Here is a 144,179-nt window from a genome sequence, read left to right as displayed (position 1 = left end):
GTTCAAAGGCATCAATTCTTCAGCGCTCAGGTTTCTTTATGGTCCAACTTTCACATCCTTACATAACTACTGGAAAAACCATAACTTTGACTACACGGACCTTTGTTGGCAAAGTAACATCTCTGTTTTTTAATATGCTGTCTAGGTTTGTCATAGCTTTTCCTCCAAGGAACAAACGCTTGTTAATTTCATGGCTGCAGTCACCATCTGCAGTGATTTTGGAGCCCAAGAAAATAAAGTCCCTCCCTGTTTCTATTGTTTCCCCATTTATTTGCCATGAAGTGATGGCACCAGATGCCATGATCTTAGTTTTTTGAATGCTGAGTTTTAAACCAGCTTTTTCACTGTCCTCATTCACCTTTATCAAGAGGCTCTTCAGTCGCTCTTCACTTTCTGTCATAAGGGTAGTGTCTTCTGCATATCTGAAAGTGAAAGTGAAGTCACTCAGTCGTGTCCTACTCTTTGTGATCCCATGGACTGTAGTCTACCAGGCTCCTCCATCTATGAGATCTTCCAGGCAAGAGTGCTGTAGTGGGTTGCCATTTCCTTCTGCAGGGGATCTTCCTGACCCAGGGATCGAACCCAGGTCTCCTGCATTGCAGGCAGACGCTTTACCCTCTGAGCCACCAGGAAAGCATATCTGAGGTTATTGATATTTCTCCCAGCAATCTTGACTCCAGCTTGTGTTTCATCCAGCCTGCCATTTAACATGATGTTAAATAAGCATATAAGTTAAATATATGTTAACTGCATATAAGTTAAATAAGCAGGGTGACAATATACAGCCTTGACATACACAGCTCCCTGCCTGTTTTTGCTGACTATATAGAGCTTCTCCATCTTTGGCTGCAAAGAATATAATCAATCTGATTTTTCTATTGACCATCTGGTGATGTCCATGTGTAGAGTCATCTCTTGCGTTGTTGGAAGAGAGTGTTCTGATAAGTGCATTCTCTTGGCAAAACTCTGTTGGCCTTTGCCCTGCTTCACTTTGTACTCCAAGGCCAAACTTGCCTGTTACTCCAGGTATCTCTTGACTTCCTAATTTTGCATTCCAGTGCCCTATGATGAAAAGGACATCTTTTTTTTTTTTTTTTTTGGTGTTAGTTCTAGAAGGCCTTGTAGGTCATCATAGAACCATTCAACTTCTGCTTCTTCTAGTGGTTGGAGCATAGACTTGGATTACTGTGATGTTGAATGGTTTGCCTTGGAAACGAACAGAGGTCATTCTGTAATTTTTGAGATTGCATCCAAGTACTGCATTTCGGAGTCTTTCATTGACTATGAAGGCTATTCCATTTCTTCGAAGGGATTCTTGCCCCAGAAGATAGAATGGTCATCTGAGTTAAATTCGCCCATCCCAGTCCATTTTAGTTCTCTGATTCCTAAAATGTTGATGTTCACTCTTGCCATCTCCTGTCTGACCACTTCCTATTTACCTCCACTCAGGAACCTAACATTCCAGGTCCCTATGCTCCTTACAGCATCAGAATTTTACTGCCCTCACCCGTCACATCCACAACTGGGTGTTGTTTTTGCTTTGACTCTGCCTCTTCATTCTTTCTGGAGTTATTTCTCCACTCTTCTCCAGTAGCATACTGGGCACCTACCAAGAGAGCTCATCTTTCAGTGTCCTATCTTTTTGCCTTTTCATACTGTTCATTGGATTCTCAAGGCAAGAATACTGAAGTCGTTTGCCATTCCCTTCTCCAGGGGACCACATTTTGTCAGAACTCTCCACCATGACCCGTCCATCTTGGGTGGCTCTACAAGGCATGGCTCATAGTTTCATTAAGTTAGACAAGGCTTGTAGTTTCATTGAGTTAGACAAGGCTGTGGTCCATGTGATCAGTGTGGTTAGTTTTTGTAATTGTGGTTTTCATTCTGTCTGCCCTCTGATGAATAAGAAAAAGAGGCTTATGGAAGCTTCTAGTAAATCAACCAGACTTCAATAAAATTTTTAAAAATTTAAATAAAGAACTGGAGTGGGGAATCTCAAGATTCCCAATGTCCAGGTCAGACATCATGCAAAACTGGGCAGAATGAGGGTTTTGGAGGATACATGCAAAGCCAAGCATTGGTCATTTTTGAGACTTGCACACAAAAATTATAAAGATGGGTCCATGCAGGGGATTAATGTGGGGAGCTAAAGAGTCGGGAGTGTGGGGAACATACAGGAACAGGCGAGGGAGAAGGACAGACAAGAATCAAGAAATCCTAGCCCAAGACCCAAATGCAATGTCCAGAGTCCATAAAAACCAGGCGGGAGCACACAGTCATTCACTAGAAATATTTGTTAGTATTATTATGTTCTAGACACAGAGCTAGAAGATGGTGCAATCTATAAAAGCCAATGGCAGCGATGCAGACAGCAAGCTGATAAGGGTTTGGAAACCCTAAAGATCACTCACTGTAAGTTCAGTCACTGAGAGAAATCAGTTCCCCCCAAAGACCAGCGCACAAGACCAGGCATGCCGATGGGAGAGCAAGATGGGCCCCTCATGAGTGTTTCGCTGTCACTTGTCAGGCTCTGTGGTCCTTTTCCTGCCTTGTTGCTTCCACTAGGCTTTCCTTCCAGGCTGACTCTTGCTGAGCTCACATAGAGCCTGCACTCTACAGACAAACTATTGGCCCTGCATGATGGACTGGGCAATGGATGGATGGAGACGTTGAACTTGTAAACCAAAGAGTGAAATAACCCAGTCTAGGGAGTAAGATCAGAAGTCACCTACAGGTGAAGGTGAAAGTTGCTCAGTTGTGTTCAACTCTGAACAGGCCATGGAATTCTCCAGGCCAGAACACTGGAATGGGTAGCCTTTCCCTTCTCCAGGGGATCTTCCCAACTCAGAGGTTTAACCTAGGTTTCCCTCATTGCAGGTGGATTCTTTACCAGCTGAGCCACAAGGGAAGCCGAAGAATACTAGAGTGGGTAGCCTATCCCTTCTGCAGCAGATCTTCCAGACCCAGGAACTGAACCAGGGTCTCCTGCATTTCAGGCAATTCTTTACCAACTGAGCTATCAGGGAAGCCCCACCTATGGGTATCAGGATCTAGTGGAACCAGCAGGAAGACCAATAGACTGCTGAGCTCGAGGGCAATTCTTGAGACTTCCGATTCCTCAACCTTAACCGGGAAAGAATCCTTTACTACAGGGTTGCACAGAGGATTTTAAACATGGTACTAAGGTGTTTAGCAGAGTGCTTGAGTCGTAGTAAAAGCCAGATGTGGTTACGGTGGACAGGGAGTAACGGTGGTGTTAGCAATAGTGACAGCAGTAGTAACGGTGGCAAAGGTGGTGGCAACAGCAGAGGCGGGGTGGGAGTAACAGTACTAGAGGCAGGAGTATTGGTGGTGGTAATGCTAGTAGCGGCTGCAACAGTAATAGAGGTAGTAATGGTGGTGACAGTAACGACAGCAGTGACACTAGTGGCAGCAATACTGATAGCAGCGGCGGCCATGGCGGGAGTGGCGATAGTAGTAGTAATGGAAGTATTAGCGGTAGTAGTGGTAATGGTAGTGGTGGTAGTAATGGCAGCCATGGTGGTTGCGGCAGTAATGATAGTAGCAGCACTAGCGTCAGTAGCAGCGGTAGTAATAGCAGTGGTAGCGGTGGTAATAGTAGTAATGGTAGTAATGGCACTAGTGATAGTAGTAGTGATGGAAGTATTAGTGGTAGTAGTAATAATGGTAGTGGTGGTAGTAGTAGTGACCGAAGTGATGGTAGCCGTGGTGGTTGCGGCAGTAATGGTAGTAGCAGCGCTAGCGTCAGTAGCAGCGGTAGTAGTAGCGGTGGTAGTGGTGGTAATAGCAGTAATGGTAGTAACGGCACTAGTGATAGTAGTAGGTGTGCTGGTAATGGTAGTAATGGTAGCAGCGGCAGTAATGGTGATGGTAGTAATGATGGTAATAATGACGGTAGCAAGAGCAGTGGCCCTAGAGTCAGTGGTAGCAATACTGATAGCAGCGGCGGCCATGGCCGGAGTGGTGATAGTAGTGGTGGTAGTAACAGTACTCGTGGTAGTAGCGGTGGTGGTACCAGAAGAAGCGGCAGTAGCAGCAGCGGTGGTGGCAGTAGTGATGGTTGTGACAGTACTCGTGGTAGCAGCCACGGCGGGGGTGGTGGCGGTGGAAGTGGCGGGAGCGGCGGCGGCGGTGGTAGCAGTGATGGTAGTAACAGTACTCGTGGTAGTAGCTGCGGTGGTACCGGTAGAAGCGGCGGTAGCAGCAGCGGTGGTGGCAGTAGTGATGGTAGTAACAGTACTCGTGGTAGCAGCCACGGCGGTGGCGGCGGCGGCGGTGGTACCGGTGGTGGTGTGGCGCCTTGTCTGCACCATCTGACAGCACGCCATCGCCATCGCTCCCTTGGTTTGCCTGTATCGTGCTCTCCGGCAGAGCTCAGCCAATGAGAAAGAGTCCGCGAGCCGATGGCTTTCTTTCCCGGGTCTCTGTCCTCATTAGTCCTTCCTCTGCGGTCCCCACACCGCCTCAGGCTGGGCAGCTGGGCGAGACTCTTCCGCACCCTTGAGTCCCTCAGCCAAAGACCAAGAAGCTACGCGCCCGCTCCTTCCATGCAGCTTCTACTGATGGTTTTTGTCCCGCTCTGAATGTAAGCAGCAGCTCACCCTCTTTTCATCACCTTCCCATGAATATTTCTCTGCACTTCTGTTTGTCGTACTCTCCACCCTCAGCCTACAGAGTTCGGCCCGTTTATTTACTTCATCCTCCAATATGCCCCTCAAGTTCCACTGCTCCACTCAGAAACCTCCCGAAACACCATCTGTTCATGAGCAGTTCCACTCTCTCCGTCAAAAACTGACTCACCCTGTACCTCTCCCGCTCCGGGAACGGACAATCTGGAAAGAGAAAAGACCAAGAAAGGCACAGGAGCAGACAGGATGTCAGCTGAGGAGAAAGTTGTGATTGGGGGGGCGGGAGGGGGGGGGGGGGTGTGCTGAAGTCACGTGTCAGCCCGCAGGCATCACGCATGCCCCAGTCGGCACCACCCTCCGCTGCCCATGGCAACCCCAGGCCCCTCCCAGAGCCAGGCTCCCCGGGGCTGGTCCGGCAACTGAAGAGTACTAGGATCACATCAGAGGGGTGGAGATGCTGCTGAACAGGCTGAGCACAGCATGGCCGCGAAGGCAGGGAGTCAGGAGCCAGTGGGCCAGAGTGTGTGTGTGTGTGTGTGTGTGTGTGTGTGTGTGTGTGTGTGTGTGTGTGTGTGTGTGTGTGTGGTCATGGGTGTATGTGAATGTCCAGGAAGGAAGAAGAGATAACTCCTGGCCAGAAAACAGCTGTCTGAAAGCAGAGGAACTGGTCACCTTGGTGCTGAATCCTCTCGCACTGAGTCTCACTAGTGGGCAGTCCTGCCCCCGCCTCCTTTGGAAGTGGTCTGGCCCATCTCCCCTGTCCAGAGAAGGACCCCATGGAGCAGGCTGGAGGGGAGGGCCGAGGCTCGCCCCCTGCCTGTGCCAAGAGGAAGCGTGGAGGTTAAAGACACATTCAGAAAACAGAGATTAAGTTTGCCTAGAGTATGGCCTAATGTGGGAAAGAAGGGAAACGCACACAGCACGTAAAGCGAGGTCTTTGCTCCACATCTAACACATACAGGAGTAACATTTGGTCTAAGAAGTTGTATTAAATGTGGGAACACCATTAACACCGTCCACAGGAGTCATGAAGCTTTGCCAGTCAGATGAACAACGGCCTCCTGCTGTGTGATGGGGAAGAGGAGATTGCTGTAACAAGCGTTTTTCCTGTTGATTCTTCTACATGAAATAATTGATAACACGTCAAGCTTTTCCTTTAAAGCATCCATCTTGTCCATGTGCCTCACAGGAAGATATTCTCAGGCTGCTCAATGTCCGCCTGCAGCAAAGCAATTATTTATTTTAACATTTGCATTTAAACCAACTGGTGTTAAAATTCATCAAGGTGCCATCGCTGACGTTACAAAATGGAGGGCGACACTCTCCCAGCCCAGCTCTATCCTGAATAATGAGACAGCCTGTGGTCAACACAAGTTATACTGACTTTATCACATTTGCCATTTAGATATGATAACACCATTAACCAAAAAAAAAATATCCAGCAGCAGAGCTTTCTATCAACAGTGAAGTCAATCTCAAGCAATAGCGGGCCGAGAACATTCCCTTTGCTTTAAGGACACTGTGTCCATTTTGTTAGATTACATTTTTTTTTTAAATTCTAAAGAAAACAGCAATGTGCCATTTCTGCAGCATCACTTACAACATACGAGCGCTTACAACACACAAGTGCAAGAGTCTCACTCAGCACCAAGGAGCTTGAGCTCCAAGAAGCCTTCACCCTCCTTCAGCAAAGCCACTTTCTAGGACATGCCAGGGTCCAAGAGCTCTTTATATTCAAAGGAACACTTCCTCGGCGAACTCTAATTAGTGGTGAAATATAATCCCCAGATAAGCCAAAGAGGATGACAATTTATTCTTCTAGGATTCAAATCAATACACCAGGAGCTCCCAGACAGCCCGGATTTGTATTTATTGTGTACTTGCTTCTATTTCATTTCAAAAGCAGAAGAGTCTTTTGGAGGAGGGAAGGCAACCGACCGCGTGCAGCCCCTGCTATTGAGAAGGCAGTTTGGAAATCAAGCAGCTGGTGTGCTACTTTGTCGGATTAAAAACCCTCCCCGCCTGCTTCATCGGGGGCGCTCAGGATTTGTGCATGAAGGCTCGGCATCAGAAGCTCATCAATCCCTCACCAGCTCCAGCATCTTCTGTTTGTTCTCCAGCAACATACCAGGGAGAACAAGACCAGGCGTTTCACTAAGACCGCCGGAGTGGTTTTCTGGGCCACAGTTATGACAGCCACAGTGAGGAGATCCATGTGGGCAAAACAAGCCTTGAGAGCTTTAAACTGAGTTTATGCCATGTGATTTGTGTTCCTGCTTCCAAAAGGTCCCTTTGGACCCTTTCCCAGTTATAGACCCAAAGGCAGCTCAGTGGCCATCAGATCTGCATAGTGTAGAAAGGAGAAATCCACCCAGAGCAGCGATCACAGGATGGAATCAGAGGTAAAGTGTTCCAGCTTCCCACCTGGAGCTCCTTTGCCAGAGCCAGAGCCAGGGCTAGAAAAAGCAGCTCTTGTTTCTCTAATCCGACTCATTTGGCATCTGTGATTGTTAACTTTAATTTCGGTTCGGTTCAGTCGCTCAGTCATGTCCGACTCTTTGCGACCCCATGAATCACAGCACGCCAGGCCTCCCTGTCCATCACCATCTCCCGGAGTTCACTCAGACTCACGTCCATCGAGTCCGTGATGCCATCCAGCCATCTCATCCTCTGTCGTCCCCTTCTCCTCCTGCCCCCAATCCCTCCCAGCATCAGAGTCTTTTCCAATGAGTCAACTCTTCGCATGAGGTGTCCAAAGTACTGGAGTTTCAGCTTCAGCATCATTCCTTCCAAAGAAATTCCAGGGCTGATCTCCTTCAGAATGGACTGGTTGGATCTCCTTGCAGTCCAAGAGACTCTCAAGAGTCTTCTCCAACACCACAGTTCAAAAACATCAATTCTTTGGCGCTCAGCCTTCTTCACAGTCCAACTCTCACATCCATACATGACCACAGGAAAACCTTAATTTGGGCTGCTAAAATACTAACTTGAGAGTCCCTTGGACTGCAAAGAGATCCAACCAGTCCATCCTAAAGGAGATCAGTCCTGAGTGTTCATTGGAAGGACTGATGTTGAAGCTGAAACTCCAATACCTTCACCATCTGATGCAAAGAGCTGACTCATTTGACAAGACCTTGGTGCTGGGAAAGATTGAGGGCAGGAGGAGAAGGGGACGACAGAGGATGAGATGGTTGGATGGCATCACCAACACAATGGACATGGGTTTGGGTGGACTCCAGGAGTTGGTGATGGACAGGGAGGCCTGGCGTGCTGAGGTTCATGGGGTCACAAAGAGTCAGACATGACTGAGCAACTGAACTGAACTGAACTGAAAATACTAACATTAATTTTAAAAGTAAATACAAAACTTAGTTTTGAGTTTTCTGACAATTATAAGTATAGGGCTTTGTGACCCTGTGGACTGTAGTCCACCAGGCTCCTCTGTCCATGGGATTCTCCAGGCAAGAATACTGAAATGGGTTGTCATGCCCTCCTCCAGGGGATCTTCCTGACCCAGGGATCAAACCCACATCTCTTTTCATTTCCTGCATTGGCAGACAGGATTTTTTACCACTAGCACCACCTGGGAAGCCATTAATAAAGAAAGAAATTCGCTAAGAGATGGTCTGAGCAAGATTGCAGGATGTTATTTAATATTTTAATCAGAGTGTGTGTGTTCAGTCCCTTGGTCGTGTCTGACTATTTGCAGCCCCATAGACTGTAGCCCGCCAGGCTCCTCTGTCCATGAAACTTTTCCAGGCAAGAATATTAGAACGGGTTGCCATTTTCTCCTCCAGGGGGTCTTCCTGATCCAGGGATTGAACCCATGTCTCTTGTGTCTCCTGCAGCGGCAGGCAGATTTTTTACCACCTGGGAAGCCCTAATTAGAGCAGTTCATATATTTATTATATGTTATATATGACATATAATGAACATATAATAACTAACATATCTAATTTAATAGGTCAGACCACCTAATTAACATATCTAATTTAATCAACATTGCCAGGAGAAATATCAACACCTCAGATATGTAGATGATACTACTCTAATGTCAGAAAGTGAAGAGGAACTAAAGAGCCTTTTGATGAGGTTGAAGGAGGAGAGTGAAAAAGCTGGCTTAAAACTCAACATTCAAACAACTAAGATCACGGCATCCCGTCCCACCACTTCATCCCAAATAGAAGGGGGATAAGTAGAGGCAGTGTCAGATTTTCTTTTCCTGGGCCCCAAGATCACAGTGGATGGTGACTGCAGCCACGAAATTAGAAGACGCTTGCTTCTTGGAAGGAAAGCTACGACAGACTTGCGTTGAAAAGCAAAGACATCACTTCGCCGACAGAAGTCTGTCTAGTCAAAGCTATGGTTTTTCCAGTAGTCATATATGGATGTGAGAGTTGGACCATAAAGAAGGCTGAGCACCAAAGAACTGATGCTTTTGGATTGTGGTGTTGGAGAAAACTCTCAAGAGTCCCTTGGACTGCAAGGAGATCCAACTAATCAATCCTAATGGAAATCAACCCTGAATACTCTTTGGAAGGACTGATGCTAAAACTGAAGCTCCAGTACTTTGGCCCCCTGACTCGAAGAGCTGACTCAGTGGGAAAGAGCCTGATGCTGGGAAAGATTGAAGGCAGGAGAAGAGGGTGGCAGACAATAAGATGGTTAGATAGCATTACCGATTCAATGGACATGAACTTGAGCAAACTCTGGGAGGTAGTGGAGGACAGGGAAGACTGGCATGCTGCAGTCCATGGAGTTTTGAAGAATCGGACACGACTTTGTGACTGAACAATGACAAATTTAATAGGACAGACTATTTTTGAGTATTAAAGGAGCAGTTAATATAGTATAAGCCAAAATCAAGTTCAAATCATTGCGAATGATCCATTCACTCATTAAAACAGAGCCTTGGCGTCTGTGTGAGGACGCCTGGTATTTTCCTAATCTCACTAGTGTTTTGTGCTCAGAATCACGGCCCCAGAGGAAGCAGGGAGTGAGGCTTCCAGCTGAAGAGACAGACACCAGTCCACTGGCCTCAGCATTCTGGATTTACGATGATCGTGTGAAAACCACCAATTATTGGGGCTGCATGGGGCCATGACGTTGAGCAAAATGATATAGAAGAGATGGTAGAAGGATCTGACTCCCAACCTTGAGTTGCTCACGATCTGGTTGGGGACCTTACGCTGCCCACCCTGGCCCATCTTCTGATCCTGAAGCTGTAGCTCATCTGCTTGACTTTCAAAATTATAAACTGCTCTCTTGTAGGTTTCCTGGAGTGGTCCCCCACCCCCACCCCCCTGCCTGTCTCTGAATTTTTGGCTCTGGGCAATAACTCCTCGTAGAGCTTCCTGTTCTGCTAAAATTACATCCATTCCTATATTTTGTGTTTATTCTTCATCTATCAGCATGCTCTTATCTGCTACGCTGGCGGTGTCCCAGTTCATCTCCCCGCTGCTTTAACCATCAGGGACTCCTGCTTCTCCCCTGTCGCCTCGTTTCATAACACTTCACAGCCTTTTTCTGCGGAGGCTTGAAAGCAGTGAAATTATTCAGGCAAACGGGAAGTATTCATGAGGCATCGCTTCGTGTGTGCAGAGGCGCGAGGGGCCCGCCCAGATCCAGGACCGCCTGTCCCCCTGTGTCTGCAGCCCCTGGTGTTGCTGTCTCTTCCTCTGCCGGGTCCCGCCCCTCCCCAAGCTCCCTGTCTTCATCATCTCAGGCTGCAACGATGACAGAATTCCAGACTGGATGGTTAGAAACAACAGAAATGGGCTCCTCATAGTCTGGAGGCTGGAAGTCCAAGATCAAGGCCCCAGCAGACGTGGTTTGGATCGTGGTTCATAGACGGATATCTCCTCCCTGTCTTCATGGGTAGGAGAGAGTTCGTAGGATGTCTTTTATTAGGGCATGAATCCCACTAGCGGGGGCACCACCATCAGGACCTCCAAAGGCCCCCCCCTCCAAATACCATCACTCTGGGGGTTAGGTGTCAACATGAGTTTGGGTGGGCATGTCATTCAGTCCACAGCACCCACATCGTCCTTGACCGCCTGGAGTCCGGTGGTCTGCCTCTGCCCACCTTCCTCCAGTAGAACCTGCTCTCGGGCAAACGCTGAATTCCATCCTTTTCTCCTCTCCCTGGGAACCCACAGCGGCTCCTCCCTTCTCGCTGTGTGGGGGGGCCAGGCGCCTGGACAGGGCAAGGACAGCTGGCCCAGCCTCTCGCACGGCCTGTCCTCACGCCCTGCTGTCAGGAGGGTACCCGCACAGAGACATGGACGGCGACAAAGTGAGCCGTCTTTAGCCAGAAGTGTGTGCATACCAGACTCAGGTGGGAGTGTACTGGACTTGAATAACAAAAAGGACAGCAGAGTTGGCTTCTAAAGTGAGCACAGTTCAGTTAAGTCCCCTACATATGAACCTTCAAGTCGCAAACTTTCAAAGACGCGAGAGTACGTTCGCAGGTCCAACCACGTAAGTTACTCGAATGTCTGGCATAATCGTCACCTGCGTGCACCCTTCCTAAGCAGCTGTGCTTCTGGGTACTTTACTATGTAGTACTGTATAGAGCACAGTAGGCCAGTATCTTTGCTTCAAGCCCAGGATGTCTGGGGGCTAGTGTTTAAGTAGTAGTGAAGTAGCTGGTGTGTGTGCGTGCTCAGTCACTCAGTCGTGTCTGACTTTGTGCAACACTGTGGACTGTAGCCCGCCAGGCCCCTCTGTCCATGGGATTTTCCAGCCAAGAATACTGGAGTGGGTTGCCAGGCCCTCCTCCAGGGGATCTTCCCTACCCAGGGATCGAACCAGCATCTCCTATGTTTCCTGCATTGCAGGCAGATTCTTTACTGCTGAGCCACCAGGGAGGCAGTGTAGCTGGTACTACTGTGCCTTTCGAGATACTGTACTGTACGATTGACAATGTCTTCTTTTGTGTTTCTTATGTGTTATTTACATGAAATGGATTATAAACCTATTACAGTACAATACTATATAGCCGATTCTGTTAGTTGGGTACCTAAGCTAACTTTGTTGGACTTATGAACAAATTGAACTTATGGACGCTCTCTTGTATGTAGGGGACTTACTGTACCTAAAAACCACCAATTTCCAAATGGCCCCCTAAAACCCCTTAAAGCAGCACCGTAATCAACATCAATGTGTCGGCTCCCAGAAAATACAGCACAGCCCTGCACCCACCTTGGAAGAGACCACATGGGAGTATTTGTTTAGGGATTTGCTTGGCAGCTGCTGCAACATTTATCTCACTGTTGTTGGTCTTCAAAACCTTTGTAGGTCACTTATCAATCAAATACATTTGCCTATGAGACTGGTGTCACATGTCAGAGTAGAGAGCGTTCAAGTTTCTGAGATTTCTCCCACTTACGTATTTACAATTCAGTAATTCTGGTCCTGGGTGTGGGTTTTCCCCCAGGTGCCTCTGAATCTACATACACACACACACACACACACACACGCACAGGCTTAACCAAACACCGTGCAGCTCCTGGCACTGCCAACACCTCCTGAGGCCAGGCACCAACACATCATTCTGGGTGCCATGCTGGTGATGGGTCACTGTGATCCATGGCTGACTCATGCGGCTCCTGTTAGGGGCCCTCAGCCGTTGATCAAAGGCAGCTGGCCAGACAGCAAAAGGATGCAATTGATCATCACACAGAATGCCTGAGACAGAATAGACAGGGCACAAAGATGGCAACCGTCAAGATCAAACACTGTACATGGGAGGCCTGAGACAGCCCCTCACTTCCTGCCAGCGATCCCAGCAAAGCGGAAGAGCCAGCTGCCAGGTTTGTTTCCCAGGAGACTCTGTGGGACCCCAGTTGTCAACATCTGTGAGCGAGAATGGCATGGGCAGTAAGCACCAAGAACTGACTGTGGAGACCCCAAAGGCCTCCATGGAGGATCCCCCGAACCACAGGGCCAAAGAGGACCCTCCAGCAAACCTTAAATGCCCTCTGTCTCAATCTGTGTCAGAAACCACAGTCTCCCTCCGTTCTCAGTCCACTGATTGAAACACTAACCTCTTCCAGAAGCACCCTCCCAGACTCACCCAGGAAAAGCATTTTGCCAGCTGTGTGGGAAACCCTTAGCTGGAAAGGAGCAACACTGTGTGTAACCAAGGCGTAAGACAAAAGGGGACAGTGGGGCCTGGGGTGCCATGGAGACCCTACCTGAGCAACCAAAAGTATGCCAAAAAACTGCACACGCAGTCCACAAGAAACACTCCTGGGATTTCCCCAGTGTTGCAGTGGAGGGAATACAGCTTCGATCCCTGGTCTGGGAAGGTCCCACACATCAAGGAGCAACTAAGCCTGTGCTCTAGGACCCATGAGCCACAACTACTGAGCCTGAGTGCCCAGACCCTGTGCTCCACAACTGAGAAGCCACCACAATAAGAAGCCCACGCACCGCAACAAAGAGCCGCCCCTGCTGACCGCAACTGGAGAAAGCCCATGGGTGGCAACGATGGCCCGGTGCAGCCAAAAATGAACAAACGCTCCTGCAGGTCAGCAAGTCCGGGGCTGCATGACCTCTGGAGCCCACTTTACACAACATTTCTCAGTTCTAAGGTCAATATGAGGTAAGGTCGACCATCTCCCAAGGAAACCTGTTTTAATCGGAATATATTTGGTTGTCTGGAATGTAAATCCAAGAAGGCTCGCTCCAGAAAAGAGGATTTATTGTAGGTTGTGGGTTTCAGGGATCCCAAGAATAGCTGAAGAAATGGAGTAGGGGCACCTCCAGAGACCTCAACGCAGAGCCATGCTCTCGCCAGACGGGCAACACGGCAGATGCTGCTTCTTCCCCAGCCCTCTACTCTTAGCTCCATCTCCATGTGCCTGCTTTCAGATTCCAGAGGGAAGGTACCCAGGCCTGTCTTAGACTCCGTGTCCATCCTTGACCAAGCAGCCATGACCTGGTAGGGCCGGGTTTCATGGTCCAATCACAGTCGTACAGGCTTATCTCTTCACCAGACAATGGATGAGGATTCGCAACAGAACTTCCCCCCAAATGGAAAATACCGATGTTCCCAATGATGCTTTTCCTGGCCAGCGGCATTTCCGATCCTTCCTTTCCAGGGGCACCCTCTGGCTAGTTTCTGTCTTCTTCATTCTGCAAGTTCATAGATAGAACTTCTGTCCCTCTGTCCTTTCTGTAGCTTTGGTTCCTCCCCACCCACTGAGGACATGCCCGCCCTGGGTCTCCTCCCTGCTAGGTGAGAAGGGAGCATAAGAAGGTGGGTCCGAGGATAAGCTGTCCTCCCATGACCAGGAGGGCGGTGGGATCCCGCGCTATGTAGGGACACAGAGGAGCTTTGCCTCCTTGTCATTCATTCTCGGCACATATGAGACGTTGTGGGACTTTATGAGTGCTAAATCAGTTTTATCGCCTGTATGATTTGATTGATCTTGTTAGACCTGACAAGAAATCAATTGGAAAAAAATATATGTACCTTCCCGGAATGGGCTCTCCATCTTAAGGTAAAAAGAGCAATCTAACAATCACAGAGGAAGATCCAAGAAAAAATACCCAGCCCATGGCCCAGGGAGGAGCCCACTTTCTGACCTCCAGAGACCAGAAGGAAGTGAAGAGGGAGACGGATGGAAGGGATCCGGTAAGTTCAAGGATATCAGCACCAAACGGACCTCAGAGCCTCAGAAAAGGTGAACTGTGTGCCCAGGGCATCCACGAGCCTCTGACTGCAAACACTCATGAGAGTTGTGCGCTAAGTCGCTTCAGTCGTGTCCGACTATGTGCAACCCTATAGACTGCAGCCCGCCAGGCTCCTCTGTGCAGGGAATTCTCCAGGCAAGAATACTGGAGTGGATTGCCATGCCCTCCTCCAGGGCATCTGTGAGGCTGATCCCACAGAGCACCCCACACAGCCCCAGGGAATTGCGGGTGCAGCGCAGCCTCCTCACCTCCTCCCATCACCAGTGAGAAGGGCAAGCCTGGTGCTGGCTCAACACAAAGGCAGAGTGGCTCAGTGAAAGAACCTGGGCTACGGACCAAGGTTCACCCATGGGTTCTGACCACCTAACTAGCCGTGACATCCTTGATTCTTTGCCCATAAAACTTTGTGCAGAATCACTTGTGCTGTACCAGTCAGCTCTGGCTGTTGTAAAAGAATGCCCTCAACAGGTGGCTTAAACAGAGAACTGTATTTTCTCAGCGCTCTGGAGATTGGAAGTCCAAGATCAAGGTGCTGGACAGTTTGGATTCCAGAGAGATTCTCCTCCTGGTTTGCACACAGCAGCCTTCTGCGTCCTCACATGGTGGAGAGAAAGCAAACCCTCTCCTGTCTCTGCTTAAAAGTTACTAATACCATCTGATCAGGGCCCCACCCTTCTGAAGCATTTATCCCTACTTACTTCCATAAAGGTCCTGTCTCCAAAAACAGTGGGTGACGGGGGCTTCAACATATGAGTTATGGGCGGAACCCGATGCAGTCCAAGGCAAGTGCTTAATGAAAATACAGATTCCTCTAAAAAAAATGATGTAAATGAACTTGTCTACAAAATAGAAACGAGCTCACAGACTTTGAGAAGAAGCTTGTGGTTGCTGGTAGGGGGCAGTGGAGGGATGGAGGAAGGGATGGTTAAGGAGTTCGAGATGGACAGGAACACACTGCTCTATTTAAAATGGATAACCAGCAAGGACCCACTTGTAGCACAGGGAACTCTGATGGGAGGGGAGTTTGGGGGAGAATGGATACATGTGTAGGTATAGCTGAGTTCCGTGGCTGTTTACCTGAAACAATCACAACATTGTTAATCAGCTGTGCGTGTGTGCATGCTTAGTCGCTTCAGTCGTGTCCGACTCTCTGCAACCCTATGGACCATGGTCTGCCAGGCTCCTCTGTTCGTGGGATTCTCCGGGCAAGAATACTGGAGTGGGTTGCCATTTCCTCCTCCAGTTAATCAGCTATACTCTAATAGCCGACTCTAAGATAGAAAGTTTAAAATTTGAAAAATAAAATGGATGACCAATAAGGACCTACTTGTAGCACAGGGGACTCTGCTCAATGTTACGTGGCAGCCTGCATGGGAGGGGAGTTTGGGGGAGAATGGATACATGTGTAGGTATAGCTGAGTTCCGTGGCTTTTACCTGAAACTGTCACAGCATTGTTAATCAGTGTGTGTGCGTGCTTAGTCGCTGATTCTCTGCAACCCTATGGACCATGGCCTGCCGGGCTCCTCTGTCCGTGGGATTCTCCCACTGGAGGGGGTTGCCATTTCCTTCTCCAGTTAACTGGCTATACTCTAATGCAAAATAGAAAGTTTAGAGTTTGAAAAATAAAATAAAATAGATAACTAACAAAGACCTACTTATAGCACAGGGATTGCCCTGAAAGTTACGTGGCAGCCTGGATGGGAGGGAAGTCCGGGGGAGAATGGATACATGCACAGGTATGGCTGGGTCCCTTGTTTGTTTGCTAAAACTATCACAGCATTGTTAATTGCTTATACTCCAATACAAAGTAAAAAGTTTTTTAAAATGTTACATGGCCAAAAAACCAAGGCATACAGATTCCTAGGCCCCCTTGAGGCCCATAGAATCAGAGCCCACGAGGGTGAGGCCCAGGAAGCTGAATGATGAGCAAGCCTCTCTTTCCCACTTCAGGTGCCGCCCTGCACAGTTTGAGAACTGCTGAGTGTGTCAGAGGCAGGCTGGGGCCACCCCGTCACTTGCTCACAAAGCAGAGGAGCCCTTTACAAGATGGACGGAACTACCCAAGAGTCCCCTGTCAGCCCCCCATTTGCCAGCAGCCATATTTTAAAAAATGGAAACTGTGACAGTTTGAGCCCATATTTTCTTGGGCTCCAAAATCAGCGTGGACAGAGACTGAGACCATACAATTAAAAGATGCTTGCTCCTTGGAAGAAAAGCTATGACAAACCTGTGCTTAGTCGCTCCGTCCTGTCCGACCCTTTGCAACCTCAGGGACTGTATCCCACCAAGCACCTCTGTCCACGGAGATTCTCCAGGAAAGAATATGACAAACCTAGACATCATACTAAAAAGCAGAGACATCACTTTGCCAACAAAGGTTCGTATAGTCAACGCTGTGGTTTTTCCAGCAGTCATGTACGGATGTGAGAGTGGGACCATGAAGAAGGCCGAGCGCCGAAGAATTGAGGCTTTGGAACTGGAGTAGTGCTGGAGAAGACTCTTTTTTTTTTTTTTTTTTTTAGTTTTTTATTTTTTAAATTTTAAAATCTTTAATTCTTACATGCGTTCCCAAACATGAACCCCCTCCCACCTCCCTCCCCATAACATCTCTGGGTCATCCCCATGCACCAGCCCCAAGCATGCTGCATCCTGCATCAGACATAGACTGGCGATTCAATTCTTACATGATAGTATACATGTTAGAATGTCATTCTCCCAAATCATCCCACCCTCTCCCTCTCCCTCTGAGTCCAAAAGTCCGTTATACACATCTGTGTCTCTTTCCCTGTCTTGCATACAGGGTCGTCATTGCCATCTTCCTAAATTCCATATATATGTGTTAGTATACTGTATTGGTGTTTTTCTTTCTGGCTTACTTCACTCTGTATAATCGGCTCCAGTTTCATCCATCTCATCAGAACTGATTCAAATGAATTATTTTTAACAGCTGAGTAATACTCCATTGTGTATATGTACCACAGCTTTCTTATCCATTCATCTGCTGATGGACATCTAGGTTGTTTCCATGTCCTGGCTATTATAAACAGTGCTGCGATGAACATTGGGGTACATGTGTCTCTTTCAATTCTGGTTTCCTCAGTGTGTATGCCCAGAAGTGGGATTGCTGGGTCATAAGGTAGTTCTATTTGCAATTTTTAAGGAATCTCACACTGTTCTCCATAGTGGCTGTACTAGTTTGCATTCCCACCAATAGTGTAGGAGGGTTCCCTTTTCTCCACACCCTCTCCAGCATTTATTGCTTGCAGATTTTTGGATCGCAGCCATTCTGACTGGTGTGAAGTGGTACCTCATTGTGGTTTTGATTTGCATTTCTCTAATAATGAGTGATGTTGAGCATCTTTTCATGTGTTTGTTAGCCATCCGTATGTCTTCTTTGGAGAAATGTCTATTTAGTTCTTTGGCCCATTTTCTGATTGGGTCGTTTATTTTTCTGGAATTGAGCTGCATAAGTTGCTTGTATATTTTTGAGATTAGTTGTTTGTCAGTTGCTTCATTTGCTATTATTTTCTCCCATTCAGAAGGCTGTCTTTTCACCTTGCTTATATTTTCCTTTGTTGTGCAGAAGCTTTTAATTTTAATTAGATCCCATTTGTTTATTTTTGCTTTTATTTCCAGAATTCTGGGAGGTGGATCATAGAGGATACTGCTGTGATTTATGTCTGAGAGTGTTTTGCCTATGTTCTCCTCTAGGAGTTTTATAGTTTCTGATCTTACATTTAGATCTTTAATCCATTTTGAGTTTATTTTTGTGTGCGGTGTTAGGAAGTGATCTAGTTTCATTCTTAAAAATATGGAACGCTTCACGAATTTGCGTGTCATCCTTGCGCAGGGGCCATGCTAATCTACTCTGTATCGTTCCAATTTTAGTATATGTGCTGCCGAAGCGAGCACTGGAGAAGACTCTTGAGAGTCCCTTGGACTGCAAGGAGATCCAACCCATCAATCCTAGACGAAATCAGTCCTGAATATTCATTGGAAGGACTGATGCTGAAGCTGAAGCTCTAATACTGTGGCCACCTGATGCGAAGAGTCAACTCATTGGAAAAGACCCTGATGCTGGGAAAGATTGAAGGCAGGAGGAGAAGGGGACAGCAGAGGATGAGATGACTGGCTAACATCACTGACTCAATGAACATGAGTTTGAGCCAGCGCTGGAAGACAGTGAAGGACGGGGAAGTCTGGCATGCTGCAGTCCATGGGGTTGCAAAGAGTCGGACACGACAGCAACTGAACAACAAGAGAGCAACTTATATGAAAGAGCGCCTTATGCTGCCACTGGGGAGCCTCTGTGTGTTTGAGAATAAAAGTCAAAGGGAGCTTTTAGAGACCTCATCATTTCAGAGGAGAAAGGTGGGAAGAAATTAAAAGCAAGCAGGGTTCAGAGGCCAAGCCCAGGACAGCTAAACGCATCGCCAGCCTGCTCTGTGGCAGACACCCATCACCCCACCCACCCATCTGCCAAAACTCTGCGAGGTTTATTCAGCGTTTTTTCACCTTTAATCACTTTGGTCAGATAAGACTTTAGAAATTCATCCTTAGAGTTCAACAGGAACATTTTATGGGGGAGGAAGCAGAGAACTAAGAGATCTAGGAATTCTGATTTTAAATTCATTAGGGTCTTTAGCAGCAGTATTCACACTGAACAAATGAGAGACCAAGAATGGGAATATCTAGAGAATTCGGGGGTTATCCATCCATAAACATTCCTGTGAAATGAGCACACAGAATCCTTTCGATTCTAACAACCCCCAAAACAGCCGTGTGGATGGAGGGAGTTTAGGCAGGGGAGCAGCTCCCTGGAGGACACCTCTCACGACCACCAGCCTGGGCGGAGTCACCCAGGGGTCAGCAGACCCCTAAGCTGTCCCAAGGGTCCCTGGGTCGGGGGGGAAATAGGCTGGGAGGTGGGAAGAGGTGCAAGGAGAGAGGGGACAGATTAGAGAGAGAAACTCACTGAGATCCCTTTAAAACCGCCTCCAATGACAATGATATGTCAGGACACACGGGATGCCAGTGGGAAGGCAGAGCGGCAGCAACTGGCATCATTGCTGGTGGGAAGGCAGCCTGGGCAGCCACCTGGGAAGGTGATACGCGAGGTCTCAGAGAGCTCAGCACTCTCAACCTGCAACCACACCTGCCCCGCGCCCCACGGGTGCCCGGCTGCTGCCTGGGGAGCCGCCCCACCACCTGCACCCCGGGGCTGTCCCCGCGCTGAGCAGACACGGCCCGGCCCGAGAGGGGCCTGAGAGTCAGCAGCAAGGGCTCCTCCACAGACCGACGCCTGGCGGCCAAGTCAGGGCCCCCTGACGGCAGCAGCCCTCCTGAGAACGATGACGGCCGGGCCCTCTGCGTTCCTGCCCCGCACTCCCCAGCCCCTAATCAGCACCAGCAGCGACCCGAACCCACCGCCTGAAGCAAGTCACACACACGCACGCAACACCATCATGCAGACCAGTGCACACACCACTACACACACCAACTCACAGCCCACCTGCACACACACACCACCTACACTCACACCCCACCTACACTCACACCCCACCTACACATACACCCCAACTCACACACCACCTACACACACACATACCAACTCACACCCCACCTGCACACACACCCCAACTCTCACACCACCTGCATACACGCTAACTCACACACCACCTACACTCACACCCCAACTCACACACTACCTACACACACACACCAACTCACACACCAACACACCACCTACACACACACTAACTCACACACCACCTACACTCACACACCACCTGCACACACCCCAACTCACACACACACACACCAACTCACACCCCACCTGCACACACACTAACTCACACACCACCTACACTCACACACCACCTACACACACACCCCAACTCACACACCACCTACACACACATATACCAACTCACACACCACCTACACACACACACCAACTCACACCCCACCTGCACACACGCTAACTCACACATCACCTACACTTACACACCACCTACACACACACACCACCTATATACACACCCCAACTCACATACCACCTACACACACACCAACTCACACCCTACCTACACACACACCCCAACTCACACACCACCTACACACACACGCCAACTCACACACCACCTACACACACACCCCAACTCACGCACCACCTACACACACACGCCAACTCACACACCACCTACACACACAGATACCAACTCACACACTACCTACACACACACAATAACTCACACATCACCTATACTCACACACCACCTACACATATACCCCAACTCACACACCACCTACACACACATATACCAACTGACACACTACCTACACACACACAATAACTCACACATCACCTACACTCACACACCACCTACACTCACACACCACCTACACACACACCCCAACTCACATACCACCTATACACACACCCCAGCTCACAAACCACCTACACACACCCCAACTCACACCCCACCTGCACACACACTAAGTCACACACCACCTACACTCACACACCACCTACACTCACACACCACCTACACGTACACCCCAACTCACACACCACCTACAGTCACACCCCAACTCACACACCACCTACACACACACCCCAACTCACACACCACCTACACTCACACCCCAACTCACACACCACCTACACATATACCCCAACTCACACACCACCTACACACACACCCTAACTCACACACCACCTACACACACACCCCAACTCACACACCACCTACACACACACATACAACTCACACACTACTTACACACACACACCAACTCACACACCAACACACCACCTACACACACAATTCACACATGATCTATACACACACACATCAATTCACACACCACCTACACATACACATACATACACACCAACACACACCAATACACATTACCTACACACACACATATACCAACTCACATATACACATGAACTCACACCACCTACACACACACATACACACACCAACTCATACACAGCAACTGACACACACCATCTACACACACATACCATAACACCCACGCATGCATACATGCACACACCAACTCATACACTCACACACCACCTGCACACACACATACACACATACCAACTCAAACATACACACCAACGCACACACTGCCTACACACAAAACATCACACACACACCAATTTACATGCCACCTGCACACCCATACACACACCAACTCACACAGCCACACACCCCCGACATACATACCAATTCACACACAACCTACACACACACACACACACACACACACACACAGGTGCCTGTGGGAGTTAAACTCGGTAAAATTGGACAGCATGAGTGGTCTTGGGGAAGATGAACTTCTAAAAGGCACCTTGGGGAAGCACATGGAAAGGGTTTTCCACCCCACACACAAGATGGCATTTGCAGGTTAGAGAAGGGGGGCAACATTGTTTTTTTGGAGCATACACACAGACACAGCGAGGCTCATCCCTCTCTATGACCAGCCTCCTACCCCCGGGCCCTGCGGCCAGCTGGGGAGCCAGCCTCGGCCCTCAGAGAAGAGACCACTCCGGGGCCGCCTCCTCTGTGTCCCTGGATGGGAGCTGGCCGGGCTGGCGCTGGCCCATCGCCGAGTGACTCACCAACCAGTGCTGCTTCCTGCAGGACCAGCCTCCGTGGGGGCCCCGGGAGCCAGGCCCGCCCCCCAGCACAGCCCACCTGCTCGGGGCGGCCCTGCTGGCGTGGATTTCATTTTCAGTCAATCGGCTCCATCACAGAGATCTTTTTCACCAGGCGACGATATATTTCAGGCCAGGGGTGGTCACCCATTCAGTATATTAGTGCTTTGGGTCTAAACCAGTGGCCGTGGCCTGGGCTCGGTGTGTGTTCGCTCTGCTTCAGCGGGTGACGTATTTGCCTCAGGCTGATGAATCTGGTTTAGGAGGTGATCTATTCCCATTTCCAGCCAGTAATTATGTCTTAATGTGTGATATATCCCTTTCTGGATGAGGTATATTAAACCCCTGGTGACTGTAGTATTTATTTCAGCGTGTTATGTATGCACACAGCCATTCATACGCATTTCCACGTTTAGTGCGCCCGCTCTGCCATGCCATATATATTCCTGACTCCTTCTGAAGTTTTGGACTGAATGGCACCTCATAAAAATGCCACTTCATTAAGAATCAACAGGAATAAGCCAACCAGAAAAAAAAATTTTTTTATTGATGAAGGTTGAACAGAGAAATATCAAGTTCAATTCTCACTTCCCACAGGGGAACCAGACAATGAAATCTTTATTGGGAGATTCTGGATGTCAAGAATGCACTTCATCTTGTCAGGGGTTGTACAGCCAGGGAAAATAGATCGCCTGAGGTGAACTGTGGCCAAAGAGGCCTTCTCAGCTCAGCAACTGGGGTGCCTTTGTGTCAAATGGCCCCGATGTTTCCGTTCCTGAGTGGCCTCTTTTTGTCAGTGGGCCCTGCATTCCAGTCCCTCCCGAAGCCCTTGAACACTGAGGGTTGAGCCTTCAGAATCCTCTCCTCCCCATCGCCGCCAGCTTTCCCAGAGTGGATGCTGTGATGGGGTCCGAGTGGGGGAACTTGGTGGGCATGAGCACATGTGGAGGGTGGATGCTGCAGTTGCCCCACGGGACCCACTGGCAGTGCCTGTACCCCCACCGCTCCTGGAGGTAGGAGGTGGTGCTCAGGATGGCAGCTGAGGCAGCTCTGCAGCCAAGACAGGACCTGAAGGCCTCCTAGTATCCGGGGCTGCAGGACACCCCACACCTCGGGGCGCCGGGCAGCCACCTCCCCAACCCCCCAAACACACAAAATACACACCAGCTCCCCTCCCTCTTCCCTGGTGGCTCAGCAGTAAAGAATCTGCCTGCAATGCAGGAGACCCTGGGTTGGGAAGATCCCCTGGAGAAGGAAATGGCTACCCACTCCAGTACTCTTGCCTGGAGAATCCCATGGACCAAGGAGCCTGGCAGGCTACAGCCCATGGGCTTTCAAAAGACCTGGACACGACTTTAATGAAGACTAAACCACCACTCCAACAAGCCTCTCCCCAGGAAGTTCTCCAGCAATCCCCACCCTGTTGGCCTTTTAACTGACAAGGAGAATGCTGCAAACACTCTCCTGGTGGGTGGGATTTTGGTCAAGGTCAGGCTGATCTTTCTCAACAAATACCATGTAATATCACTTACATGTGAAACCACAAATAAGACACAAATGGACAGATCTGTGGAGCAGAAACAGACTCACAGACATAGAGAACAGACTTGTAGTTGCCAAGGGGGTGAGGGGATCGGGGAGAGACAGATTGGGCGTTTGGGATCAGCAGATGCTAACTTTTGTATATAGGATGGATAAACCACAAGGTCCGACTGTAGGGCACAATATCCTGTGATAAACCATCATGGAAGAGGAGATGAAAAAGAACATATACGCAGGTATAAGAGTAATTTTGCTGTACAGCAAATTGTTAATATTTAATATGTTGAAATTAACATAGCATTGTAAATCAACTTTACTTCAATAAAACTTTTTCAAAATTGATCTTTTTATTCATAAAATCCATTCTAGATTTTTTGAGAAGTAAACGAGCACTCCTGCCTCTTCCCTGGGGGACTCACCATTCCCAGATACCCTGGTGCTGCCTGTCACCAAAGAAAGATGCTACCGTCAGCATCTCCAGAGGAATAAGGAAGGAGCTCCCGTGAAGGCCAGGGCAACACGAGGCAGCAGAGAGGGGCTCCCGGGGGGTGGGGAGCTGGCTGCACCCACGGGGGCCACCCCAGCCTTGATCTTTCCTTGAAGGTCTCGAGTTTTAACTTCCTGAGGTCTTGGGCTCCCTGAGCCGTGAGAAGGGATAGAAACCCCTCCTCCTTTACCCTCGGGCCCATGAGCCCGACAGCTCTTGGTGGTGGGGTTGCTTGTACATTTTAGAGTGTGGGCACCTGCCTAGCTTTTACCCACTAGATACCACCTCCGACCCAGTCACGACAACCAAAAACGTGGTGGCCAGGTGTCCCCAGAGGCAAGACTGTCCCCTGGATGAGACTCACTGCTTTAGGCTTATTGTTATCAAATGGAATATAACAAAAAACTGACCTAAAAAAAAATAAACATAGTATATAGTGAAATAAGTCATAAAGAGATATGGAATCTAGGAAGATGGTCCTGATGGACCTATCTACAGGGCAGCAGTGGTAATGCAGACAGAGAGCAGACACGTGGACCCAGCTGGGGAAGGAGAGGGCGGGGCGAATGGGGAGAGGAGCGTGGAAACACGTACACAACCATACGTGAAACAGACAGCCGGCGGGAATTTACTGCGTGAGGCAGGGAGCTCAAACCCAGGGCTCTGTGACAACCGACCGGTGGGATGGGGTGGGAGGGGGCAGGGAGGTTCAAGAGGGAGGGGTCATCCGTATACCTGTGGCTGATTCTTATGGATGTGTGGCAGAGACCAACACAATATTACAAAGCAATCATTCTCCAATTAAAACTAATTTTAAAAAAAATTTTAAGGAGGAAAACACAGTAAGTACAGAAAATATGAACAGCATGAAAAAAACCAATCTAAAACTCCGGGTTTACATTCTAAGAACCTCATTCAAAACCTCCAAGGACTGCAGGCCACCCAAACAGCCTCCTTCCGGGACAGCTGCCTCCAGCTGCGTCCACACAGCCTCAGGGTCCCCGCCCCCAGCTGTGTCTTCTCACAGAGGGCCAGCAGGTCCCACATTCCTCTTGCTTTTACCATAAAGAAATGCCCACTTCCCAGTTCCTTCAAAAGCACACTAAGGAGGAGGAAGAGGTGAGGCCAGAGGAAAAAGGAAGAAAAACTACTAGAATCATTTCAAAGATTTCAAAGACATTTCAAGGATAATTTTTCTCATTTCAGTGACTCATCTCCCACCCCATCAGTTCAGTTCATTTCAGTCGCTCAGTCGTGTCCGACTCTTTGCAACCCCATGGACTGCAGCATGCCAGGCCTCCTTGTCCATCACCAACTCCTGGAGCTTGCTCAGACTCATGAGCATCAAGTCAGTGATGCCATCCAACCATCTCATCCTCTGTCATTTCCTTTGCCTCCCGCCTTTAATTTTTCCCAGCATCGGGGTCTTTTCCAATGAGTCGGTTTTTCACAGTTCTTTCACAGGTGGCCAAAGTATTGGAGTTTCAGCCTCAGCATCAGTCCCTCCAATGAATATTCAGGACTGATTTCCTTTAGGAGGGACTGGTTGGATCTCCTTGCTGTCCAAGGGACTCTCAAGAGTCTTCTCCAACACACAGTTCAAAAGCATCAATTCTTCGGCGCTCAGCCTTCTTCACAGTCCAACTCTCACATCCATACATGACCACTGGAAAAACCATAGCCTTGACTAGACGGACCTTTGTCGGCAACGTAATGTCTCTGCTTTTTAATATTCTGTCTAGGTTGCTCAGAACTTTTCTTCCAAGGAGCAAGATCTGCAGTGATTTTGGAGCCAAGAAAATAAAGTCTGTCACTGTTTCCACTGTTTCCCCATCTATTTGCCATGAAGTGATGGGACCAGATGCCATGATCTTAGTTTTTGAATGCTGAGTTTTAAACCAACTTTTTCACTCTCCTCTTTCACTTTTATCAAGAGGCTCTTTAGTTCTTCTTCACTTTCTGCCATAAGGGTGGTGTCATCTGCATATCTGAGGTGATTGATATTTCTCCAGCAATCTTGATTCCAGCTTGTGCTTCTTCCAGTCTAGCGTTTCTCATGATGTACTCTGCATATAAGTTAAATAAGCAGGATGACAATATACAGCCTTGACGTACTCCTTTTGCTGATTTGGAACCAGTCTGTTGTTCCATGTCCAGTTCTAACTGTTGCTTCTTGACCTGTATACCGATTTCTCAGGAGGCAGGTCAGGTGGTCTGGTATTCCCATCTCTTTAAGTATGCTCCACAGTTTGTTGTGATCCACGCAGTCAAAGCCTTTGGTGTAGTTAATAAAGCAATTGGCATAAGCATTTGGCATAGTCAATAAAGCAGAAGTAGATGTTTTTCTGGAACTCTCTGGCTTTTTCTATGCTCCAACTGGAGAAGGGAATGGCAAACCATTTCAGTATCACCCCCATCACCTTCACACAAATAGTTTAGCTTTTGCGCATTCGGTGTGGACCACATGTATATTCTTCAGTGACTATATATCAACTGCATGCAACTTTGTAGTCCAATTACTTTACTTCACCTTGTATTGTAAGGCTATGTTAACCGCTTCAGTGGAGTGGTATCTGACTCTTTTGCGATCCCATGGACTGTACCCCACCAGGCTCCTCTGTCCATGGGCTTCTCCAGGCAAGAACACAGGAGCAGATTTCCATTCCCTTCTCCCCAAGATGCTTTATAGGTTTAGGATTATAAGCTGTTCATAGTTGAGCCATATCTCAATGGTGGTAAAAACAGGTAGGATAGGCTCAGTTTTGCTGTGATTAGGATCAATTCCAAACCATCCCAATGAGGTCTATTCTGTGCTCACTCCAAGTCCATGAGGGTCCTGAGGGTCTGAGGACTGTGCAGCAGCTGTCCCTGTGGATGGCCTGAACATTGTGACCTCCCATGATGACAACACCGGGGGAAGAGGCCACGAAGAAGCCCCAGCAGCTTTACCTGCTGCCCCAAGTGGCCAGGATCAGTTCCTGCCATGGGGGTGGGAAACATTTCCCAGGAGGGAAGGAGGGGCTGGAAATTCTGTGCACCCGACGTACATAAGGCTCCGTAGGTGAACTGTTCACCCCCATCAGTTCAGTTCAGTTCAGTCGCTCAGTCGTGTCCGACTCTTTGCAACCCCATGAATCGCAGCACCCCAGGCCTCCCTGCCCATCATCAACTCCCGGACTTCACTCAGACTCACGTCCATCGAGTCAGTGATGCCATCCAGCCATCTCATCCTCTGTCGCCCCCTTCTCCTCCTGCCCCTAATCCCTCCCAGCATCAGAGTATTTTCCAATGAGTCAACTCTTCGCATGAGATGGCCAAAGTACTGGAGTTTCAGCTTTAGCATCATTCCTTCCAAAGAAATCCCAGGGCTGATCTCCTTCAGAATGGACTGGTTGGATCTCCTTGCAGTCCAAGGGACTCTCAGAGTCTTCTCCAACACCACACTTCAAAAACATCAATCTTCAGCGCTCAGCCTTCTTCACAGTCCAACTCTCACATCCATACATGACCACAGGAAAAAATGCTCACCCCCATCGCTGACCTTTATTTTCAAAATGGAAAGTCACTCAGTCGTGTCCGACTCTTTGTGACCCCAGGGACTGTAGCCCACCAGGCTTCTCTGTCCATGGAATTCTCCAAGCAAGAATGCTGGAGTGGGTTGCCATTCCCTTTTCCAGAGAATCTTCCCAACCCAGGGTTTGAACCCAGGTCTCCTGTATTACAGGCAGATTCTTTACCATTTGATCCACCAGGAAAGCCCCCTTATTTCCAAAAGCAACGTTTTATGACTCAAACTGCCTAGTCTCCATAAGGAACTCTCAGTTACTTAAATCCTTGATCTTAGATTCCACTGATCATCAGAGGTACCTGGGGTGCGATTCAGAAGGTATGGAGTGGGAGCCTAAGAGTCAGCATTCTGAAAGTGGTTCCCTGACAGCCAGCTTGGGGACCACAGCAGTCACAGGTAATTTTCAAGGCAGTGGTGACCAAGGCCTCAATTTCCAGTGATCTATGACAAGGCTTCCCAAGCCCAGAGCTCTGGGTCCTTGCTGGGAGCCTGGGAATTAATTACAAGAGGTCTACAAATCTGTGCTCAAACCAAGCTCTGACTGAATACTGAGTAAATAGTATTGATTGTGCATACTATTTGGGGAATGGGTGTGACGCTATTGTGATTAATAAAATACAGATGCATTAAACACACTCCTGCAGATAGAGTATACTTCTGACTTTATGAGTTGACTGAAGATCGACCGTATCAGTCAGAAGGGTCCCAAAAGGAACGGACACGCAAAGCTGGTGACTGAGGAGTTTAACAAGAGGAATATTAATCCAGGGAAATCCAAGAAAAGATGGGGATGGTCCCCAGAGCTAAGATTGGTGGAGAATGAGGGGACAGGGGAGGGGCTGTCACCAGAACCCGAGGGGGAGGCCCGGGGGCAGCAGAGGGTTAGCCAGCCAGCAGCTCCACAGCAGACGGAGCTGGAGAAATCAATACAGTGACTGTACCTCCCTCTAGGCTCCCCCGACCCTCATGGGAAGCTAGAGAGCCGAGTGACCTCTACCTCTGTCTGTAGTGACCTGGTGAGTCAGTACAGGGCAACCTCCCAGGGCTCAGAGCAGACACTGAAGGGCAGGGAGTGCATCTGAGAGGCAAAGAAGGCCTTTGGCACCAATACTAAACGTACCACTGTTATTATGTGGGCACCTTTGGCTTCCCGGGTGGCGCTAGTGGAAAGAACCCACCTGCCAAAGCAGGAGACTTAAGAGACACAGGTTCAATCCCTGAGTTTGGAAGATCGCCTGGAGGAGGGCATGGTAACCCACCCCAGTGTTCTTGCCTGGAGAATCCCATGGACAGAGGAGCCTGGCGGGCTACAGTCCATGGGGTCACAGAGAGTCAGATTCCACTTAGTGACTGAGCAGCCCAAGCAAAGACTCCGGTGGCTCATCATTGCCTAGAGAGCTCCATTTCCAGCCGAGATATGGGCGGGGGGGAGGAGGGGGGTCTGTGTGATACAACTGTGCCAGGGGGTCCCAAAGGCTGTTTTCAAACTTGATGATTCACTCAAAGTCCCCACAAAACTCAGGAAAAGCTGTCATTCTTACGGTTATGGTTTATGACAAAGAAAAGGTACAGATTAAAACCAGCAATGAGAAAAGGTCGTGGGTGGAGGAACCAGCCACGTGTGTCTCCCAGAGCAGTTACAAGTGAAAGTCACTCAGTTGTGTCCCACTCTTTGCGACCTCATGGACTATACAGTCCATGGAGTTCTCCAGGCCAGAATACTGGAGTGGGTACCTTTCCAAGGAGATCTTCCCAACCCAGGGATGGAACCCAGGTCTCCCACATTGCAGGCAGATTCTTTACCAGCTGAGCCACCAGGGAAGCCCAAGAATACTGGAGTGGGTAGCCTATCCCTTCTCCAGGGGATCTCCCCAACCCAGGGTCTCTTGCCTTGCAGGCGGATTCTTTACCAGCTGCAAGACACACAACTCCCAGCAACAGCGTGTGACAACTCAACACGCGGGAAGTGTTGCCACCCAGGGAAGCTCGTCTGTGCTGTGGTGTCCAGAGATTTACCGGGGTCTGCCATGGAGTCCAGGCAGCACATCCACAGGCAAGAGACAGCTAAGGTTGCCAGGAGCCACCTCCAGCCAGGAGAGAGGCCTGGGATGGGTGACTCCTCCCAGTCGTCACATCGTCTTCTGCAGCCTGGTGATCTCCCTCTGACCCCTTCTTACAAGGGCGTTTATGATTCACCCAGGGTCCGCCTAGATTATCCCGGGCTTCCCCAGTGCCTCAGATGGTAAAGAATCCGCCTGCAATGCAGGAGACTTGGGTTCAATCCCTGGGTCAGGAAGATCCCCTGGAGAAGGAAATGGCAACACACTCCAGTATTCTTTTCCTGGAGAATCCCACCGACGGGGAGCCTGGCCAGCTACAGTCTGTGGGGTTGCAAAGAGTCAAACACGACTGAGTGACTAACACACTCACACACTAAATTATCCATGATAATCGCCCCATTTTAAGGTATCGATTTAACCATATCTGTAACGTCCCTTTTGCCATATAAGGCTAACATTCACAGGTTCCAGGGATGAGGGTCTGAAGATCTCTGGGGGTCATTTTTCACCTTCCTTACTTCTCTCCTGGGTCTGCAAAGAGATTTTATTATGGATTAAACACCTAAATGTAAGACCTGAACCATAAAACTTCTAGAAGAGAGCGTGGGCAGAACACTCTGACATAAATCATAGCAACATTTTATTGGATCTGTCTCCTACGGCAAATGAAATAAGAGCAAAAATAAGCAAATGGGATTACACTGATTCTTAAACGTCAGCCTCACAGTCCTGGGATAAATCCCTCTCGGCCATGATGTGCTACATATTTTTCTTTTTTTTTTTAGATTCAGATTGCTATGTTGTGCTAAGAACATCTGCATTCACGATGGCTATTAGTTGGTGGCTTTGTATTTTCTTGAACTGTCTTTTTCTGGTTTGGGTATCAACAGGATGCTGGGTTCAGAGAATGAATTGGAAAGTATCCTCCTCTTCAGTTTTCTGAAAGTCTGTGTGGAATTGATATTATGTCTTCCTTAAATATGCTGGAGTGGGTAGCCATTCCCTTCTCCAAGAGTCTTCCCAACCCCAGGATCAAATCTGGGTCTCCTGCATTGCCGACAGATTCTTTACCATCTGAGGCAGCAAGGAAGCCCCACAATTTTAATAATAAACTTCACCAATACGTCTATAGCTCTCTTTATGTGAAGGTTTTTAACTATAAATTCAATTTTTAACAGATGCAGGGCCATTCCGTATATCTACTCCTTCTTGGGTGAGTTTTGATAGTTCGTGTTTCAAGAAATTTATCCATTTTATTTCCAAGTTGTGGAACTTTGGGGCACCATCAGTTCATAATATTCTCTCATCGTTATCAGGTAGAATACTTCCCTCTCATTCCTGACAACGGTCATTTGGGCCTTATCTCTTTATTTCCCCATCAGTCTTTGAAGACATTTATCAATTTGGTTGATCTTCTCCAACCACCAACTTTCAGTGTCACTGATTTTTCTCTATTATTTATCTGCCATCTAGTTCATTGATTTCTGTTCTTATCTTTCTTGTTCCCTTAATTCTGCTTAATTTGAGTTTCCTTTGCTCTTCCTTTACTAGTTTGCATGCTAGGAAAAATTACTGATAAAAATGCGACTTCTGTATCCTGTGGAAACCAGTCTCCAGGCTACCGCTTAGCCCTGGCTCTTTCGTGTTACATACCCACATCCTTTGCAGCAGAACAAAACATATCCCTGGCCAAGGAAGACGAAATTTGCTTTAAGGTCAAATGGAACACGCTCTGTGTCTGATCATTATCAGTCTCCATCTTCAGAGAATTTGTCCTCATTCCTTACCTATAACCTCAAGTTTAGATTAACTTGAGATTCCCTTAAATGCTTGTTAGAGGAAACTGTATGTGTTGGAGTATGTTTTTGCAGAAAATCATGCCTGTCCTCTAACAGTCAGGAAAAATGTTTGCCACAGAACATTAAATTTACTTACCAACTTGCTATACTTAACCCAGTCATTTTGACCTAACCAGTCTCTTCTGAGTAAAATTGCCTCCGTATGAACTGAATCGATTCTCTTGCTAGTTTACAAAATATCTCAGATTATGGGTCCAGATCTTTCTTGTGAGCTATTCACGTAAAATTAAAATGGAAGTGTGAGCATTCATTTCAGAAACTACGGGACATATATTTTCACCGCATGCAGCTCGCCAATGGTCCCCCAGGAGCGGGGTCTGGGGACTGTCTGGTAAACAGTCCTCCACCCGCAGGGCAGTTTTCTTTCAAGTTTGAACTCCCCTGAAGCCCGTGGCAGGGGCCTGGTGCGGGCCCACAGGAGCAGGGAGCTTCAGGGGCTGCAGCCTTGAAGTGAAGCAAAGTGAAAGCTGCTCTGTCGTGCCTGACTCTTTGCAACCCCATGGACTGTAGTCCATGGAATTCTCCAGGCCAGAACACCGGACTGGGTAGCCTATCCCTTCTCCAGTGGGATCTTTCCGACCCAGGAATCAAAGCGGGGTCTCCTGCATTGCAGGCGGATTCTTTACCAGCTGAGCTATCAAGGAAGCTCGCTGCAGGCTTGAGGGCTGACAGTCCTCCTTGCGTGCCCTTTGCCCCTGCGGGGCCCTCCTGCTACTGTGCCCGCCCCCAACCCCAGCTCCATGGGCTCTCATGTGAGATCGGCTTCTCTCCTATTGTGCTGCCTGCCTGCCAGGAAGTCAGGAAATCTGTAAAGACCTCTGGTGCCAAGAAACTACACAGGTGTCTCTGCCAGTAAATTTGGTGTGACAAAGAGATACGAGGGAGGAGGAAATCAGGTCGCTTCTGCCAGCCTGGGGGGGTCGGGGGTCGCGTGAGGAGAAGACTGGCCTCACCTCTGCTCCGTGGGTGTGTTGGAGCTGCAGGAAGTCGTGGCACCGTCTCCTTCCATGGCACCGTGTATTTAAGCATAGTGGATTTATCCTGGCCTGTTAATTTCTAGTATATAGCAGAGTGGTTCTGTTACACATATATATATACACACATTTTTTTCAGATTCCTTTCTGTTACGGTTTATCACAGGGTATTGAATAGAGCTCCCTGTGTTATACAGTCAGCCAGTCAGTTCAGTCGCTCAGTCGTCTCCAGCTCTTTACAACCCCATGGACTGCAGCACACCACGCCTCCCTGTCCATCACCAAGTCTACAGTAGCACAACCTTATGATATAGCAACTATTACTACCTCCATCTGACAAGTTAGAAAAATGAGGCACAGAGGTGAACTAAGCTGCTAAAGATCTTTGGACTAGAAAGAAAGAGCCAGTCTATGGCCATGCCATCCTGAACACACCTGGTCGCGTCTGATCTCTGAAGGTAAGCAGGGTCGGGCCTGGTTAGTACTTGGATGGGAAAGGGAAAACGCCGGACTTTGGCCCCATCCCCGCTCCAGATCCCCACCTCTTGGGGCCCAACTATGTGCTCTGCATCTTAACTGTCACTTAATACATGTTACTGTCACATACAAGAGTGGGAAACGTTATACTGATGTCTAGGAGAAAAACACAGATGGCCACCGCTCGGTGCCACCTCACCAGCCGTTCCTTTCTGCAGGAAACTCTGTTGCAGGAGGTGGTTTTCCAGGAACATGCCTGTCGCATAAAGCAAGGCCTGGCTGTGCTGGAGTTTCAGGCCCACAGCCGCCCTATGGGTCAGGGCCAGCCAGGGCTCTGTGACAGCGACAGGCCCAGAAACACAGGACACTCGGAACAGCCATGGGTCAGCGGACCCAGCACACGACGATGCAAATAAAGGGAAACCAAGCCCATTCACGGTCAGGCTGGTTTACGAAGGTCACCCTTCCTGTTTGTCATAATCCCAACCTCAGAAGGTCAGCGCTTCTGGAGTCTGACAGATGGCTAACTACCTCCTGGGGCTCTTAGGGGACAGGGGATGGTAAGGTTTGGAAGAAAAGGCAATGGGGAGGGCCTGGAGCTGGTGAGCCCGCCATGGGGTCTGAGGTGGGGATGTCGAGGCACAGGGTCCTGCTTGGCAAGCCTCCAGCTCTCCTGGCGTCATCAGCTCAGTCCAGCCGCTCAGGCGTGTCCGCCTCTTTGGGACCCCGTGGACTGCAGCACGCCAGGCCTCCCTGTCCTTCACCAGCTCCCAGAGCCCACTCAAACTCAAGTCCATTGAGTGGGTGATGCCATCCAACCATCTCATCCTCTGTCGTCCCCTTCTCCTCCGCCTTCAATCCCTCCCAGCATCAGGGTCTTTTCCAAGGAGTCAGCTCTTCGCATGAGGTGGCCAAAGTATTGGAGTTTCAGCTTCAGCATCAGTCCTTCCAATGAACACCCAGGACTGATCTCCTTTAGGAGGGACTGGTTGGATCTCCTTGCTGAACAAAGGGCTCTCATTGTCATCTCTTGATTAACTCTCTTGCCATCATAACAGGCCACAAACTCACGATGCAGATGTGATTGCGCCCGGAAAGTGTGGGGAGTCACGGACTACATTTTCAGAACGGAGGTCCGTGCCTGGTTGGAACACCTGCTGGAATATAGGAGCACGTGAAGGCAGGCCGCACAGATGGGAGACACGTGGACCAGCCTGGAGCCCGGTGCCTGCTCACCAGGGCAGGTCCAGGAGTCAGGAAGGGCCTCAAGCCCCCAGCCCCGCCCTTCTATCCCCTGCCCCATGCCTGCCCACAAAGCCCCGGGGCCCATGTCACCCCCACAGGGTGGCAGGGCTCCCCCAGCCTGCCCAGCCCCCACCACCCCCCCAGGGCTCCACTCCCACCTCCCCTGGGCACCTGCACTCCCCACAACCCCACCCCATCTTCACCTGCCCCTTCCCCCCTCACCTTCACCCCCACCATCTTCATCCCCCTCCCTCCCACTTTCACCCCCTCCCCCATCACCTTCACCCCCCTCCCCCCCACTTTCACCCTCCTCCCCTCCCCCACCCTTACTCCACCCCCATCCACTCACCCCTCCAGTTTTGTTCCACCCACCTCTTGCCTCTTGAGAGCATCACTGGCTTCCAGGACACCTCCCTGACCCACTGGGCTCCCCTGAGGCTTCTCCACCCCACACCCCCACTTTCAGGTACACGTGACAGACGCTCCCTCCTTCCCGCTCCCGGCACCCACTCCGCTCCCCCCATCACACAGGCCCTCTCCCTCCCCAAAAGCAGAAGCCAATAGAGCAATGGAGACTCAGGGAACCTGGTGGGCATTTTCAGGGATGTAAATCAAGTAACTAACGCAGGAGAGGGGGCGGTGGCTTTGGGGTAGGGGTCTCTGCAGCCACCCTCTGAGCACCAACCCGGGGAGACCCCCACGATGACGGTGCAGTAAGCAGGTGACTTCAGCCAGACACAGGCTCAGCCCCAGATTTATTCCCAGCACACTTGCCAGGGAGAGAGGGGACATACAATCGAGAATCTTTGCACAAGGAAGCAGTGGGTTCTCAGAATCCCTTCAGAGGCTTCTGGTGGAAAATTCTAGAAGCATATAATTCTATGAGGGAACTGCACAGCTGTCTGAGAGCCGGTCAAGCAGCCTCGGGTCTCGCAGTCCCTGTGAGCTCCTCTGATGATGACGGGGGTCCCCCGGGGGCGATGGACGGGGCGGGGCCAGCACACCCAGCCCCGCCTCCCCAGGGCCCCTTGTGGCTTCTTACAGATCCAGTTCTGAGTATGTCGTCCTGAAATGCGGCCCGAAACCAACACACCGTCTGTGACTCAAAAACGGGAACGTTTGGACAGGATTTCATTTTTTAAACAGTTTAGCTTACGCTGGCAGAAGGTTTCCAACAAGAAAAGAGAAAATTTGCAAACGCATTCCTAAAGTCAGGCACTCCCCTTGCCTTTGGCAACAGCTGCACCTCTCACCCACCCCTCTCAAGGAGGAAATTCCCCAGGAAGGTGCCTGCTCCTTGCTGGGTCTCCGCTAGGGAGCGGGTGGTCCGGCCCCCACCCCCTGGAGGAGTTGGGGAGGGGCTGCCCGTCACTCAGCACGTGTTCAGTCCAGTTCAGTCGCTCAGTCGAGTCTGACTGTGACCCCGTGGACTGCAGAAGCCAGGCTCCCCTGTCCACCACCAACTCCCGGAGTTCACCCAAACTCATGTCCATTGAGCCAGTGATGCCATCCGACCATCTCATCCCCTGTCGTCCGCTTCTCCGGCCTTCAATCTTTCCCGGCGTTAGGGTCTTTTCCAAGAACTCAGCTCTTCGCATCAGGTGGCCAAAGTCTTGGAGTTTTAGCTTCAGCATCAGTCCTTCCAATGAACATTCAGGACTGATCTCCTTTAGGATGGACTGGTTGGATCTCCTTGCATTCCAAGGAACTCTCAAGGGTCTTCTCCAATACCACTGTTCAAAAGCATCAATTCTTCAGCACTCAGCTTTCTTTATATTCCAACTCTCACATCCATAGGTGACTACTGGAAAAACCATAGCTTTGACTAGATGGACCTTTGTTGTTGGCAAAGTAATATCTCTGCTTTTTAATATGCTGTCTAGGTTGGTCATAGCTTTCCTTCCAAGGAGTAAGTGTCTTTTAATTTCATGGCTGCAGTCACCATCTGCAGTGATTTTGTTAGAAGCACTGATACCAGAGAAGATGTCCTTGACTTCAGACTTGACAGAAAAGGTTCTTTTTATTATGGAAAGGACACACAAGAGTGATCTGAGCCGTGCTTAAGGGTTTGGAGTGGTGGGGCCCCCAGCTTGGGAGAGAAATTAAGGTCCAGGGGAGGGACATCCTTTACGGGGGGGTGGAGGGGGGAACTCCAGAGGTGTGTGATCTGTGGACAGAGGCCCAGCAGTGCCAGCCACCCTGCGTTTGCTTGGCTCTTCCCGGGCTTATGAGTCACGATGCTGACCTGTCATAGCAACGAAATTCCACAGGCCGCTTACATGGTCTTGGGAAGGGTGCACCTGCTGTTGCAAATTTTATGGATTTAGGCGTAGATATAAACAGACCAGGGCTTTCCAGGTGGCACTAGTGGTAAAGAGTCCTCCTGCAATGCAGGAGACTCGGGCTCAATCCTGGGTTGGGAAGATCCCCTGGAGAAGGAAATGGCAACCCACCTCAGTATTCTTGCCTGGAGAATCCCATGGACGGAGGAGCCTGGCGGGCTATAGTTCACGGGGTTGCAAAGAGCAGGACTGACTCAAGAGACTTAGCACACGCGCATAAACACGCATAAATATAAATCAAGGGACTTCCCTGGTGGCCCAGTGGTTAACAATCCTCCTTCTGATGCAAGGGGTGTGAGTTCAATCCCTGGTCAGGGAACTAAGATCCCACATGGCCAAAAAACAAAAACAAAACAAAACAAAACATATATATATATATATATATATATATATAGTAACAAATTCAATAAAAAGACTTTAAACATGGCTCACATCAAAAATTTTTTTTAATTTTTTTAAATTATTTAATTTTTTTAAATAAATGAATAAACATAGACCAAGACCCTGAGATACACAGGGAAAAAACGAGAAAGGGACCTCCTCCCCTCACCAGTTGCTGGGGATCAAACTGGGTCCTCCCCAAAATGGAGCCTGACCCCCAGGACCTCACCATGTGACCTTATCTGGAAATAGGTTCTTCACAAATCAAGATAAAATGAGCTCAGCGGGGAGCCCTCCTCCCAGATGGTTGGCGTCCTTATCAAAGGGGGAAATTTGAACAGTCAGACATGCACACAAGACACGCAGACTCACATTTCCGGGAAGATGAAGACCCACGTCTGCGAGCCGAGGAGAGAGGCCTCAGGAGGAACCCACGCACCTCCACCTTGATCTGGGACTTCCTGCCCCAGGACCTGGAGATAACTCATCCGGGTAGTCTGAGCCGCCCGGTCTGCGCTGGTTTTTAATGAGGGGCCCAGGAGACTGATGCCTTGGAGGATAATAAGTTCTCAATAAAATCTGAAAATGAGATAGACCACATAGTGGTAGCAACTGGGAAAACCCCAACAGGGACGGATGACCGCAGCTGCTGTGCCACCCTTTCTCCTCCCTCCAGAGCCAGTGACACCAACAAGCTGGCAGCAAGGCCCACCAGGTGCCAGCCCTCGTCCAGGAGAGGAACGCCTGCTTATCTCCCAGTTCCCAGCCCCGAGGAAGGGGGCCCTGCCTGCGTGTTCTCTCTGATGCATGTAGACTGGAGAAAAGAAAGTGGTATCTGGATTTCTCCAACACTGACCATCTCTGCTCTGAGAAAAGTCACAGATTAGGGAGAAATGAACCCTTGTGTTCTGGATAAGACAGGGAGGTTGTCCTTGGTTTTCACGTCAAGTCTCCAGTTGCTGAAAACATGAGAGAAATGGAGAGACCACTCCCCCCCCCCATGTGATGTGTTGACAAGGGACCAGGCCTCTGTCTGAGGCCCTCTGCTGTTGTTCCGTGTGCACCCTGGGGACAGCACTGTTCAGACGACACTGGCTCCCCACCCTCTGGGTCCCCACCTGGAAGCAGGGCCAAGACTCAGAACAAGCTGGAGACTTTGAAGCTCTGCCCATGACAGAGCAGAGGGCCCTCCGGACATATGAGCCAGCTCCAAGATACACACCTCGGTGTCTGAAAATTTCTCTCTCTTTTTTGTGATTAAAAGAAAGGGTATGATCTGCTTCAGAGAGCAGAGGCAGCTTCAGATATGGCTCACCCTATCACCACTGGAGATGGTGACTGCAGCTGTGAAATTAAAAGACGCTTGCTCCTTGGAAGAAAAGTTATGACCAACCGAGACAGCATATTAAAAAGCAGAGACATTACTTTGCCAACAAAGGTCCGTCTAGTCAAGTGAAGTGAAGTCGCTCAGTCGTGTCCGACTCTTTGTGACCCGTGGACTGTAGCCCACCAAGCTCCTCCGTCCGTGGGATTCTCCAGGCAAGAATACTGGAGTGGGTTGCCGTTTCCATCTAGTCAAGGCTATGGTTTTTCCAGCGGTCATGTATGGATGTGAGAGTTGGACTATAAAAAAAGCTGAGCACCGAAGAATTGATGCTTTTGAACTGTGGTGTTGAAGACTCTTGAGAGTCCCTTGGACAGCAAGCAGATCCAACCAGTCAATCCTAAAGGAAATCAGTCCTGAATAGTCATTGGAAGGACTGATGCTGCAGCTGAAGCTCCAATACTTTGGCCGCCTGATGCGAAGAACTGACTCCTTGGAAAAGACCCTCACTCTGGGAAAGATTGAAGGCAGGAGGAGAAGGGGATGACAGAAGATGACATGGTGGGATGGCATCACCGACTCGATGGACATGACTTTGAGCAAGCTCCAGGAGTTGGTGATGGACAGGGAGGCCTGGCATGCTGCAGTCCATGGGGTCGCAAAGAGTCAGACACGACTGAGCAGCTAAACTGAACTGAACTGAACTGCTCACTGCTGGCACACCCTCTAGCCAGCGGTGATGAAGAACTTTCAAATAGCTCTAGATTGCCAAGGACAAAACTGCACCCCCCAAAGGCGTAAATCAGGCAGAGCTGTGTGCACTTCAAAAGCTGCAGCTCTGTGCCTCAGATGTGTGTGTGACACCTAAGTCTAAAGAACATGGCCCACTAAACTTTCTGGCTTTGGTATTTAAAACCTGGTGTTTAGATGGATTAGATGCTCTTTGGGAAGAACTCCGGTTAAAGCTGCTGGTCAGTCTGGGACTCCTGTGAAGATAAATGAAAAAGACAGGCGGGGTCACAGTCCTATACCTTGGTGCCCTGGGCTGTTCTCTAGAGGAAGGTGGAGCTTGTGTTCTCAGCTCTCCCTTCAGATGAGAAGTGCTTCTTGCGGCTTCCCTGGTGGCTCAGTGGTAAAGAATCTGCCTGTGAATGCAGGAGGCACGGGTTCGATCCCTGGTCCTAGAAGATCCCGCATGCTGCAACAGCGAAGCCTGAGGGCCACCACTCCTGAGCCTGTGCTCTCGAGCCCGGGAACCACAACTGCTGAAGCCGTCACCCCCTAGAGCCCGTGCTCAGCAGCAAGAGAAGGCACCGGGACGCGAAGCCCGCCTGCCGCAGCTAGAGAGCAGGCCACGTGGCCATGAAGACCCAGCACGGCCAAACGAATCAGAGCACCAGCCACGGGTATGAACCAGATTTAAAGAGTGCCTCGTGAAAAGGAAGTCTGTCTACATCATCCTGCTGGTGGGCTGGGCGCGTTGCCACTGGCCCTCAATCCCTCCAACCAAGAAGAACGCCAGCCCCAGCACCCCACCTGGGCACCCCTCCAAAATGTTCCACCTGACAGTGAGCGCCCAGCCAAATACCATCTTTCCACTCTCAGGTCTCATCTGAAATGCTGCAGCATTTGCAGATAGATCAGAGGCTCAGCTTTGGTTACATATTAACATACGCAGTTTGCAAAATCTCAAGGGTCGAGAAGGCACTGAACACTGCCTTCAGGGCACCTGTGTGTTCAAGGGAAGATGGGAAGGCAGCTACAGCTGGTCAGGGCGGTGGTGGGTGCCCTGGGGTGTAGCAAGGGAAGGACAAGCTTTCTGCGATCCGGGCTGACACACTACAGTGCACAGCAGGTGTCAGAAACATGGTTAGGACACGGCGCTTTCCCTGCCAGGGCGTGGGTTCAATCCCTGGTCAGAGAACGAAGACTCGGCAAGGTGGACAGCTCAGGAAAGATGGGAAGGAAGGAGGGAAGAGGGGAGAGGTGGAGAAGGGGGCGGACAAGGGGGCACTGCCGGCAGGCAGAGGGGATGGGCCCTCCTGCCCTCTCTGCATCCCCACCCACCACCTGTGCCCACCCCATGAGAACCGGGGGCACCCCAGCAAGGTACAGAGGACCCTCGTCTTTACAAATCAACACACACCTCCTCGGTGATGGGCCCGTACGTGAAAATTCCAGGTGACTCCGTTAGTTTCCAGCTGGCGCTAGTGGTAAAGAAGCTGCCTGCCAATGCAGGGGACACAAAAGACGCAGGTTCGATCCCTGGGTCGGGAAGATCCCCTGGAGGAGGAATGGCAACCACTCCAGGATTCTTGCCTGGAGAATCCCATGGACAGAGGAGCCTGGCGGGCTGCAGTCCACGGGATCACAAAGAGTCAGACGCAACTGAGTACCATCAGTTCCATTCATTCATTTACGAAACCTTCTTTTAACCGTTTTAAGCTAGAAACTTTCTTAAACTGCCGACACGCCTTTGAGTCTGCTTTGTGCGTATGGATCCTCTTTCGTCTTCCTGGCTCAGAATCGCCATCGTGTACACCAAGTCCCGTACTGAGCTGACCTCTTGCTCACCATCGGGGTCAGTCCTACCGCTGGAGGGCAGCCCCTTCCCCTACTCTGATTTGTGGCTTCTGGTGGGCAAGATGCTTGGTAATGTGTGTGTGTGTGTTTATGTGAGAGAGAGAGAGAAAAAAATTGTAACTCTGAGAGAAGGAAGCCCCCAGACCCCCCAGCAAGGAGGGTTTGGTGAGGTCACAGTTCTCCTGGGTTCAGGCACCTGGGCACCACGCCCCCAGGCAAATTCCGCACAGTGAGGCTGCTGGGTGTGCGGCCAGCAGGGAGACGGAGCGCCCTGGACCCAAGCTTTCCCTTGGCGCTGAGTTCTTGTTCCCAAAGAGCTGAAAGGATCATATGGGCACACTCTCTCTGTCTCCCAAAGCCCAGCTGATTCAGTACCACTCGTTGCGGTGATTAAGTCCCTTGGACACCAGGAGGTCACAAGTCGATCCTAAAGGAAGTCAACCCTGAATATTCATTGGAAGGACTGATGCTGAAGCTGAAACTCCAATCCTTTGGCCACCTGATGGCAAGAGCCAACTCACTGGACAAGACCCTGATGCTGGGAAAGATGGAGGGCAGGAGGAGAAGGGGGCAACGGAAGATGGGATGGTTAGATAGCATCACTGACTCAATGGACATGACTGTGAGCAAACTCCAGGAGATAATGGAGGACAGAGGAGCCTGGCGTGCAGTCCAGGGGGTCACAAAGGGTGGGGCACGACTGAGCCACTGAACAACTGTGATATGGTTTTTCAATAACCCGGAAGGGTTAATGCATGTAATTTGTCCTCTGCGCTCTTGGATTTCAGCTTGGAAGTGACCTCTGAGGATGGATAATGAGGTCAGCACTTTGCAGCCACATAGGGCCCACCCTCCAGCCCCACTCCCCCACCCCGCACTCTCCCAGGTCAGCCTGGAGCCAGAACCCGCCAGCCCGAGCAGGAGCAGAGCGGTCAGTGGTGCTGGGGCGCCCTCTGGTGCCCACTTCTGGGACAGGTGCTGGAAACCTGCTTCCAAGGGTCAGAGGCCCGTGGCCACTGGCATAAAATCACACATCTCTTACCATGACGACAGGTATCTGTTCCACTTGCCGACATCCATAAGGAGTGTCCCCTAGAGTCAGAAGAGCAGACAGGTGCCCCCTCTGGTGCCGACTGGGCACAATCAGCCCCTGCATCTTTGGGGTGATTTCTGAGGCCGAGTCCAGGTCAGGAGGAAAGATCCCGGCTGGCAATAGACAGAGACGACTGGAGGTCAGGTGTGGGTCAAGGCTCTGCAGAGAGGCAGGCCCAAGAGGAGGTGAGCATGTGTATGTGGGCAGGGTTCCTTGGGGGATTTATTTTAAGGAATCCACCCACGTGATTGGAGGGGCTTGGCACATCTGAAACTCAGAGGGTTGGCTGACCATCTGTGAAGTCAGTAGCAGACGGTGTCACAGTCTCAACTCTGAAGCCTGCAGGGCAGCTTGGCAAGCTGGCCACTCGGGCAGGACGTCTGTGTTACAGTCTAGAGGCAGAATTCCTTCTTCCCCAGAAACCCTCACGTTTTGCTCTTGGAGCCCTCGACTGATGAGATGCGGCCCACCCACATTATGGAGGGCGATCTCCTTAATGTCAGTGCGCACAGGTGTGACTCACATCCACGGCACACCTTCCTGGTAACGTCTAGACTAGTGTGCGGCCAGGCAGCCGGGCCCCAGAGCCCAGCCAAGAGGACCCATGAAATGTGCTGTCGCGGGTGCCCTGAATCTCCCTTCCCTGCTTAGAAAGGGCTGCTCGTCTAACCTCTCACTGACTTCGTGTACCCTTAGAACAAGGCTGAGGCCGTTAGATTCTCAATGGGGCCACTTCTGAGTCAGACCTCTTCATTGGTTTTCTTGTTTTTTTTTTTTAATTGAAGTATAGTTGATTTAACTGCAAAATGATTCTGTTATAATCACATACACAATCTTTCTCATGTTCTTTTCCATTACGGTTTACCCCAGGAGACTGAACACAGCTCCTTGCGCTCTGCAGTAGGGTTGCTGTTTTTTTCCATATATAGTAGTCTGCATCTGATAATCCCAGACTTCCAGTCCCTCCTCCCCGCCCCCCATCACCTGGCCTTGGAAACCGCAAGTCTGCCTCGATGTCTCTGTGTCTGTTTCTGCCTCACGGATAGGCTCATGTGTGCCTTATTTTAGTTTCCATAATCATATCGTATTTGTCTTTCTCTTTCTGACTTACTTTGCAGAGGTTTTGACAATCTCTAGGTCCATCCAGGGAGCTACAAAGGCATTATTTCATTCTGTTATACGGCTGGGTAATATTCCTCATTGGGACCCCTTCTTAACAAACTATGGAGTTAATAAAGTCGATGCTTGATTGTAGAATTAAGAAGCCTTGAGGAATTTAATAACTCCATAAGAAAGTTCTTAGAGGGCCCAAGACACGTCTGGTGAGCATCTGGTTCATTCCCCTGAGCTTGGAAGCCTCATATTCACCATTTTTAAACCCAGAAGAGACTCCTCCCCGATGCCTGAGAAAGGAGAAGCAGAAAGAGGATTTACAGGAAAAATGGAAGGTAAAATCCAATATGCACTAATAGCTTAATAAGCTAGAATAAATTGATTTTTCCATTAGAAGCCAAAAGGCAACAAGCTAAATAGGCCTCTGCCTGCTTATGGCCTGTACACATGGTGATGTGTGGAGGCAATAAGGCTTAACTGGTATTGTTGAGATGGCAGAGAAGAAAAAAGTACAGACCCCAACCGCCAGCCCTGATTAGAATCTCAGGGAAACACGCCACCCGCTCCCGCCACCGCATTCTGATCTTCTTGATCAAATCTGTGCACCCAGCCATCCCGGTGAGTCCTCCGATGGCCCTCCCACCAGATCTGTACGATTAGGCGCCCCCCTTGCACACGGCCACGGACGCCCAGTCTGGGCTGACGGGCGGTTGGGAGCCCGTAAAGATACCTCTGTTCGCTTAGCTTTGTGTCTCCAACTCAGACTCTCACTTCCTCCCTGAAGGCTTCCCCAGCGACTCCTGGTAGTGCAAGCGGTAAGTAAAGAACCTGCCTGCCGATGCTGGAGACCCGGGTTTGATTCCTGGGTGGGGAAGATCCCCTGGAGAAGGAAATGGCAACCTGCTCCAGCATTCGTGCCTGGAGAATCCCCATGGACAGAGGAGCCTGGCGGGCCACAGTCCACAGGGTCGCAAAGAGTCAGACATGACTGAGCTACAGCACACAGCAACCACTGGTGCCCCCGTGATCTCGTCATGTTGACCCCAGAGCCCCGACCCATAGCCGCCTCCACTCACACATGACTTACGTTATTTAGGATGTCTTGTGGACATCTCATGTCTGCATCAGAATTACGAACGTTTAGAACAGCAGTCTATCTTACCACCCATTATTTTGGTCAGCAAATGTTCTGTGAATGATGCTTCTTATACAGACATCTGCCAAACTCTAGACACCAGCACAGCAGCGGCGAGTGAGCAGATGGCATGCCGAGCACTTCTACACATTTTACCTTATTTGATTCTCCCCATATGACATGTCCCTGTAACATATGCGGCTCGATTTCTCATGTCGTCAATGGGAAACTGAAGCTCGTGTCCTCAGCTGCGGATCGTGAAAGTCCGCACGGAGCTTGTCCATCAGCTCCAGCCTTCTGAATCTGAATTCTGCTCTTTCACACCAAGCAGCAAGGACCTGATTTCCAGAGCTCTGGGGCGGTGGGGAGGGGTCAGCATGAACACGGTGGCAGCTTCCATTACATTTCGCAGATCTGGGAGAGACCAGATGTCAGCTAAGACGTGCCCCCCCCCAAGTCTTCCCCCTCAGTCTTGCTTTCCTTATCCCTCAGGGGAGAGGACAATTGTCACTTCTGACTTCTGTCCACTATTCCAAGAATACTGGCGTAGGAAGCCTGTCCCTTCTCCAGCGGATCTTCCCGACTCAGCAATCTAACCAGGGTCTCCCGCATTACAGGCGGATGTTTTACCAACTGAGCCATCAGGGAAGCCCTTTCAAGAAGCTGCTGCTGCTGCTAAGTTGCTTCAGTCGTGTCCGACTCTGTGCGACCCCATAGATGGCAGCCCACCAGGCTCCCTTGTCCCCGGGATTCTCCAGGCAAGAACACTGGAGTGGGTTGCCATTTCCTTCTCCAATGCAAGAAAGTGAAAAGTGAAAGTGAAGTTGCTCAGTCGTATCTGACTCTTCGTGACCCCATGGACTGCAGCCCACCAGGCTCCTCCGTCCATGGGATTTTCCAGGCAAGAGTACTGGAGTGGGGTGCCATTGCCTTCTCCGTTTCAAGAAGCTAACTGTCTCAATAAGAAATGTGTTGGAGGGGAGGGGGGTGTGGTGGTGACGATGTAATTTTATTTAATACTTTATTGATTACAGTTGAGTTACAATGTTGTGTTAATTTCAGATGTACAGCAAAGTGAGTCAGTTGTGCATATACATACTTCCATTCTTTCTCAGACTCTTTTCTCATACAGGTCATCAGAGATGCTGGGTAGAGTTCCCTGTGCCACCCAGTGGGTCCTTATTGGTTTTCTACTTTATGTACGGTAGCGTGTATATGTTGTGTTCATCCCAAACTCCTAATTTACCCCACCCCTTTCCACCACATTTCTGCTTTGGCAACCATAATTAAAACATTTGCCTTTCAAGTGAGTTTTTCTAGTTATAAAATGTAAAACTTGAATCTATCAAACTGTCATCCAAAAGTAGTGTACACCTTAAGCTTACATACTGCTGCGTGTCATTGAAAGTGAAAGTCGTTCAGTCGTGTCCAACTCTTTGTGACCCCATGGGCTGTAGCCCACCAGGCTCCTCTGTCCATGGGATTCTCCAGGCAAGAATACTGGAGGGGGTTGCCACTTCCTTCTCCAGGGAATCTTCCTGACTCAGGGATCAAACCCGGGTCTCTCACATTGCAGGCAGACGCTTTACCATCTGAGCCACCAGGGAAGTCCCATTGTGTGTCATTACATCTCAATAAAGCTGGGAAAGAAAAAAAAAAGGCAGGTAGCAAATTGGTGGGGGGCGGTGTCAGCTGGGCGTTGTAGAGGAAGCCCTCCTGGGCTTCTCCTTGACTCGCTGGCCCCGGCCTGGGGTACCCCGCCTCGCACACCCCCGCCCACTGCCCGGCTAGACTGCAGGGTGCGACCCTCAGCCACAACCGCTCTGCACCTCTTGTCGCGACCGCCCTGGTCAGGCCGATGGAGGCAAGTGCTCTGCCCCACACCCCTGCCGCAGTGAAGCCATCTTCCAGCTGGTTCTGGCTCAGTGGATAGAGAAGCTGCCTGCAGCGCAAGAGCCGCAGGAGACTCAGGTTCGATCCTTGGGTTGGGAAGATCCTCTGGAGGAGGAAATGGCAACCCACTGCAGGATTCTTGCCTGGAGAATCCCCATGGACAGAGGAGCCTGGCTGACGACTTGGGGTCTCAAAGAGTCGGACATGCCTGAACAACCAAGCACACATCTCGGAGAAGGGTGGGCCGTAGTCCCACATGGCAGCTGTCCTCATCAGAAGGGGAGAAGAAGGAATTCTCTCTCTGGCGGGCCAGTGCTTAGGACTTGGCACTTTCTCCACCCCAGGTTCAATCCCTGGTTGGGGAACTAAGATCCTGCAAGCCGTGTGACACAGCCAAGAGAAGAAGGGGAGAGACACGGGAGAAGGCCGTGGGAAGTCAGACCCCAGAGGGCAGGCAGCCACTCTGCCCTCCGTCACAGCAGAGTTTGGAGTGATGCCGCTGCAACCAAGGAGGGCGGAGGACCCGGGGCCGCCTCCAGGGTCCAGAAGGGGAGCCTGGCCCTGCCGGCACCGTGACCTTGGGCTTGTGGCCTCCAGAACTGAGCAGCAGAGATGTCTGTTGTTTAAGCCGCCCGGGCTGTGATAGTCTGATGGCAGCAGGCCTAGAAGGCTCATCCAGGAGCCTTGTTTTCATTTGTTTTGTTTGCTTTAAACAGCAGGGAGAGGGCAGGGGGATAAGGAAGAGATCGATAGCCTAAGACTAAAATGAAGGGTCTTCTAGTAATTTCTATCACCTCATTCCTACTCTCAACGGTCCAAATAAGACAATGTTAGCTGTGTTGATGGAGAATTCAAGGCCAGCAAAGAGCATCCTCCAGAAAAGTATCCTATTTCCTTAAGTTTAGATCAAAGAAAAGAAGCATAAAGACCCACTGGTGCGCTTTTAAGCCACGGGCCTGACTGTTGGGAAATAGAACTTGATATCAGCACATGTAGCATCACAGGGTGGAGGCAACTCTGAAATCAGACCAGGGCAGGAGGCCCTATTGTCCTTGATGTCATCGATCCTTCAACTCTGCTGTGGCAGAGACGGCTCATCACTGCCCAACGTCCACCCTCCTGCTTTTTAATCATGAAACACTGATTCTTAGCTAGGCCCACTGTCCCTCAGCCAAATGATTACATTTACCAGCATCCCTGGTAGCTGGCTGTCACCTTGTTCAAGCAAGCTCAAGAAAGTGTTGGGTGGTGCCTCTGTGTAGTACCCTGCCAAGGGGGCACTCCCTTTCTTGTCACTGTCTTCCTCCTGCTGACTGGAAAGGAGGTGTGTTAGCTGGAGCTCCAGCCACCACTTTGGGCTATGAGGCCCATGGCCACACACTAGGGACTGTAGGCCAGAACACTGGGAGGAGCACGTCCCAGGGGCACTCAGGTAAACTGCAATGCCAGCTATGGACAGCCCGCCTACAGGAAAAAATAAAACCTTATATATTGAAACTACTTTTGATACTTGTTTTTTGTCACAAGCAGTCAAACTAACTAGATCCTTTTATTTACAAATAAAAACTCTACTCTTTCACTAGACCAATAAATATATTGAGGGCAAAAAATAGGCTTCTACGTGAAGTGTTTTAAACCAACCTCCTCTACTCCTGAAAAGCTTGTTTGTAGATAATTAGATTCATGAAATGGGAATATTTTCTTACTTGCCTGACAGGAATCATTACTCACCCTAAAGAAGGCATAGACCTGCTACCACGAGTGCAGTTTAAATTCTTTCTTTCTGTTTTTTTCACTGTTCTAACCCTTAGTACGTCTGATACGCCTGTCTAACAGTAAAATTGAGCCTCTGTCTTCAGATCACCCGGGCAGTTTCTGCTTATATCTCTTAGTCACTGGATAACATTTCTATTTCTAAAATGGCTAAAAGAATCTGATCCTATTAAAAATACAACTGAACCAAATTTGAAACTAGCATATCTGTCTCTTCTGACAAAGGGGACAGTGTGTGTGTTGGGGGGGTGGGGGGTGGCTTTCCAGCTTTTTCCTTCCCACATGATGGTGTCTCTGGTTCTTTCAGCTCTTTCCTTGTTCAGCCTCTTCCCACCTACTGCTTCCGGAGAGGAACTCAGTTTGCTTTTATTTTAACTGCCTCACAGCCAGAGTTCAGATGCAGAGACAAAGGGCGTAAGTCACCATGTTTAGGATCAGACTGGTGAGGAAGCCAGGCAGAAAAAGAGCTGGGGACTGAGGAAGCCTGAAGTGAACCGCGCAATTCAGCTGCCTTCTCCAGCAGAGGGCAGCATGAGCCCCCTGCCCGGGAGGACACGTTTCCCACGTGGTCTCGCAGCCGGCGATCCCCGTGGGACCAGGTCTGCCCCGGCAGAAGTCAGCAGTGGGGAGGAGCAGCCCCACACCACGACGGCATCGTCGGCAGCACAGGCGTGCAGGCTTGTGTTTATTTTTCGGGCGGTAGCAGCAAGGATGCAGCTACGTGGTGCGGTAGGCCGGTGGTCGGCAGGCCGGTGGTCGGCACTTCCGGTTGGCTTCCGGGCATTTCTCCTCGTGACTGTGCGCTGGTCCTCCTGGGTTTTCTGAAACCATCAGCCCTCTTGTTCTTGTAGAATCTAACTCAGTACAGTCATTATTTTATAATAATTGTAAGTGGAGTATGAAAGAGAGTAGTGAAAGTATTAGTCATGTCCGACTCTTAGCGACCCATGGACTGTATGTAGCCCACCAGGCCCCTCTGTCCATGAGATTCTCCAGGCCAGAATACTGGAGTGGGTTGCCGTTCCCTTCTCCAGGGGATCTTCCCGACTCAGACCCTGAACCTGGGTCTCCTGCATTTCAGGCGGATTCTGTACCATCTGAGCCACCAGGGAGGGCCCTATACTAAATTCTATACTAAACCTATATATTGTATTGGCCAAAACATTAGTTCCGGTTTTTCCATAAGATCATAAGGAAAAACCCAAATGAACTTTTTGGCCAATCTGATATTATTCTTCAAGGTTTCTGCTGCTGATTATTATTTAAATTTGAAAGTCTCAAGAGCAGAAGCAAGTTTTGAAGCAAGTATTTCTTAAAATCCCCTCCCAACCTAATTCTGCTGAAATAACTTATTGTGTTTTCATTGTATCCTATCTGGAGATAAACCACATGCTTTGCAAACAGGAAATGAGAATAATCTGTTCTGAAGGACAACCTCAATTTGGTAAAACTCATGGCTCAGAGGGTAAAGAGTCTGCCTGCAAGGCAGGAAACCCTGGAGATGCAGGATCAATCCCTGGGACAGGAAGATCCCCTGGAGGAGGAAAATGGCAACCCACTCCAGTTTCTTGCCTGAAAAAATCCCATGGACAGAGGAGCCTGGCAGGCTACAGTCCAAAGGGTCGCAAAAAGTCAGACACGACTGAGCGACTAAGTGCACACACACACACACACACACACACGCACGCGCACACACATACTCATAACATTTATTAATAGAAGACTCTTTATGGGGGAGAAAAAGACAATCTTGTGGAAGTAAAAGGTAGATAGATATTGTTTGAATAGATCGACAGTTTACAGATGCTCTTGCCTGAAATCCATGGACACGGTGGCTCTTGCTGTCCTGAGCTTGCTTTAGGTCATGGACACTCTCCCTTCGGAAGTGTTCAGTTCAGTCACTCAGTCATATCTGGATCTTTGCAACCCCGTGGACCGCAGCACGCCAGGCCTCCCTGTCCATCACCAACTCCCGGAGCTTACTCAAACTCATGTCCATCGAGTCGGCGATGCCATCCAGCCGCCTCATCCTATGTCCAAGTTCCCTGGGCCCCTGCCAAGTGTAGTGAGTGTGTGATAGTCATGATGCACCCTCGCAAATGCTTTAATTCTTCACTTGCTTTTGTCTGGCACAAACACAAGTTTAAGCGGATAATCATCTGTGCTTGACCAGGAGGACAAGATTTGGTAGAGAAGCGAACCGGGTCCATCAATAGGAGTGTCCCTGTCCCAGGGCTGAGCCACAAGCCACACGTCTGCCCCGCCCCACACTCAAGTTCCCCCCTAAAGCCCGAACTTGGGGCCCCCCAGCTACACCAGAGGGAAGAGCGGCAGGCCCTGCCAGGCCACTCTAGTTGACTGTCCCAGTGTGAGGGTTTACCAGGTGCCCTCAAGAGCTCAGAATGTGTTTCCTGGTCACGGTTGTTCCTTCTGTCCTCGGCTTTACAGGAAAACTCAAGAATCAGTAAACAGCACAGGCAAGCCCTGTGGCAGACTCACCCCTGGGCGGTCTCGCCCCGTGCTCCCCACGGAGGAACGCAGCCTGGTGGTAACGGGCATCCTTACTAAGGACTGGGATTCCTCCCGGGGGCCTGCGCTCTCCCCCCAGGAGGGGCTGCCCCTCCATCAGCCCCTGCAAGGTGGGCGGGCCACGCTGCGTCCAGCTGCATCTCCGCCCTCCTGCACACGGCTGCTTCCCCAGATGTCGGTGGTCCTTTGGGCGCCTCTTCCTGGGAAACTGGCGGCTGCTTGATCACAGGGACTCCGCGCTCAGCCTGAACAGCTTGCTCCTGCCATCTTGAATTCTGAATCATTTTCACACAGGGGTCCGCGTTCTGCTTTCCCGCAGTGGTCCTGTGACCACTCGAGGGGCCTGGTGACGAGGCACAGTGTTCCGTGTGCAGAGAAGTTTCTTCGAGAGGCCCTGCCCTCAGGAACAGAGCCCCAGGGAGACGGCGAGGAGCAGCAACGTCCACGGCCCAAAACGAACTTGAGAACATTGATTGCCAACTGCTTCCGGGAGAAGCGAGGCCTGAGCTGGGCCATCCACGTCTGCAAGTGTCTGGGAACGCAGGCCAGGCTGTCAGAGGTAGAGGAAGCACTTCCTCCCCTGAGCCCAAACACCCCAGTCCCTTAGTGAGACATGCTGTTCCACTTTCCGCATGCTGATCTTTGCAGTCCTGCAGACCAAGGGCTTCTGGTCACATTTCTAACAGCTCTTCTATCCCAGAAACTGTGCTGAGCCCTTTCCTTTCCACCTATTCCCTCTTTTAATCCTAAAGCATATGAGGTCCGCTGCCGGGGTCCAGCCCCCGCAGGATCCAGGGGAACCCGAAGGAAAAACAACGTAGGCGGATGATTTAGAGAGAGATAAGGAAAGAACATTGTAGATAAGAAAATAGAGGAGAGAAAGAGGCTGATATTCCTTGGTTTCCATAGAAAGCCAATAAAACTTCGAGACAAGAAGTTTGCCCTGTTCACGGAGACCACAGGTGCCTTCCCGGTCTCCCGAGGGAGTGAAGACACAGAGCGTCTTCCCGTTCAGGTCTTAGAAACCCAGGCAGATAAGTGAACGCAGGGAGCCTCTATGCTCCAAGGGATCAGCCTGAAAAAAGAAAGTAAGAGAGAAAAAAAGAGAAAAAAAAAAAAACACGGGGTGACCAAGCTTCTTCAAGCGAGGCCCATTTTTTTTATTTTCAAAAGGGTCTTTTATACCTTTACTTGTACATAGAGGGAAATGAAAGATGCAAAGTCATACAGAGTCAGCCCAAACATTACATCTGTTTTGTCTTTATCGAAACCAGGATTTTTTTCTGCAAACCTTTCCCAAAAACAATATTGTGTACATTATCTTCTGGCCTTGGAGGCCTGTGAACATTTAATGACCCTCTTTTGATAAAGGCTTCTCAACCAGAAAACTTATTTTCCCTTGTAATGTTTTTCCTTATATTTCTAATCTATGTCAAAAAGTATTAAACAAATTACATTTCTCACACAGCAAAGGTGCAATAAGTTATAAGAAAGAAACAATTAGCTCAAAAGTCTGATGTGGTTAATTTCAAGGCTACACTTGTTTTTCTTACTTTCCAACTATGTTAACTAATGCACTCCCAGGTGCACGGTGGATAAGAGATATGGGAACTTAGCAACAAGCATTGGCCCAATAATGAAATCCTATGCCTAGCACTACTCTAATAACTTTTAACTCTTTAAAGGGCTCAATGTTTTAGACTTTCCATGCCTCTCACAGTTGGGAGGATGTAAATAATCATATGTGTAGCTGCAAGAGTCTGGATATACCTGCCAAGCAAGCTATAATGCTAACAGAGAGGGTTTGATTGGAAATATTCCTCTCATGTCCAGGAGACTTATTAGCTATAGCCCTAAGTTAATTTTTTCCAGAGAAAGTTGGTCAGGAATAGCCCCCTGTTAATGTCAGAGGAATTGGTGAAAGTCATGAAATAGTAAAACAGACAGATCCTGGTTTTGGGGTAGATGCTCGAGAAAGCCTAGGGAGCCCGTTGAGTTCTGAAGCCTTGCTTAACAGTTCTCTTCCACATGACCTTGTCATGGGTGGGATCTCCCGTGGTGGCTCCCGGCAGTCTGCCTCACTACCCTCCTCTTACAAGTGGGGAGACTGCCTGGGTAACATGGCAGAGTTGCCCGCGGAGACCCCAGGAGCATGGCAGACAGACACCCACCAGCCCCAAGGAACCCGAGGCTCATGTGTTCAGGGGTCTCATTATGCATTAAATGGCCTCCCCACAAACCCATATGTCATTGTCCTAACCTCCAGTACCTCAGACCATGGTCTTACTAGGAAATAAGCAGTTTTCTGTTTCTCTCTCTCTCTCTTTTTTTTTCGGCTCACCAGCATGCAGGGTCTTAGTCCCCCAACCTGGGAGGGAGCACACGCCCCCTGCAGTGAAAGCACAAAGTCCGAACCACTGGGCCGCCTGGGAGCCTCCAGGAGATAAGCAGCTCTGATGGTGTGACTGTCACGCTGGAGCAGGGCGGGCCGCTCACCCGAGATGACTGGTGCCCTGAGAGGAAAGGTGGGCCCCGCCAGGCCAGAGGGAGAAGGCCACGGAGACCAGGCGTTCTGCGGCTCCCAGCCCAGCCCTGCCAACACTGTGATCTTGGACCCTCGGCCTCCAGACGGTACGACAGCGCATTTCTGTGGCTTTCGGCGCCCCTGCGAACCCTTATCGCTCTTATTTTCAATCATACTCATAAAAGGAGTTTGTTTCCCCTAAAAACTGGAAACTGATGTCGCGGTGAGCACCACACTGTGAGCACCACACTGTCGGTCCCCAGCCAGTTAGCACGGCAGGAACCACTAACACCTCTAGGTCCTTTCCCTCCAGGAGTTTTGCTCATATTTTAAAGCAAATTCCAATAAATGGAAATCATGTCCTCACGGGAAAACTGCACAAACACAGCGTGGAGAGGATAACACCCTCTTCAGAGAGGAGCGTGAGAAATGAAAACCCACAGGAAGGAATGCCAAACAGCCCATTCTGTGACTTAGAGTCTTTCTGCAAAATACCCTCCGTAACTTCCATTTTCCTTAAATATTTTTATCACCAGTGACCATCAGAATCACAATTTTCACTTCTCTTCAGTTCATAGTGAAAAAAACATGATTCCAAAGGTTAAAAAAAAAAGAAATCCTTTTTCGAAACCTCAATTTCTCTCACCAGGTCTACCAAGAGCAAGATGAGAGACGGCCCTCCATGGACATCGCCCTCTGAACACAGCTCTCCTCGGGGGATCCCAGTAGGATGGGTTCCCCAGACTCTGTCCTCTGGACCAGTGGCGCTCAGAGGCGTTCCTATTTCAGGGATAGACACCAAACGGAACGCAGTAAACGGTATCCTGCTCAGGACACTACGCATCCCAGCATGTTAAATGCTCTCATCTCCTGGGTCGGGAAGACCCCTTGGAGAAGGGAACGGCTACCCACTCCAGTATTCTGGCCTGGAGAATGCCATGGACTGTATAGTCCATGGCGTCACAAAGAGTCAGACACGACTGAGCGACTTTCACACTCCCATCGAGTACAGCAGCAGGCTTGGGTTTGGGGTTTGCTCTGTCTGCGCTGGGCCTTTGCTGCTGCACACACGGGCTTTCTCCAGTTGCCGTGAGCGGGCGCGACTCTCGTTGTGGCGCCTGGGCTTCTCACTGAAGAGGCTGCTCTTGCCGCGGAGCACAGCCTGGTGGTCGTGGTGCACTGGCTTAGCTTCCCCGCGGCATGTGGGATCTTCCCAGACCAGGGATCGAACCCGCGTCCCCTGCACTGGCCGGCATGTTCTTAACCACTGGACCGTGAGGGAAGTCCAAAATATGCTTTCTAGAAAGAAAGAGGGAAGGAAAGAAAAGAAAGAAACATGCCTCCTCTAACACAAGGCTTCCTAAACATACTTGAGATTGGAACTTGGTTTTCATTTCTCTGTTCTAACAAGCACCTTGGGAAGCCGCAGGTCACTTATGGAAAGTCCTGAGTAGTTTCTGTTGGTCTCCACGGGGCCTCTGGTTTGAGCCCTGTGCAATCCAGTAAGGCCGATGCTGTGTGGTGGACACAGGCTGGAATTTTGATCACATCTATCACTTCTCATCCTTGTTAACAAGAGGATCTGGCAGTGAGGAGGGTGGGGAGAGACGAGCTGGTTGGTCTAAAGGTCTGTCACTCTGTCATCCCCACAAACCCATCTCTGATGCTGAAGTCCACTGACCATTCTGTTCATGCTGGCAACAAGCCTTCCCCAGGTAAGGAACCGAATAGGTATAATTCCAGTATGTACAGCCCAAGGCTTCCTACAGCAATCCACTGGAATGGTAGAGTTTAAGATTAAAGAAAAAATACATATGCTCAAAAATGTACAACTCTCTGTGTGAGTATGTCAGTGATGTTTTCATTGGAGCATAATTGCTTTACAACGCTGTGTTCTTTTCTGCTATACAATGAAGCGAATCAGCCGTATGCATAGACATGTATTCCCTCCTTCTGGGACCTCCCTCCCACCCACCACCCATTCAGCACCTCAAGATCATCCCAGACCACCAAGCTGAGTTCCCTGTGCTAGGCAGCTTCCCACTTAGTTCAGTCACTCAGTCGTGTCCAACTCTTTGCCTCCCCACGGACTGCAGCACGCCAGGCTTCCCCGTCCATCACCAACTCCCAGAGCTTGCTCAAACTCATGTCCGTCGAGTCAGTGATGCCATCCAACCATCTCATCCTCTGTCGTCCCCTTCTCCCACCAGCTGTCTATAAACAAAACTCTGAAAAACTATTCCAGGCTGTGGTTATTAAGTCCTATGGACATCGTGATTCCATTTTCATGTAGCTAACTTCCTAACGTGACACTGTGAAACAGGGCACCTACTTTCCTGTGTCAGGAACGTAACAGCCTCTCAGGGCACTGACACAACTAACTTAGCAGATGCGTTACTATCAGAGGCTTAGGGATCACCACCCAGTCACGGAGGATGCTCCCTCTTGGAAAGATCACTACTCATAACAGCTCAGCACAAGGGCCGTCAGCTCTTTAAAAGTTACTCAACTGGAGAAGGAAATGGCAACCCACTCCCATAATCTTGCCTAGGAAATCCCATGGACAGAGGAGCCTTGTGGGCTACAGTCCATGAGGTGGCAAAGAGCTGGACATGATTGAATGACTGAACAACCGCAAAAAGTACCAAGTGTACAGTCCTAACTAGCTAGCTGATCATTTAGAAGCTGAGTGTGTCAAAGCCACAGAGAACCTGTCTGTTAGAGCTCATTCAGTTAGTAACCTTTATCGAGTCCCATGTATGTTTGTTAAAAATAAAATAAAATTGAAAGCCTTTGTATAAAAAAAAAAAAAAAAAAAGTTACTCAACTGTAAATCAACCCAGATGTGAAGGGCAATATTACCGGAAAGTTCATAATACTATTCATCTTTGCAGCAGGCACATTTAAGTTACATATACTATTGTAATAGCATTCTTAAACTGTAATTCAGAGCTCTGTAATGATATCAGGCAATAATGTTCTGATTACCTATAAAGTTTAATTTATCATAGACATAATAGCTGATGGATGAATGTTAAAACATACTGATTCAGCTCGAGAAAATGATTGCACAATCAAAATGCAAGTTCAGTACACTATCCTTATTAAGAGGAGACATGTCAGTGGAAAACACCAGTCGTTTGTACCTTTATAGCTCACAAACTTATTTCTCTTGATACTTTATGCTTAATGACTAGTTAGAGCACCTAACCTATACTGTGTTGTATCATAAATCCTTCTGTAAGAGCTCTCAAATGCCACCGATTGTGGACAAATCACAGAAGCTCTTTTTCTGCAAAAGAAAGCAAGCACAGCGCTAAGAGTGAAGAACGCCTGTTACTTTTTTTTCAATTGGAGGATAATTGCTCTACAATGTCGTGTTAGTTTCTGCTGTAGAACAACGTGAATCAGCTGAACGTGTACATATAGCCCCTCCCTCCTTGAGCCTCCTCCCACGCCCTCATCCCACCCCTGGAGGTCACCCCAGGGGCATGGAGCTGGCTGTGCTGGGCGCAACTTCCCGCTTTTTTCCACATGGTAGTCTGTGTGTGTCAACGCTACTCTCTCAGTTTGCCCTCCTCTCCCCCCGGCGTCCACACATCCATTCTCTACGTCTGTGTCTCTATCCATGCCTTGGAAATAGGTTCATCTGTACCATTCTCCTATTAATATAATAGAAAACACATCCCACATACGGGTGTTAATATACAATACTCGTGAAAAACATCTACCACTTTTTAATTCAGCAGGAGAACATTTTTAGTTTTAAACATTTTTCATTTTAAGTGTGAATTTTAAATTTTCTATTTTAAAACTGAAAACTGGGCTTCCCTGGTGGCTAAGCGGCAAGGAATCGGCCGGCCAATGCAGGAGATGCAGGTTCGATCCCTGATCCGGGAAGATCCCACATGCTGTGGAGCAACTAAGCCCGCATGCCACAACCACTGAGCCTGAGCTCTAGAGCCCAGGAGCTGCAACTGCTAAAGCCCGAGCGCCCTGGAGGCCATGCTCCACAACGAGAGAAGCCACTGCAGTGAGAGGCCCCTGCACCTCAAGTAGAGAGTAGACCCTGCTCTCCACTAGAGAAAAGCCTGCAGAGCAATGAGGACCCAGCACGGCCAGAGTAAAGAAACAGATGAACATCTTTTAAAAGACCGAAAACTAACTGCATCCACACAGCCGTGCGGCCTACTTCCCTAGACCACCAAGAGCCCGCCCCCCACCGTCCTCTGACAGCTCTGATCCCCTCCGCCCGCTCGCTGGTCTGCAGGGCGAGGCGCGAACATCCTGCAGCTCTTAGCCGGCAGCCTCTGCCAGACTCTGGTCTCATGAGTCAGCTCTCCCAAGAGAAGACTCCTGAGCAGCCCTCACGTCCGGCCAACCCCCTCTTTTCTTCCTCCTCTGCTCAGTCTCCAGAGAAAAGCTACAGCCCTCGGCTGCAACTTCCAGGCACGCCTGCACCAATCTGATCACGGGGTCTTCTGTTTACAGTCTTGTGATGGATGTGTAAACAGAGGGCTCTGTTCTGGAGAGAAAGACCAAACTCCTGCACCCAGCCCCACCTTGAGGGCCGTTACTCCATCCACACCAGGTTTGTGTGTCTTGAAAGTGAAAACCGCTAGTCATGTCCAACTCTTTGTGATGCCATGGACTACACAGTCCATGGAGTTCTCCAGGCCACAGTACTGGAGTGGGTAGCCCTTCCCTTTAGCAGCTGCAGCTCCTGGGCTCTAGAGCTCAGGCTCAGTGGTTGTGGCATTCGGGCTTAGTTGCTCCGCAGCATGTGGGATCTTCCTGGATCAGGGATTGAACCCAGGTCTCCCACATTCTTTACCAGCTGAGCCACCAGGGAACCCCAAGAATACTGGAGTGGGTAGCCTATCCCTTCTCCAGTGGATCTTCCCGACCCAGGAATCGAACCAAGGTCTCCTGCACTGCAGGCGGATCCTTTACCAACTGAGCTATCATGGAAGCCTGGCTCATGGGCACTTAGCAAACATGTGACGACAGAATGGGGGCTTAGCACAGCACCCAGAGCCAGCAAGCCGCAACAAACCATGGCTCTTCCTGGTTTAAAAAAAAAAAAAACCTGAGGCAACTCTACAATCTGAGAGGTGCACGGAGAGCTGGACCACAGCCTGCTGTTGTTTCCTTGACAACGTCCTCATCTCATTTTTTCAGAAACTCTCATCGCTGGAGTCATCCAGTGGGATCCTGTGGTCATTGACTCCTCTGGCCCACATCACCACTTCTCAGAAGGTGAGGAGGAGACAGAAATGAACAGATGTTAACAAGGACCAGCCGCAAGCCAACAGCGATGCCAGAGTCGAGAGTCAGGATTTCAGGCGGCCGGTTCTCTGCTCCGTCCCCACGTTCAGCCACACTGTTCTGAAAAGGAACACCAAGAGCCTTCCCTCAGATCCCCTTCTCACCTGATCACCACGGCCAGACAAGCTAGAAGCACGAAGAAAGACTACTCGAGGCCAAAGTGTGCCTGATGGGAAGCCATTAAAAATTTATCTGCAGTAAGTGCTAGTGTAGCCATGACTGAATTAAATGGAGATCTGATCAGTTACTGCAGCTGATCTGACCCCTTAATATTGAAAATATAACCAATGGTATATCATTTAAATTTTATTGGACACCATAAACTCTTGGGTTGGTGACTATTAATTTGTTAATAATTTATAACTGTATTTCCCTTTTATCAATTAAAAATTTTTGGAATTCTTTATGGCAAATACTATTCACACACACAGACACACACACACACACACATACGTAAATGTTGTTGTTCAGTGGCCCAGTCGTGTCTGACTCTTCGTGACCCCATGGACTGCAGCACCCCAGGCCTCCCTATCCCTCACCAGGAGGAATATATACATATGATCCTGTGTGTGTGTGTGTGTGTGTGTGTGTGTGTGTGTGTGTGTGAATGCTCAGTTGCTCAGTTGTGTCTGACTCTTTGGGACCCCATGGACTACCAGGCTCCTCTGTCCACAGGATTTTCCAGGCAAGAATACTGGACTGGGCAGCCATTTCCTCCTCCAAAGGATCTTCCAGACCCAGGGCTGGAACCTGGGTCTCCTGTGTCTCCTGAGTTGGCAGGTGAATTCTTTACCACTAGTGCCACGTGCATACAGCCTCATAGGCAGAAATAATCTGCAGCATCCCAGGCTAAAAACAGTGACTAGGCCTTCCCTGGTGGCTCAGTGGTAAAGAATGTATGGATGTGACAGCTGGAAGGCTGAGCACCAAAGAACTGATGCGTTTGATCTGTAGTGTTTGTGAAGACTCCTGAGAGACCCTTGGACTGCAAGGAGAGCCAACCAGTCCATCCTAAAGGAAATCAGTCCTGAATATTCATTGGAAGGACTGATGCTGAAGCTGAAGCTCCAATACTTTGGCCGCCTGATACAAAGAACTGACTCATTGGAAAAGACCCTGATGCTGGGAAAGACTGAGGGCAAGAGGAGAAGGGGACGACAGAGGATGAGACAGTTGGATGGCATCACCAACTCAATGGACATGAGTTTGAGTAAACTCCGGGAGCTAGTGATGGACAGGGAGGCCTGACGTGCTGCAGTCCATGGGGTCCCAAAGAGTCGGACACAACTGAGCAACTGAACTGAACTGACTGAACTGAACAAATGCAGGGGACACAGGTTCGATCTCTGATCCAGGAAGATCCCACGTGCCTCGAAACAACTAAACCTGTGAACCACAACCACTACATGTGCTCTGGAGGCCCGAAGCCACAACTACTGAAGCCCATGCACCCTGGAGCCCGTGCTCCACAACAAGAGAGGCCCACACTCTGCAACCAGAGAGTAGTCCCGCTCTCCACTAGAGAAAAGCCTCAGCGGCACAGCCAAAAATAATTTTTTTCAAATGGATAAAACCTGAGAAATCAATCTCCAAAGAATGAATAGCTGCTTACTTTTGAGACATAATACAGGGTAGAAGGAATTCATAGTTTAACATTATAAAAATCCTTCCATGATACCAATATCAAACCACGGGACTTTTCCTGTTTTTAATTAACGAGATTTATTTCCCTCCAACTAAGTAAAATCGATGTAACTGCCGATCAGAACCCCACACAATTATTTTGCCATTTAAGAATCCTGACAGTTACTTTTAAAAGAAACACTATGAAATATATTTCAACTAAGTAAAGAATTATTTAACAGATAAATATGCTTAATGAGGCTCTCTTGTGGTTTTAAATAAGCGACACACTCAATTAACCTCACAAGCTTGTTTGGCACAATGGTGCTTTTTACAAATGAGATAAAATGGAGGGATCATAAACAATGACATCACAAAACTCGGGGTGCATCCAATAGAGACGAGCTCATGATTCAGACTAGTTACCTTGGAGAATGAATTGGTTATCACTTCCATAAAATCTGCTCATGTTTTCAAGATTCCTGGGGGGTCATTTCTTCTGCTGGGCTCTCTCACTGACCACACTGCAGACAGCGACACGGTGGGAAGGAGATCCACTCACACGCGTGTTCCACCGCATTGCACACCTGCCCCTCAGGTTTACAGCATATTTACTGGGGTTACACTTTAAGAGCTGGATTTTTTTTTCTGTTAAGTTTTTATCAGCTTTACTGAGATATAATCCGCATGCTACAGAATTCACCCACTGAACGCGTGTGTTAGTGATTCAGTGGCTTTAGTGAGCTCACAGCTGTGCCACCCTCACTTCAATCAAGCCTGGACACTGTGTGTGCGTTTAGTCGCTCAGTCATGGCCGACTCTTTGCAACCCCATGGACTGTACACTGCCAGGCTCCTCCGTCCATGGGATTCTCCAGGCAAGAATAATGAAGTGGGTTGCCATCTCTAGGGAATCTTCCCAACCCAGGGATCGTACCTGAGTCTCGTGTCTCCTGCATTGGTGGGCAGATTCTTTACCACTGAGCCGCCTGGGAAGCTCCCTTGGAGGGTTTACTCATCCCAGAAAGAAACCCCGTTCCTACTGGTTGTTACATTTCCTCCCCACCTTCCCTACCCCTGCCCACAATCCTCTCCCAAGCAATCACTGATCTGTTTGATAGAAGAGCTAGACTGGGTGGATGCAGTTACTGTAGACAACCTTGTTTTCTCTAAAAAAATGCATTGTAGTGGATTTATTCATACAACATTCAGTTAGTTTCAAGTATACAACAAAGTGAATCAGTTATACGTATGTCCACTCTTTTTTAGATTCTTTTCTCGCATAGGTCATTGCGGACTTCCCTTGTGGCTCAGCTGGTAAAGAATCTGCCTGCAATGTGGGAGATCGGGGTTCGATGCCTGAGTTGGGAAGATCCCCTGGAGAAGGAAAAGGCTCCCCACTCCAGTATTCTGGCCTGGAGAATTCCATGGGCTGTATAGTCCATGGGGTCGCAGAGTCAGACACGACTGAGCGACTTTCACTTCACGCAGGTCATTGCAGAGCATCGCGTAGAGCTCCGTGCCACAGTCGGTCCTCCTAGTTACCTGTATTATGCACAGCAGCATGCACATGCCAATCCCAACCTCCCAGTTTACACCCCACCCCTTACCCCCTGGGAACCAGAATTCTGCTTTCCACATCTGCCACTCTGTCTCTGTGTTGTCAACAGGTTCATTGGTACTGCTGCTTTAGAGTCCACATGTAAAGGATATCACAGAGCATGTGTCTCTGTTTTGCTTCGCTGAGTATGACAATCTCTAGGTCCATCCATATGGCTGCAAACAGCAACAATTCCTTCTTTTTTATGGCTGAGTAATATTATATTGTATATGTACCACATCTTTATCCACTCACAAGCTAAATTTTATATTGTGAAAAAATCTTAAAATAACAATGGTTAGCACCCCACACTTCCAAAACCCAGCTTTCATCTAAGATTACCCAAACACACAATGCTTCTCACACGCAGCCCAGAAAAAGGGATAGAGTCTTCACTTGAAAAGAAACGGCATTCAATATTTACTGGGTACCCACCATGTGCCAGGCATAGCGAGGGTCCTGGGGGCACAAACATCAGTCCCATTTTCAGGAACCTCAGTCCAGTGAGGGACAGTGGGCACAACTGGTGTCTGGGTAACTAGAGACTGACTTGGTGGGGAATGTCAGAGAAGGCTCCCCACACCGGTGATGCTGCAGCTGAGGGCAAGGGCACTCAGAAAGAAGCCCCTTCTGGGCGGATCCCTTCAGGATGCTGTGCACCAACCTGCTGCTGGAACTGTAAGAGTAACTGTCAAATCCCAGCGTGTTCAACTGAAGCATGTCTATGGAGCATGTACAGCCAACACTGAGCATCCTCACGGTGTCAGAGAGAGACAGCTCCCAGAACCAGGGGAGGAGACAGCCGCTGTGAAGGAACAGCATAGCTTTATCACATGGGTGATGAAAATGATTCAGTTATATCAGCATCGTGATTAAAAGAAAGGGCCCAGCAGTGTTTAGATTCTACAACTATATACTAATACCTTTTTTAAAAGAAACGCCTTTTTAAAAAATACTCGGCTGTGTTGGATCTTAGTTGCTGCAGGCTGGCTTCCTTCTAGTTTGTGGCACGTGGCTCAGTAGTTGTGCCGAGCAGGCTTATTAGCTGGTCTGAGGCATGTGGGGTTTTAGTTCTCCGACCAGGGATCGAATCTGTGTTTCCTGCATTGCAAGCTGGATTCTTAACCACTGGACCACCAGGGAAGTTCTGTAATATCTTTTTAAAAAGTACCTTCTTACTCAAAGTCCTAAAGGCCGTTTAGTTCATGATCCTAAAATTTTATTTTCCTCTACTCAAACAATTACAATTTAAAAAAATTTAATACAATTTTATTACAATTATGATGCTAAACGCAGAGACATCACTTTGCCCGCAAAGGTCCATACAGTCAAAGCTATGATTTTTCCAGTAGTCATGTGTGGATGTGAGAGATGGACCATAAAGAAGGTTTAGTGCCAAAGAACTGATGCTTTCAAATTGTGATGCTGGAGAAGACGCTTGAGAGTATCCTGGACAGCATGGAGATCAAATTAGTCAATCCTAAAGGAAATCAACTCTGAATATTGACTGGAAGGACTGAAGCTGAAGCTTCAATACTTTGGTCACCTGATGTGAAGAACTGACTCATTGGAAAAGACCCTGATGCTGGGAAAGGCTGAAGCAAAAGGAGAAGGGGGCAGAGGATGGATGGCTAGATAGCATCACTGACTCAATGGACATGAATTTGAGCAAACCCCAGGAGACAGTGGAGGACAGAGGAGTCTGGTGTGCTGCAGTCCACGGGGTCGAAAACAGTCAGATACAACTCAGCGACTGAACAATAATATGACGTCTCCAGACACAATAATTGCTTTATAACAATAACAAAGGCTAAGATTTACTGAACACTTATCATGGTCCCATTGTTGCTCTCTTTTATCTTACTTGCCTTATACAGTCCAGTCAATGCACATGACAAACATACATTCACACAGCCTTACGAACGAAAATGAAAATAATTTAACATCTAAACATCCTGGATCAGCAACTCCCTAGCACACAGTACATACCAAGGGGTTTGGATTAGAGGGGGAAATGCTCACACATCGGTTACCAAATTTTAAGTAAAGCATCCCAATAATATGCTTATCATCGTAAAGTTGAGATTATGTCTACATCTGTCAAATAGGGTAACATGATTTCTTATGCCATCTAAAAGCTTAATAGTTGTTAAAAAAAAAAAACTATTGACATTTTAGAATATGTTCTGTGAAAGTGTGAATTCATTGAAATTTTTTTGTAGAAAACTGTTCACTGAGAGCTACAAGGCATTTTCATCATAGAAGGCTGATTTTACCCATCAACCAGTAATCCCTAACTCAGGATATTATGATCTTGTACTAATTCAATCTAAAAAGGTACTTATAGACTCTCTTAAAATTACCACCATATCTCTAAGCATTTATCCTCCTTATAGAATGGCCAATGCACATTGCAGGTGGCTCAGCCGGTAAAGAATCCGCCTGCAGTGCAGGAGACCTGGGTGATCCCTGGGTTGGGAAGATCCCCTGGAGAAGGGAACGGCTACCTACTCCAGTATTCTGACCTGGAGAATCCCATGGACTGTATATAGTCCATGGGGTCACAAAGATTCGGACGCCACTGACTTTCACTTTGACATATGGCATCTGGCAGGTTGATTGAAGAAACAAAAAATGATAACTCCAATCTACCTGGCACCTGGCCAAATCAAGGCAAGGTGGGAATTGAAGGAGGGAGGAGACATGGCGTGTTCACAATGAGAAGCACAGAGACCGGGAGGCTGGGGAGGCAAAGGGCCCACATGTGAAGACACCAACATGGGACAGGGGAGGGGCTCCCCGGGTCCCGTGGTTTCTGAGCAGAAGCAGAAGTGGTGTCGGGGGAGGTGATCCTGCCAGTATGCTGTTTGGTACACGGCGGGGGCACTGCTGAAGGAGACACACCCACCTGGGCTTGTGACAAAGTGGTGGCTGGAAGATTCAAACAGCAGCCCTGGGACCCTGAGCAGAGCAAACCCCAGAGGGAAAGTGGAGAAACTGTCTGGACAAAGGAAGAACCGAGTGGCCTGAGACCCTCCCCTGAAGGGCCTGGGTCACTGACCATCCGGAACAAGTGGCAGGGACCGCCTACAGCCCAGGAAACCCAGATTTTACCATACTGAGCACAAAGATTCCTTTATTATCCCCAACGTCATCTTAACCTTAAACAATAAAACCAAATGTTTCCTTACAGATTCAGATCTTTAGAGAGAAAAAAAAAAAAAAGACGTCATGACCTAGAAGAAATGCCATAAAATAACAGCTTAAACAGGAACATAAGTATTATATGAAGAATGGGCTAAAACTAAATCGCTTAATTTAGCAATCTACTCAGCAGATGTCAGAGTAGTTGCTCCAGTTTTAAATGAATTCTGAATTCCTGGGAAGGGATGGTGGAAACCATCAGGATCACCCAAGCCCCCACACTCGCACAAGTTCATCCAGCACCATCCACACCACTTTGAATGACGGAGTGGTCCCTGCATCACAGGCATTCCGCGCCGTTTCAAGAAACTTCCTCCCCAAACTTCGTGTTATCATCACAGCCTCCGCTGTTGTGAAACAAATTTCGATACTCTTTGAAAGAAGCACAGGCGCCAGGAGGAAAACCCAAGGACCACCACAGCACCACAGGAAATCTTTATAAAGAGTCTAAGTGCTTTTATTACAATAGTGCAAGGTAGTATTTCACCCAACGCTCACCAACAGCACACTGGCGTCTTCTATAAAACAGTTTCAGAAAGTTCACACAGGAAAAGGAAAAGATACATTGTCTGTAATGATTCTCACATACAATACTGCTTAGTGGTTAAACTTCATGTGGCTCAATCAAGTGTAGTCGTTTTCTAGCAAACATGTGGCAAAAGCGTTTCGCTCTGCTTTATTCTGCTCGCCTACAAACACGTCAGAACATGCCTCATGATTAGAAACGCTTTATGACGACACTCCATGACACCAACATCTACGCGTGCTCGCGGTCAAGCCAGTTGTACCAAAGAACCATAAAATACAAAATGATAGGAAATATAAACATCAATTTTGTATTTCAAGTTTATAACATTTTATTTACAAAAATAGTCTGGGAGGAAGAGGCTTTACAGTCCCATATTCTGCCTGGGCAGGGGGGGTGGGGGGTAGCTACTGTCACGTTCTAGGGTTTTCCCTACCTATTACTCTTAAGAGTCGCAGCTGAACTCCAGAACCCAACTGTGGACTAGAAGCTCGGGTGGAGAGGGCGGCGAGGGGGCGGGCCGAAGGGCGGGGCGAGGGAGGGCAGAGCTGTGTGAGGGGCGGGGTGGGGCGGGGCAGTGGATGGGGCGGGGTGAGGGGCGGAGCGAGGGGTGGGGAGCAAGGGTGGGGCGGGGCGAGGGGCAGAGCTCTGTGAGGGGCGGGGGTGGGACGACGGGTGGGGGCGGGGTGAGGGGCGGGGGCAGGGTAAGGGGCAGGCACAGAGGAGTGGGGTGGGGCATAGAGGAGCGGGGCGGGGAGATGGGCAAGGTGAGAGGGGGCGGGGGTTGGAAATGGGGTCTGGGTGAGGGGGTGGGGCGAGGGGTAGGGTTGGGCGAGTCAGAGAGGTGGGCGGGGGTGAGGGCGGGGAGATGGGTGGAGTGAGGGCGGGCAGGTGGGCGGGGCGAGGGGCGAGTGGGTGGAGTGGGGCGGGGCGAGGGGCAGGGCGAGGGCAAGGGCGAGGGGCGGGACGGGCGCGCAGATGGCTTTGCGAGCTGTCCGGCGGGCGGCGCCGCATGCAATGGGACACCACACTCGCGCTCTATGTACAGGGCCCGTCGTCTCCGGGTCTGAAGGACACTTGCGCTCCGATGACACCACTGCGGGAGCGGTGCCCAAGCCGCCACTAAGACATGACCCCGAAGACGGGGTTGTGACGGCAGATGCTCGGGCCGCACTCCTCGTAGTCCTTCTTGGTGTGACAGACCTGCAAGAACTCCGGCTGCGAGAGGAGCGTGTACACGCGCCGGCAAGGCAACAGCATCAGACAGATGACCAAGCAGAGGAGACAAACCCCCACCCAAACCGCCACCCTCTCTCCTACCTCCGCCGCGGACTTTGTGAGCCTGAACTGCCAAACGGGAGTTTTATTTCGTTTTTTGAAAAACTTGCCCACATGCTCAGGCGCTCAATCGCGTCTGCCTCTTGGCAACCCCATGGACTGTCGCCCGCCAGGCTCCTCTGTCCATGGGATTTTTCAAACTTATTTAGCTTCTATTTAGGAACAACTAGGCTTGTTCGTCCTAAATTAGCAATTTGTTAGCTAGTCACAAATTTGAGGAGAAAAAGCAGTAATTACTCAGAAAAATTTCTGGAATTAATGATTAATGCGACATTGTAGGTTATTTTCAGATTCACTTATCTACAGTATCTGTAACCACTAATTTGCAAGGATACTTATGAATTAGTGGTACTAATTTGCACCACTAGTGGTCATTAAAGTATTTTTTCTATCTCAGAATTACATGTGGGGCTGTTTAGAGCCACACACAATTAGAGCACACAGCATTTCATCTCGGGTAAGAGAGTACTAATTCAAACTACTCAACAGAGAACAGAGCTGGAAAGACAGCACAATCCAGGAAAGGACTCACAGTCGAAGCCAGCATGGAACCTCCAAACCACACGGCGTAGCGCTGCATGTGGTGCGTTATCACCTGGACCTCCACGGGCTTGGGCTGCAAGGGAAGTGATGCCAGCTGACTGTCCTGTACAGAGGGCACCCTGGCGCCTTCCCACCGGGGGCCCTCCTCCCACCCCGCAGGCCCCACCCCCTCCCTGAAAGGAAGGTGCTCAACCCTTGAACGGCCAAGTCCAACGACCCCCAGCCCTGGTGGTACAGAGAGCAAAGAACACAAAGCAAGGGCAGCTTACCTCAATTTAAAGGTGTTTTCAAGAAGTAAACACTCCATGCAACTAACCTAGCATTTTTTTAAACTAAGCAAATTAGATGTTTTCACATCTAGAGATAATTCTAAGAAACACTTAAGAAAGATAGTGCTAAGTGGTGTCCAACTCTTACGACGCCATCAACTGTTGCCCGCCAAGCTCCTCTATCCATGGGATTCCCCAGGCAAGAATACTGGAGTGGGTTGCCATTTCCTTCTCCAGGGCATCTTCCCAACCCAGGGATCGAACCAGGTCTCCAACACTGCACACAGATTCTTTACCAACTGAGCTACATGAGAAGCCCAAGTGGAAGTGAAAGTCACTTAGCCGTGTCCAACTCTTTGCAAGTCCATGGACTATAGAGTCCATGGAATTCTCTAGGCCAGAATACTGGAGTGGGTAGCCTTTCCCTTCTCCAGGGGATCTTCCCAACCCAGGAGTCAAACCAGGGTCTCTGCATTGCAGGCGGATTCTTTACCAGCTGAGCTATCAGGGAGACCGTGGGGGCAGTAACACGTAGGTGTCCCCAAAACACTCTAAGAAATGATACCACCATGGGGCGATCCCAGGAGGTGAGGACACGCGGGTTTGCTCCCATGGGCCCCACACCGAACCCAACCCTGTAAACCCACCAGCTGGTTAAGGGTTATGCCCTTAAGGAACACACTGGAGTGCCATGCTCACACCAGTGATGAGAGCCTAATCAGAACGTTCCAAAGGACATTAGAGTTCCTCACTGACAAGTGATCCACCTCCTTGGGGTACTGGTCATCACAGGACACGCCTGATCTCTGACAACAGGGAAGAAACCACTGGCAGGCGCAGGGGGCAGCGGGGGGTGGCGGGGCTGGGGGAGAGTTGTGTTGCTGCATTGGGAGGTCCGCACCTGTCCTAACTGCACAGCTGGAGGGACTCCGAGCAACAGACCTCTGACTGTTACTTCACAGTGTGGCTAAGAAAGTGGCTCCAACTCATGTTTACCCCTCATGGCCCAGACCACCGCGGCATCCAGCCCCACCTGGCTGCCCGGAGGCCTCACCTTTATCCTGCCGCCGCTGAGCTCCTCGCTGAGCTTCAGCCTGGCGTCCACCACCCTCTTTAAGTCTCTCTGCAGGCGACGTCCAAAATCCCTGAACATTGTCGAACCTCCCGAAAGAACGACATTCTAAAAGACACAAAACAGAGGTTTCCTCGCATGAAATCACCTGCCCACAACACACTCCCCACCCACCCTTCAGTCGTCTGAGTAATACACTTCAAGCTATATAAGAAGCTAATCACTGAGGCAAAGTCAGCACTATCAAGGAAGAAGTATGAATTGGGACTTCCCTGGTGGTCCAATGGTTAAGAATCCACCTTGCAATGCAAGGGACACAGGTTCAATCCCTGGTGGCGGAAGGAAGAGCCCTAGTGCCTTGGGGCAACAAAGTCCATGCCACAACTAGTGAGTCAGTGGGCCAAATGTACAGAATTTCTAGAAGAAAATACTTCCTTAAAGTTTTCATAACTATGACATAGGCAGAGGAGAGGACATGCTCTGCTGGCTGTTTTCAGCATACCTTCTCCAGTGGTAATTGGCTGGTTTCATGGAAATAAGACTGGTTCGCTAACTAATGTTTTATGATCATAAGAATGTTACATGAACTTATTATTTTCAACTCAAGTAGCTGTTCAGAGTTATCATGAGAGTTTAAATTTAGCTGATAGGCAGTGTTGGCTTTGGTCTATTATCACCAATGCTCGTTCCACTTTCAGAGTGGTGGAAAAAAACAAAAATAGAGAAATGAGTGAAATTACCAATACATGGATGCTGTCCATCTCATTTCAAGGGAAGCAACAATGCTTATCTTAATAATTTTGCACCTTAGAAATGGGAACATTTAGCCTCACAGGATTCTTAATCAATTTCCACACAGAAAAGTAAGCAGATATACTTCTAAGAGAAGTCTTTCAATACAATATCACAAATAGTAAAATTTTAATACTGTAATTTAAGCCCTTCACTCACAGGAAGGAAACAGCCTCCTAAGGCAGACACCACAAGATGTGTACAGAGAGCTCTCACCAGAAAGCCCAGCTCAGAGAAAGCATTTCTAATGCCCTCCTTAACTAATACCGTCTTTGAAGTCATGAGAGAACACTGTAACCCCCCACCTTACTTCACTGTTTGTACAGCACAGGCCAACGCGAACTCTTAAAATAAGGTTTTTTAACTCAGCATTTAACAGCTGAGTAAATGTGTACTGAGGCTCCCTTTGGAAATCCTCATTTCACTAAGGTTCTCGTCTTATGCTCTAATCCATACACACGCCCTTCCCATCTCACCCCAGCCCACGTTCCCACCTCCTCCCTGGTCTCACCAGGTTCTTTCAGGCGCTGCTCTCCCCACGGGACATCACTGTGTCTCAAAGGTCCTGGCCCCCTGCCCTCCGATCGAGGGGCCCCACCTTCCCTGAGTGTGAACAGTCAGGGGTCAGGGACTCATGAGGCACTCCGAACGCTTATCCGTTCACACGGCCCCACACGGCCTGAGATCCAGCTGTTGCAGGCACAGAACCTGACCTATCACAAGAGGGGAGACGCAGACCGTACACCCAAATGAACGAGGAACAGCGGTGTCACCCTGGCAGGTGGCACACGCCAGGGAGGAAGCCCTAAAGCGGGAAGGGGGAACGGAGCATGAGGGGGGCTGAGATGGACCTGGATCGGGCTGCCCGGGAAGCCTCGCTGGAAGCCGACGACCCAGGAAGGACGCGAAGGCATAGAGGAAGTGGGTCAGGGACGCACCTGGAAGAGCTCCCTGGCAGGGGCGGCAGGTGCAAGGGCCCTGGGGCAGAAATGTGCTCAGTGTGTCTGTGAAGCGGCCAGGAGGGAAACAAGGGAGGCTGGGGTGCGGAGAGGTGGACACGACCTCCATGACCGTCCTGCTGGACCCTGACATGACTTCCCAGTGGGCTCCCCAGTCCTGTCTTATCTCCCCCAGGCGACTCCCAGCACAGCACCTTGGTGACCACGATAAAGCTTGTCACCCAGTCACTACTCCTGCCCTCAACCTCCTGGACAGCTTCTCAGCGCTCTCACGCTGGGAGCTGAAGCCCTGCCATCAGCCTCCAAGGCCCCGGGCCACTGCGTGGGCTGCTCACTGCACAACTCCAGGCCTGCCGAGCACTCAGGTCGGGGGCTGGCACCTCCCTCCAGGCACCAATCTGTGCCACTGACTCCTCCAGTACAACCTGGGGGATGCGATAGGCATGGCCTTTCCGTTTCTGAAAGGTTTTGGGGTGGCAGGGCTATCAGTGGGATTTACTGCACATTGAATAAATGAGTAGGTTTGCTAGACCTTGCCATGCCCACTCAGACACCATGCTCACCCACCCGTGTCTGCACACAGGTCTTCTTGGCCTCAGCTGCCCTGTCCTTCACCCGTCCACCTCTACCTGGACCTTCTGGGAATCAACTTCAGCTGAAGGGGACCCTCTCTCCTGTACTGCCATCACGCAGAGTCTTTATGAAGGTCTCATTAAGAAGTAAAATCTCAAAATGTATTCACCTGCTGAAAGTCTTAGCAAGTCTGATTACTGATTTACTAAATTACATAATTCCTCCCTTTTCCTTAACTGAGTCAATTCAAATAATAAAAAATGCATATTTCAACAACTACTTTATCAGAATAAAATGTTTTTAAAATGTAGCATTTTCTGAACTAAACCAAAACTCAGCAGTGGCCACAGGACTGGAAAAGATGTTTTCATTCCAATCCCAAAGAAAGGCAATGCCAAAGAAAGTTCAAACTACCACACAATTACACTCATTTCACAGGCGAGCAAACTAATGCACAAAATTTTCCAAGCCAGGCTTCAACAGTACATGAACTTCCAGATGTTCAAGATGGACTTGGGAAAGGCAGAGGAACCAGAGATCAAATTGCCAACATCCGTTGGATCATAGAAAAAGCAAGAGAATTCCAGGAAAACATCCACTTCTGCTTCACTGACTATGCCAAAGCCTTTGACTGTATGGATCACAACAAACTGTGGAAAATTCTCAAAGAGATGGGAATACCAGACCACCTGACCTGCCTCTTGAGAAATCTGTATGCAGGTCAAGTTAGAACCAGCCATGGAACAGACTGGTTCCAAATTGGGGAAGGAATAGGTCAAGGCTGTATATTGTCACCCTGCTTATTTAACTTCTATGCAGAGTACATCATACGAAATGCTGGGCTGGACAAAGCACAAGCTGGAATCAAGACTGTCGGGAGAAATATCAATAACCTCAGATATGCAGATGACACCACCCTTATGGCAGAAAGCAAAGAGGGACTAAAGAGCCTCTTAATGAAAGTGAAAGAGAAGAGTGAAAAAGCTGGAATAAAACTCAACATTCAAAAACTAAGATCATGGCATCCAGTCCCATCACTTCATGGCAAATAGATGGGGAAACAATGGAAACAGTGAGACATCATTTTCTTGGGCTCCAAAATCACTGCAGATGGTGACTGCAGCCATGAAATTAAAAGATGCTTGCTCCTTGGAAGAAAAGCTATGACCCACCTAAACAGCATATTAAAAAGCCAAGACATTACTTTGCCAACAAAGATCCATCTAGTCAAAGCTTTGGTTCTTAAAGTAGTCATGTACAGATGTGAGAGTTGGACCATAAAGAAAGCTGGGTGCCGAAGAATTAATACTTTTGAACTGTGGTGTTGGAGAAGACTCTTGAGAGTCCCTTGGACTGCAAGGAGATCCAACCAGTCCATCCTAAAGGAAATCAGTCCTGAATATTTACTGCAAGGACTGACGCTGAAGCTGAAACTCCAATACTTTGGCCACCTGATGCAAAGAACTGACTCACTGGAAGAAAAACCCTGATGCTGGAAAGGACTGAAGGCAGGAGGAGAAGTGGATGACAGAGGATGAGATGGTTGGATAGCATCACCGACTTGATGGACACGAGTTTGAGCAAGCTCTGGGAGACGGTGACGGACAGGGAAGTCTGGCGTGCTTCAGTCCATGGGGTCGCAGAGTCGGACACGACTGAGGGACTGATCTTGTCTGAAGAAGTAAAAACTCAAAATGCACTAACTAGCTGGAAGTTTTAGCAAGACTGATTACTCATTTACTAAATTAAAGAATTTCTCCCTTCCCTTAACTGACTCAAATAACAGAAATGCATATTTCAACACTTTATTGGGATAAAAAATTTTAAAACACCGCAGCATTTTCTCTGATCTAAACCATAACTTTATGGTGTCATTTCAAATTCCTGGCCTCACTATGAACAGCCCTAACGGTGACCAAAAGCTTATTTAACAGGTGCTGGTTGATGGTCGCTGTCCCACATCAGTAAGCCTCACAAGGCGTTATGAAGCAGGCGCTGCCACACCATTTCACAGATAAAACAGCAGGGCCGGCAGTCAAATCACAGCCCAGAGCCACACAGCAAGTAAGCTGCACGCCTGACCGCACAGCCCGAGCTTGTGGCCATGACGTTGAGAGATCCTAATAAAATGGCGGTAGTTAACATTCGCAAAGTACTGCCTACACCCGGGCCCGAGCTCTACCCTGCGCATGCGTTCTCTAAGCGAATCCTCGCGAGAGTTCTGAGGGACCGTTACGCTGACCGTACCCACCATGCTCCAGGGCAGGCGGCGGCTCTGAGAGCGCGAACCGTCCTGCACCAAACTGACGCCGCCTGACGCCTCAGGCAGCAGGAAGAAGCCCCGCGGTCTGGCTCCGGAGCCTACACTCTTACATGTTACGATACAAAAAATGACACTCCTTGAGAAACTTTCAACAAAAGCCTAAGTTCAATGTGATTCATTCTAAAGAAAATTTAAAAGACCAGGTGATCCTTTATCACACGGAACAAGAGCGGTGGGTAAGTTTCCAAGGTGCGGGTTTCTAGCAGTCCGCCCTCCTCAGGAAAGACGTTCCCCCAACACCCAGTTACCCCCTCCCACCACTCCCGTGGGATCCTGCCTGGAGATCCTGACGAGCTCAGAGCCCGCTGACCCACACGAGTATCTCAACATGTCAGAAGGCGTCGGCTCCATCCCGTCAGCAAATACTCAGACCGGAAACTGCCCATCAAGAAGCATCACTAGTCAACACACCACCAAGTGTGTCCTGGGAGAGAAGGAAAGCTTGACCTGAGCTAGAAAAATATCAAAAACTTAAAACGCAGGAAAAGAAGCTGGACACTGAAGCAGATGAAGGGTGGAGTATTATACCATAAAAAAATGATGCTTCTGAAAAATGTTAATTCCTTAAGACAATGTTCACAACACAATGCTAGGTTAATATACAAGATACTAAATATAAATACAGCATGATATATTTACCTACCTAACTATATTTCAAGAAAAGGAGAAAGACAAAGTGAGAACTGCTTTATTAAAAATTTTGCTACTTCTCAAATTTTCTAAATGTATTTTAATCTGGAAATAGTCATCTCTGCTCATCCAGAGTCTAGGTTTTCCTCACTGTGTTTTCACAGTGCTGTCCACTGACTTGCTGAAAGGCCACAGACCCCAATCTGCACAGCACACCTTTCACTCATCTGCTGTTGAGACCCCTATAGTGGACTGGACTTTTCAACAGGTCCTTACTTTGCTACATAAATGTCTATTCCATGATGTGAAATAGAAAGTCTCAGTCATAATTACCTCTATAGGACAGGCCCTGTCTTTATGCCAGTAAAAAACATCCTGGCCAACATCATCATATACCCTACCCAGACCTTTTTAAGTAGAAACACAAAGTCTGTATTAATAGTAAAGTCCACTGAATACCTTATATGGGATTAAAAATGACAAAAGTTCCACTCCTGTAACATTAAGTATTTTGTGCTAGAGGCTCTATCCTTATTCTTCATCCAGCTTGACAGATTTGCAGCGCCCCCGCCCACCATCCTATGTACCTCAGCCGGCTTCCTCTCTAAACTGTAGACACAAAATAGCTGCATGTTTTGTTGGGATCGCAGTATTTGGGTTCCTCTTGGCTCAGCTGGTAAAGAATCCGCCTGCAATGCGGGAGATGTGGGTTCGATCCCTGGGTTAGGAAGATCCCCTGGAGAAGGGAAAGGCTATCCACTCCAGTTTTGTGGCCTGGAGAATTCCATGGACTATACAGTCCATGGAGTCACAAAGAGTTGGACAGGACTGAGCGACTTTCACTTCACTTCTTCACTCGTCCCTGAAGAGATCTCCATGCCAACTGCTCCCTGCAGGCTGGGAAAACCTCAGAGTGACTAGCTGCTAACAGTAGTTCTCAATTCAGCTGCACATCAAAATCATCTAGGAAGCTTTTAAAATCCAGATGCCCAGAAAATATCAGACTCTCAGGGTGAGACCCAGACATCTGTGTACTTTACTGCTCCTGGGATGATGCCCACAGACAGACAGGGCCAAAAACATCTTGTTTCCAGCAGCATCTGCTGCCTGGAATGACTTGGCCTCGTGGGGAAGTCACAGGCCAAGAGCTCTCACATGCTAGTCCTCTCCAGACCCAACTTCCATCACACTTAGAGACTAAACAGAAAAAGGGGCGTGTGAATACCCCTTTTAAAAATTAATTAATTTTTAAATTTTTCTTTTTCGCACAGGCTTTCTCTAGTTGCAGCCAGCAGGGGCTCATTGCAGTGTGTGGGCTTCTCACCACGGTGGCTTCCCTTGTGGAGCAAGGGTTCAGTAGTTGAGGCTCGCAGGCTCAGTAATTGTGGTGTGTGGGCTTAGTTGCTCTGTGGCATGTGGAATCTTCTTGGACCAGGGATTGAACCCATATCCCTTGCATTGGAGGCAGATTCTTACCCACTGGGCCATCAGGAAAGTCCCATGAATAACCTCCTTATCTACAGGACAGACTGAAATAAAAATTAGATTATGACTACTCCTTTTGTCTAAAACAATTGTTTGGCTTTTTTGAAGTATCTCAGTTTTCAAAGGTACATTGTGTTCTCCACCAACTTCTTTTTCTTGCCTACTACCCTTACGAACATGTTAACTCAAGGCCCGAGGAGATCTCGGGGGTTTTCAGTAGGGCCTATAATAAGCCTTCTGCTCACTTCACCTACAGTTTCTGCGACTGGGCCTGGGAAACACAAGAAATCCTGGCCCTACTGGTCCGGGTGGTGCCTTGGGAGCAGGTGAGGCAAAGGGGAAATACCCTCCTCTGAAGCCAAGGGCAGCCTCAGGGCCCCAGGGAGCTGCCTCAGAGCCTTCCCCGCAGGTTCCCCTATGGCCCTCTCCACCACCAGAGCTGACCGTCTGAGCCTGTGGGGACTGGAGGGACCAGGCACGAAAGCAGAAGTCAGGAGCCCAGCCTCCTGCAGGGCCTGGTGCCTGCGTGGGTAACCCAACAGGGCTCGGCAGACAGCAGTCATGAGTGTGCGTTGGTGCAAACCTGCTTCCTGCTTCCTGGGTGGTTTACTGAGCACTTGGCAGCCCCATGGCAGGTGCCTGGGACACTGACAAGAGTGGGCCCAGCAAGCAGGAAGAAGCATCAGCAACAGAGAAGGAAATGACAGTAAGACTGGAGAGGAAAGATATGATCCCAAAGACACGCTCACTCAGCTCTCCAGAGCATGATGCCCGTGTGTTCTGCAGAAGCACTTGTATGTAGCATGTCTCTAACCAGAAGAGGGCTTTAGAGTTACTCGTAAAATCCCACTAACCGTACATCCATGCATTTCATGAACACAGACGTCATGGTGGAAGGTTCTGTCCACAGCAAGCTCATGTCCACTCTCACAAGGAGGAGCTGATGACAGGAATCGGGACCACAAGTACAGAGTGAATCCGAAAAACAAGGCTGCCTACCCGAGAGCCTATAGCCTGGGGTGACAGCCTCCGGAGACGACGGGCAGAGCAGTGGCTGGTGGAGGCCACAGGTCTCGGGGACAGAGAAGTCTGACAACCACACTACCTCAAAAGATACATGCACGCCTATGTTAACAGCAACTTTACTTACAATTGCCAAGACGTGGAAGCCATCTAAGTGTCCATCAACAGATGAATGGATAAAGATGTGGTACGTATATACAAGGAAATGTTACTGAGCCATAAAATGAATGAAATAATGCCATTTGCAGCAACATGGATGGACTTGGAGGGCAATAGGCTAGAGAGATAAGGCAGAAAAAAAGTACTGTATGGTATCACATATATGGAATATAAAAAATAAGACTAATGAACATAACAAGAAATAAGACACAGCTATAGAAATAATCTGCTTCCCTGGTGGCTCAGCTGGTAAAGAATCCACCTGCAATGCGGGACACCTGGGTTCAGTCCCTGGGTTGGGAAGATCCCCTGGAGAAAGGAACGGCTACCCACTCCAGTATTCTGACCTGGAGAATCCCATGGACTGTACAATGCATGGGGTCCCAAAGAGTCGGACACAACCAAGCAACTTTCACTTTCACTTTTCATAGAGAACAATCAGTGGTTACCAGTAGGATCAGGGGAAGAGGCAAGACAGGGGCAAGGGATTGAGAGATACAAACTATTCTGCATAAAATAAATAAGCTACAAAGATACTGTACAACTCAGGAAATATAGCCAGTATTTTATAATAACTACAAGGCCAAAACCAATTTGCTCCATTTAACCTAGGTCCATCTAGTTCTGGGGCTCAGGGTCGTCCTCTATTAAGTAAGGAAGGAGCTCAGGCTACCAGGCCATCTCTACTTCCTATAATTCTACTGAAAGTGAACTCAACTATCTAAAGAGAAAAATCTCACCCCATCATGAACCTTTGTAACCACTGACACAAGTTTCACATCCATTACAATGAAATGAAGACTAGAGAGAGCACAGCTGTTGCGTGCTTTCATGGACATGAAGACACAGCTAATGCCAGGTGAGATTTAAGAAGTAAAGAGAACAAGGCAGAATTTTACTAAACTTAATACTCTCCTCTGTCTCTAGTTTCCCTTTCTTGCACATTTTATTGGAGGAGAGAGATGTTTAATTAAGGACATGTAACAATAAAAATCAAATCCCACTGGCCTCCAAAGTCAAATTCCCTGGGGTCCTCAGTCCCTTTGCCGGATCCCCAGGTTGGGAAATCTTTTGTGGGTCCTAGAACTTTCTTAACAGTGCGAGAATTTCTTTGGTGTAATTCTTCTGCCTCCTGAGAAATCTGTATGCAGGTCAAGAAGCAAGAGTTAGAACTAGACATGGAACAGTGGACTGGTTCCAAGTTGGGAAAGGAGTATGTCAAGGCTGTAAACTGTCACCTTGTACATCATGTGAAATGCTGGGCTGGATGAAGCACAAGCTGAAATCAAGATTGCTGGGAGAAATATCAATAACCTCAGATATGCAGATGACATCACCCTTATGGCAGAAAGTGAAGAGGAACTAAAGAGCCTCTTAATGAAAGTGAAAGAGGAGAGTGAAAAAGCTGGCTTAAAATTCAACATTCAAAAAATGAACATCATGGTATATGGTTCCATCACTTCATAGCAAATAGATGGGGAAACAATGGAAACAGTGAGAGACTTTGTTTTCTTACAGACTTTATTTTCTTTTTTTCTTGCAAAATTACTGCGGATGGTGATTGCAGTCATGAAATTAAAAGATGCTTGCTCCTCGGAAGAAAAGCTATGACCAACCTAGACAGAATATTAAAAACAGATACTACTTTGCTGACAAACGTCTGTCTAGTCAAAGCTACAGTTTTTCCAATAGTCACGCGTGGATGTAAGAGGTGGACCGTAAAGAAAGCTGACCACTGAAGTATTGATGCATCTGAACTGTGGTGTTGGAGAAGACTCTTGACAGTCCCTTAGACTGCAAGATCAAACCAGTCAGTCCTAAAGGAAATCAGTCCTGAATATTCATTGGAAGGACTGAAGCTGAAGCTCCAATACTTTGGCCACCTGATGCGAAGAACTGACTCACTGGAAAAGACCCTGATGCTGGGAAAGATTGAAGGCAGAAGGAGAAGGGGATGACAGAGGATGAGAGGGTTGGATGGCATCACCGACTCAATGGACATGAGTTTGAGCAAGCTCTGGGAGTTGGTAATGGACAGGGAGGCCTGGTGTGCTGCAGTCCATGGGGTCGAAAATAGTTGGACATGACTGAGCAACTGAACTGAACAATAAAAATCAAATTATAATTTGCTTTCACCCATAAAAAGCTGTCTACATAGGAAAATGTCCCTATGTAGAAAATGTTCCTACATAGGAAATAATAAAAATAATATTTCTTAACTATAAAATTTCAAACAATTTTAAAACACAAAAAGTAGAAAGTAAAAATCCGTCTCCCAACCCCAAGGTATTTTATTTTGAGTCTGGCATATATCATTCAAAACCTTTTCAAAGGTTTTACATACATATATGTATGTATGTATGTATGTATGTATGTATGTATATATACACAAACTACATTTTAAATCAAATCATAGTATATATAAATTTTACGATTTGCCTTCTCACTTAACAGATACTATAACGTCTTTTCATTTGCATTTTCATTGATTGGCCTCATTCTTTTTGAAGACTGCACAGTACTCTACTGTGTACGCCCTCACTCCTGGGCCTGATGGCCTCCTCTAAGCTCAGCCCCCTGAGCTGAGAAGGTAAGACTCGGCAGAGGCTGCGGGCCCAGAGCATGAGGCAGAGAGCAACCAACCACAGGTGAAGAAGGGCCAGCTGACCAACACTTTCTGCTCTCAATATCCAGCTGTCAGCAACACCTCCTTTTATCCTGTAATTACAGAGACTAGCCTTTTCTCATTTCAGGTTTCAAAGCTCCCTGGTCACACAGAATCCTGGACAACGTTATCACATGGGCATTCCCACCCGACGCTTCAGTCGGGATCTGACTTCTTTCTGGCAACAGCGCATGTGGGACAAACCTAAACACGCATGAAGCAAGACCAGCGAATTCATGGAGAGCAGGCGGGGAAGGGCTGCTTTTATCTTTCGGTCATTATGCAGGGTTAAAATTGTCCAATTTAAAATTCAGCTGGCCAGATAAGAATAAAGATACAAGAAGACTTAAAAACTTCCGGTTAACTGAGTCCTATTTCCAAACATTTACATCATCGCCACTCCAAGAATAATATTTCACCAGTATGTTGGCCTTTAACAAATCCTACAAGCCCCCGGTGCGCCAGGAAGGTCTGCACACTGATGTTAAGAACCTATTCTAAGAATGCTGGGCCTCGCTGTGGGATGAAACCCGAGCGCCTCCCCCAGGCGGCTGATACCTTATACAGCGGACGGCGAACGTCGATGGGGCAGTTCTGTATGACTTCATCAACAACCTCCGAGATGGACTCCATGAAATCCGGGTTGGCAAACTGAATTTTGTCCAAACATAAAAGAAACATTACACACTTCTCTCAATAACTTTTTTTTAAGTGACTCTAATAAATACAGAATGTATTGTAACTTTTAAAACCGTCAGGCTGCAATGACCACGTCAAATATTGGTATGTCAAACAAACCCAAGTGAGTGTGCATGGGGTGACTGACGGTGACTCGTCCCGGTGACACGTGTGGGCTCACTGAGGGGAAAACATCACACAGGAGCCAAGAGCGCCCGGCCGTGCATCAGGGGACACTGGGAATCCTGCTGCCCGAGACAGTAAGTCACATGTGTGTGACGTGTGTGATGTTATGGAAATACTGTGAGTACAGAACAAGTGTATCACTTATGAGTATTAATGTCATCTAACAATCAGCCCAGGATACAAGAGAAAACACAGCCAGTGAACAGTCACACTGTAAACCTGAGCCAGAAGCCTGGCGGAGGCGCAAGGGCGACGGCTCGAAGGGGTGGCTTTTTAATGAAACTATGGTAAAGGTCACGTCACTGCGTAAACAGTCTTTGACTCAGTTCTGTAAGTCAAATAAGGTAAAGTGTAAAAGAATTCAATTTTAAAAATTTGAACTATGCTTTAAAGATCAAGGACACCTTTAGTGAACTCAGGAAGGTAACACGGGGTGCCCTCCAGCTGTTCACTGGCCATGGTCAGTTTCGTGCCTGTTTTAAATCTATAATATCAAAAGGCACGAATGAGGGTTAAGATTGTGATGAGGCAATACTGTGAGCCATCTCCCTGCACGAAAGGTCACACACACCTGGAGACAGGCAGCAGCGTGTAACCGACCTAGCAAAAGCAAACTGCATTAGAAAAATAAACCAAAATACGAATACAACCCATTTTATTACATCTTAAAATGCTGTCTCTCCATTACTGTACCTGCAAGAGTTAATAATAACTCTGTGACTATAGTTAACACAGCGAGGCCTGTAATTCCTAAAGCCCGTCTAACTGCTGGAAAGGCTGCTGCTCAGACAGGAGCTCTAACTTTAATTTGCAGCAGGAAACACGGCAGGACCCACCGTCTGGGGTTCAAAACTGGAGTTGGGGCGGACGTTCACAAAGCATGGAAAGGTCACGTGCCCTCCTACACCCACACTGAGGGTCTGCTGGGATCAACCAATTTTCTGGTTACTGTGAGAGCAACTCCATCTCCACTATCTTCTATTGCTCTTAATCTTCTGATTAAGCGTCTTCCTAATCACTTGTTATCTATCTTTTCAACAGAGAGCCAGGTCTAAAGAGGGCAGCAGTCAAGGAGGTGATCACACAGGGTGCTCTAACAGCTGCTGAGGGTGGGGCGGGCGCCCGGCGGTCCTCACAGGAAGGCGGCCCGAGGACTGCTGCCTACAGACACCAGGGGGCAGCATCGCTCCACCACACACGCACACTTCGCTCTCCGAAAGCCCGCCTCTTTACCTCCGGGTGAAAGAAAATCTCAGGGCCCAGGAACCTTTCGTAGCCGACATCTATGACGAACTTCTTCTGGTTGATGGCGTTGATCCCTGTGTACTGTTTGATCCACTTCCGAGGATCCACGTCGTACTTGGCGAACTCCTTGACTATATCAGGGCAGATGTAGCAGTATTTCTCCTGCAGACAGACACACACACACACAACGTCACCAGAGTCTGCCTCTGACCAAGACCCAGTAACCCCCAGCCCTGGACACCCCGAAACCAGTCCTGCCTGCTCATCACAACTCCAGTGCGGACGCGGCCAGGCCTCACAGACTCTTCATGACTCTGCTCTGGACTGTGAGTGAACCTGCTTGCTTTGCAGCTCAGCTACGCATCTTAGCCTTTCCCTCATATTCTGCTGCTGATCAGCTGAAGTACTGTCTGACTAAGTATCTTGTACTAAGTATCTTGTCTCCATCTCCTGTCTCCTTATTCCTCGTGGGCCCCACACGGCACCTGCCCGGGCACTCACAGCCGTCCACCCTGACCAGCAGACCTGCGCTGCAGCCCCACACTGAGCACGGCTGACTTCACCCGGATGCCGAACACGGCTGATCCCGGGTCGTGAACCTGCTGTGCAGTCTGACACGGGAGGGCCACCAACTCCACAACATGGACACACTGGACTCACAACAAAACACACACACACCGCTGCCCACTGGAGCACACACTCCAGCGCAGTCAGGAGAGTAAGCAACGACCGGGGCGAACAAGCAGACCACACGGCACCTTACAAGGCGCCAGGTGCCACGGATGAAAGAAGAGGCCGACGGGCAGGACGGAGCGGCCGCGCACTGCGGCCTGAGAACCGCTCCTGGTTTTCACCCGGACACCAGCACCAGCCTGAGATGTGCCCAGTGTCTCCCTGGCGTCTGGTGGTGCTCCCCTGGGGATCTCTGGTCAATCACCTGTCCTGAGAGCTGACCTCAGCAGAGCAGCAGGTGGCTCTTGGGTACCAGATCCTGAAATAAAGCTCCCTGTGGGCAACGTGGGCTGTGTTCACCACCAGGCGCAGAGCTCATGCTCACCGCACATTCTAGGGCCTCTGAAGGTGGCTTCACGATAGTAAGTTTGAAGTGTCCTAGAATCCCTGAAACAGACCCTAATGCCATCCTTGATACACTCTGTCAAATTATGAGCTCCACAACACTGTGCTCGTTAATATCACAGTGAGTCCGCGCGACTGCCAGTCTGCAGACTGCAGAAACATGCCGCTGCCCTGGAGGCCTGCTCAGCTTCTCAGGGCACTGCAGCTGCTCCAAGTGACGGCACGAACACCTCAGTGACGCTGCACGGGGCACGACCGTGTCTGCACTAAGCTCTGGACCCCTGGAGGCCTGCTCCGCTTCTCAGGGCACCTCAACTGCTCCAAGCGACGGCACGAACACCTCAGTGACGCTGCACGGGGCACGGCCGTGTCTGCACTAAGCTCTGGACCCCTGGAGGCCTGCTCCGCTTCTCAGGGCACCTCAACTGCTCCAAGTGACAGCACGAACACCTCAGTGACGCTGCACGGGGCACGGCCGTGTCTGCACTAAGCTCTGGACCCCTGGAGGCCTGCTCCGCTTCTCAGGGCACCTCAACTGCTCCAAGTGACGGCACGAACACCTCAGTGACGCTGCACGGGGCACAGCCGTGTCTGCACTAAGCTCTGGACCCCCGCTGCCAGGCCCGTGAGTGCCAGGCCCACCAGCCTCAGGCCTGCGGAGACCACCCCTGTGGGGTGCAGGGGCCGCACCACCTTTCCAGGACACCCCTGCCCCGGTCTCAGGGAGGAGTGAGCGGAGGACTAACCACAGGCCAGGCAGCTGGCTGGAGGGACAAGGGTCTCTCGGCCACAGCTAAGCCACACACTGTGCGGCCTGAACACACCAGATTCAGGGTCAGGGTCAGCACTAGGCTCCAGAAGGCCCACGACAAAGGAAAGGCCACCACCACAGGGACCCGGAAAGCAGCCCCCTAGTCACCACTCAGGGCTCTGCTCCCCCACATCCACCCCGAGGGCCGGTCACATGCGTGACAGAGGCGGCGGGGAGGGGACAAGAAGAAAGGCGGGGAAAGGAGGGCAAATGGGGGAGGTTTCAGTCTAAAAGGACACTTCCGTGAGCTTCCCAGGGGGAGAGGGCGGATCTGGGGTTGGGCCAGGGCTGCAAGTTTGGCTCTGAGGCGCCCCCTCCCTGGAAGCTCCTGTCTTGGACACCCAGGGCAGCAGGGGCCCCTCCTTGCAGGAGCCCCAGCCCCAGAACACCTGTGCTCAGCTCACCGAGGGCGGGGAAACAAGGGAGTGCCCCCTTGCTCCCTTTCCTTCAAGCCCCCTACTGGGTGCTTAGTGGGGGACAGGCAGGGGAGGCTGAACTCCCTGAGGTTCAGATGCTGTGTGCTCTATGAGAAGGGGAGACGCCCGGGGCCCCCTGTCGCCCCCGCACTTAAATGCTTCTCTATAAGCAAAACCCTTGCTCTTCATCTGTATGATAATCGCCCTTGTGTTATGAAGACCCTCTTGCATTTTGGCTATAATAAAAAACAGTAATTTGTCCTGATTTTCAGTAATTTGTCCTGATTTTCAACCTGGAAAGAAAGCTCCTTTAAAAAGGGTCTATCAGCTGCTACATACAGAGAAACACAAAGACCAGACTGATGAGCCCGGTCCAGCGGGCACTTTTAGAAAGGCTCGGTAGGACGTTTTTCTTCTCATCTTACTGATTTGATCTTTAAGGCCCTCAGAAACCTTTCCAGCACGGTCATTACAGTCTAGAAACGACAGGGGGCGGGGTGGAGGGGCGCCATCGATGACCCCACCCTGGAACAGCATCACTCTGAGCTGTAATTCACAGGGCTCAGAACCACACTCTACAGGTGCTGGAAATGCGTCTGAATGCTGGCTGACTTCACTAGACTCCTGACGTCACTGCTGCTGCTCTCTAAGCTACAGATGAACTTGGAGGGCGGGGAAGCAGACACGCTCAGCTACCTGAAGTTCTAACCTAATTAGGCTCCTTGAAATGATGCTGGCCTGGGTCTGGGGCTCAACCCCGGCCACCAAGCTGCCCTCATTAACAGCAGGAACCCCCACAATCATAAATGGTTGGAGACACACGTTCTCTCAGGGAGGGAGGAGGAAGGAAGATGAAGCTGGGGGCAGGGGCGGGGCTGGGGGCAGTGGCAGCAAGGGAACCCTCCAAACACCATTTCTCTCTCCCCCAGACAGCCTGCCCCCACCTGTCTCTACCTTGATGGCTTTGGCGGTCTCCAGCGACTGCTCCGGGGGTATCCCCGCCTCCCGCTCCCGTAGCAGCTGCTGGATGAAATAGGTGATGTCCCGCCCTGCGATGGGGATGTGCTTGATGCAGCTTCCAATCACGTAGCCTTCTGCCTAGGGAAGGAGGGAAAAAGACAAGGGGGAGGCCTGTGAGCAAGTCCAGGAGGCACAGGCTCCCAGCGCCGAGTCAGCCCTGCCCGCCCAGCACCACGGCGGTTCCCACGGCCACACACACTGTCTGTGGAGGGCTCGCTCCGGCCTGGAGCCGAGTGTGGTTCTGTTAGTAGAACCTGACGTTTTCATCAAGAATGTGAAGAGAAAACCCTATAAAACTGTTCATTTCCAAAAAGTATGGCTGCCAGTCAGAACAACGGATGAATCCTCCTTTCGTTCTCTAACAAAAAAGGAAAAAGTTTTATTTATAAGTGTTACAGCAACTAGAAATGGACCTGTAGTGAAAAGTCAGCAATCTGGTTAGCAGGCGGGATGCAGATTCCAACCACCTGGACTCAGTCCGGTTCCACAGGCGTGGGCTGAGGGACCGTGGATGCTGGTAACACGTTTCAGCCTCGACACCCTCATCCATAATGTGGGGCAAATAGGGTGGGTGTTGGTGATAAAGCTTTCATGGGTAAGTCCAGCACCTAGCCTGTCCTGGGCAGGTAGCAAGCGCCCAATAAGCGGTCCCCTCCACCGTAGAGTGAGCGGCATTGCTCAGGGATGATGACTGGTTAGCCCACCTGAGCGCTCCGCATGGGGGACCACACTGGGAGGGACTGGCCTGTCCTCCGCCAGTGCCAGCAAGGAGCTGCAGCCCGGTGCCCTGCCCACTGCCCTGCGGGCACAGCTGCCACAGAAGCCAAGCTGGGCGCCTCCAGCTCGCTCCAGGGAGCTGACGGTCAGCGAGGAGCCCGACCCCAGTTTCCTCGAGTGAAGAAGGGACCCTCAGAGTCTCCCGTGAAGCCCTGTCTCCTGGGCCACGAGCCCCTGGGACAGAGCAGACAGAGGCTGCTCCATGTTACGGCGTGTCAGTCCTGACAACTGTAAGCACAGACACCATCACAAGTTAAGCCGCAGGAACAAGTCCCTGAGTTCCTCCTGGGGTTTCTTCTGACGTAACTCCATCTAGCAGAGAAGCTGTGGCCTTTCCAACGAGTCCAAGCCATTTATTAAATATTTTAAGATCAAGATAAAAGATATGAACAGATTATTAAAATAATAAAGATCAATATAAACACTCATAAGAGTATGAGCTCTCTCTGACACAAACCACTCACAATTTTTATCTTCTATGCCTTGCGTTAGTCACTCAGTCTTTGTAACCTGCCAGGCTCCTCTGTCCATGGAATTCCCCAGGCAAGAACACTGGAGTGGGTTGCTGTTCCCTTCTCCAGGGGATCTTCCTGACACAGGGATCAAACCCAGGTCTCCCGCACTGCAGGCAGGTTCTTTACCATCTATGCTTTATATATAACACGTTCTAAAATGAATTCAACCAGTGTTCAATCAGCTTCATCACAGCACTAAATACATGAAAACACCCCACAAAACCAACAACAGGAAAATAAATGAGTGATGCTATACCCAGAGGGTGGGCTATTACGTAGTGACTATTTTTTTCACAGAATATTTAACCATACATTAGGGATAAACCAATATGCAAAATATAAATTTAGGATTACACTGCACAATCAGAATACAAAATCAGACACAAAATATTCTAATTCTGCTTAATATACATGCACGTGTGTTTAGGAGCTTAGAAAGATGTAATCTAAAGCATAACACAGTCCTCTGGGTGGGTATTACAGGTCTTTTTTTCCCTTCTCTATTCCTCCAGATTTTGTTCAACAAATGTAATTTTTATAATCAGAAAAATAATGGAAATATAAAACAGATAAAAAGCTGAACAAAAGCTTTCTCTGTGGGCCTGAACACCATGTAGAAGTTTTCTTTTCTTCTCCTCAACCAGATGCCAAAGGGAGGCAAAGAGCAGGGTGCCGTCCAGACCCAGGTCTGCCCTGTCTCTGAGGGAATGACCTCAGCACAGAAGCCAGCCCTCAGCGGTAACTTCGAGGGTCTCCAACACCGGTCATGGCCCTCAAGAGCAAGGAGGGCTCAGGGCCCAGCGGAGGCTGCTCTGCCAGCACAGAGAAGGCTCTGCCTCATCTCTCCTCACCCCCCGCCCCCGGGGCTGGGGCACGCTGGCAGGAGGGCAGGCAGGAAGAATGTGGCTGTATCCTCCTGACTGTGGACACAGGAATCTTCCCCTGCAGTGAACGCTGGCCTTCCAGGAATTAAAGCTTTAGATATTAGTATATCACTTCTCAAATGCCTGAAATGAAATGGTGACTATTTTTTCAATCAAAGTAAATGAATTACTTTTAAAGAAAACACCCAGTTTGCACTTTTAAAAGTTACACACACACACACACACACACGCACCCATATATGCAGAAAACACACGCGCAGTATCCACTGATAACTAGTAACAGGGCTGAATCTGAGTCTGGAGGAGGCAGATGAGGAAGCAGAGCGGGTCTGACTGTCCACTGTGAGCCCCCTGCAGGCAGCTCCAATTCATCTTTAAAAGAGCAAACCATGTTTGGGAATGCATGTAAGAAAGATTTTAAAATTAAAAAAATAAAATAAAATAAATAAAATAAAAATAAAATAAAAATGATAGTCATGTAAGTTTGCTATAAAGTTTATAAAACTTAATAAATATACATTTTTAAGACTAAAAATAAATAAATAAAAGAGCAAACCAAATAATTTGCTTCCCCAGTGGCTCAGCTGGTAAAGAATCTGCCTGCAATGCGGGAGACCTGGGCTCGATCCCTGGGTCGGGAAGATCCCCCTTGGAGAAGGGAACAGATACCCGCTCCAGTATTCTGGCCTGGAGAATTCTATGGAATGTATAATCCACGGGGTCACAAACAGTTGGACACGACTGAGTGACTTTCACTTTCAAATAATTAATTTAAATAGTCCACTGGACTGAAAGAAAAAAGATAGTATTCTCTTAAAGCCTGAATTAAGAAATCACTTCTCTAATACTTTGACATTTAAAACCAAAAAGTGACATTACAGGGTATTCTGCAGGGTATTTCCGGGGATGAACAATCATCCCCGGAAAGTGAGACTCAGTCATGTCCAACTCTGCAACTCTATGGACTGTAGCCCCTCTGTCCGTGGGAGTCTCCAAGCAAGAATTCAGGAGTGCAGCGCAATTCCATTCTCCAAGGAATCTTTCCAACCCAGGGATTGAAGCTCGGTCTCCTGCACTGCAGGCAGATTCTTCACCATCTGAGCCACCAGGGAATCTCCCTTTCTTGGCTCTTAAATAAGAAGCAAGAAGCAATTCCTCTAAAGCAGGAGCTGGGTCAAGCTACCCACCTCTTGTCACACAGCAAAGAGGTCATCCTGAGCTACTGAGACCCAAGCAGACAGCTCAGAACGTGAGCCAGGAAGACCCCCTGGTGATGTACCACGGGATCACGTGGAGCCCAGGAGGCCCCAAACCACTGCTGACATTCTGACTGCAGGAACCGGCCACTGCAGATCCCACACTGCCAGCACCACGGACACTGGGCGCTGTCTTCTTTCTCACATTCCTGGGTGTAAAAATCCTGCTACCTTTGCTGAGTACAGCCATGTCTTCTAAAGCGGTGTCTTAACTTCAGAAGGGTGTTTTCCCTTCATCTCTTCCCTCACCTCCGATCGGGTGAGGCCCACAGAGTGAAGCCCTGAAGATGCCGCTTACCACTGGGATGGCGTGGGTGACCCCGTCCCCGCTGTCAATGACGATCCCCGTTAACGTGCGTTCGCCCACCTGGCGCGATGTCCACGAGGCGGCCAGAGCCAGCACTGCCTGCACGGGAGACACGGAGACCATGAGCCTTCAGGGAGACTCTTCCCAAGGCCTTCACCTGAGGGTTCTCAGGCTCAGTCAAGCCTTCTCCTACTCAGCAAGTCTGAGTAACTCCTTCCCTTCCCCACCCTCCATCCTCCCCCCAGAATTCAGATCCCAGTCCCATGGGGGACTAGCATGCAAATTCTGTAGGCTTCACCTGAGGAGTCAAGCCTTCCGCAAAATAAAGCAGAGTCTTGCTAAGAAAAGCTGGTGAGAACCACCAGAGGTTGGGGCATGTGCTGTCTCCCAGATTAATTTTCTATGTTAACTCCTCCTCCTCCTTTTCCTTAGAAGAGAAGGACCAGAGTATGCAGAAAATATTTTGGGAGATACTTTTTAAAAATTTATTCCCAAAAATCTCAGTTTCTTTATATAGAATAGTAGGTAAACAACAACAACCAAAACCAACAAAAAACCCACATTAAGAACAATTAGCTTCTACACGCTCATGGAGCCCAAATTCCAAAGCGGGGACCCTCTAGAGACCCTTGTCTTGTTTTTCAACAAATTCTATAGCATCTTTTCCTTTTTATGATCAGAAGTGAAAGAAGCTAAATAAGAACCACTGTCTCAAGCTTGTCACCCACATACCTTAGATGCTAATGTATGTGAAAAGACAAAAGCTGGACAACTCCACACCAGCAATAAAAACATAGATCCCAGAACCTGTTTGTACAGCATTTGAGTTCAAACCCAAATACTGTGTGTTTGTATGCATGTGTTTCAGTATGTCGGGGTGTGTGTGTGTGTGCACGTGTGCGCGCGTGTGCGCGCGTGTGTGTGCATGTGTGTGCGTGTGTGTGTGTGTGCGCGCATGTGTGTGGAGGGTGCAGAAAAGGAGGAACACACAGCAGTCTCACAACAGGGGCCTTTAGGATCACCTCCACTATGAGACAGCCAAGGATATTTACGAATCATAAAAATCACTCTGCTTTTACCTGAACTGCAATGTAGAGTCCTGGGACATTAAACGACTCAAACATAATTTCCGCGAGATACTCTCGATTTTCCGGTGTATTCAGTGGTGGTTCTGTCTGTAAGAAAACATTCACTATATGTAGCATTCACTCAAATTTCATGTCACTACAAGGGAATCGTAAAAACGTTACCCTAAAAGCATGATAACTAGGCTGCTGTACCATTTCCTAATTTCACAGGTAAGGCACACCCAGGGAATACTCTAAAGAAATCTGTACTTTAAGAAACAGGTCTTACAGCTAATGTCTTAGGAGCTTTGACACAGCAGAGCAAAAACCTCTCTAAACACTTCTGCTCTTACTAGCCACCCCCAAAACAAGAACCAGACACAGAAAAGGAAACTCTATCTTCGATAATGCACACCCACACACCCTGAAGCTGAGGAGACCTGTAGCGAGTTGCCACGGGCAGTAACCCCACTCCCACCCCCCGAGACAAGAGAGGACACCAAGAAGGGGAAGGACCGGTGACTCCAAATGGCAGGCCAGCCACGCGGGTCTCCAGAGAAGAGCTGAAGCAGGGCGCCCCCGCGTGGAACAGACCAGTCTGAGCAGAGAAGAGCTGAGAAGCCTCCCTCCCCGGAGCCCCAGCTGCTGTGAGAGCACAGGCCACAAGGTCAGATGAGGCAGCTTCGCCATCAGCTGCGAGGCAGAAAGACCCACGCAGAAGCGGCTTCGCCCAGACCCGCTTCACCCGCGCCAGGCCCAAACTCACACACAGAGCTGTCCAGAAGAACTCCCTTCATTCCAAGATGAGGAAAGAACTCAAAGAAACCAGCCGAAGGCCGTGTAAAAACACCGCAAGAGAAAGGGAGGGAAGACAGAAAACTAGCAGGAAAAACAAACGGCAGACAAAAAACATTTACCCAGAAAAACAGAGAAAAACGAAGCAGGTGAAAATCACAGTAAAGACGTTTCAGAAAACTGAAGTATCTGTTTTAAAATAGCCACCATTATCAAAGAGGAGGAAGTAAACAGGATTACAGAAAGAAAAAGAATAAATAAACCTGCTTTTTGTCATTCAGCAGTATGTTGTGAACACTTCCATGTCAATAAATATGGACATACATCATATATTTAAGCTGCAAAAAAAAGAAAAGAAAGAATAAATAAATAAATAAAAATTCTCTGGGCCTTTAGGCAAAATTCCACGTTACCCTTTGTTATAGACTGAGCTGTGTCTCCCAGAATCCCTGCATTGGAAGCCCCAATCCTTGTGTGAATGCATCTGGAGACGAAGCCTCTAGGGAGGGAAGAGGTGTACATGAGGTCATAGGGGAGCCCTAATTCCACAGGGTTAATGTCTTTGCAAGAAAAGGAAGACACACCGGAGAGCTCTCTTTCACACCAGCACAGAGGGAAGACTATGGAGGACATGAAGAGGTCAGGAAGAAAGGTCTCACCAGACACCAACCTGATGGCACCCTGACTTCAGACCTGAAGCCTCCAGAACTCTGAGAACACTGTGGGATTTTACCACGCTTAGTCTGGAAAAGCAGCCCCTTCATGGATCACAGATCTGTCATGGCGGAGGGGCTTGCGTAACTCAATGAAGTGATGAGCCGTGCCCTGCAGGGCGACCGAAGATGGATGGGTCATGGTGGAGAGTTCTGACAAAACACGGTTCAATGGAAGAGAAAATGGCAACCTACTCCAGTATTCCTGCCAGAAGAACCTCATGAACGGTATGAAAAGGCAAAAAGATGGACCGCCCCCCCTGGTCGAAAAGTATCCAATATGCTACTGGGGAAGAGCTGAGAAATAGCTCCAGATCCTTTGGCCACCTGATGAGAAGAGCTGACTCAGTGGAAAAGACCCTGATGCTGGGAAAGCTTGAGGGCAAGAGAAGGGGATGACAAAGGATGAGATGGTTGGATGGCATCATCAACTCTACAGACACGAGTTTAAGCAAACTCCAGGAGATAGTGAAGGACAGGGAAGCCTAGCGAGCTGCAGTCCACGGGGTCACAAAGAGTCAGACACGACAACAAATGTTCAAGCACACCAGAACACCCTTAAAGCACGGAAAGTACAGCCAGCCTCGGCCATCAACACAGACATGCGCGGGCCACCGGGTCACTTACAGGGTCTTCAGGGCAGGAAGGTGTGGCCACACTGCTCACCAACTGTGTTGCAAAAACAAACCTTCCCTGAGAGCTCAGCTGGTAAAGATCTGCCTGCAATGCGGGAGACCTGGGTTCGATTCCTGGGTTGGGAAGATCCCCTGGGGAAGGGAGTGGTTCCAGTATTCTGGCCTGGAGAGTTCCATGGACTGTATAGTCCAACGGGTTGCAAAGAGTCGGACACGACTGAGCGACTTTCACTTTTCACTTTTAAACATATAAGAACCTGGGAGAATCTCATTCCTATGAAGCTTTCCTGAATTAACTATTAGGAGATAAGCTTTAGCCAAACAATAAAAATGCAGAAAGTACAACCAATGACTCACAGTGAGCAATTAATCCATTTAAGGTGTAGAAATAAAGATTTTTCTTTTCTGAGAATTATAGCTATAGAACAGAATGTAAACACTGTAAATTAAGTCAGCAGGACCAGTATTGAGTTGAGAGGTATACATGGAAAGGAGGAAAGAATAAAAAGACATTGATACCCTCGTATCATGGAATAAAAAAATGATTGTTTTATTGACAGAGTATCACATACATTAGTATACACAACGTTACAGGCGTAAATATTAGACTGTTTAGTCAAAGTGTTAGTCGTGGCCAACTCTTTGCAACCCCATGGACTACAGCCAGGCTCCTCCCTCTGTGGAATTCTCCAGGCAGGAATAGTGGAGTGGGTAGCCATTCCCTGCTCCAGCGGATCTTCTTGACCCAGGGATCGAACCCCGGTCTCCTGTATTGCAGGCGATTCTTTACCCTGTGAGCCACCAGGGAAGCCCAGTGTTTAGTAACAATCAGTCCAAAGCAAGTGACAGAGGAAAGAAAGAGAAGGTAAGAAAGATGCGGAAATGTAACAACCTAGGCACTAAGCACAGGAGGAAGTAGTCACCCCTACAAACATAAGTAAATACGCAAAAGTATAGCTACATTAAATTTTTTTTTTAAATACTGAGTCTTGGGACAAAAAAAGGGAAATACCAGAAAAGTCCAAATCTGGATTGTGGGTGAGTTAGCAGCATCACATCAATGTTGATTTTCTAGTTTTGATAATTACATTGCGGTTATGAAAGATGTTAACAGGGAGATGGAGGAAGAGTATATGGAAGTAATCTGTAAAGATTTTTTTTAAACCTTCAAGTCTAACATTCTTTCAAAATATTTTAAACTGTACAAATAAAAGTAACTAAAACAATTTTTAAAAATCACTGAATTATCAGGAAGAACTCACCCAAGAGAAATCAAAGAGGAAAATCAAACCTGAGTTTTCAAACATGAATTCACAAACAAAACACATCAAAACCAGACACCACAGCGGGTAGCAAAACAGCTGAGCCGAGGCCACACCAGCCTGGCCAAGAGGACAGCTCTGTGGTCCACACCCCGCCTTCAATTTTCCTAAGTTTGGAAAGTGACTTCCTCTCTCTATGCACAATTAGCGCTGACCTCACAGGAGCCTAAACTGAGGTAGCACCTGGCATGTGGTGAGTTACTGTCACCAAAAGCATCAGCAAGGAGCAGTGAGAAAATGCCTACTAGTGACAGTCTCTTGGCTGAGACCACGAAACAAATCACATTACCCTGTCCAGGCAAAAAACAAAGAGTGCCTCAGAGAGGCACTGTTCCTGAGATCGGAAAAAACCTAAATGCCCATCACTAGTGGCACCCCACTCCAGTACTCTTGCCTGGAAAATCCCATGGACGGAGGAGCCTGGTGGGCTGCAGGCCATGGGGTCGCTAAGAGTCGACACGACTGATCGACTTCACTTTCACTTTTCACTTTCATGCATCAAAGAAGGAAATGGCAACCCACTCCAGTGTTCCTGCCTGGAGAATCCCAGGGACGGGGGAGCCTGGTGGGCTGCTGTCTCTGGGGTCGCAGAGTCGGACACGACTGAAGCGACGCAGCAGCAGCAGGAGCTGCCGCAACAAGTGACACCAGGTCCATAAACACAGCCGTCGCAGCCATTACAAAGGGTGGGCTCCATGGGCGCTGATATGAAGCTCTCTCTCGAATAAGCTGTTAAATGAACACTCCTAAAAGTTCTTCTGTGTCAACAACTTCAAGAAAAATAAAAGAAGGTGTGTGGTGGAGAGGAAGGGGAGCTGCTTGAAGGGCAGAGTGTCAGATTATGAGATGGGAACATTTGAGAGACCTGTCACAGCACAGGGTTAAAACAAGCAACACTGCTGGACTAAACACTAACATATGGTTAAAGGGGTACGTTTCACACAATGCTTTTCATCACAATTGAGTCTAAAATAAAATTTAAAGCCCAAGATGTACAGCAGTGTGTGTATCTTGTTACCACGGTACAAACAAGCCCATGTGCAGTCCCCATGCCTGCGCACTAAGCTCTCTGGTTAAGACCCAGGAAAGGGGGGTCCTCTCAGGAATGTGTCCTCTCAGGACGCACACCTGGGAGGCAGCGCAGAGCAGAGAGGAGAGCCCGTGGACTGGAAGTCCCCTGCACCTTCTGACTCCGCGCTGTGTGCTGTCTCTTCAAACAAGTCAGTCTGGCCGTCGGCGGCGGGCTTTAGCTCAGACTCCTGTCTAGCAACTAAGGCAAAGCTCAAACACAGTGCCCCAGGCAAGTTTTAATCACTGTAATTAGAATCAATATATTCCCCGGATGGGAGAGAGAGCACAATCTTAAGGAAGAAATAATAGAGTCATCAAAAGCAGACTATAAATAAGGGGTCTAAAAGTCACCCAGCAACATGTAACTTATTTTAACGTGCCAGCCTCAAGGTGTTGCGATTAAACCTGTTACTCCCTTAAAAAAAAAAAAAAACACAGCACATAGTCAGCACGGTGCTACAACTCCTGTTTTACCATTTCTTTCATTTAAAGCACATGAGTAATAGCCGCAGGTTTCAACAGTACTGGCTACCAAATATCTCCTTAAAGTACTTCCTATCAACCTGAAAAACAAAAGCTCTTGGTGGGGTTAAATAACTGGGTAAATACATGCAAACGCTGAGTGGGGGAGGGGCAGGGCACAGAGCAGGGGCTGGGTAAACGTCAGCTCTACTATTGATAACCTAACTCACACCAGAAGAAATTATATATTAACTACAGAGATCTACAAAATCTTTTCTCACCTTGAAGAGAAATGCAAGCACCTTAATAAGCACACTTTATTAACAAAGCATCTAAACTAAAGTAGAGGGGAAAAAGGATCAGGAAAAGATGAAAACAGCATGAGAAGTGTGCATGCTAACAGGGAGTGTTTCTCGTCTCCCGGCCAAGAGCTGCCTGTTTGGTGTGGAGCAAAAACTGAGCCTATGGAAGACGTCCCCAGCAAGAAAACAGATGAAGCCAGGCTCCTGGATTCTTCCTGGGTTTGAGTTCAGTGTCAGCTGGTGCTCCAAATAAATCCCAGACGGATGAAAATCACGTGTCAACATCAAAGGAGAATAGGCTTACTACATAAAAATTCACAGGTATAGAAGTTCAAAACATAATGTGCAAAGGGGTGGGGGGGAATGACGGAAAAAAGTATGTGCTCCGGACAAAAGGTTGCTACCTATTATATGTAAGAGTTCACAGTATAAACAAAATGTGATACATACAAACAACAAGAACATTTATCAGCCCTAAAAAGGACAGAAATTCTGCTACGCCACAATGTGGCTGAAGCCTGAAGACATTACACTAAGTGAAGCAAGCCAGTCACGAAAGGGCAAATACTGTTCAAGCCGGCTCGCAGGAGGGCCTGGAACAGCTGCAGTCGCAGAGACAGGAAGGCGGGGGAGCGGGGGGGGGGGGGGGGGGGAGTCGTCCTTTCCCGAGGTCAGAGTGCCGGTCTGGAAGATGAACCCGTCCTGGAGGTGGATGGTGCTAAGAGCTGCACGACAGTGTGAATGTATTCCATTCACCAAACCGGACGTTCAAAAATGGTTAAAATGGTAAATTTTACAGTGTGTACATTTTACCACCAAAGAAATTTGTGTTGTTCAGTCTATCAGTCACATCCGAATCTTTGTGACTCCATGAACTGCAGCAAGTCAGGCTTCCCTGTCCCTCACCATCTCCTAGAGTTTGCTCAAACTCATGTCCACCGAGTCAGTGATGCCATCAACCATCTCATCCTCTGTCATCCCCTTCTCCCCTTGCCTTCGAGCCTTCCCAGCATCAGTCTTTTCCAATGAGTTGCATCAGGTGGCCAAAGTATCAGAGCTTCAGCTTCAGCATCAGTCCTTCCAATGAATAATCAGGGTTGATTTCTTTTAGGATGGACTGGTTGGATCTCCTTGCATTTCAAGGGACTCTCATGAGTCTTCTCCAACACTACACTTCAGAAGCACCAATTCTTCAGTGTTCAGCCTTCTTTATGCTCCCCCCGTCACATGTGTACATGACTACCGGAAAAACCAGAGCTTTGATTAGACGGACCTTTGTCGGCAAAATATGCTCTCTAGGTTTGTCACAGCTTTTCCTCCAAGGAGCAAGCGTCTTTTAATTTCATGGCAGCAGTCACTGTCCACGGCGATTGTGGAACACAAGAAATAAAATCTGTTACTGTTTCCACTTTTTCCATTTATTCGTCACAAATAGGACCAGATGCGAAAATCTTTCTTCCCTGGTGGTTCAGACAGTAAAGATTCACCTGCAGTGCAGGAGACCCGGGTTCAGTCCCTGGGTTGGGCAGATCCCCGGAGAAGGGAATGGCTACCCACTCCGGTACTCTCTTGCCTGGAGAATCGCATGGATGGAGGAGCCTGGTGGGCTGGTACATGGGGTCACAAAGAGTTGGATGCGACTGAGTGACTAACACATTAAAAAAAACTTCTAGGTTAAAAAAAATTCATAGAAATCACAGCTATAGGAAAAGCAATATAACTCTGATATGTAAAAACACAGCAGAGAACATGAACAGGCAATTCACAAAAGAGGACGGACAACCAACGTACGAAAAAGGTTTAAGGCCCAAGTTATTAAAAACGGAGATTAATGTCAAATAATCACAAATATTAATCCAATTCTGCCAAGAGTTCAAATGATGTGATCTCTTGTACACTGAAGATTTCAGTATGAAATGGTATGCTAAAGATTCAAAGTTATTAATACTTCTGGACCCCAAAATCATATTAATACATAACTTTTATATTTTTAACATAAAAAGTATTCTAAATATAGAAAAAACTATGCAAAGATTACTTCATATTACTTCTTATAAAACCAAGAAATTGGAAGTGAAAGTAAACATCTAAAAATAGTGGAAGTGCTAAACAGACGGGAAATATTCACTGGATAGAGGATTATATAGCCACTAAACTGAGGATTACGAAAACCTCTCCCTTCATGGGGGAGAGGGATGGAAAACACAATATTGATGCAAAAACATATAAAAACACAGTGAAAAGATTAAGTGAAGATATGCTAAATATTAAAATGTATGTTAATGGCATAGGGGTGTGAAAAGTCCCCCAGATATCTTCCAAATTTTCTAATTCACACTTACAGTTCTATACTAAAAAATCTTTACAAATGTTGTGAAATCTGAGGTTACAGCTTGTGTGCAAAGTTCCACAGAAATGCCCAGTACAGCTCTCTGATATATTTATCCAGATGGAGAGACTCACAGAGGCAGGGCAGCGAGCAGAGCCGGGGAAGCAACCTGCTGGCTCCCAGCACAGGCGACCTCGCCACACCTGGCCAGAGTGTTAAGACGTTGAATGGGATCTTGTCTTGCCACTGTCTTCATGCCCACAGTCACATCATTACGGCAGGCAATGCGAGTTCCCTACCCAGCACCTAGCCTCCTGCTTTAATGACAGACCACTAATCAATCATGGGCCCACAGGAAAAGCATTTCCCAGACTTCCTGAAGGACAGGAACGGCTAAGTGAGTAAGTTCTGGCCAACAAGAAGCTAAAGCTGGTGGATATGGCTTCTAGGAGACCTCCTTACAAGGGTGAAGGGAGACTCCAGTAGTAGACTCCTTTCTGCCGCTCTTAACACCTTCCTGGAATGCAGAGGTGACGACTGGAGCTGCAGCAGTCAATCTGTGGTCATAAGGTAACCTTTGAATGGAAGCCATGTGCTAAACAGATCTCCAATGACACAAGGAAGCTGCCCTGCTTACTACAAATGTATTTAAGAAAAACAGAACCCTTAACTTGCTTACACCACTGCATTTTACACTTTAATTACTTGCTACCAAACAATTCACCATCTGGGAAGAATTTACCTTAAAATCTGTATAATTCCATTTAAGGAAATGTTTTCAATATAATTAGGTTCTCCTGGTTCCCAAATTAAATTCAGCATTATTAAGGGCAAATTCTCATGGGTTCTGAGAACCATAGTCATAAATCCGTTTTTTCTCAATCCTCCCTTTCCTTTATGTTTCCCGCTCGTAACTGTTCCTTTAGGACACCAATCTAAATGAAGCTTTCCCAAACCATTACTTAGTATGAGATTTAAACTAGAGGTATCAAATTCTTATTTTTTTAATACTGAAACATGATTAAAACATCACATGAACACAAGTTACACACACATTTTTATTCATTAATAATGGTGCCACATCATCTGGCATTAATTGGAAATGAATGAATTAATCAGCACCATAAAGCCAACCCACATTTCTGGATGCACATGGGCCTAATAGCGCTCCACCCTCAAGACTCTCTGTAACTGCAGTGAAGAAACCTTTCTAGAAGGATAAAGCCTCAAGGCGGGGAGAACAGGAGAGGAGATGACAAGGCGCTGGAAGGCGGAAAGCACGTGGTCAGGGGTGGGACCGCGCGAACCCGGGGCCGTCCACCTCTGCTCCGGCCGGCGACCACCACGCTGGACAGAGTGGGTCCACATCACTCTCAAGAGTCAGGAAGGGAACACACACAATCACGGGCAGCATGAGGGCCGCTGGAGAGCGGGTACAGCATCCCTTCTGGGTGCGTCTGTGAGGTGTCTCAGGGAGAGATGAGCAGTCAGGAGCGAGCAGAGAGACAGGCCCTCACCCACGCGGGCGGGCATCACCCGGGCCACTGAGGACCCCGTGGCAGAAACACAGGAGGGACGGGCGGTCCTCTCTGAGCCAGCACGCCCACCTCTCCTGGTGCTCCTGGTTCTCCGGCATGCATGCTGCTTGCTCCTCCCCCGTGACTCACATTCAAAAAGTCTGCAAATCTCCCCAACAAGACAACTCGATTCCCACTCAAGAGCACCCCAAGGTTCTAACACACGTGATTCTGTTTTGAGCTCTGGGCAAATCAGTGTTGGGGGAAAAGGGCAGGATTCCCGTTTGCTATCTGCTCAATCCACATGACCGAGAGGAGCTGAGTCTCGGAAACGTCTTGAAAAGCACGAGCCATGATGAGTCATTCTCACGCCGTTCAGGCCCCTGGTCACCGCAGCCATAAAGAACAGCTTGGGGGATGCCTGAGGACCTTTAATTTACCCCACTGGCTTCTCTTACCCCAAGAAGCCCTCATCTGATGCCAGAGTTTCATAAATGTCTTCAGCTGACTTTCAGACTTGACCATCCCTCTCTCTACACCAGCTTCACCCCCCGGAACTTCCCCATTAACAGGGGACTGCGGGCATGAACCTGAAAGATGCATGCCTTCTCGTCACCTCCTCGGTCATGCTGTGCAACGAACTGATCTGGAAAGGCCAAAGCACAATACGCGGAACACAGTATTTTCTGACCTTTAATCAACTGGATTATTTTTGAGGGTTCATTGTAGGTACTCATTTTCGGCCAATGAACTTCTCCATGTTCATATGAAACACGCCCCATCTCTTTCAAGAACGTGTTTATCTTCTGCGTGTGTGTGTGCTCCCGTCGTGTCCGACTCCTTGGGAGCCCATGGACCACAGCCCACCAGGCTCCTCTGTTCGTGGCAAGAATACTAGAGCGGGTTGCCAGGTCGCCATTTTCTTCCCCAGGGGATCCTGACTCTGCGATCGACCTCACGTGTCCTGTGTCTCCTCACTGGTGGGCGGGTTCCTTACCACTAGCACTTCCCAGGCTAATGCAGGCTCAAGCAGAAAAAAATTTCTTGGAGGAAACGTTGCCTGTGGGCTGTGTCCTAGCGGTGTGCACCTGCCCCACAGGCTGAGAGCAGGCATCCCCTGAGTGGAGGGAGAAGAAGCCTCTGGCCGGGAAGCTGGGGCAGACAGAAAGCCGCTGGGCGGCACCTCCCCTGAAGTCCTGTCCAGCAGGCAGGTAGTTGTTACGTGATGTGCAAGAGAAGGGGAAACGCCAAATGTGACGGGTGGAGTCTGCGGTTTGCTCTGGCTGTAAAGATAACGCCACTCAGACACACCGTCAGCCTCCCAGCTCCAACTGTTTTACATAAACCACTGTAAAGGCACAGGAGAGAACACACACATGGCCAGTAAGACACGGCACTCACCCTCGGTAATTCCTGGTTGTGGGGACACAGCCAGGAAAAAACATCAGAGCACCTTCAAGCACCTGCTCTAATAGATATTAAATATACAGATTCCATCGACCACCATAATAGTCTTTGAGGTTAACATATTTTAAGCCAGATAATTCTAAAGAACACTCCATATTTAACATTAGAGAGAACTATATAATTGGACCAGGGACCGTTTGACAATGTACTTGCATGGAAAAAATCCAAAGCTAAATTATGTAGGTTTTAATGTGCAACTTATGTTGCGCGCAATTGCTCTCCATAACACAAGTGTTTTCTATGCACAATTAATTTTAACTTAAAAAGAACATTTCATGGAAGGGAACATGTGATGTTGAGGAGAACAACTGGGAAAGATTCCATAACGAGAGATTTCTTTTCATTTCTCTGTCAAGTTTTACCTTGTTTGAACAAGATCAATTAAGTACCACACTATCAGGGCCCATAATTCAGCTCAATTTTATTTCAGAGTAAGATTTAAATCCTGGCAAAGTAACTTCTTGACTCAGTTTCCTCTGCTATAAGAAGCAAAATCAGAGTCATACGCTTACTTCAGGAAGACATCTGAGTACACAGCTGGCTTCCCACCCAAATCCATTCCACCCCCATTTTCGGTGCCACTGGAGGCCCATTTATGTGCCCGGCCTCCTGGGGCCAGGTGTCTGACGTGGTCCCCTCATCAGCCCCAGGGAGAATCTTGGTTAACCCACACCTATGAAGGTCACTGCACTCCCCTTGCAAGGGACCAGGTTTAGGCATGGATGGATGGTGCAAATCTAGCAGGAAGGTTTCTGGGAAGGGATTCTTAATTCTTAGGAAGCACTTCTATGTCTGAAAGACAACACACCAAGGGGTGGTACAGGAACTTGGGCCGCCATCCTGGCCAGAGGGGAACCAAAACGAGAGGCCAAACTACTGCCTTAGGCTGGCCGTCCGCCAAGGATCCACTCACACCACGGTGGCACGTGGGACAGCCCTATGGAAAAGCCTCGTGGGAAAGCCTCGAGGGAAAGCCACAGATCCCTTGATCCACGCAACGGGAAGCGTGACACTGCTGCTACAGCTCGGGAGGAAAGCAGACGTGCATGCCCCCACTCGAGACGAGGACTGACTCCCCTGTGGAGACTCCAGAAGTACCCCAAGATCCATGTCAGCACTGGAGAGGAATCCTCAGGTTCCGGCCCCGACTCCACACAAGGTCTTAGGCCCCAGCATCGACTGGAGAGGAATCCCGAGAGTCCCCCTAGCAATTCGCATGGGGACTGGCCTTTCCTGAGGCCACCAGAGCGGGTCCCTGAGGTCCCCGTCATAACTAGAGAGCACCTGCCGCAACTCGAGAAAATCCAGGAGGTTCTCCCCTCCAGGCGAGATGAGGCCCATTTCCGCTGAGGCGTCTCGAGGCTAATCACACCTTCCACCTCCCATCTCTGAGCTGCTGAAATAACCAGCCCTGGAGCGGCCTGAATCTGGCCTTCCCATTTTGTGAGACAATAGGCCCCTTTTGGTTCTAGACATTTTTGCTGAGCCTTCTGTCATTTACCCAAAAAGTACCCCGATTCATACAAACAGTTTCAGCAGGAATTTAAAACTCCCCAGGGAAGAATGAAACTTGGACTTAAAATCTAAGCAACTTGGAATTTACAGGGATATATTCTTCTTAGTTCCAGTCACTCACCATTAAAAAATAATGATCCTCAGGTTCAGCTCGAAGATATTTAAAAATCACTTGTTCCATGAACCTTTCCATCAGATCCCAGTCTTCAATTATTCCATGTCTTATTGGCCACTAAAGCAAGAGAAACCAAACCACGTTCATATCAGTAAGAGTAATAGTTTAACAACCGCACTGGCCCAGGAGAGATGGAAGAGACCCAGTTATTAGAGAAAACAGGGCCTTTGCATGGAGAGAATGTTAACTTACATAAAGAAGTAACAGGCATTTTACCAGAAAGACTGTATCAGATCATTGCTTATATTCTACTCCAGCCAGCCATTTCTAAGCACAGAGAATCGTCTGAACCATGGGACAGGTAATAGACGGGAACGTACAGCTAGCCTACCCCACCGTTTGATCTGTGGAGTTTGTACGGTTTCTTTTTTAGAACAAATGTCTAGTTAAATAATTTTAGTGCTTCTTTTTCAACTGATCAATCTACAGCTTCCCACACATGGCCGGGTATTTAGTCCACCTGCAGTATCCCATGGGGGCAGACCTTCGCTTCCTACGTGGTCCAGCATCCCGGGTCAGTTCTGCATCCTGGGGCTGTGTGAGTTCACCTGCTCTCCCACATCAGAAACATCCGAGTCAAACCAACAACAAAAACCTGTTTTCCAACAGAAGAATAAAACGCACTCCGCCGCTCACGGGCACTGTCCCCACACAGAGCAGCCCTCTGTATCGCCTGTCCCGCTGCCCTGTCCTGGCTGTGCTCTTACAGGGGGGTTTACCCTGGCAGTGTCTGTGCGCTCACAGCGCTGTTTACCTTGGTGGCGTACGTGGGTTTATCTATGGCTTCATCCCCTATGAAGAAGTCCAGGTCGTCAACACCCCTCAGTACCCTCCTCTGGGCTTGGTCGACCACCTTCGCCGATTCTCTGATGGCGATACCTGAGGGAAGACAGCACAAAGCGTCCATCACCACACACGCTCATTCCAACCATCAAGAAAGGATGACATAGTCCCTATGCGTGTACAAGCGAAATCTCAACGTTAGGGTTCTATTTGGGGTCAAGCGTGCTCACAGAGGAGCACATAAAGTAATACAGAAACAAGCTGTTAGGTCCCAGCATTATTTTCAGCAAGGCACAAAGGAACTTAACTGGTTTACTTTCAAAGCTGACAAAAGCTGTACTGCTAAATTTCTTAGTTTCATCTGAAAAAAAAATCCCTCAAGATAGTAAATGAAATGTCCATGGAGTTATCAAATAGGTGCCAAAATTTAAAATATAGAAAGAGACAAAATTTTAAATATTTTAAGGAGTACACTGAAAAATGACTATATGCTCTCAAGTCATATTCATAAAGCTCTATCTCAGATTTAAAATACATTTTTAGTATTGTTACAAAAAAACCTGACTTCTCATTAAAAGAAAAACCAAGAGTTTGCTAATATCTGACAAAAGAAAACTACAATAATCAAACAAATGTATTATGTAAAAATATTAATGACTTTTTGGAAAAATTTTAATAAGAGCTTAACCTTGATATTTAGAAATATACTTAATAGTAAATAATCATATAAAACTTAACTCCAGAATTTAACATCTAATGTGGAAAGCCTTACAAAGATTCAATTTTCCATTTCAATTCCTAGCCCCTGGTTACATTCTGAATTCCTATAAACTCCTCTTCATCAACTTTATTCCAAAACAAATTAGTAAACACATATAGTACTTTTTAAAGGTAGACTATCTGAAATCCCCAATTTATTTACAAATGAAGAACAGCAACAAAGCTATGGGAGTGAATTTTAATCCTTTTCCTCAGAAAGGCATCTTCAAGTAACAGCCTCAAAAGCAGAAAAAAAAGAGGACAGAAGTCACTGTGCCCGCCTCCTTTTCTCACTCCAACCCACTGCCACATTGAGCCTTCAAGTTATGAAGGGTGGCATGCATCTGAAGCACCAGAATTTTCTGCAGGACACGCTGGGGACTGAGCTAGAGAAGGCATTCGGGTGAGAAGCAGTGAGCCTGTCGGGGCCGCGAGGCTGAGAAAGGGGCCAGAAGAGTCCGGAGGGCCAACGCTCACGAAGGCGCCTGCCGAAACACGCACAGCCCACCTGTGAACCCCATGCACCAGCACACAGCACACAGACACGCCGTCACCCAGGCACCCGCGGCATCCCAGAGGGCCCCACGAGCGCCCCGCTGGAGACCCCAGAGCTCGCGACCAGGCGGCGCTGCCAGCGACAAACTTAACCAGGCCTGAACCTAGAATCCCACCACCAAGTCAGCATCAGAGACTGCAGACACACAAAGGCACAAAGACTCTCCAATCATGACACCATGGGCAATCTATCTAACGGAAGAAAAACCACCACCTTAAAGAAAAACACGCTAAATTTAGTGAGGATGAAGCCACCGCATTCAAAACTTTATGCAACAACAAAGTATGTCTTATCCCTCCCCAAAGCTACACGCAAGTACTCTGACCCCAAATTACAAAGGACCAATGTTTTAGTGGCCCTTTGCAACAACAACAAAACCATAAAGTGTGCTTCTAACTGTGATACAGAAGTACCCGAAGTCATGAAAGAGAGGGAAGGTGGGTACACAGAGCTTATATTCAAAATCTTTCGTTCATCCCTATGCAAAGCAAGATGGCCCAAACAGTCCTTGTGAACATGATGGAGAAAAGCGTCTGGAACAGTGGCTATCAGTGAGAACCTCTGCGTGTTCTTGGAGTATATATACGTGACTCATCACAGAACACAGATCTAAGTAACCCACAGCTTTCTCCAGCACACCAAAGCTCACTAAAGGACCCTGACTTGGGTGTAAACAGAGAGACAAGAAGTGTGCAGCAAACACTGAGATGTAGGACAATAAATATAACAGATAACAGGGTCAACACCTAGACCTTCCAGCTGGTTACGGGCATGTGGCATCTCCATGTGACGAAATACCATGAGGTTGTGAAGAAGAGCCAAACAGTCCTCCATGTGTTAATCCACAAGGTTCACTAAGGTGGAGGGTCATGAGAAAAAAAAGAAAAAGCAAGGTCCAAAATGGTATCTGTGGAATGCCACCACTTGGGTACACATGTCTGTGAATATTAATATTTGCTGGTACACGTAGGGTTAACTTGGGAAGGAAGCACAAGAAACCAGAATCATTAGCTGCCCATCTAAGAGGGCACTGGGCAGGAGAAAGTGAATTTTCACTGGACATTTTTAATACCATTTAACGTGTATGTCACACGACTGTACTGCCCATCCAGTTCAGTTCAGTTCAGTTGCTCAGTCCTGTCTGACTCTTTGTGACCCCATGGACTGCAGCACACCAGGCTTCCCTGTCCATCACCAACTCCCAGAGCTTGCTCAAACTCATGTCCATCAAGTCGGTGATGCTATCCAACCATCTCATCCTCTGTCGTCCCCTTTTCTTCCCACCCTCAATCTTTCCCAGCATCGGGGTCTCTTCAGGTGAGAAAGTTCTTTGCATCAGATGGCCAAAGTATTGGAGTTTCAGCTTCAGCATCAGTCCTTCCAATGAGTATTTAGGACTGATTTCCTTTAGGATTGACTGGTTTGATCTCCTTACAGTCCAAGGGACTCTCAAGACTGTCCAACACCACAGTTCAAAAGCATCCAAAATTCATTAAACTTGGAGTTCTGCTTCTGGAAAGATGGAATAAACATACTTTTCCCTACTCCTCTCTCTAAGCACTGCTGGAATGACTGGACTTTATGTTTGAAAGAAACATAAAAATGCTGAGGGGTGAAGCGGCAGACTGCCTGGGGACCCCAGGACCCGAGGACCAAGACAGGGGTGACTTCCTGGGTCTCCTTTGTCCCATAGACACACTGGCTGCCAGGGAATCCAACCACCCAGAAACACCAATGGGAGCAAACAGAACTGGTCCCCAAAAGCCTGCTCTCTCGAGCCAAAAATGATGAAAGGGGCAGTGGCAACATACCACTCCCTGACTCCAGTCAAACACAACAGAAAAACAAACCCCCACATACAGTGTAGACACCACACCGGAGGCAGGGCTCAGCGCACCCCTCCAGCTCACACTGGGGTTCCATCAGAGAAGGCCCAGTGGAAGTCAGCACTGCCACCCCTGCCCTCCCAGTGCATGGTACCTGCAGAGGCCTGGGGGGGGCAGTGCCAAACTCCTGCCCTCATTCAGCAGTAGCATGCAACCCCTCCCCAAATGATTGTCAACAAAGGCCAAGAGGAAAACCTGAACTGGAACCCCAAACAAGCATTAACAAGGGGTATCCCCCTTTTCCTGCTTGAAGCACCACCAGAAATGACTTGCTAAAAGCTAAGAGTTAAGTTAGAACTGGAATCTCATAATAACCAAAACGTCCAGGTTTAAAAAAAGAAAAAAATTTCTCCCCATAGCAGGAACCAGGAATATCTCGAGTGAAAAAAGAAAGATGACCCATAAAGCCAACACCGAGATGGCACAGATAACAGAATCAGCAAACGACTTTAGGAGCCGCCACAGAACGTTCCAGGGAGCAACTACAAACACATCTGAAACAAGCGAAAGAAAAGGAGCTCACAGCAGACAGAAGATGGAAAGACAAAACCACACAGAGATTTTAGAGCCAAAACACACAATACCTGAAATAAAGCCTGCATACTGGCCCGGAAGAAGAAAAGGACGGGGAACAGATCGATGAACTCGAAGACGTAACGACAGAAACGGCCCAAGCTGAACAACGGAGAGAAAACACCCTGGAAAACAAATGACCGGGGCCTTTGGGATGTGTGGACTGGACAAAGGCAGATGTAACACTCATACACCCCGAGTTCCAGACAAGAGGAGAAAGGGAGGAGGGCTGGAAAAGCATCCAAAGAAAGGATCATTAAAAATTTGTCAAATCTGACCAAAAAAAAAAACAGGAACCGAAAGAAACCTACAGATTCAAGGCTGAGTAAACTCCAAAGAGGATAAACCCAGAGAAATCCACACCAAGAAACATTATAGTCAAACATCTAAATACTAAGGACCAAACAGAAAACTCTGAAGACCTCCAGCAAATCTGCCATCAGAATTCAGGGAGCTCAAAAGGAAACTGCATATTTCCAACTGCTGAGAGAAATGGCTGCTAAGAATTCTATATTCGGCAAAAAACCTCCTTCAAAGATGAAGAACAAATCAAGACACTCTCAGATGAACAGAAACTAACAGAATCTGTCACTAACATATCTACTCTAAAAGAATGGCTAAAGAAAGGTCTACACAGAGGAGAGATGATAAAAGAATCCTGGGACACCAAGAAGGAAGGAAAAATGATGGAGAGAACGAAAATACGGGCAATTACGATTACTTTCCTTCTCTTTTGTTTGCTAGACAGTGATTGGCAGTTGAAGCAAAAATTGTTAATGCTGATGTGTTTCTCAATGTAAAACCTTAATATAACAGAAAGCAGGGAGGGAAAAGAGACCTATCTTTATAGCAGATAAGGTTTCTACATGTCACTAAACCTGGTAAACGTCAGCACAATCAGACTAAGAAAAGCCGTGTGTGCATAAGAGCTAGGTATCTGACTCTTGTGATCCCGTGGACTGCAGCCTGTCAGGCTCCTCTGTCCACGGGATTCTCCAGGCAAGAATACTGGAGTGGGTTGCCGTTTCCTCCTCCAGGGAATCTTCCCAACCCAGAGAGCGAACTTGGGTCTCCTGCATTGCAGGCAGATGATTTACCAACTGAGCTATGAGGGAAGCCCATATAAGAGGTAGAGCAACCACTTAAAAACACACACACACACACACACACACACAGAGAAGCACTCGAAAACACCCCAGATAAGTCAAAATGAAATTCTAAAACACACTCAACGTAATCCATACAAAGTTAGGTAAAACAAAACAAAGAAATGAAAAACAGAAAGAACAGAACAGGAAAAGCACTAATCAATAATCACAATACATGTAAGTGGTTCTTTTTTTTTTCTTTCTTTCTTTTTGGTGGTACTGCACAGCTAGTGGGATCCTAGTTCCCTGACCAGAGATCAAACCCAGGCCCTTGGCGGTGAGAGCATGGAGTCCTAACCACTGGACCTCCAGGGAATTCATATAAATATAAGCTGCTTAAACACACCAGCTAAAAGACAGTTACCGGTCCAGGGGATTAAAAAAAAAAAAAAAGACCGGAGCTCTCTGCTGCCTACAGCTCTCTTCGACCATAATAATATACAGGTACACCTGGTTTCGGAGAAGGCAATGGCACCCCACTCTAGTACTCTTGCCTGGAAAATCCCAGGGACGGAGGAGCCTGGTGGGCTGCCGTCTATGGGGTCGTCAGAGTCGGGCACAACGGAAGTAACTTAGCAGCAGCAGCAGCAGCAGCACCTGGTTTCACGCACACTGCTCTGCTTCGTCTCCCACCAGTTGAAGGTTTGGGGCAACCCTGAGTCCAGCGAGCCCACCAGCGCCACCCTCCCAGCCACACTTCCTCACTTCAGGTCTCCGTGTCGCATGCTGGCGATTCTCACAGCATTTGCAAACTTCGCTACAGCAGTTAACAGACAGCAGTAATTTTAAAAAACAAAAATATTCAGTGTATTTCCCAAAAGAGTGTCATATATTTTACTAAACCTCCAAAGGATAATTCCTAACTTACATGAACTATTCTGAAGGACAGAAAAGAAAGCTAACAAACTCATTTTATAAAGCCAGTATAATTTTGATACACAAACTAGACAAAACTAGTACAAAAAAGGAAAATTATAGCCTAATCTCACTTTTGAACACATACAAAAATCCCAAATAAATATTTGCAGGTACAATTCATGTACTTGATATCTCATAACCATGTAGGGTTTATTTCAATAATGATAAAATACTATTCAACATTTAAAAATATATCAATGTAATACGTCATATTAGAAGTTTGAATGTCAAAACCACATAATTGTCTCAACAGATACACAAAAAGCCTTAAGGTCAACATCCATTCATAATTTTTTTTTTAATTTTAAAAACCTCTTTAGTAAACTAGGAATACAAGAACACTGTATTAACCTGAAAAGGCATTTCCATAAAAGCCTGCAGCAATCGCTCATGAAACACCAAAACCATTCTTTTTAAATTCAAAAAGACAAAAGCACCTGCCATCCCCTGTTGCAGTCACTGACAGGAGTTCTAGCCAGTGGAGCCAGATCAAGAAAAAAAAAAAAAAGAAGAAGCACTCGGATTGGAAGAGACAAAATAACCATTATTTGCAGTTAATACAACAGCTCACGTAGAAAACTTAAAAAGAACCTGCAGGCAATCAGAACAAACAGGACAGGACAGCAAGGCTGTCGGATTAAAAAACGACTTAAGAGATGCGGCAGCACTCCTACTGTGCCGGCAGTGATTAGAAATTTTAATTTCAAAAAAACATTCACAGTGAAAACATAAAGAAAGGTACCTAAAAATAAATGCAGCAAAAGCTATGTATGGGCTTTTTAATGAATACTAAAAAGCACAGGAGACAGAGATAAATAATAAAATACATATACCATATTCATGGACAGGAAAATTCAATGCACTGAGATACCAAGTCTTCCTCCAAATTAATCTACAAATTTAATGTGTCTCTAATCAAAATCCCATCATAATTTTTCATGGACTTACACTGATTCTAAAATGTACTGATAAAGACTAAAGTGAAAGTCGCTCAGTCATGTCTGACCGACTCTTTGTGACCCCTTGGACTACACAGTCCATGGGATTCTCCAGGCCAGAATACTGGAGCGGGGAGCCTTTCTCTTCTCCAGGGGATCTTCCCAAACCAGGAACTGAACCCAGGTCTCCCGAATTGCAGGCAGATTCTTTACCAGCTGAGCCACCAGGGAAGCCAGATAAAGAGTAAGGGTCTAAGAACAGCCGAGGGTATTTACCAAAGAAAAAGGAGGAGGAACCAGACCTACCAGATATAAAGAGACAGGCCAAAGTAACAGTATTTACAACAATTTATAAATGAATTTGGAACAGAGATAAACAAACGCACGAACGAAACGAAATAATACCAGAAGTGTTCCCCACCATGCAAGGTGCCTCAATACGGCTGAAGGGGCACTCTGCAACAAGTGGCGGTGGGGCAACTGGCCTTCCATTCGGAAAACCACTCTTCTCTCCCACACCGAATTCTTTTAAAAACTTTAGATTCCCTCAGAAGAAAACACACAAAATCTTTATGACATTGGAGTCCAAATGTATTTTTAATAGAAACAGATTATAAAAAGACTGAAAAACTGTACTACATGAAAATTTTTTAAAGTGCTAGTTGCGAACATGAATATATCAAGTTACATGTTGCTGTTTAGTTGCTAAGTCGTGCCCAACTCTTTGCGACGCTATGGACTGTAGCCCACCAGGCTCTGTCCATGGGATTCTCCAGACAAGGGTACTGCAGTGGGGTGCCTTTCCTTCTCCAGAGGATCCTCCCGACCCAGGGATCCAGCGTCTCCTACCACTGGCAGGTGTCTTCCTCACTGCTGAGCCACCGTGTTCAAAATTCTTATTTAAATCAAATTTGATTTGACTGTATGTGTTTAAATCATATGCGCTGCATTATAAATTCCCTTTGTTTGAATAAATGTTATAGTAAAAACATAAGGTAATAACACAGGAAAATACTTTGAGGTAATCAATTTTGCAATAACATGATACATAGGAAATTACCATGCTTAAAACAGTGTCTCAAATTTCTCAATAAAGGCTTTAAAATTGTATCTTAAAGAAAATAAAAAAATAATTTTAAAAAGATGTCATAAAATAGGAGAAGATATTTGCAAGAAATTGGCATTCAAAGGTTAGGATGTGCAGAACCAGAAACTGCCGTCTGCTGCCGATGGGCGCGGAGGTCAGCACAGGCTTCCAGTCCATACAGAAGAGCCACCCACCTGGCAATAGGTGACAAGGCCGAGGAGGTGGCACCTGAGTGACGACATGACCCCAATTCTCACTATGACTCCTGGGAAACCGGCACGTGCCGATAAGAGACTCACCGTGGCATTCTGTGCACCGGAGAAACCCGGAAAATGCCACAGTGCTGTGGATTCACGGATTAAGAATTCTTATCTAGCTCTGCACAGAGCAACACTGACACATCTTAAAATACAGACGGGTTTATTTTCCCCCCAAAAAATTCAGTGAAGTTATTTGCCCCATGATATCATTTTGGAAATGTTTAAACTCACAAAACAATATGAGAAACTGCCATTGCATCCTGCATCTGAGACATGAGGATGAAGCCTGGGCTGGATACAGCAAACATCCAGCAAAGGAGGGACAGCGGGAGGCCTGGAAGGGGGGGCAGGGGGGCGGGGCTGGCACTCGCTCTGATGCGCGTCTGCATTTACGTATTTACAGGACGCAACTGTGCTCACATCTGTTCTTTCTGGGTGGTGGGTAAATGGGTCTTTGTTATATAATCTTTTTTTCTTCCTTTTTTTTGACCAAAATAAAGGTTTTAAAGACATTCAAAACACAAACACATCTCTTGGCTCTGTCTCCAGTCTAGACCTTCCCCCACAGCATCACGCCTTTTCCCAGCTGCTTACGGGACCTGTACGCCTGACCTTCCACACACGGGACTGTCTGAAGTGCGCTCCGTGTCTCCTGACCCCTCCCGCGCCTCTCACGCCCTCCTTCCACGGGTGGGATCAGCACGCACACACGCGTCTGCCTGAAACTTTTCAATCAGGCTCCCCATTTCCCAACAACGTGGGGAGAAAAAAAAAAAGGTAGAGAAACCTTCCTTTCTTCAAACAATCAAGTGAATTCTGCACAGAAGCTCAAATACTGATAAATGAGATTCAGCAGGCCACCCTGGTGAAACGGGACAGGGCAACCTGCCTCTCTCTCTAGGCTGGGACAAGGCCCCTGGAAAGTGAAGATTCCTGGGATGCAAAATAAAATTACAGCTCCATTCTCCAGGTTCCCAGCCAGCTCTCCGGCCACCCTCTGCCTGGGGTGTGATGACCACACATCAGGGCTTGCCTCCCCTCTGCGCCCACAGAGCCAGGAAGCCCTGCTTCGGCATCTCTACACAGCCACGCACGTATACGAGCTCCACCTTCTCTCCCTGGAAGGCACCCTGTACCTTGAACTTCCACCGTGGGAGCAAAGCCTCTGTAACCAGGAACACAGTTCCAGTTCCCCAGGCTGGGAGAAGCAGCCCACCAGCTCCCCAAGGTACCTGAGGCCTGCTCTCCACCTGTCCCACCACGCTCCCTGCAACCCAAACACCTCGCGCTGCCTCCCAGCTTCTCTACCTCTTGCAACAAATTCAGCCGGTGACGTAACTCTTCCTCGCTGTCCATCTCCTTGACAGTTTTCTCTCTAGCTCCTGCCACTGCTGTTCTGACAGCACCAACCTGAGAGCTTCTGGACGGAAATCCTGCTAATAGCTGACTTCAATGCCCCTCTCTACTGGTGATGACAGGTCAGTGAGGCAGCCAACTGCATGCTGCTGACAACCTTATTAAAGCAAAAGGCGCAAGGTCAGCCTCTTGGAGCTGCAGCACTTAAGGTAAAAGCTAAGCTGCTCTGAAAAGTCAGCAAGCCCAGTTCCAATATATCAATCCAGCAGGCAATGGTCCAATTCTGTTGTTGCTTAGTCACTCAGTCCTGTCCCGCTCTTCACGACCCCACAGACTGTAACTTTCCAGGCTCCTCTGTCCATGGGATTCTCCAGACCAAGAATACTGGACTGGGTGGCCATTTCCTCCTCCAGGGGATCTTCCCGACCCAGGGATCAAACCCGTGTCTCCTGCATTGGCAAGGTGGATTCTTTAGCTCTGAGCCACCAGGGAAGCCCTGAACTGAACCGTGTCCCCTCAAAATTCCTATGTGGAAGCCCCAACCCCAGTGTGACTATATCTGGAGACAGGATGTCTCAGGAAGTAACACAGGGTAAATGAGGTCACAAGGGTGGGGCCTCAATTCCATGGGACCGGTGTCCTTATGTGAAAGGAAGAGACACCAGAGGTCTCCCTCTCAGCCATTCACAGAAAAAAACGGCCACGTGAGGACAGGGTCAGCGGCACCACCCGCGAGCGGAGGAGAGCAGCCACACGGGAGACCAACCCAGACGCGCCCAGATCTGGGATTTCAGAGCCGCCCGCCCCTATGCGATCCATTTAACTTCTGCTGTCAAGACATCCAGTCTGTGGTGTTCCGTTACGGCAGCCCTGGCAAATGAATACATCAAATCATGAATTTAGATGAGGATGTGGCAGACCCATGATGCCAACTGTCAGGGACGCCCCATCACGGAAATCAGGTACTGAGACCTAGAAAACCAAACTCATGATCGGTAATCCAGCAAGGACGGACCTGGAGTGAGGTGAGTTCTCAAGGAATCTGGGAGCACTTTCTGGTGGGCGTGAATACTCATCTCCACCAAAAAGGCCTTAGTCTCCCTCAAACGATACTCGTGACGAAATCCCCCCGGCTCTGCAGGGCTGTCCATGCTAGCGCCAGAGCCTGCGACTCAAACATCCTAAGCCCACAACCGCTGACCATTTCTAAGAGCACAACTTACCTGACGAGGGGCCACATTTAGGAGGCAGAACCTCACTCCTGCCTGACATAACCAGACTCTTCGGTCAACAGTCTCCAAACAATAACGCAGCAGTTACACAGTTTCAGAGAAGAATTCTGCCCTGGAGACGACGACCATGCGTAAAGAGTGGGCAGGGGCACGCTGGCCACAAGGTAAGGACGTTTCTTCCCCTAGCGTGCTCTACCGACTAAAACAGAACAGGACGCTTCCAAACACAGTAAAACAGTCACTGAGCCTCTCAGTTTAAAAAAAAAAAAAAAAAAAAAGCCCTTCAATAAAGGGAACAGTGTAACACAACAGATAACCCACCAAAGTGCTAAATTAGCAAAACTATACTTACTTAAAATTGCAATTAACCCTAAGGAACAGGCACACCTCTTGCAGGCAGCTCAGACATGTATGACCTAACGGACTGTGTGACTCCATTTGGAGACAGGCTGTCTCAGGAGGTAACACAGGCCAAATGAGGGCAACAAGGTCGTAAGGGCTACATTTAGGAGGCAACCACCCAAGCTGAAAAGTGAAAAGAAAGTGAAGTCGCTCAGTCGTGACTGACTTTTTTGCAACCCTATGGACTGTGTAGCCCACCAGGCTCGTCCATCCATGGGATTCTCCCGGCATGAATACTGGAGTGGATGGCCATCCCCTTCTCCAGGGGATCTTCCTGGCCCAGAGATCGAACCTAGGTCTCCTGCACTGCAGGCAGGCTCTTTACAGTCTGCGCCACCAGGGAAGCCCACCCAAGCTGAAATGTCACTGACTGTGACAAAGGACTGTATCACAAGAAAACCAGAGGGCTGGGGTGTATGCTGGGGGTGGGTGGGTGGCATGAGAACTAGGTGCCAGCCTAGTTGAGCAACTCTCCACAGCCAGATGAGTAACTCCCCAGGAACCAGAACGACCTTCTACAAGGAGATGGCAAGGAAATTAACACACCTTGAAAACCAGAATCAGAATGCTTACAACAGTTATGAGAAACACAACCCTTTATAAACCAAGGGCGGAGCTTTACTTACATGAAGGGATAATGAACTGTGGCTCTGTGTTGCCTGCGTAGCCAAGCTTGGTATACCTAAAAGCACAAAGTCATCAACACAGGTTTAGATAATAATACTCTCCTCTGCGTTCCATTAATGTCTTTTATTACGAGCTCTCCAAGTCCTAAAATATCAAGACTCAAAATACCCCCATGAAATTAAAAATAAAAATCTTGTGGTGACTAAGAATCAAACACTAAGTTCAGATATGCAAGCAGTTAACAAAAAGGTAAAAAACATGCTTGTCTCTACTGGAAAAACTGTTGCACACGTATATTCACACATACGTTACTTCTGTGTATCCCTAATGATTTTTAAGGTGCTTTCATACTCTTTTAACCTTTACAAGAATCCTACAAAGGAAGTAAATATTGTCCCCGTTTGGCAGGTGAGAAAATGCGAGGCACTGGGAAGTTAACTGAGCTGCCCAAAGCCAAACAGCCAGTGAACGGAAAAGAGAACCCACATCTCAACATGCGGGCTCTAATTCTAAAGCTGCCTCTCAGCAAAGTGTACTTACTTCACAAACTTCGTGAACTTTTAGGGGGCTCAGGAAATTATATAATTTTCTTAAAATGTCATGGCATATGTCTAGAAAAGCTACTGCCACCTCCTGAGAATATCTGACAGAAGCGTCTCTTTATCATCTCGGTGCAGAGCGAGCCCACTTTCTGTCAAGATGCTCTGTATGATGGATTCCAAAAGTCTTCACGAAAATGAATGCCAAAATACTACTATCTGTTCCAAAAGCACTTGCTAATCTCCTAAATATATTTTTAAAAAAAAGAAGAAAAAAAAGCAAAGTGGGGAGGGGGACCACCGCTCGGAACCATCTGCTGGAAATGCAACCCTGGAAACACTCCTGAGCGCCCCCTTCTCAGCAGGCCCCCAGCCCCAAGGGGTCAGGTCCAGAAAGGAGGCTTCATTCCTCAGTAATGCTTACAATGAACAGAAACACTTCCTAGCTGCGCTGAAAGTCACTTTATTAATTCATCTTATTTTATGAATTATTTCAAGATGCTTGATACCCAATTTTTTAATGTACTTTTATTCATTTATTTATTTGAAAAGTGTCAGTCGCTCAGTCATGTCTGACTCTGTGCAACCCCATGGACTGCACAGCCCGCCAGGCTCCTCTGTCCACGGGATTCTCCAGGCAAGAACACTGGAGTGGGTGGCCATTCCCTTCTCCAGGGGATCTTCCCGACCCAGGCACCGAACCTGAGTGCAGGAGACTCAGGGAAAGCGTTCAGGAGCCACCGGGAAAGCGTTCATCTGGTTCGCGGGTTGTCTTCGGCGCCGCGGGAGGGCCCTGCAGCTGCAGTGAGCAGAGGCGGCCCTCTCTGTCAGGGTGCAGGCTTCTGCCGCGGCCGCTTCTCCTGCTGCAGAGCACGGCCTCAGCAGCTGCAGCTCTCACGCTTAGCTGCCCTGCAGCCTGTGGGATCTTCCCGGACCAGGGATCAAACCTGCGTCCTCTGCTTTGGCAGGCAGATTCCCATCCACTGTCCCACCAGGGTAGTCCTAAATATTCTATGTGATTAAATCACTCCACATCTTAATAAACTAATGTTATGTTTTTTTCAATATATATTAACCATCTTCTAATTTTACTTTTTTTGAGCACACAGTAAATGAACAAGGTTTATGAAGACAAAAAAAAAAACAAAAAAAAGCAAGTCAACCCCACTTAAATCACGCCTGACTGCTCAGTCTCCAAGGATCTAAGGTCCTGGTATCATTAGGAGGTGGGCAGGGCCTGGCCCTGAGACCCATCAGGTCAGTTCCTAAAAGGCAAGACCCATCTGCGGGCATTCCCAGGTTCTATTCAAGGACACAAAACAAGTGGAAGTGCAAGACCTCCACTCCAGGGCTTGCCAGACCCACAAGGGACATCCAGACCCAACCCAGGGGGCAAGGACTTACTGAAAGGAAGGCAATATATACTGAGCTTCAAAAATCCCAGGCCATCCTCAACTGAACCATTTTTCTAGAAGTATATTTCAACTAACAAATATAAATAAACTAAATGATTGACCCAAGGCTAAAGAAGCCTCGAGAAGCTAACAAGCAGGCCGGGAATCACTGAAATCCCTACACCCACGTCTCTGCTTTCAATAGGTCACATGGCCCACTGATCCCAGGCCTTCCCAAAATTATACACCTTGTACATAAATAAGTCTGCCTTCCTACATGGATTAGAGTGTGAGTTGCAGGATGACCAGGACAGGGTCCTTTTTCTGGACTGTCTCCCACCCCTGGTATAGCCCTGACAAGTAGCAGACACTCCATAAACATCTGCTGAATGACTTCTCACCAGGTGTAAGAAGAGGTGACCACTGTCAAACTTCTGGGGAAGGAACCAGCATTTGAAATGGCAGGGCAGGGGGCGGTGCTAACAGTCAGAAAAACTGTTGGAACCAGAGAAGACCAAGTTCAGTGCAGCTGCTCAGTCATGTCCAACCCTTTGCAACCCCATGGACTGCAGCACGCCAGGCCTCCCTGTCCATCACCAACTCCCGGAGTTTACTCAAACCCATGTCCATTGAGTTGGTGATGCCATCCAACCGTCTCATCCTCTGTCGTCCCCTTCTGCTCCTGCCTTCAATCTTTCCCAGCATCAGGGTCTTTCCTAATAAATCAACTCTTCACATCAGGTGGCCAAAGTACTGGAGTTTCAGCTTCAGCATCAGTCCTTCCAATGAATATTCAGGACTGATTTCCTATAGAATGGACTGACTGGTTGGATCTCCTTGCAGTTCAAGGGACTCTCAAGAGTCTTCTCCAACACCACAGTTCAAAAGCATCAATTCTTCAGTGCTCAGCTTTCTTTATGGTCCAACTCTCACATCCACACATGATGGTAGACAAGTCAAGAGAGACCGGAGCAACAAGCAAATTTGGCCTTGGAGTACAATATTAAGCAAGGTAAAGGCTAACAGAGTTTTGCCAAGAGAATACATTGGTCATAGCAAACACCCTTCTCCAACAACACAAGAGACTACTTTACATATGGACATCACCAGATAGTCAATACCGAAATCAGACTGATTTTATTCTTTGCAACCAAAGATGGAGAAACTCTGTACAGTCAGCAAAACCAAGACCGGGAGGTGACTGGGGCTCAGATCATGAACTCCTTATTGCCAAATTCAGATTTAAGTTGAAGAAACTAGGGAAAACCACTAGGCCATGCAGGTATGACCTAAATCAAATCCCTTATGATTATACGGTGGAAGTGAGAAATAGATTTGAGGGACTAGATCTGATAGACAGAGTGCCTGATGAACTATGGACAGAGCTTTATAACACTGTACAGGAGGCAGTCATCAAAACCATTCCCAAGGAAAAAAAAAAAAAAAGCCAAAAGGCAAAATGGCTGTAAGGAGGCCTTACAAATAGCTGAGAAAAGAAGAGAAGCAAAAGGCAAAGGAGAAGAGGAAAGATATACCTATTTTAATGCAGAGTTCCAAAGAATAGCAAGGAGAGATAAGAAAGCCTTCTTCAGTGATTAATGCAAACAAATAGAGGGAAACAATAGAATGGAAAGTCTAGAGATCTCTTCAAGAAAGTTAGGTACCAAGGGAACATTTCATGCAAAGTTAGGCTCAATAAAGGACAGAAACGCTATGGACCTAACAGAAGCAGAAGATATTAAGAAGAGGTGGCAAGAATACACAGAAGAAATATACAAAAAAGATCTTCATGACCCAGATAACCATGATGGTGTGATCACTCACCTAGAGCCAGACATCCTGGAATTCGAAGTCAAGTGGGCCTTAGGAAGCATGACTGTGAACAAAGCTAGTGGAGGTGATGGAATTCCAGTGGAGCTATTTCAAACCCTAAAAGATGATGCTGTGAAAGTGCTGCACTCAGTATGCCAGTAAATTTGAAAAACTCAGCAGTGGCCACAGGATTGGAAAAGGTTAGCTTTCATTCCAATCCCAAACAATGTTCAAACTACTGCACAGTCGCACTCATCTCACACACTAGCAAAGAAATGCACAAAATTCTCCAAGCAAGGCTTCAACAGTACATGAACTGAGAACTTCCAGATGTGCAAGCTGGATTCAGAAAAGGCAGAGGAACCAAAGATCAAATTGCCAACATATGTTGGATCATAGAAAAAGCAAGGGAATTCCAGAAAAACATCTACTTCTGCTTTACGGACTAGCTAACATCTTTGACTGTGTGGATCACAACAAATTATGGGAAATTCTTAGAGATGGGAATATCAGACCACCTTCCCTGCCTCCTGAGAAATCTGTATGCAGGTCAAGAAGCAACAGTTAGAACCAGACAGGGAACAGTAGACTGGTTCCAAATTGGGAAAGGAGTACACCAAGGCTGTATATCGTCACCCTGTTTATTTAACTTATATGCAAAGAAGACCAAAGACATTGCTTAATATATTACACATTGTTTAATGAAGACAAAGACATTGTTTAATCTCTCCTTTACACTTGTGTCTGTGTAACAGGGTCATTTCAGAAACCAACCAAGCTTGAAACAAATACCGCTGACTCTCATAAACACAGGTTTGAACTGGGCAGGTCCACTTACAGGTGGATTTATTTTCAATAAATATACATAGAAGATCGTGTGCAAGACCTGTGTTCAAGTGGAGAGCCTATACTTACACAGCGTAAGATGACTGAAATTTAATATAAACTTAATAATGTGTTAGTTTTCTTATCCCTTGTGTTACTCCAAGGAGTCACATTATTGTACAGCATGACTGTCCCTCCACCCCCCAGTAACTGGAGAACCTGCAGATGGGGCTATCACTACAGGCGAGTGGCGGTATTTAAAATGCAACAGTGTTTCCAACTCTATAGGAATAGGGCTGTAATACTGTTTGCCATAAAAATTCTGGGACGATTCATTCCCCAGTGTAGAAGCTGGGCTACCAAGAAACTGTAACAGCAATTACACCTGGTTTCCATCACACTCTCTGCCTCCATGTTATCAATGCATGAACCACACTCTAAATAAATCTTAATTTCTTTACGTTTCATTACCTTTTCATTTTTGATGTCTACTGCTAACAACGCTGTTTTAAGTAATATAATATTGATGTAGGGACTGACAGATGATTCATCTTACGTACAGATGATGTAAACTTAGCAGTGTCAATAAATACAGTACACGACTGACTATAAAGAAAGCTGAGCACCAAAGAATTGATGCTTTTGAATTGTGTTGCTGGAGAAGACTCTTGAGAGTCCCTTGGGCAGGAAGGAGATCCAACCAGTCCATCCTAAAGGAAATCAGTCCTGAAAATTCATTGGAAGGACTGAACCTGAAACTCCAATACTTTGGCCACCTGATGGGAAGAACTGACTCACTGGAAAAGACCCTGATGCTGGGAAAGATTGAAGGCAGGAGGAGAAGGGGACAACAGAGGATGAGATGGTTGGATGGCATCACCAACTCGAAGGGCATGAGTTTGAGCAAGCTCCGGGAATTGGCGATGGACAGGGAAGCCTGGCGTGCTGCAGTCCATGGGGTCACAAAGGGTCGGATGTAACTGAACTGAACTAAACTGAAGGCTTCTGGTCAGCGGAAGACTATTAGTAGTTAAGTTTTGGGAGAGTCAAAAGTTACATGTAAATTTACAACTGTGCTGGGGTCGGTGCCCCTAACCGCAGTGTTGTCCAAGTGTCAGCTGTACAGAAAAATGCTAACATTTATTAAAATTAGGTGCTAAGTATCACTCATGTCTGTTATATTACTTTTTATATTTCTGAAAGGCAACAGAGTGTACTGGACTGGTTGAGGCCATGCGCTCTGGCACCAGACTGCCTGAGCTCAAACCCCAGCTCTCTCATTCGCCAAACGGGTCTCTCTGTGCCTCAGTTTCTCCATCTGTAAAAGCGGGGTCATAACGCAGCCCACCACTTCCTAGGGGTGGTAAGCTAATGCATTAAAAGTATAAACAGAAAGAGAACACGCGTGACAGCAGCGCTCTCTATATTTTCCATCTGCCTACTACTACTTCTATGTGTGATTCAGTTCAGTTCAGTAGCTCAGTTGTGTCTGACTCTTTGCGACCCCATGGACTGCAGCACGCCAGGCCTCCCTGTCCATCACCAACTCCCGGAGCTTGCTCAAACTCATGTCCATCGAGTCGGTGATGCCATCCAACCATCTCCTCCTGTCCTCCCCTTCTCCTCCTGCCTTCAATGTTTCCCAGCATCAGGGTCTTTTCAAATGAGTCAGTTCTTCGCATCAGGTGGCCACAGTATTGGAGTTTCCGCATCAGCATCAGTCCCTCCAATGAATATTCAGGATTGATTTCCTTTAGGATGGACTGAAATACTTCCTAAATTAACTTAAAAAAAAAAAAAGTTTCCAAAGCCGTTACGCTCATGTGTCCCAAACCACAGCGCTCAGTGTTTCTGCTGTGCCCACTCTGAACACCACAGACATGCTCAAGTGTGAAGTGGAGGAGATAAAATGCACCACCAGTGACACGAAAGATGCCAAGTGTCCTTCAACAGCTGTGTCTCATCCCCATCTCCAAGCTGTGTGTCCTGAAATCATGAACAGCAGCCCACCGTGGCCAAAGGTCAGGCTGGACAAATGGACACGGCCCTTTTGAAGCCCACAGCTCTAACATTCCACCCTCTACGGATGATGCCGCCACCGCGTGCCGCCCGGCAACAGTTGCCAGGGTGTTCGGGGTCTGAAGTCACTGCGCTGAGATGGCACAGCCCTCACAGGAGGCCTCTGTCACAGAGTCACATGGGTACCGGGCAGCAGTAACATGCTGCAAGCAATGATCTCCAAAACCAACACGAAGAGACTATTAACAGGTGCAGGGACTAACCACTAGGAGGTCTTCCCTCCTCACCTTCCCGGCAAAACCAAAACCTTTATTTAAAAAAAACAACACTGGCAAGAGCACAAATTACTCAGATCCCTTTATGGTACTTCAACATCTTTATAAACTCTCCTGTGCTAATTTTGACACATCATCAAACACAGTTGAGGTTTTCTTACTTTGAACACTCACAATGTAAGGAACATCTTATAAGATTTTTTAAGAGACCTTCAAATTTTAAATTTCAACAAAATCTTCATCAACGCAGGTCCATGTGGAACCTCAATGAGACCCTATTCAATAGAATGTCTGTACATGTAACTAACACGTGGTCCTCGTACAGTTCTCTCCTAGAAGGACAACCCAGTGTCGGACTGGCATGCCCCATTAGAGATGATGTGACTACAGCCCAGCTTCACAAAAACCATCGAGCAGAACACAACTCTTATAATAGGGAAGGTGTTCTAGACACCATCATGCAAAGATACATTCCAACCAGCCTGCTAGCTAGAAGCTATGTAGTAGGCACATATGAGGATATGGCGGGGGCGGCGGGGAGGGAAGCACGGTCCTGGTCCTCAAAATGCTCCCCAAAATGCTCACCCGTTAGATGCAGACATAGAAAACACACTTACGACGGTCAAAGGGGAGAGGGAAAGGAGGATAAATCAGGAGCTTGGGATTCTCAGACACACACGACTGTGCACGAAACAGTAACAGCAAGGTCCTACTGTACAGCATGGGGAACTGTATCCAACATCTTGCAACATCTACAACAGCACAGAATCTGAAAAACAACGCGTGTGTAACCGAGTCACTTTGCTGCACACCAGAAACTAACACGACATCGTAAATCAACTATGCTCCGCACGCTCAGTCCCGTCCGGCTCTGCGGCCCGTGGACTGTAGCCCCCAGGCTCCTCTGTCCATGGGACTCTCCAGGCAGGAATACTGCAGTGGGTTGCCATTTCCTTCTCCAGGGGATCTTCCTGACCCGGGGATCGAACCCAAGTCTCTCGCATCTCCTGCTTCGGCAGGCAGGTTCTTCACCACTAGCACCACCTGAGAAGCCCTATATTTCAATTTTAAAAAAGAAAAATGTCATGTAAAAATAAATAAATTTTTTAAAAACCATGCAATAAATGATGAGAATTAAGTTTTTTAAAAAAAAGGTCACCTGTCAGAAACACGACTTTGATTGTGCTTCTCACAGTAGCATGGCCTACACTATCTGGCAGGTGAGTTTCAGATTATCTGGGAAAGCTTCTGGAAAGAAAGTACCAACCCTGACTGACCGGATCACCTGGGAAGCTTCTGAAAAATGCAGATTTCCAGGGCCTGTCCCAGAGCCACAGAGAAGGTACCTGGATTTTTGTATTTTAAACATCCCCATCCTTCCTCCCCACCACCCTCAGCCACGGTTCTGAAGAGCAACCAGGGCAGGAATCACTGACTCAACTATGTATTATTACACACAGTCATCTCTGCGTTTTTATAAAATGCAAGCTCCCCAGCCTCATGCCCACGTCCTAGCAAAAAAAGAGACAAGAATCAGCAACTTTCCTACCAGTAACAAGTAAGACTATATGCTGGATGGAAAGATGCTATTCAAAACAGCAGCAACACAGAATAACATAACCCCTGAGAATAAGACATATGACGGGAAGAACACTCCATATACAAGGAGACAGAGACAGACCTCACTCACATAGGAAGAGTCAACAGGTTTAAAAGGAGCATCACATATTATCACTAAACTCACCTATAAATTTAATGTGAAACCATTCAAAATCTGGGCCAATACTGAAGAAGGTGGTAGTAAACTTTACACTGAAAATTACACTTAACTTTACAATTAAAAAGTTGAAGTCTCATTATAAGGAGAAGTTTCATCTTATTTATCAATACTGTAAATGCATACACCATTTTATCCAAATAGTTTTAAATGCATATACCCTAATGTCCAAATAGCACATTTCTAGGAATTTACCCCACTGAAGCACTCTTACATGTATAAAAAGAAATGCACAAAAAATGTTCTCTGCAGCAGTATAACAGGAAAACAGCAACAACAAAAACTGGAAACACTCAAATGCCATCCACAGAGGATAAATTAAATAAATATATTGCAATCATTCAATAAAATGCTACACAATCACCAAAAGTGAAGCAGACATGTTACTGGTCATATATAAATATACTTCGAAAATAGTTGACCCAAAAAATGAATCGGTCAACAGACAAATCGAAGAGGAAATTCAAAAGATACCTTGAGACAAATGACAAGGAAAGCACGGTCACCCACAACCTGTGGGACGCAGCGAAAGCGGTTCTTAGAGGGAGGCTCATAGTGGCAACAGCTGCAAGGCAGCACGCACTCCCACCGCAGGGAGTTAAACAGGGCCCGCAGTGCCGGGTTCCAAGCGCGGCCCTAGCTCTGGGACTTCAGGAAGTGAAGGAATCCCTCCAGCTTCTGCTTCTTCATTAGTGCAAGGGAATAACAAGCCCCTGGTGTTGCCGTTTAGCTGCTCAGTCACGTCTGACTCTCCGTGACCCCATACCCTGTAGCCCACCAGGCTCTCTGTCCCTGGGATTTCCCAGGCAGCAATACTGGAGCCGGCCGCCATTCCCTTCTCCACAGATCATCCTGACTGGGGGACTGAACCGGCATCTCCTGCACTGCAGGTGGATTCTTTACCACTGAGCCCCCAGGGAAGCCCAATATCAATCCCTACCTCAACGCTAAATGTGACTGACCGTTTCTAAAAAATATCTCCTAATCCAAAAAGTAAAAGGATCTCATAGTCAATAATTTCATTCAACTGCTGAATTAGTTAACATATAGTCACCAACTGTATTTCTTCCATGAACTGCCCGTAAATAAGTTTTCTATTGGACTTTTGGTATCATCAACTTGTGTAAACTTTTACACACTGAGGGCTCCCTGGTGGCTCAGATGGTAAAGTGTCTGCCTGCAACATGGAAGACCTGGGTTCAATCCCTGGGTGGGAAGATCCCCTGGAGAAAGGGAATGGCAACCCACTCCAGTATTCCTGCCTGGAGAATCCCATGGACAGAGGAACCTGGTGGGTTATAGGCCAAGCGGTCACAAGAGTCGGACACGACTGAGCGACTTCACTTTACACACTGAGGATATAATGTTTGCTCACATATATTACTAATTTTTCTGAATTTGTGGTTTACCTGCAATTATACATTTTCTGAAAGATAATCATTTAAACAATTTAGATGATCAAATCTACCAATTATTTTCCTGAACAATTTCCTTTGCAGTTTCTACTTTGAAAGTCTCTCCCTACACTCATCTCCCTTCCAGTTCTGTGAACATCCGATATACCCATACATGAAGAGATATAGCAGTCAGATTCCCCCAAGCATGTGTACATGAAGAATTAAGATTGACAACTTTCACATTAAAAGGCTTTGTTTAATGTTTATCTGAAAACTATTTTCCCAAAGGAAGCAGCCAAGCATCAATCTCAAAACACATAAACCCTGCTTACAGACAGCAGTCTTCCCAGACACAGAGCCACCTTCGAGCACCCCGGACCCGAAGCCTCTTCTCATTCGGAAACCTGAACAGACCGAAGATACAGAAACAGAACCAAGGGCTGCATAAGGCAGGACCAAGAGAGACAACTCTGCCTGCTAACCCAGTACGTTCTTGCACTTCAAACTTCCAAACATGCTCACAAGGTGCCTTGAGAAGTCTCGCTCCCACTCCGACACCCACCCACCCATTTCGCCTTCCATTCTATTCTCGTGTAGCCTCCAATGTCCCTGTCTGCAAACACAACACATCCTTATTCACCCCGGACATTTTAAAAGGTCCTTGTGCAAAGCTTCTTCCTCTCCCCGCGTTACAGGCCCCTCTCCGCACAGCAGTGACTGCCTGCAGTGAGGAGGGCTGACCTGCCCAGTGTCAGCTCCACGCACTCACATACATCCCTCCCACAGCCCTGCGTCTAGAGCAGGTGAGTGTCAGCTCCACCGATTGATGTTTGAAAGTGGAAATGTCACATCTTAAAACAGCGTTTTTAAAACTGTATCCAGGACAGAGGCTCTTTTGTGTGAGACCCCTTATGAGGTCCAGTCTTAAACCCCTAATTCAACCAGAATAGCCCTACCCACTCCTAAGATGTTCTGTTTAAAATAAAAAAAAAAAAGTGACTACACTGCCTCAGAGCATGACTTTGATAAAACTAAAATTGTTCCCAGATCTTAATGATAGTGTTCTAGATAATACACACTCCACACACTGTATACTGCAAAAATTAATATATAATCATCATCAAGTTCTTCAAACATTCCTTGGGTTGTCATATAGAAAATGGTAGTTTCTGTTTACAGGACACAGTTAAATATGTAAGTTCAAATTGATTATTTTATATAAATCCAATACTCTTCGTTTTTCTTTTTCTCTATTTGGTCTGTAAATCTTACATTACCCAATATATACGCCCACTTCTTCTACGTGCTAAGCCGCTTCAGTCGTGTCCAACTCTTTGTGACCCCAGGGACTGTACCCACCAGGCTCCTCCATCCATGGGACTCTCCAGGCAGGAACACTGCAGTGGGTTGCTGTGCCCTCCTCCAGGGGATCTTCCCGACCCAGGGATGGAACTCACATCTCTCACGTCTCCCTCGTCGGCAGGCAGGTTCTTTACCACAAGCACCACCTTTGCTCCATGTCTGGTAAATGTAATATCGTGAGCTGTGGCCTCTTTATGGGTTTGGGGCATTATCAAGTGAATTCTGACTTGCAGGGTAAAACAGTAGACTAAACACGTGATCTCATTTCACTCTGTCCCGAAGTCCCACTAAAATCAAAACAGAACGATCCTTTCTAAGACGAAGAAACCACAACAGGGAGAAAAGAAGAGGCGGCACCTGCAGGAATCGGGCCCTGGGCAGCTGAGGATCAGCCTAACTGCCCTGGGGACGTCTGAAAACCGGCCCCACACCCCGGGGACCCTGAAGAAAGGCCCCACGACAGGCGGCTGCACAGGGCCCTGTGCATCCAGGACTGAAGGGCCCAAAACACGGGCCAAGATGAGCGTGCCCCACCCCGCACCAGCGGGGGCTGCTCTTCCCCAACCCCCGAGTCCCCACAAGCTGACTCTGGGTGTGCAAAGCGAGACTCGGAGCGTGAAGCAAGGTCACCTGCCTGGGCAAGTCCGGGAACCGCTCTGAGAATTACCCGACTGAACACAGAAAACCCTGACAGCTGAGACGTGCTCCCTGCCCCCAGCCCGGCTCTCACAACACAGACCCCGCCCTCCAGGCAGAGGGTCAGCAGTGTACTCTCTGGGGAAACCGACCAGCTCAAGAGGAAAGACCCGAAGACCATTAAGACAGAAGCTATTCCAACAACAATCCACCTGTGGTGGTGAGGGTGGCGGCTTAGTAGCCAAGTTGTGTCCAACTCTTGCGATCCCCTGCAGCCCGCCAGGCTCCTCTGTCCTTGGGATTCTCCAGGCAAGAAGACTGGAGTGGGCTGCCATTTCCTTCTCCAGGGGATCTTCACGACCCAGGAATCGAACCCAGTCTCCTGAATTGGAAAGGCAGACGATTTACTGAGCTATTTACTGAGGGAAGCCACCTGTATCACCTGCCAGGTCTACAGACCTGATCTATGCCATAAGGCAGGGCTTCCCTGGTGGTGCAGTGGATAAGATCCTGCCTGCCAATACAGGGGACGCGGGTTTGATACCTGGCCCGGGAAGATCCCACAAGCTGTGGAGCAACTAAAACCTGTGTGCCGTGACTACCGAGCATACGCACTCAGTGCTGAGAGCCGGTGCTCCGCAACGAGAGGCCACTGCCACGAGAAGCCCTCGCACCGCAACCAGAGAGCAGCCCCCAGAGCAGCGAAGACCCAGCACAGCCAAAAATAAATACACAAACCTTTAATTCATTAAAAAATAAGGCAGCAGTAACTTTCACAGCACAAGAAGAAATAAACAAGAAACACACTAAAGACAGGAACACCTAAGACATCATTCTCAGTTAAAGACCAGTAAGTGGACCCTGATGCTGGGGAAGAGCGAAGGCGGGTGGAGAAGGGGACAGCAGAGGATGAGATGGCTGGATGGCATCACCGATGCTATGGACTTAGGTTTGAGCAAGCTCCGGGAGTTGGTAACGGACAGGGAGGAGGGTGTGCTGCAGTCCATGGGGTCGCAAAGAGTTGGACACAACTGAGCGACTGAACTGAGGTGGACAAAAATAAGCAGAAGGCCTCAACAACATCATTAATAAGATAGCTCATACAGATATACTCAGAACTCAGAAAACATCAACAGGGAATATACCTCTTCTGAAGTACATAGAGAACAGTCACAAAACTGCCCATATCTGAGGCTCAGTGAAGTCTACAGAAGAGAATATAAATAGCACTCTGACCATAATGTAATTAAACTAGAATCAAAAACAAAATTTGAAAAGGCCCTTTTACTTGAAAAGTTTCAAACGTACTAGTATAGAAATACTGAGTTAAGAGGGAAATTCAAAAGAAAAACGCAGAAATTTCTTGAAAATGGTAACGATAAACTATACCCAAATCCCAGTAAGGGACACACACAGGTAAAGACAGCAGAGCTGGGGCGGTCCAGTGCTAACAGTTCGCCTTCCAACACAGGGGGTGCGGGCTCCATGCCTGGTCAGGAAGCTAAGATCCTACAAACCCCCCAGCCAAAACACCAAGAGGAGAAACAGACACAATACTGTAACAAATTCAACACTTTAGAAAATGGTTCACATCCAGAATAAATCTTAAAGACTTAACAGCCAAATCTTCACAGCATCAACTGCCTATTCAATACACAGGGAAAATTAAAATGAATTTAATATCCAACTCAAAACAAAGAAAAGGAAAGCAGAGGAGATAAAAGTAGAAATAAATGAATCAAAAAAACAGAAAAATAATAGAATCTGTGAACCCCAAAGCTTATCTTTTAAAAATAAAAAAAAGATCCACAACACAGCCGTATTATTAGCTAAGCCCTGAGGAAAAACGGATGAAGACAAGACAGATAAATGTGAGTGACAAGGGGAAAACATAACCATAAAAACAGAGGTTTTTGAAAATCATGGCTACTCTATACATAAATTTGAAAAATTTAGAAAAAACATGATTGTTTTTAGACAAATACAACATAATCAAAATTGATTTGACTCGAGATGGGGCATCTAACCAGCCTCAGAAGAACTACAAAGAGGAGCAGTGAAATTCTACCAAGACCTTAAAACTCAGATAATCCCAAAATTACTTAAACTACCCCAGAGCACAGAGAAAGAAAGAAAACTTCTTCCTTTGTTTCAGGAAGACAGTGTAACACTGACCCCACACTCTGACAAAGAACTCACCCGAAAACTAAGCTATAATGCATGCTAAGTTCAAAGGGAAAACCTAAATAAAGCCTTAACAGAGCCTACCTACGCATCAAAAAATAAGGCATCATGGTCAAGGAGGCATTCTTACGAAATGCAGGAGTGCTTCACCATCAGGAAATCCACTACGTGAACTAAGAAAGAAAGCCGCACGTCCCATTTATGATAAAGACATCGTGTGACACGCAACACGCATCCGTGCTTTCACATTCCGAAACAGCAGTTGAGAGACACTTCCTAACATATTTGGATAGCTTTCTTAACATGTATTTGTACAGGTGTACATATACACACAAACAGCAGCCCAAAGCCTGCATCTTCCTTATTGTACAAACACCAGAAACGACCCCACTAAAATAAGAACAAAAGGATGGCGCGCACCAGCTCCGCTCCGCTCCCTGTTCGGAGGCAAAGGCCACTGCAGCGTGTCAGAGTGAGCAGAGCTCCTAAAAATGGGAAGGAAGAACCACCTCTCTAAGCCCGTGACAAAATTCTCCATCTGGAAAACCCTAAAGATGAGGGGAAAAAAGTCACTCAAACAATAAGAATCACTTAGTATTTTAGTAAAGAAGCAGATAAAATGAATGCCTTTAATATAGTGAAGAGAAACAGAAAATAGAATGGAAGAGAAAACGTCATTTACAATAACCAAAAAGAAAATCACATAACTGGGTGACTAACAAGAAAGCTACCTGAGGTAAACACAATATTCCTACAAGGCGCAAAATAGACTTGCACTGACGGAGAGAATACACCATATTCTCCGATGGGAACACAGTGTCAGAAATACAACAGCCCTCACTAACATATGAGTGTAACGCAACCCAAGTCAAAATACCATCAGCAGTTTCCCCCGGAACGAAACGAAGAAACTGCATGTAAAGTCCATCTGGAGAAATAACAAGGAAGACTAGACTGGAAAACACTTTTTACAAGATGAGGTGGAGAAACGTGCCTGGTGCTCCAGTGCTTACGGCTGTGTGCTCCCACAGCAGGGGGCCTGGGCTTGATTCCCGTTCAGGGAGCAGCCCACATGCTCCAACTGACCCCAAGGGAAGCAACTAAGACTCAGCACGGCCAAATAAATATATTTTTTTTAATATGAGGTGGATACATGTATATGTATGGTTGAGTCCCTTCACTGTTCACCGGAAACCATAGCAACACGGTTAACTGGCTATACCTCCACACAAAATAAAAAGTTCAAAAAAAAAAAAGAAGACTAAAAAGTCCAAACGATATTATTTGACAATAATAATTTTTTTACAGTGAACTCAGTGATTTATTTCTCTGGATGATTTACTCTCAAATTAAGTAAGAGTCATATATACTCTTAAAAATGAGGTGGCTGGGACACCGACCTCCTCAGATATGACGTCATAAAGCCTCAGGAGTTAAACTCAGTGATGCTGCCATATAAGCAGCCAGGTTCAGGCACCCAAAACGAGTCCAGAAATAAACAACCGCACAGACCAATGCCGTACGCAATGAGAGTGGTATCTTCAAGCAGTGCTTTGCTATGCTTTTTGTTTTTCATAAATGAGGCTGAGATAAACGGGGCAGCCAGAAGGAAAGAAGACAGAACTGGCTCCGACGAGGTCCATTCCTCATACGCCATCCCAAGATAAATTTCAAGTGGAACAGAGATTTATATAAAATCCGGGAATGGGGAGGGGGAACACCCATCTTAACTATGATTCAAAATCCAGCAACAATAAGGGAAAGATAAATAAACCTACTGCTTTAAAAAAAAAAATCTTCGTATGGCAAAAGATAAACGATACATAGGGAAAATGTATTTGCAACTTGTATCACAAAGGGCTGATGCCTCTGTATGCAGGAAAGAGGCCTCAGACTGCTCTCCCTACCAAGGTGAAGGTGAAGGTTTGCTTGTAAGTTTGGCTTCTAAAAAGCCTCTTGATTGAAAGTGAAAGAGGAGAGTGAAACAATACAGTATTGTAAAGTAAAATAAAGTAAAAATAAAAATAAAAAAAATTAAAAATTAAAAAAAAAAAAAGAAAACGAAGATCATGGCATCTGGTCCCATCACTTCATGGGAAATAGATGGGGCAACAGTGGAAACAGTGTCAGACTTTATTTTGGGGGGCTCCAAAATCACTGCAGATGGTGACTGCAGCCATGAAATTAAAAGACGCTTACTCCTTGGAAGAAAAGTTATGACCAACCTAGATAGCATATTCAAAAGCAGAGACATTACTTTGCCAACAAAGGTCCATCTAGTCAAGGCTATGGTTTTTCCTGTGGTCATGTATGGATGTGAGAGTTGGACTGTGAAGAAAGCTGAGTGCCGAAGAATTGATGCTTTTGAACTGTGGTGTTGGAGAAGACTCTTGAGAGTCCCTTGGACTGCAAGGAGATCCAACCAGTCCATTCTGAAGGAGATCAGCCCTGGGATTTCTTTGGAAGGAATGATGCTAAAGCTGAAGCTCCAGTACTTTGGCCACCTCATGCAAAGAGCTGACTCATTGGAAAAGACTCTGATGCTGGGAGGGATTGGGGGCAGGAGGAGAAGGGGACGACCGAGGATGAGATGGCTGGATGGCATCACCGACTCGATGGACGTGAGTTTGAGTGAACTCCGGGAGTTGGTGATGGACAGGGAGGCCTGGCGTGCTGCGATTCATGGGGTTGCAGAGTCGGACACGACTGAGCGACTGAACTGAACTTGGCCTCGGGCTGGCATCTGGGAACTTAAGATTTCAGAAGAGTTCCCACCATGCCCCAAATACAGTGGATGCTGAACACCTGCTTTCCTCTGGGGCTGGAATTTTGGTTTGTGCCAGGCAGAAGGTGCCACAACCAGCCCCCCAAGAGAAACTCTGAGCACCGAGCGTCTAAGGAGCTTCCCCAGTGAACAGGGTCTCACACACGTCACACTGGATGTCAGTGACTCCACTGAGAAAGGACTCGGGATGCCCGCAGCTGGCTCCCTCAGACTCCGCCCCACGCGCCTTTCTCCTTGGCTGTTTTTGCGCTTACCTTTTCACTGTCATCCTGGGATTGTTCTCAGCAAATCTCTGAACCTGGCAGTGGCCTGTGAGACCCTCAACACACCCTAATCCACAAAGAGCTTCCAAAACTAAAGCAGCAAAAGGCCGAAGGCCTGCAGAAACACGGGCTAGAGAAATGAAGACAGAAAACGGAAATGCAGGTGCCACTTCATCACGTGGAAGGACGCTCATCTTCCCACATAATAAGAAATTCAAATTAAAACGATATCATTTCCCACCTTCCAGATTGGTTAAAAAAATTTTTAAAAAAAACTTCTTTAACTGGGCAATTACAGAGATGAGTCTGTAAGAAGACGTAAGCACTGTCACATGTCGCTGGCGAAGACACACACTCTGGGGTGGGATCCGACACGATCCAGCAAAAGTACCTTATGACTCAGAAGTCCCACTTCTAGAAACCTGTCTCAGAGATGCTCCAGGAAAAAAAAAGTGAAAAAAGACAAGTGCACAGCACTGACTCCACTGCAGTCTTTCATAAAAACAAAATGCTCAAAAATTGATGGGGAAATGTCTCAAGATGACCAGAAACAGCCTGAATGGGGCTTCTACTCCTGGACAGCTAAAGCACGGAAACAAGGGATGGCAGTGAGAAGTCATGAACCATCGAATGTAGTAAGAATCACATAAGGAACTCCGAAAATCGTGACCCATACAGATGATAAGTAAAAGGGAGTTACTGGAAAGGGCACCCTTTTTGTAAAAATGTTAACTAAAAAATGTAGATAATACGCGAGTGTAAAACACACACACAGTTTTGCAACCGCTGTAATCATTAGTTAGAACAAGAATACCACCAATGGACACTAAAACTAATGGGTAAAACTCTTAAGGCAGAACAAGGTATTTACACAATCTCCTAACCTCTCTCCACAAAAGACGTGAATTCCAAAGGAGAAAACGGTGACCACGGAGCGAGAAATCTAGTGGACGGCACTGTATCCAATGATCCAAGTGAACTTCATCAACTGCCTTAAGCCCCCTGATAAGAGGAGTTAAGTTCTAGGGAGATGGCAGACTGCACAGAAATGATATTAGCAACACTGTATTGTTATATACTTGAAAGTTGCCAAGACAAGTGGATCTCAGATTACAAGAAAAGGGTATTTACAATGACAGGATGGAGGTGTTAGTAATGGAATATGACAATCTTTCCACAATATACAAACACACCAAATCAAACGTTGTAACCTTAGACTTATGCAATGTAATATGTCAATTACTTCTCAATAAAGCTGGCTGCGGGGAGGGGGCGGGGAGCTTCTGATTTGATGCACTAAGAAGCTCTGGCATAACTTCTCTGGTACCCCTGACAAAAACGCACACCCTGTGTCTACGTAAGGAAACACCAGACAAGTGTAAACTGAGCAGCATTACCCGTAACAACTGGCTGCCAAAAATACCACCATCCGGAAAGACTAGAAAAAGGCTAAGGAGCTGGCCCAGGGAAACGAGACTAAAAAGACATGGTGACAAGCAAACACAGTGTACGGTGCTGGATGAGGGCGGAGAGCTGAGCGTCCAGAGACACAGAGAGACCATTCACGGCATCCAGACTGCAGAGCAGGTAACACAGAGCAGCATAAACGTTAGTTTCTGGTTCTGATCACTGGTCTGTGAACGCATGTTCTCATAAAGGATATACTGAAGTACCCTGGTGTAAACAGCAGGATGGCTGCAACTCACAAACAGTTCAGAAAGATAATAACGCATAAAGTATACAGAGAACAATAAAGCAAATGTTAGTAGTTAGAATGCTGGATGGAGACTATATAGCATTTTCTTGGTACTCTTCTTGCAGCTTTTCAGTAGATTTGAACTTTCTCAAAATAAGTTTAAAGAATACAAAAATCTTCAGAACTACAAGTTCAGTTAAGAAAAGTGAGGCTATTCTCTGAACACTCTGGAGCCCAGTAACTCACTTAAGTGGACGAAGCTTCATCTGTGGAGCAGGCAGAGCTGTGGTCCATGTCATCCCACCCCCAAGAACACGTGTGCTCACCAAGCTGGTCTCAGGGTTTACTAGATGAGGCCAGGCTCCCAGGATGAAATTTATTTGCTATTTTTAAAAAGCACCATTGAGTATACTGTCTACTCAATCATAAATGTCCACTATCAGTGTGAATCTTTCTTTTAGAATTTAGTACTAGAGAAAGCTCTTTCGCCTGAGAAACAGGTATTTCTCTTCTTCCCTGATGACAGGAATTACATAACTGACGATGACTCTCTCATAATCTTGTCATACAGGAAGGCCAAGCTTGAGACCAACCAGCTGCACTGTGGGCCTACAGTTTAAGGTGATTTTCCAGGCCTGTTCCTTTCTTCGGTCCTAGTTATATTTATCTGCATTTTATCCCTTTTTATCCCATTTTGAGTTAAAGGTCAATCCAAAGTCACTTGGCTCTGCAGGACATATAAGAAGCAGTAATATGCTTAAATAAACTTGGGCTCTTCCAGGCTCCTCCTCCTGGCCACACACTGGACACTGGAAATTCCTGACTGACCATCACCGTTCCCACAAAAGACTATGTCCATGTGAAACCCACTGGCAGGATCCCTGGCCACTATTTCTAGTCCTGACACAACGCCTACAACAGCCTGAAGACGATACATAACTTGGGGCCAGAAGACAAAGATATCCTGAAGTTATACCGCCACGTGAGATACCACCTACCTCAGACGGTCATAACTGAGCACCACACTTTGGTATTTATAGCAAGAATGATGAGTAAGGCTCCCAGCTTACTAATATTAAAGGTATGACAAACCCTGTGGGCACATTTTGTTGCTTCTACCAAGAAATACTTTGTATTTCAACAGTTTTATAAGACCAAAACCACAAAAACCTCACGTGCAAATGTGGGGATGAAAGATTCTTTGACCAGCTGCCTTCTCTCCTGACACAACCAGACCTCAGGTGGGTGTGGGGTGAATACCAGATGGTGGGAGGAGATGCATAAGGAAGCCAGTATTTGGGGGTGGGGGTGTTCCTATCAACACTGCTTTTGGCTCAGGTTCTGGGTAGCAAAACAACTACTGAAATAAAGAGCCCCAAAACTTCTGGTACAACGTGTATCTCTGAAAGGAAAATTAATATATGCAAAGAAGCAGTTTTTTCCAGATTGTAACCACTCCTTTTTCTGCAGCAAAAGGAAAGAACAATCCGTAGGAGATGGACTGTAGCAAATTAAGGAAGACACCCCCACAAGGTTGTCAAGGAAACTGAACCAAGTGCGTTTCTCTACAGAGAAGAATCAAGGCTACCGTGAACGTGCCATGGAATATTCTGTGGCAAAAAATGACTAAAATCCCCTCTTGAAAAATCTTTCTAAGAGGCTAAACTTACTTCTGGGCTATTTTATTAAGCACTTCACCTACAGTGCAAGCAGGCAAGCTTGACTTTCTAAACCAAAACCTAAATGGATTCAGCGAGCACCTTCCTAAAAATGATCGGAGCCTGGGCCACTGGAAAGGACCGGGAGATTTCCGAAGGGTCTCTTTGGCATATCCCAACATCAAAAGAAGCAATCACGGCCCACAAGTAACGGGCTGGGGGCGGGGGGCAGACATAGAAACTATACTACCACCAACAGCCTTTCCCACATTTTGGTTTTTCTGTTTTTCAAAATGGAGCCTTTTTTAACATTTTTAAGTGCAAAGGCAACTCTAGGCAAACTAAAGCAAGACCTTAGCCTGACTGAACCATTCAATACTGGAAGAGGACAGAGTAGGCTGCAAACACACACACGCACGCACACACACACACACACACACACACACACTTTTTTTTAAAGATGTCAACTTGGGAGACGGTTGTAAAAACCTCCCACAAGTAAGTGATAAAGAAGCCCTATCAGGGAGGAGAAATGGCATGCGCTTAGGGACCCAGGACGAGGGCCACTTTTGAAGAGAAGGCAGGGGCGCCGTGAGGCAGGCGGAAGGCGAGGGAACGGCAGCGGGGTGCGCAGCCCGCACCCCCGGGAGGCGTACGGGTCCCGGGGAGCCCCGGCCGAGCGCAAGGAGGAGGCGGGGAGGCCACGTCTCCCCTCGGCTCCCTCCCCAGCAAGGTGAGTGAGTCAGGGGGCCCCTGGACAGGTGAGGGCCGCGACCCGGGCCCGGGGCACCCCAGGTGAGACCAGGGGGCCGGGCCGCGGGGCAGGCAGGGGCAGGCGCGCCGGGGCCGGAGCGGGCGCCCGCGGCTCTTACCCGGTGCCGCAGTCCACCACGCAGGGAGGCAGGGAGCCCGCCATGCTCGGCCCACGCGGCCGGCTCCGGAGGCTCCCCGGATCGCCGGCCCGCTCGCCGCCCCGCGCCACCGCCGGGCTCCCGGGAGCCTCCGCAGCGCCGCCGCCGGGAGCCCGGATGCTCGCCGCCGGCACACGTGACGCCCCGCCCACCCCCGCCTGGCCAATCACTACGATGACACGCCCTGTCCCCGCCCCCGGCCGCCCGCCATCTTTAGTGCTGGCAGCGGGGCCTCGTTCCCTGTACGTCCCACCTCGCTGCGGGAGAGGCTTTGAGCTCTTCTGACTTACCGTGGACTTGACCCCGAAGCCTGACTCCTCATCCTTTTAAGTCTCCTCTCAGATGTCACCTTCTCAAGGAAGCTGTCCCTGCTCATCTGCTAGGTGCCCCCTCACCCCCCTGCACCTTACTCACTATCTCAACAATCTATTGCTTTGCTTCACAACATTTGGAGCAAATTTATACCGTGTGTATATATTTATTTGTACTCCTATAGCAGGCTATAGGCTCCGCTAGATACGGCTCCTGAATGTCTTCCCACTGATGACAAGGATGCGCAGCAGAGTACTTGGTGCATTCATGCTGCTGCTGCTGCTAAGTCGCGTCAGTCGTGTCCGACTCTGTGCGACCCCATAGACGGCAGCTCACCAGGCTCCCCCGTCCCTGGGATTCTCCAGGCAAGAACACTGGAGTGGGTTGCCATTTCCTTCTCCAATGCATGAAAGTGAAAAGTGAAAGTGAAGTCGCTCAGTCGTGTCCGACTCTTAGCGACCCCATGGCTCCTCCGTCCATGGGATTTTCCAGGCAAGAGTACTGGAGTGGGGTGCCATCGCCTTCTCCGGGAAACACCCAAATGTTTTCTGAATAAAGAAAAAAAAACCTTGACGTTAGAATTCTTACACCTGTCAGAACACTGCATGCTTTCCTCTATAGAAGAAAAACCTGTGCAACAAATGCACGGACAGCTTTAAGGGGTGATTGACCTTCGATCAGGTTAACACTACACCAGGATCATTATGGAACATATTCTCAAGTATCAAAGGTGAAGTGATGTCCAAAAGATCTTCCTGGAACCCGGACCAAAGTTCACACCACTTACCAACTATGTTATGAAGGTCGAGAAGATTCCACTTGCTTCCTCCTCCCTCCCTATCATATATTCCTGACCTTACTTTTTAGGACTCTTCTGGAGATGTAGTTCCAGGCAGTTTAACTGGTATTAAAAGCATTTTTAAACTGCTTTTCCGTATGAGAAGTAGTGGTAGATTACTTGATCATGTTAGACAACCCATGATGATTCCTTTTTTGTTTGAGGGTGTTTTGTTTTTTTTTTTTTTTTCCTATACTGGAGAAGGAAATGGCAACCCACTCCAGTATTCTTGCCTGGAGGATCCCATGGGCGGAGGAGCCTGGTGGGCTACAGTTGATGGTGTCGCAAAGAGTCGGACACGACTGAGCCACTTCACTTTCATTCAGGTCAAATAAGGCCCAGATCTAGGAAATTTTTGAGGAACCTAGAAAGAAAAGTAGAAGGTGGGAAGAAAAGAAAGGTGAGGAGTATGGAGGAAAGCCTGTATAGGGCCCTGAAATAAGCAAGTGAAGCTGCTCAGTCATGTCCGACTCTTTGTGACCCCATGGGCTGTAGCCCACAAGCCTCCTGCATCCATGGAATTCTCCAGGCAAGAATACTGGAGTGGGTTGCCATTTCCTTCTGCAGGGGATCTTCCTGACCCAGGGATCAAACCCAGGCCTCCCACATTTCAGGCAAACGCTTTAACCTCTGAGCCACCAGAGAAGCACAGGACCCTGAGGCTGGGGGCAAAGGCTCACTTGCCTCCTTTGTCTTTTGCCAAAGCCCTGGCCAACCCCACTGTGCCATGGCCCTCATCAGAATTCTGTGGATAACCTCTAGGTTGCAGACAGTCAGCACTGTCACCTCTTTCATTCCCTTAGCACATATTTATCAAGTGCCTACTATGGGACAGGCCTTGCATTAGACGGGGCATGAAACAGTAAGTGGGACATTCGTAGTCTTTGCCCCTAAGACTTTTTTTTTAATATTTATTTATTTATTTACTTGGCTGCACCAGGTCTTCATTGTAGCATGCAGGATCTTTAGTTGCACAGAGTTTTAGACCCTGGGCCACCAGGGCAGTCCCTCTGCCCACAAGACTTTAGAGTCTTGTGAGAGATAGCAGAAGTCTGAGCATCACAACTAGAGAGTAACCCTTGCCCTCCACTAGGGAAAAGCCCTCACAGCAAAGAAAGCACAGCGTGGCCAAAAATAAATCATTTTTTTTTTTAAGCCAAACAGGGCACCTACACCTGTCTTAGGAGTCAGTGAAGCCTTCTCAGAGCAACGGTGCCTAAGCTGAAACCCAGAGGGTGGATGGAGAAACACTCGATGGTGGAGAGGGTGGGGCAAGAGAGGGTTTCTGGGACCAGGAGGCCAGAGGACCTCAAGACTCATAGACGACCCTGTCACCTTCACCAGGGAAGAAGCCTTAGTGGGATTTGGAACTGGCTAGTAATAAAAGTGGTCCCTTTTCAGGGAGTGTCCCTTCTGCAAAGGACTTCCTGGAAATGGCGACCAAGACCAGCAGCTGGTAGCAAGCAAAAGACTTCCTGACTTCAAATGTGTCCTCTTGACCCCACTAACCCTTGACGTTTGAGTGAAGGCGTTTTCACATGCGGGGAACAGAGATCTCTTACAGGGGCACAGGAGCAACTTTTATTATTCCATATAAAGAAAATCCAGAAATTCCAGGGTAATCCAACCGTTGGATGACATCACTGTGGAAGTACTAGAAACTTGATGGCCTAAAACAACAGATATTTATCGTCTCACGATAGGGCAGAAGGTCAAAATCGAGATGTCAGCAGGACCAGTCCTCGCTGAAGCCTCGAGGAGGAGCCCCGGTGTTCCCATAAATCCCTGGTGCTCTCGGCTTACAGAGGCATCACCCCAGTCTCTGCCTCCGTCTCAACGCCACGCTCTCCCTCGGCTTCTGCCCCGTCACCTTGCGTTCTCTTCCTTTTTAATATTTATTTATGTGGCTGCGCCAGGCTTTCCAGGTGGCTCAGTGGTAAAGAATCCACCTCCCAATGCAGGAGATGCGGGTTCGGTTCCTAGGTCAGGAAAATCCCCCAGAGGAGGCAATGGCAACCCACTCCAGTATTCTTGCCTGGGTAATTCCGAGGAGGCTTGTGGGCTCTAGTTCATAGGGTGGCAGAGAGTCAGAGGTGACTGAGCGCGCACGCGTTTGGCTGCACAGAGGCTTAGTCCCTGCGTGCGAGATCTAGCTCCCTGATGAGGAATCGAACCAAGGCCCCCGGCACTGGGAGCGTGGAATCTTAACCAGTGCACCACCAGGAAAGTCCCTAGTGTTCTCTTCTTACAATGACCAGTCACATTGAATTAAGACGTGCCCTAATGACCTCATCTTGCTTTGACCTCATCTGCAAAGGCCTTGTTTTCAAATAAGATCCCTTTTACAGGTACTGGGGTAACTACTCCAGCATGTCTTTGGGGAAGACAGTTTAGCTCGTAATAACACCTGCTTATACCAAAAGCAGTCACTGGTGAGGGGGATTGATGCATTTGATTAGCTTAGACAATTAAAACCGCATCCCTGGGCTGGTGAGGAGCCTCATCATGTCTTCAGAAGCATCTGGTACCCATACCTGAGGCGAATGGGGTTTGACGAGCATAAGGGGAATGACTTTCCAGGTGGCGCTAGTGGTAAAGAACCCACGTGCCAATGCAAGAGACAAAAGAGACACAGGTTCGATCTGTGGGTCGGGAAGATCCCCTGGAGGGGGGCATGGCAACCGACTTCATTATTCTTGCCTGAAGCATCTGTGAACAGAGGAGACTGGTGGGCTACAGTCTACAGTAGTGAAAGTGTTAGTCACTCAGTCATGTCCGACTCTTTGCGACCCCACGGACTATAGCCCACCAGGCTCTTCTGTCCATGGGATTCTCCAGGCAAGAGTACTGGAGTGGGTTGCAGTTTCCTTCTCCGGGTCTACAGTAGAGTAGTCCACAAAGGGTCGGACGCAACTGAAGCAATTTAGCCCACACCGGGGGAATGACAACAGTTTCTGCCTCACTCGTAATTTTTTTGATGAAACCACGTATGGTTGCTCATTCCGTGTCTTCTCACTCCTCTAGCCTCTTCCTTGCTGACCCAGCTGGAGCTCCGCCCCATCTCTGAAGCTCTCCCTCAGCTTCCAGAAAGAGTTGCCGCACTCTCTTTTGGACTCTGAGAGCCTCCTACATCCATCCACATGTTCGCTTATCTGATGGTATCACAACAGTTGCGCTTCCATCGCCCCTGGTACACCAGTCTGAGAGTAGAAGTATGTCTCCGATAATTTTATGTCTTTGGGTTATCAGGCACTCCTGACATTTTGTGGCCACTCAGTGAACGGTTCTTAAATAAATGGAAGTCATCAGCAGTTGTTAAGCCTCTCAATTATGCATTTGTTTTTACTTGCTTTCTTATCATCAAAAGCAAATAAAAGCGAACCTTCCATGTGATTTCTGTGTTAGTGTTTTCACTGTTTTTTTCTATATATCAAAGCATATTCTCTGTTATTCTTCTGAGGTCATAAACTCCTATGGATCAGACACTGATGGCATCCCTTTTAACAAAGGCCGAAACACCCACAGAGAAACAAACCTCCCATTCTATAAGAGGCCCTTCAAGTACAATCTCTGTTAATTGCATTGCTAAGGTTTGCTCCTTCCAATATACTTTGCAAAATTCTACTCTCTCCTTATAGTGAGAGGACTTTTTAGTTGACTTTCCATGGCAGAAAGAGGCTTCTCTTTACTATGTTTCTACCTAGCAATGACCTCCTACTCCTCCATCCCCCAACTCCTAAAGGGCCAGAAACGTGGGAACAGGAAGTCTTCCTGTATAGAATTCAGCATCTCTCCCATGGCAGACGACAGGACTGTCTCGTAACTACTCTCCTGAGGTCTGGATAAGCCAGCATCACTCTCCAATGAACCTTTAATAAACATGTTTGATGCTGGTTACAATGCATTTTTATGCATACAAAGACAACTTAAAATAATTAGGACTTACAGAGCTTGTCAATCTAATAGAATTTAGTCAGGGCATACTCAGACAATGTGATCTTCATTTCCTGCATTTAACTAGTCTTGCTGGGCCAAGAGGAAAAAGAAAACAAAAACGAAAGGCTATCCTGAAACGCTGCCCAGCCAGTGGCTCTGTGAATCTTAAGTTGCAAAGCTGTGGGCAGAAGCAATCAGTGTGTTCTCTGTTGCCATGAGGATGCAAATAGAGAAAGGAGTGCCCCAAAAGTAGGGCCCGTTCCTTTGAAAGTGGCTGGCACCCTCCTTCAAGAGGAAGGGCCTGTCATTGCACTCAATGGACCTCCCAGAGGGCTTGGCAACAGTGGGAGAAAATGGTCCAAGCTAGAGCTGATTGGCTGGAGTGCACTGAGTTGATAACCGACCTAAAACCACAAGACTGGGAAGGAAATCACCAGGGGCTTCCCTGGAGGCTCAGATGGTAAAGAATCTGCCTGCAATGCAGAAGACTCTGGTTTGATTCCTGGGTTGGGAAGAGCCCCTGGAGAAGGGCATGGCAACCCACTCCTGTATTTTTGCCTGGAGAATCCCATGGATGGAGGAGCCTGGTGAGTTATAGCCCATGGGGTCGCAAAGAATCGGACACAACTGAGCGACTAACACTGACTTTATTCAGATCAATTCTGCCGCTTCTGCCTGCCCCCACAGCAGTGACCTCGACCGTAAGACTGGTCCTCCACCGCCTCCCCTCTTGCACTGTCCACTCAGTCTCTTCACATCCCTGATACCTACCCCTCTGCTTTTCTCGTGCTGTCCCTCTTGCTAAACTACTCCGTAGCTACCCACCAGCCAGCCTATCTCCATGTTTTCCCCACCCAAGACATCTCTCAGGTGAGTTGCGCTGCTAGGAGAAGCAACTGGCGAAACCCAGGACCTCTGTCCCTCACGTCTGTCTCCTTTCCCCACGATCTTCCCCGACTCCCTCTTGTTGGAGAAGCCGACCCCAGCCCTCAGGTGGCGTTCAAGGTCCTCCGTGATCTGCTCCCCAGTCACCTGCTTTGTTTTTTCAGTCTGGCTGCATGGTCCTGGTTGCGGCACTGGGGATCTTTATGACATCAGGCAGGGTCTTTGAGTCGCAGCATTCGAACACTTAGCTGCAGCGCGTGGGATCTAGTTTCCTGACCAGGAATTGAACCCAGGCCGCCTGCACCGGGAATCTTGGCCAATGGGCCAGCAGTCACCTGGCCCAAGTCCCCAGTGGTCCCCCAAGTCACCTTTCTAATCTCATCTCATGAGACATCCTTGACACGTCTGGGCACGAAAGACGACAGACCAAACCCTCTCTATCGTCTGGTCTTCACACAGGCTCTGCAGTCTAGAACATTCTTCTTTGCCTAGCCCATGCTCTCCACCCTTCCTGATTCCGTTCAGAGCTCACTCATCCTTCCAATTTCAGCGCAAATCCACTTCATCTTCTCCTTCAGGACAGGTGCGTCTTCATGCCTCTCGTCAGAATCAAGCACCTACTCTGTCAGCCTCTACAGCTGAGGTCTGGAGAGATGCACTCTAATGAGGTCTTCTGTTCTGCCAAACAGTATTACGGCTTTATCTGGAACTATTTCCCAGCTACTTCTTAGGGAGAAGACTGGATGACTGCAATAGCTCACAAAAGCATTTTCAGTCCATGACACATTAAATTGTCATAATACCAAGAGGGAGGTACTATGAAAACCTCTCTTAATCAAATAAGGAAACCAAGGCTTGTACTTTTCAACTAAGATATGTGCTTAGTCACTCGGTCCTGTCCAGCTCTTTGCAACCCCATTGACTGTAGCCCACCAGGCTCCTCTGTCCATGGGATTCTCCAGGCAAGAATACTGGAGTGGGTTGCCATGCCCTCCTCCAGGGGATCTTCCTGACCCAGGGATCAAATCCAGGTCTCCTGCATTGCAGGCAGATTCTTTACCAACTGAGCCACCAGAGAAGCCAGTAAAAGTTTAATTTTGTTCTGGGCACTTTCTCTAGGCCCCCTCGAGAAAACAGGGAGATGCTGAAGTGTTCAAAGCCAGCATCTGGTAAGCAGAGGTTCAGTGTATCTTAGAGCCAGAAGGAATCTCAACATTCAGTCCTTCAGAACAACCCTGTCCTTTGAGAATTTCAAATCCGCTTTGAAATTTTTTGAGCTCTTCACCTTGAAGGTCTTCTGTTTCCAGTAACAAATGCCCGAGGACTCCCATTAGGCAATCACTATATGTTCTCGAGACTGAGTAGCATCCAGTAAAAATCGAATTCTTCTGCCAATGGGAATGAAACTGCTGAGGAGCAGAACTGGACGCCAGCAATCTGGACAGGACGTTCTGCCAAGAGCTTGGCCCAAATGCTCCTTGCCATTGTGCAATCTCACAAGCAACAGGTTTTGGAGGAGTTGCCTTCCCAGGGCCTCCCCTTTCCTTATTGATGTTCATTCTAGAACATTTTTTAGAAGCATCACAGCACACACTCAGTTTTTAGAAGCATCACAGCACACACTTATTAATATAAGAGAATAAAGGCAGCAAGACTCTACCATTTCAACTTATCTTCACTGGATATTGACTTGGTCCCTTTGGGCAGGAGAAGATGTGCAGGGAAACTTATAGGATTTCCACCTGAGGGGCTTCCCTGGCAGCCCAGTCCAGTCCAGTCCAGTTCAGTAACTCGGTCGTGTCCAACTCTTTGCAACCCCATGGACTGCAGCACACCAGGCCTCCATGTCCATCACCAACTCCCAGAGCTTGCTCAAACTCGTGTCCATCAAGTCAGTGATGCCATCCAGCCATCTCATCCTCTGTCGTCCCGTTCTCCTTCTTTCGATCTTTCCCAGCATCAGGGTCTTTTCCAATGAGTCAGCTCTTCACATCAGGTGCCCAAAGTATTGGAGTTTCAGCTTCAGCATCAGTCCCTCCAACAAATATTCAGGACTGCTCTCCTTTAGGATGGACTGGTTGGATCTCCTTGCAGTCCAAGGGACTCTCAAGAGTCTTCTCCAACTCCACAGTTCAAAAGCATCGATTCTTTGGCACTCAGCCGGCAGTCCAGTGGTTAAGAATCCATGCTTCCTGGGTTCGATCCCTGGTCCGGGATGATTCCACAGGCCAGGGAGCAACTAAGCCCGTGCACCGCCACTGCTGAGCCCATTCTCCTAGACCCTGTGCTGCACAAGGGAAGCCACCGCAAAGAGAAGCCCAAACACCAGAACTGGAGAATAGGTCCTGCTTGGTGCAACTAGAGAAAGTCCGCACAAAGCGACAATGACTCGGTGCAGCCAAAATAAATAAACAAACATAAACTAATTAAAAAAAATAAAAGAAGAATCCATGCTTCCATTGCAGGAGGCACGGGTTCAATCCCTGGTCAGGGAACTAAGATCCCACGTGCAGGGAAGCCTAAAAATAAATTTTAAACAAAAAGAGTTTCTATCTGAACAGTAACAGA

At 48.1% G+C, this 144,179-nt stretch overlaps 1 protein-coding gene and 1 non-coding gene across 8 annotated transcripts; both read right to left on the bottom strand.

Annotated features, from left to right (window-relative positions):
* Positions 1–18,157: 18,157 nt before the first annotated feature.
* On the bottom strand, positions 18,158–18,264 carry LOC114114671 (U6 spliceosomal RNA). The gene has a single exon (XR_003589288.1). It is a non-coding gene; the product is annotated as a U6 spliceosomal RNA (small nuclear RNA).
* A 38,379-nt stretch (positions 18,265–56,643) lies between these two features.
* On the bottom strand, positions 56,644–135,733 carry ACTR3B (actin related protein 3B). 7 transcript variants are annotated; one of them, XM_060415218.1, is made up of 13 exons: positions 135,602–135,733; positions 125,603–125,794; positions 114,107–114,162; positions 102,337–102,461; positions 101,529–101,639; positions 89,292–89,387; positions 88,204–88,311; positions 84,408–84,551; positions 81,138–81,311; positions 79,599–79,691; positions 68,414–68,539; positions 67,080–67,163; positions 65,117–66,427 (listed from the first exon to the last, which is right to left on the bottom strand). In XM_060415218.1, coding segments are annotated over exons 2-13 (1,215 nt in total). In that variant the 5' UTR covers positions 125,605–125,794; positions 135,602–135,733; the 3' UTR covers positions 65,117–66,331. The 7 variants fall into 7 exon arrangements, with proteins under 7 accessions (XP_042104987.1, XP_060271201.1, XP_014950946.2 ...); XM_015095460.3 differs by lacking the exon at positions 125,603–125,794; XM_015095461.3 differs by lacking the exons at positions 68,414–68,539; positions 125,603–125,794.
* Between the last annotated feature and the right edge of the window lie 8,446 nt (positions 135,734–144,179).

The sequence above is a fragment of the Ovis aries genome, chromosome 4 (genome assembly GCF_016772045.2).
Source record: "Ovis aries strain OAR_USU_Benz2616 breed Rambouillet chromosome 4, ARS-UI_Ramb_v3.0, whole genome shotgun sequence".
In the NCBI taxonomy this organism is placed as follows: Eukaryota; Metazoa; Chordata; class Mammalia; order Artiodactyla; family Bovidae; genus Ovis; species Ovis aries.
The sequence above is the reverse complement of the archived record's forward strand: the minus strand, read 5'-3'. Positions and strand labels throughout refer to the sequence as shown.

Coding starts and splice junctions, on each gene's coding strand:
- ACTR3B (XM_015095460.3), bottom strand. CDS start 135,645: ATGGCGGGCTCCCTGCCTCCCTGCGTGGTGGACTGCGGCACCGG. Junction 79,692..81,137: donor AGATTTTCTTTCACCCGGAG/GTAAAGAGGCGG, acceptor GACAAAATTCAG/TTTGCCAACCCGGATTTCAT. Junction 67,164..68,413: donor TCAGCGGCGGCAGGATAAAG/GTGAGGCCTCCG, acceptor CTTCCCTTGCAG/CCCAAGCCCGTGGAGGTCCA.